The 125,119-nt window shown below is 39.3% G+C and overlaps 1 protein-coding gene across 5 annotated transcripts; it reads right to left on the bottom strand.

Annotated features, from left to right (window-relative positions):
* Positions 1 to 9,913: 9,913 nt before the first annotated feature.
* On the bottom strand, positions 9,914 to 93,713 carry CDC42SE2 (CDC42 small effector 2). 5 transcript variants are annotated; one of them, XM_085043629.1, is made up of 8 exons: positions 93,574 to 93,713; positions 92,555 to 92,612; positions 78,627 to 78,691; positions 54,117 to 54,188; positions 43,825 to 44,148; positions 16,963 to 17,064; positions 12,276 to 12,393; positions 9,914 to 11,849 (listed from the first exon to the last, which is right to left on the bottom strand). In XM_085043629.1, exons 5-7 carry the CDS (start codon positions 43,876 to 43,878, stop codon positions 12,295 to 12,297), a joined length of 255 nt encoding a protein of 84 aa, XP_084899755.1. In that variant the 5' UTR covers positions 43,879 to 44,148; positions 54,117 to 54,188; positions 78,627 to 78,691; positions 92,555 to 92,612; positions 93,574 to 93,713; the 3' UTR covers positions 9,914 to 11,849; positions 12,276 to 12,294. The 5 variants fall into 5 exon arrangements, with proteins under 5 accessions (XP_084899755.1, XP_084899756.1, XP_084899753.1 ...); XM_085043630.1 differs by having other exon boundaries at positions 54,127 to 54,188; XM_085043627.1 differs by lacking the exon at positions 54,117 to 54,188.
* Positions 93,714 to 125,119: the final 31,406 nt, after the last annotated feature.

The following is a 125,119-nucleotide window of genomic DNA, read 5'->3' as shown; positions in this document are numbered from 1 at the left end:
TTTCATGTAGCCTCTCTCACAAGCAGCTTGGAGCCAATGAAGGCTTTGAAAAACAACATCAGGTTGTAGCATGACCTGAGAACTGGGCATGCTTACTCATGTAATGTTTTGTGTTGTGTACACTCTTCTTGTACAGCATATTTCCAAACAGTATTTCCTGTCTAGTTCAGAACTGCCTTTATTCCACCTGGACAAAATAAAGGTGGTTGCACACAATAGCTTTTTGAATTTATCTATAAGGATGTAATAGAGGCTAAAGATGTCAAAAGCCAACACTGGTTTTGCCAGTGCTTGCCAGGTCAGCTTCTTGCCAGATCTAAGAGGAGACAAGAGAAAGTAGATCAAGAATTCAGCCAGACTTCTTGGAAAAGGATAGCATCATAGTCTGAATCATGCATTTTTCTCCTGCCTCATCCATATTTTTGTGCTAACTAGGGCTTATTTCTGAGAGCCCAATGTAGCACAAAATGTGTAACTTTTTTTCTCAGTCATGCACATATTTATTAGACCTTGTTACTCTCTTGCTGTGGAGGAAGGAGACAAAAGCACAGTCTCCAGACACTTCTTTGGTTTTGTCCTCAGAGATTTGGGACAGTCTCAAAGGACACGCACAGAAGCTTTTGTGTTTCTGAGGTGGCAAATATCTCACGGCAGTAAAATGTTTCTTTTCAGCGTGTCTGGTGGGAAATGGGTAGGTCACACGCTCTGGGAGGAGCTGGTGCTAAAATGCCCGGGAGCGAGGCTCACAGCTAGAAGTGAGGAGACACGGTGCAACAGGAGGTAGGGCTGCCAGCAGAAAGCCATTGGCACTGCCAGTTAGGATTTTCAGTTCTAGCTGAAGCAAAAGATTAGAGCAGACAGTAATGTGGCACATATGGCACTGTGTCAAACGAGCAACTCTGTTTTACCCTTTGAAAAGGAAGCCGGTTTTTGCTGCATTTTTAGCCTCTCCTTTGAGCTGAGGGCTCCATGAGTGTCATCACAGAGCTGATCATAGCAGATGCTGATCTCTGACTGCTGTGCTGGAAGGCACAGCCCACAGCAAGAGGGCATCACGGTGCAGATGGGCACATGGCAGGAGTGCCAGCCTCACTCGGCTCAGCTGAGCCAACCACTGTAAGCTGGTTTGTAGTAGAAGGTTATCGAGTGTTTGGGATCTCATGGTCAAGCAATGTTACACTGGGGCTTTGCTTAATTTACATTTTTCATTACTTCAGACCACTATAAGACAGACAAGCCCCAAGCAATGGGGGTGACCTGTGTGACATAATTCTCCCTGATGCTGCAGACTGTTCTGCAGTGGCAAGAAAGCAAAGTCAAGGGGGAGAAAAAAGTATGTTGAATGTTATTATTTTTGTCTTGATTCGTGTGTTTCTATTATTCTCTTGGAATGAGAAATCTAAATACCCACACATCATTGTGCTTCTCACTAGTTCCTGGTGCCTTTATCCAGAGACACGTGCAGAGAACCTCAGGCAGCAGCACACCAGAGACTCACATGGCAACTCACACCACCACTTGCAGTATGCCAGAGCACCTCTGAACCCTTGAGGTTCTGCACCAGTTGAAGTCACCATTCTACTCTTAGAGGTAGGTAGGTCAGCTGTTAATGAATGTGGGTAGCAGACATCTTAAACCACCTGTGCAGTACTTTGAAGAAAATGAAGCTTAACACTCTCCAGTTCACCTTGTCCAAAAGAGGATAATGTCTGTCCACCATATTTTTCAAATAAGCTCTCGGGTATAAAGGAGAGTTTACTAGCAGGGGTGTAGCAGTCTGTTGGGTTTGTGCAGCAAGGTTTTGCTAGCAGGAGGGCTGCAGGGATGGCCTCTGTGGGGTGATGCCCAAAGCTGCCCCCAGTAGACAGCGCCAGCTCCAGCTTGCTCTCAGATGCACCTGCTGCTGGCCAAAGCTGAGTCCACCAGGAACAGGTGGCAGCAACTCCGTGAATAACGAAGAAAGGGTAAAAAAAAAACCCTACTGTGCAATGGCAGCTGGGAGAGAGGAGTGAAAATATTTGAGTGGAAGATCTCTGCAGACAGCAAGGTCAGTGAAAAAGGAGAGGAATGAGGTACTGCAGGCACCAGAGCAGAGATTCCCCTGCTGCCTCTGGTGATGGCTATTATGAGGCAGGCCATCCCCCCTGTGGAGGTCACCATGGAGCAGGTATCCACCCACAGCTTGTGGAAGAACCCATGCCAGAGCAGGTAGTTGGCCTGGAGGATGCTGTGGCCCCATGGAAAGCCCTTGCACAAGCAGGGTCTTGTCAGGACCTGTGGCCCCATGAGGGACCATGTTGAAGCAAGTCTGCTCCTGAAGGACTGCACCCTGTGGAAGGGATCCAATCAGGAGCAGTTTGTGAAGAATTGCAGCCTTCTGAGAAGGACCCATGTCAGTGAAGTTCATGGAGGACAGTCTCTCATGGGAGGGACCACACACTGGAGCAGAAGACTGTGAGAATTCATTTCCCTGAGGAGGAGGGACCAGCAGAGATATGTGATTAACTATCCCTGTTCCCTGTCCCCCTAGACCACTCCAGGGGATGAGATGGAGAATTTGGGAGTGAAGCCTGGGAAAAATCTTAGCTAAATTAATTTCCCCAAATTGAGCCCGTTTTGCCTGATGGTAATTGCTGATCATCCTTCCTTGACCCTCTCTTGAGTCACGAGTTTTTTGTTATATTTTGTCTCCACAGCCCAGCTGAGGAGGGGAGGGATAGAGCAGCTTTGGTGGGGAACTGGTGTCTAGCCAGGGTCAATGTACCATAGGTGGCAAACTGACACAGGGGTCAGGAGCAGAGGGAATGGAGCTGGACACTATAACTGTTCTTCACCATTATGATTCCTCAGACCACATGGCACGATGAGATAATTTGGTGAAGAAACCAGAGTTGGACAAAGACTCCTGCAACAGACAAAATATTTCAGTTCATCAGCAGGCATAATTGTGTCATTCACCTTAGTCACTTCTGCACCAAACTCAGCACTTTGTTCCTCCCAAAAGAGGCTGCTGCAGAGTTCAAGGTCAGTTTCCAGTTTTCTGTGAGTACAAGAAATTCATGTCACTTACCTATCATCTTCCTTGAGTCCTGACACTGACAGTTGTCTGTCAGCTGAGACTTTCAACATTGCCACTTGTCAGTCCAGAAGGACCAGGTGTCTGTCCCAAAAGGGCTCCTTCATTCAGAGACCAGGTCTGGGACTACTCCAAAGACAGTTCCCATTTTCCACCATATAGGCAGTTTTACCTGACCAAAGAAATTGGAACCTGGTAGTGCAGTAGCTGCTGAATTTCCCTTTCCTCACTGTCATGAACTGCTGCCAAGGCTGGCTTGTATTTATGGGCTTTTATTTTGAGACCTGTGCTCAGCCTCTAATCAGCTGAACAGCCTCGCGGTGGGTCTGACTTTTTAGAGAACTGCTGATTCTGCAGTGCACACCTTTTAGTGCACTTCTACCTCCAGGCAGGCTGGGATTTTTCTGCTGCTTCCCATAACCCATGAATGCATACATCAAACCCACCTGCTGATTAAGATACCTCAAACAATCAAAATCAATATTGATTTTGCATTTAACCACAGGAGCAAAATGACAAGAACTGAATCATTTAGCTTTGAGGAGGACACAGTGCCATGTCCACAGTAGCATTCTTCAGTTAATCACTCTCTCTGTAAGAACAGGGGGTATGTTTTTGACACCTCTGCTCTCAGAGATAAGGGCTGAAGATGGTCTTACATCAGAGTGACAACGTTGTGCCATTGGGGCTGACCAAAAGGATGTCTTAGTGTTGAAAACAACCTCTCTGATGATTATATGCAGGCATGGAGTCAGAAGTGTTTCTCAAAATCGTACAGAGCTGCACAGCCAGAGAGCTCTGCCTCTTGCAAAGAGCTGGTGATACTATGACACTGCTTGAGCAAAATGCCAGATGAGCAGCCCTTGTGGACAGAGCTCTCAGTTGCAGCAGTTATGACTGTGACAGCCACCCTTCTGCTCTTCTCCCCTCTCTCCTTTGAGGTGTTGCTTATAGAAACCAGAGGAAGAAACATTATCCCAAACTATCCGTGTAAGCTCCTAAGTCTTACCTCCTGTGTTTTGGTGTTTCTTCCATTGTGTCAAGATGTCGGTCACAGGACTGTCTCTGCAGAAGCTTGGAAGAGGACAGATTTTGTTCCTGTGTCCCAACAAATGAACATTTGTGATAGATGTCACTAAAAGCCATATCTGAGGTGGTATTAGAAGTGGATGTTTCTTTCTCTTTTCACCCTAAGTTCTCTTACTGACATAAATGAACAAAGTAAAAGTAAGTTGCAGTGACCTCTGACAAGACAAGTTGTCCTATGCTGGTTTAGCTCCTGCAGTCCTTGTTCAAATAAATCTTTTTATTAAAACAAATGAGGCTTTCTGACAAGAATGCTGCGTCCCTTTTTACTTTTCTCAGAGGATCTATTTTTTCTTACATCATGGTAATTGCTTGAAGCAGCAGAGAACTCTCTTGTTACCCTGCTGCTTCTGCAGCAGTCTTATCTTTCTGACTACAGAACACAGGCAAGGGACAAGGCAATTAGCTTATGGAAAAAATGGCTGATTTTATGTAATTATTACAAAAAATAAATGAGTTTTTCTTTTTCAAAGTGTCTATTATACCCTTTGTGCTTGTGCATCTCATCAGGAAGCTCTGAAGTAATCGTTCAGTATGTATCACTGACTGAAGTGAGCATGAGGCATGGGATTCCAGTCATTTGTGGGTATGAGACAAAAGCAAAATGTGGCACTGCTCTTACCCTTTGGAGGGTGTTAACCCTCAAACAAATTTGAGAACACTGCTGATGTTACTGTTTTAGAAACACAGTAGATATTTAGGGGCAGTTTTCCTATGTTTGCTATTTCAAGTCTCCCTTAAATTCATTAGCTCCTGCTGCAATATTCCTGATAATTGTTTGATATATGGCCATGATGGCATTTGCGATGGGAGAATGAAGACATTCCTCAGGTGTGAAACAAGAAATAACAGTGGCACATGATGTCTTTCGAAATAGTTCTCAGGTGCCCCAAAACCTTAAGTAGTACACAGCGAAGGAATGAAAATGCAGATGATGTGGTGTACCAGAAATTTGGGCAAAAGGTTTTGCAGAGGAAAAAGCAAAGGATTGAAATCCTGAACTATGGAAAACTATTCATAGTTCTATAAAATCCTCTAAACTCTTTGCAGCCCTCTAATTCTGGATCCTCTTGGCCTGAATAGGAAAGGCCATTTTCATTTGCAGGTTCATATATGGCCAGAGGATTGGACTGTAGATTTCTCAGTTGGGAAATAGTCCTGTGTGCTGTGAAATGGGCTTTACCACAAGGCAATAGGGAATCTGAAGCAACTGCCCAACCAGGGAGGCCAGTGCCCACTTTCTAATTACCTAAATATTTACTAAAGCTTTTTAAACATATTGTAATGTGAACATCAATATTGCAAATAACGGGGCAGGACAGGGGAAGGTTATGGGCCCTGTGGCATGGTTTGTTGGACAGGACTGTGGAAATTCCTCACTAATAGAGAGCTTAAATTTAGAAGGCATGTCTGTTCCATGGAGGACTTTTCATCATGGGTGTGGATAGCTTTCCTCAGTGAGAAAGCTATCCAAATGAGCAGCTGCACGTACTTGATCAGTTTTTCAAGCAGTGACAGCTCTGATTATTTTATTGATAATAACCAGCTCCAATTGCCCTTCCATTAGCTGACTGCAATGGTATAACCCTGCTATATGGGGGCAGGGAGCAGGAGCACCTGGCTTCCTTTACACAGAGTAAACCAAGTGCCCATACTTAGAAAATCTGATTTGAAAAGGATTTTCTTAACTTAGTGCAGTACTGTGCAAATTCACACTTGGGAAGATAGCAGTGCTGCCCAGGAATGTGATGCAAATGACTCAGCGCGTGGGGAGGCTGGGGAAGAATAGGGCTGCCTCAGCTGCCCCTCGAGCAGGGCAGCTGCTGTGGTGGCACATGCTGGGAGACCCTGTGGGCTCACTGAGCTGGGGGCATGGCCCTTCTGTCAGGCTTTACCTACTGCAAGCACTGACAAAAATAGCTGCAAGTCCCTTGTGCCAAAGGGCTTTGGGACTCCACATCTGTGCTCTCAGTGCTGCACTGGCCTCCCCATTGCTGTGGGATGGATGTTTGAAGTGCTGCTCCAAAAAGGAGGACTCTCACACAGCAGATGAGAAATGCCTTGTGCTCTCAGAATTTTGTCTCCTTATAGCACGTATTTTGGGGACAGTATGGGCCACTGCATCCACATGGATCAGAAAGTTTAATTTTGCTCTGCAAGACTATGCAAGGGTGTTAAAGTCCTACTGAAAATTGTTTTAGTAAGCAGTCATCTTCAAGTAACTCTGCTGTTCAACGTTTTAAAAAGCTGTTATTTAGCCACAGTGTGTCCTTCTGTCATGTATTTCCAGTGCTCTGGCTGTGATCCAGAGAATGAGCAAGGAAGCTCTTAAACCAAATCATGGCATGGCAATTTAATTCCCTTCCATGTGCTGGGCTGGGTGCATTTTTGGCACACTCTGAGGAAAACAGCATCTGTGCAATTGCACATAGATGTAAGCAGATAGAAGTGGGTGGTTCTAGTAAATAAATAGTAGCACTTGGACCTATAGCATTAGGTCCAAATATCATCTTGATTTTGTCCAGCTCCAGCAAATGAGTTTGGAAAAAGTCTTCTGAGTAAATTTTTGAAGAGATGTGAAGCTGCATGGGCATCCATTGCACCATCCTATGTATGTTCACAGCAAGAAAAATAGTTTACATTTAATACAGACTTTGAAAATTGTCAAAGACTCTCATTTCTCAGCTCTGTTCACCACGCAGCCCTGTTGCCCTGGGCTGCTCCTATTGCCCATTATGACAGATCCTGATTATGCCAGCTGGAAACCAAACATCTGTTGCAACTTACAGAAAGAGTAACTGACTTGGAACCTACTACGTAAAGCAGTGAAAAATGAACAAACTTTGCTGCACTGGGCTCTGGTTTTTGTGACTGCTGCCAATAGCTCCTTCTTGAAAAGAATGCCATGAGGAATACATACAGTGCTTGGTCATGTATCAAAGATTACCCTTGTTCCCCACTTACTCGTTTTTCTTTTCACTCGCCCATCTGTATCTGCCCTCCCCACAGTCCTCCATCCTTCCAAACTCAGTGCTGCTTACTTAAATGTGACTTTCAATTCCTTATGTCCATGTTTGGAAATGCTTTTCTCCTTCATAAGCATGAAATGAAATGCTGCACTGCCCCAGTATCAATGCATTACTCTGCTGCTTAATGCATACACCATATATGAGATTATTATTACTGTTCCATTAGGTGAAATTCTGACAAGGGGAAAAAGCTGTGGAGTGCCAAAATGTACATTACCACTTGGAATGAGTATTCTTTTTCCAAGGAGCATGATTCTTTGAAAGTTTTAGTGATGCTGTAAAGATGATTTCCTAAAGAAAACTGTTTCAGAGTATTTCCCTAGAGTTGCCACATTTCAAGAAAGCTGAAGACTTCACAATCAATTTCAAGTAGTACTCCTTTTCCTGGAGGTGATGTTTTAAGAACCGGCCTTGCACAACAGCCAAGCTCACATATTTGATGAGGGATCACGGTGAGTGACAGGAGGTGCAAAAGATAAACCCAGGCTCCTGTGTGGCACATAAGGGCTCCTCACACCACTGCTCCATCAACAAGTCATTCACCTGAAATGTCCCACCAGCAAAGGCACAAATATGGTATTTATTTTGCCTCACAGGTTATTTCTAATAAATTAGGACTTACAAACGCTGATGTAATGGTAAAAAATTGAAAGCCAACAACCCTTTCCAGGCACTGAGGGCATAGCACGGGTGAAACAAAGCATATTCCCGGGAAACAGGGACGTGTCCAGGACTCTGACTGGCAGACTAGCACTCCTGGAACGCTGGCATCAATACATAAAGCTTTTTTTCTGCTTAGCATTTTGAGGAAATGTGACACCATAGCAGGTGTCTCACTGTTCCAGGCTGAAACAGCTCCTACCCTCAGTCATTTGCTGGACTAACAAAGCTTACCATGATCCTTACAAATACTAACATTTCCTTGACCTATTGGAAAATCAGAATAAGTTAATTTCAGTGTTACCTACCACATCTCCAGCCCTGCTTTGTGCCTGTTCGTGGCATACCCGAAGCGCCTTCTACAGCAAGCCAAGTCCAAAAGTGATGTTCACTGTACTTGAAAGAACTGATAAGCCAAACATAATATTCTACTTTTATTTTCTGCCAATAGGCTCTGTTACTAACTTGTATATAAAAACACACCATCAAATTTCTTGAAAGAAAATCCCCAACAAACCCTAAACTTGTCTAAAGACAATGAATGCCATAAAAAGCTCACACAGCTCTTAAAGAGCTACAAACGAATGCATTTTTCAAATGACAACTTTGCCATTCACAAATGGGGTTATACCATTCTGCATCATATTTAAGTACGGAAGTCTGATATTCAGCTATTTATTGCCAACTCAACCAGCACTTTGAGTTTTCTAGGCTTAACAGAAAACTTTCTTGAAATCTGAACTTACCATTTCTATTGGCTTGTGTGAAGGCAGAAAGTTGTTTCTTGTGCAGTGCTGACTGATGGAGTTATTACTGATGGCAGAAATGAATCAGAGTTCCTGAGGATGGCTGACTCTTGGTGGTGATGTGGTTGGCCTTCTGGCAACACATTCATTATGCTACGTGCCTGTGAACCATGTTTGTTTGGTGGTTTTTCTTTTAGTTTGTTCGTTGTTTTGGGTGTTGTTTTTTTTTTTGTAAATTCAGAAAGTTTGATGCTTTTTCATAGCCAGGTTAAGCTATCAGTGTTTCCCATAACAGATTACCTCTGATCCTGTAACACTCACTCTGAGTAAGTGTTAAGATACTGATCCAGGTTAGAACTAACCAATTGGGTCATAAAAACACAACCTTTACTGTAGGTCAGCACCCAACAGTCAGCTGAGCAGCTGAATCAGTGTCAGTGCTAGCATGGACTGTAAGACCAAGCAGATGGGACCAGTCCAAATCAGTTTCACTGGTATCCTTTGAAGTAATCCTACTAATCACTGGCAGAACCAGCACATAATTTTTAATAAGCTTTAATGTCAGTCACTGAATACACACTTAGAGTGGAACATCTGGCCTTTAGGACACACCTCTGCAGACAGTCCTAAGTTTCTATAACCTCAGCATTTAAAGAACCTTTAGATGATTGATATCTCATGGATTTATCTCCATCTTTACTTTCCTTTAGAACCTTATTTCTCTCTAGCTGCCTTGTTTTCCTCAAATTTAATGAATTGGAAATTTAACTGGCAATTTAATGAACTTTGCATAAGCTAAAGAATTCATTATCAGTCTTTAGAAGAATCTGGCATGAAATTTAAAGTAGTAAATTAGTGCTTAAGGAGTAAAGTTTGAGACTGTCAAATATAAAAATTAATTGAGCCAAATACAGAGTAGGCAATGTTGTGCCTTGCAGGTATTTTTAATGCAGATGAGCATATTATGGTGACAAGTCTGCTGATCACCACAGTAATCTGCAGCACAATCAGGAAAGTAACACACCTATGAGCTGCAGTCAAAAGGAAAGATTTTTAATCTTTTTTTAATGAACTCTCCCTTCCTTGTAGATGTCCCTGGCATACATGTTAAATCAATGCAACAATAATACTGGTAAAATTATGGTTTAATCCATTTGGCAACAAAAGGGTCAAGTGACATGAAAAAAACCTCAAGCCTGCAAATTATTTATTGACAATAATAGGTTACTCTTTTCACCACAAATTTGTTTGTAAGATGCAAGTGCTTTTTTAATGCAAATATGATTTACGGGAAAGAAAAAGGGTAGGCCACCAACTGAAAGAAAACATTTATTGAATCAAAGTCAATACTTTCCTTTTAATATCTACAAGCCAACACTGAACTGACTTTATTCAAGAATGAACACAATGTACAAAAAAAGTATGTCTGTTATAAAAATATGTCAATTTTTCTTCCTGGCTATTGAGCTGAAAACATTTTGGCAAGTGCAAGATAGGTTTGGCAAGCAATTTTAAGCTGCTATTACCAATAATAAAGATCAAATAATTTTGTAATAGTTTTGTAGTATATTTAAGAGTCATTGTTAAAGTGGCATTGGAAATGCTATCCCCTAAAAAAAATGTATCACTGCACTGCCATGTGTTTATGCACCCAGACAACTGAACATCTCATCAGGAATCAGTATCTTTATCAGTGAACACTATCCAACCTAATTTGAACTATTCAACCAGGTAAGTAACATCTACCACTGAAATACTACTTAGGGAAGGCAAACTGCCTCCATGGCTGTGTATTTTATGTGCTGTTTATGAACAGAGAGGGAAGATTAGGTAGGTTCATACATATTTAAATCAACCAGATACTTGTTGCAATGTGAAATCAGGGAAAGTATAGAAATAGAATTAAGAATCATTTATGACAACAGTCTACATGTGTATTTGCATATAAAAATTGATTTGATTAGGCTCAGTTATGCCTTATTTGTTTGGATGGTTTGATTGGTTTTTTTTTTCCACATACAAATTGAATGTAACCAGGCCTCAAACAACTGACTTCTCTAAAACCACCTGCAAGGAGCAAAAAAAGGGACCATTTATAGAGATAATCTGAAAACAGTGCAATATCAAAATGCAGTTTCACAACATGTGAAAGAAACATGCTTTGGAACCTGAGCAAAAGGCATTTTACTGACTTAGTAAAAAGTCACCCTGTATGTTGTTTTCATTGGCACCTGTTCTGCCAGATTAGTATGTTGCTCTTAGCAACTTCCATGGCCCCTAAATATTTAGTACACAGAATCTGCCAACTACTTAGAAAGGTCTACTAAACTTTTCAGCCAATATTGCAGGCAGTCTGACATGCTGCTACTGGAAATGACCATACAGCTTAAAATTAAGAAGAATTGTAGAAAGAAAAAGAAGCAGCCAAACATGTTTCTCTTCTGTTTAAATAGACTAAAGCGATTCCACAACACTTAGGATACGGTACTACACTGGTTTACAGTCTCAAGGTCAGCTCTTTCAAAATAAATATACTGAACATTTACAACAAATGCCTCATGAATGCAAGCTCTCTCTTTATTATTTCAAGATCAATTGGATAAAAACTAAAATAAAGACATAACTCTGAAGCAGCTAAGTTACAAGTCCTTTTTCAGAAACAGGCATGACTTGGTGCCACAGCAAAATTTTTCACATCTGCAATAAGCAATTTTTTTTCTTTTAGCACCAACCAGGCCACCATACAAAGCAACCTCACAAAGCATGCGGTCATCTACTCTGTTGATTTTGTATGAAATAATTATTTGTGCTTGAAGGTCTCAGACCTTTCAAAAATGGGTGAACATTAGGTGATTGAAAACATTAGTGGAAACTCATTCATTTCTAAACTGCTTAAATGGAGAAAAGATTAAAAGACTAAAAAGCAACAGAATGTTGTGCATTAGTATTTCTGAGGAATGAGGAAAGCTAAGGTTGGTGCTTTAACTTGCCTTAAGACAAACAAAAAGTGACAATCAATCCTAAACAGCTCTATGTCCATGATACTGGTAGAGGCCAATGCGTGCATGCCACTGAAAGGCACAGTCGGACCAATCTGATAAATGGCATCATCAGAGCAAAACAGCAACTTCTCACTGGACTAATCACGAAGGGTGAACAATGAGCCATCACTTCTCTTGTCATAAGCACAGAAAGCAGTCACCAAGGCAAAAGGGAGGACACAGGAAAGAAGATACAGGAACTCACACAAACCTGAAGGACAGAAAACAAGCATTAAACCAAGTTTTGAGCCTTCTGAGTGACCATTTTCCAGATGTAACACTGCTACACGTTCATTTAGCACCATAATTCTTATGGAACCATTGCAAAAATGACACCATAATCAAATCACAGAATTCGTCTGAGATTTGTTTAACAACTAATTTCACCTGCAAAGATTACTCTACAATATAATCAGTTAAAATATGCTTAAGGACAGACTGGTACAGTCAGAACAATCTCCTGTCCATTGTGTGAAAAATTAACTTTCTTACATGATATCTGTATTTTTACTCAGAAATGGATTTTAAAGTTTGTCATCATAAAGACACAGATTTTTATAGGCAAGTTATTATGAAGCAGTATGATTGTTCTTCTTACTGCTCTAACAGTGCATAAAAAGCAGAGTGCAATACTCACTTTAAAGTTATCCCCAAGGTTATCCTGCTTTCGTATCTACGAGCTGCATTTGAACATTTGCAGACATGCCACCTCCATAGCCTCCCTTGGATTGCATCTGGTTCTGAATTGAGCTGACCTGGAGATAGAAGGGAAAAGGGGGGCAGAGGAAAGAAGAAAGACAGTGAGCTGTGGCATCTTCTTGCCTCTAATCTTATTTCTTCCTTAGATTTAATTTTCAAGTGCTCCTTTATTACCAGTAAAGCTGCATTACTTTTGCATAAAGACATGTGCATCCAAGGCTTGCTGAAATTTCCACTTTGGCATGTAGCTCAGCAGAAGAGATCAAAGAACTGGTGCTGAGGCAAAAGCTTTTTCTCTCTCCCAAAGAGAACTGGCTGATTCAGGGTTTCACTGATCCACTTGATTAATCAAAAAGTTAAAAAAATCAAATCTCTTACTGGCATCAACTTCACATGACAAACTGTAATTTATCTTGTTATATGGAAAATGTTCTTTGACAAGTATGATGAACCAGAGAAGTTAACATCATTATGTAAAAAGCACAATAGACAACTCACAAATATCTGTATGGCTAATTTCAGATCATTAAAACAGGTCTAAACCAGGATTTTCTGAATCAGAAAGGACCTTTTGGTTTGTGGAATTCTTTTCATTTATCTATTTATGTAACACCATACAATGCTTTCCTTAATTGCTACTGTTCCTTTAAATGGCAGGGCATTTTTTATTTAAATCACAGTCCATCTGTACTTCCCTGAACATAGAAGGTATTTTTAGCCTGATGCAAATAAATACATAAAGAGCCACCCTTCATGCTCCCTGCTTCCAAGACATGCACATCTTGCTCTGACTTTCACTGCCTCTATCACCAAACAGAAAGGGAACCCATAGCTCTTTCCTGCTTGTGTTGCATGAGTCAAAATCGTCATGTCCAAGTGCCTGCAGGAAGACGACTACAATCTTAAAGGTTTGGCCCCTTTTTCTCTGCATCCCAGAGCACACACAACAGCTACACAATGAGCGGAAAATAACATTCATTCAAGGCTATGCCTGCAGGGCACCACTTGCAATTATTTCATCTATGCTCCTCCTTCACGGAGACCTAAAAACATCACTGGAAAGCTGCATTAGAACAGTACAGGAGGAATTTTTCCAAGCAGCTTGCACGACATTTGCCCTGTCTATAAAGACAAAAGAAGTACATTTTTTTTCCAGAGCAAGCTAAACACATGCAAATGTACAAAATGAATCAGCAAACTCATTCTTCCACACAGTTTTTCAAACCTATGAGACAAAAAAGCCTGTTTTTTTGATCTTTATCTTCAACAGTATGGCATATTGCAATGCTATGCACAAGATTGCAGTTTTATGTATTTAAGTGGTGCAATGTAAAACCATTTTATACCTCAGCCTTTTGCTAAAATAAGTGATACAGCCACAGCAAAGCAATATTACCATCTGATTTTTCTTCAGGGAAAAGTGTTCAGAGCCAATTTTATAGTGCATCTGACATCAAAGACTACAAACTCAGTAAGAAAGTGTGCAGAAGTGTTTTGGGATGTATTTAAGAACTTCCACATTTTACCAAGTGTATCAGCATGCTCTGTCACCTGTTGAAACAAATAAAGTTTGAATTTCATATTTTTTTCCTCAGAAAATAATTAATTTACATGTAAATGTATTCATAAGAGTGACTTTAGGACTCCAGTAATTTCATCTGAATGAACTCTGACTGCAGTGAAAAATGATTCTGGTAATTTCATCTGAATGAACTCTGACTGCAGTGAAAAAGAACTAGAAAAACCTCCAGGCCAAATCACCTTTCAGAGCCTGACAGCTTGCTTACAAGACTTGAAAATTTTGGAGGGCAGCAAATCAATACAAATTGCAAGGCCTAAGTGTAAATTTTAATGAGTATTTCTAAAGGTTAGAATAATTTCTCCAGTTCCCGAGTCACACACATAAATGTTTGTGTTAGGAGATGAGGAAGTATCAGTCTCAAATGCAGAGACTGTTGCCCCTGAAACAGAACGTAACAACGTAACAAATGAAACTAGTCTGCATTAGCAGTTCAGCAGTTATTTTGTATATGAAAACTTTTGGAGGAGACATACAATCTTAAAATCGATGAGTAAAAAGGTCTAACATTGGTAGGCTTACAAGATGGCATTCTTTACGAAGCATCCTCCTTTTGAAGCTGTTTGAGCAACAAGAACGAGGACTGTGAAAAGCAATTTTTCTTCTTTCCCAAAGATGCTATTGCCTTACTTTGATGATACCTTGAACATCAAGGTTCTTCTCTCTTGTGTCTAATTTAGATGGAATTTAAGGATTTACATACTGTGGAAGGGAAAGAGGACCATACCAACTAAGGATCATGCAAGCAGCACAACAGTTTATTTATCTCATTAAATTTCCTTCTTTCCTTTTCTTTCCCTCCATTTCAGAATTAGGAAATAGCACAGACAGACCTTGAGAAAGGAAACAACAGGAAACTACATGCAATACATTAAATCAAAGACTAAACTGAAGAATAAGAAGCAGGAGAAGAAAGAGATTTCACCATTCAATATGAAAGCAAAATACGGAAAAAAGGGATGGGAATGAAAAAGTAACAGAGCAGAAAGCGCTCCTGCTGTTTAAGTGCACCTTTGACAAAGGAGCAAGGCACTCTACAGAGAAGGCAAACAAAAAAGTAAAATATTTCAGAAATATTCTGAATAGTGAGAAAACTATTCAGTCAGAATCGTAAGACTATATAACAAAGAATAATGCTGATGAAAAAAAGACACGGGGCAGTCAGAAGGTGAATAAAATGCCAAATTTAAATGGGAAAAAGTAATTAAATTGTAGGTATTGATCAAAGCTATTTAGAAAAGAAGGTACAACAAAGTTCCTGAAGGAATATTATGCCCATACTACAAAGGAAAATATGCAGCAGAAAAACATGTGAAGGTTGACACTGTAATCTTGGAATTTACACTGCGAAGAATGAATGTGGAGACCATCACAGAAGAGGCAGAAAATACGCAATGTGAAAAAGTAGAGATTTGAGCTTCTGAAGCAGGGGAAGTGGGAATGATTATTTTTTTTACATACAGATATTTCCTATCTAGGATCAGAAAAATCTCTCTGGTCACTGATGCAGCACATTATCTAAATGGAAGGAAAAAAAAAAAAAAAAAAAAAAAAAAAAAAAAAAACTTACAAGTATTCAAAATGTTAAAGTTTATGCAGAGAGACAATAATGATTACCTACTATCTGGAGATAAATTGGGTATTATGCAAGACAAAGATGAGGGCAAACAGGCAGAAAGTGTAAGATAAAAAAACCAAAGCCTCAGGCAATCTACACATACTTTACATGAGGCAGCTGAGCTATGAGATTGAGGAAGGTTCCCACAGGAGAAACAACAAATATTTAAAAAGCAAAAGCCATGCTTTTAAAAAAAAATCAAACAAGCTGCTCCCCTTATTATCAGCTTATTATTTCAATTTACACTGGCTTTAAATATCCATGTAATATATTGCATTAAATAAGTAATTGGCTTTAACTAAATTTTATCAAGTTGAATCTGTGTTTGGCCATTTAACTTACTTACAGAGGTTTTAGTACAAATCATTTCCAGTCCACTATGTTGTTTCTGGGAAAATGTAGTGTATTTTTTGATGTCAAATTTTCTAGCTTTGCTCTTCCCCATTACATGCTGAGTTACAAAAGTTTTTGTCTGATCTCAATAAGACCAACTTAAACCAGTTGAAACTACAAATGACCACCCTTGCCTACATGAAAACTCTCTTTTTTAGCTCTGCTTTCTATTCTTATACCTCTGACAGAGATTTTTCTTCTTTGTCAACAAGTATTTTTCATTTCCAAATGTTTTCCTTTAAAAATGATCATTAAACTCAAGAAGTATTTTTCATCATTATCTACACGCAACCATCTTCTGTATTTTATTTTACTGACCTTAGAAACAGATTGACATTTCACAGAAATTTGAAGTTGTACAAGAGAAATCTATTTCCATAAGTTGTACAAGAGAAATCTATTTCCATAAGCTCATTTTCATTACCTATATCTTAGCCTTGTTTTTTCACTTTCAGAGAGATAAAAATACTTATTGCTCCTATTGTCTACAGGAAGCCACAAAACCTTACCTGTGACATTGCTTGCCCTGGAAATAATTCACACTGAAAACAAGGCTACAGATATAGACAAAGCTCAACAAGAACACCCAAAAATAAACTTCTGTGTACCATAAACCGAGGTTAGCTAGAGTTTTACGTGAACTATATTTAAAACTTGAGGCATTTAAGGTATGAAATCTGGTCAACTATAAGACTGTAAGTTTTCAGTATAATACCAGAGTATACTTTCATGTATAGATCTATTTTGGTTCATACATGTAATCAGAATGAATTCTTAATTTAAAAAGTGTTCTATATCATTTATACAGTATCTAAAACAAAATTTATTAATAAATATAGAAATTTTAAAAATTGTATTCTATATTCTTGAATGCAAGGATTCAGGACTTGGAATTAAAATGCTATCAGGTCATTCCCCAATTTCATACAGATTCTTTCTTATAGTTGAAAGACTCATTGCTTCAGCTGAAGTATACATGTGCAGTGCTCCTGAATTCTGTCTAATATGAAATGATGTTCATCTACTCATGCTTACTGAGTTCATTCCGCTGAATAGGTCTCCTGATCCTACGTGAGCAGTGTGAACAAAGTTTGTTGGCTCCCCAATCATACTTCGATCAATCCGCCGTCGTCTTTTCTGAAAGGAAGGTAAAGAAAACATGTGAGATTCATTGGAAAGGCAAAAAGAGCATGTGTCATAAATGCAGAAACATCTATAGGAAGGATATTGCATACACTACAAGTGTTCAAAAACAGAGACCAAATACTGAGGTTAACCAAGACAGTAACTGGTATTACTGCCCTTTTTACCTGGAGGATGAATAGCCAATCATCAGACAAGTACAGATACCATTCCTAACATTTAGGCCAGCAAAATATTTGTAAATAACCTTACAAAATTCCACATTCACTATCTGGTATTTGCAGTGCTTCATACAGTAACTTCTGCCTATTTTTGTATTTAAATCACAGTGAGAAAGATCGTATTTGAGATTTAGTCATTCAAAACAAGAATTAAGGATCCAAGCATGTTATAATAGTCTATGAAACCACTAATTTAAGGAATTTCTGATTTGCATGCCATAATGTCACTATTTGTAGTGTACTTCACGGCTATGTTCAGAACAGTGCCTTGAGTTTGATCAGGGCTAGTCACAGACACATCTTTACTGATCTCTGAATCACATATACTCAAGAGAACTTCCAGTCTGCACGATTCTCGACTGAATGCTGCAGTGGGACTATTAATGCAAAATGTCAGCTTAGGGACTCTTCTGACTCCCATATCGTGCGACAGAAGGCAAGAATTGCTTAACCTCTGCTTCCCATTTGTCAGAGTCACAGCTTCATTTTTTAGTAATCTAATAACATGCAAGTAACAAAATTAGAGGCAGTGAAGACTTTCTCTAATTAAAGCCACTTTGGTTGCCTGCCTCCAGCTAAGCGTCACATAAGGAGAAAAAGAAGAAAACCCAGTCCTCATTTCTTAGGCCAGAGCCAGGGAGCTTACACAGAGCAATTAATGCAGTGTGTAGTCATCATATGCCCATACTCTGGAAAATGCCTGTACTTGAGGGGGGAAAACATAGCCATGAAACAGAGTACAATATCTCAGTCTAAGGTGTATTGGACAAAATAGTTTAACAGCTAAGAAACTACTTGAGCTCAAGTGAAACTTTCCCATTATCTTGAAAGTTCACTCAGTCTCATTTTTAATCTCTATTTCTAATTAGCAGTGAGACTGTAAGACCACACAGGCTCAAGACATGAAGGTACACACCTTGAGTGGGCTAGCTACTATTAAAATATAGCTACAGATGAAATCTTTATGAATCAGAGCCCACAACTATGAGAACAATCACAGGGTTTAGCCAGCAAGCACAAAACACATTTAATCCTGTCCTGAAACTTTTCCCTATTACAAAAAACAGATTTCAGCAGGTTTCAGTACACTCTTGCATCATATTAGAAGCTGGGATGAGGAAGAACACATAAAATTCTGTAGAAACTACTAACTACAATGACCTGATCTATGCCAAAACTATTAGTGAATTCTTTAATTCCAATGAATTTGACAAAATCAATCAAATAAAACACTCCAGCTATAAAAAATTGTTGTATTTACACCATCTAGTACTGCAGTATGCTGTAATGTTGACAAAGAAAGATGAACTAGAGAGCTGTAAGAAAACACAATACTCCAATTAAAATACTTAAAATTGTTTCATAGCTGCAGCAGTTGCCCCTCTCCCCTTTTAAAAAAAAAGTAGCCAAATTTATCTATCTAAACCATTCACCCATGATTTCTTCATTTTAGTAGAGCTTTGATATAGAGAAGATGTGGACAAACCCAAAGATTTTAGATTTTTCTTTTCTTGTTCATGAATTTTTGCAGACAATTAAACCTTTTTTTGTGCAACATAACTTATTTTACTCCTTAACTGGTTGCTAAGATCACTGGCATGCCAGTAACAGAGCGCTGGATCTTGTGAATGACTGTAAATGATTCTCCACTAATTATCAGCTAGTCAACCAGTAACCACTAGTTAAACTGCACTGCCACCAAACTCTGTCTCTTATCTTAAGTGAGTTCCTTATCAGAAGCCATCAGCCTGTTACCCCCTGACATGTGCCCACTGATGTGAGCTCCATGAAGCAATGGAATAGAATTTAAATGCTGCGCTATATTGGGACCGCAAAATAGTTCACTGTGAAAGCAAACAAAAAATTGGTTGGTTTATTTTTTTTCTCCTGCTGGAGTACCCAGCTTGCATTTACATTGCTGTTGTAGCCTGGATCATGAGAAGGCTTTTGAAGCAACTTTACCAGTTCCCACTTACCATCATTCAATTTTAATTTCAGACTAACTATGGAGTGTACAAAGGAGACTTTTTTTTGCATGATGCTTAACTGGAAGACTAACTGATGCCCTCCCATTGCTAACAGACATTGAGGGCAATGAACCAGGTGAGCCAATCTGGAGCAGATCACAAGACATGCACATCATGGCTCCCCAGCAGCAAGTGCTCTGCTCTCCTACTAGAATGTGCTGCTCCTGTAGGCATGGCCTCAGCCAGAACCAAAATGACAAATTAGAATGTGTAAAGGGACATGGGGAGCACTGTAAGAAACCATCTTTATGAGGAATGTAACACAGGAGAAAGCAGTAGGGGAACCTGCCTGGAAAGGTTAGAAAGCTTTTACAGTTTAAAAATAAATATTAGCTTTGCCAGGATTTTGTTTTTAATTTGTACTTTCTGAGGTCCTGTACCTGTAAGAATACATGAAATACCACTGTTTTATAAACAGCAAGAATTAATACACAAGACTGATTCTTCGGTAAATTTAATTTGAAAGAAGCTGAGAAGCAGCACATTAATCTCCTACTTAGGAACAAATTAAATGTACGGTCATGCTGATTTCCCTCTGCGTGTCATCTGTGGCTTTCCATGCTTGCTCCTAGTGCAACTCACAAGCCTCCTTGCGTGACTGATTTGTTGTGGTGAAGAACTGGTTTTGGTTGTGTTCTGGGAGTTAAAAGTATTGCGCTTGGGAAATGGCCCCTGTCTTCACCAGGGCCACAGAAGATGTGGCTGACCAGCTGAGATAATCACGATGACTTTCAGGACGGGAAGACATATGAAATACTTTGTGTTCAAAAGAAATAAAAAATGCTGACAGAACTCAGCAAAATTTAATCCCACTAGGCATCATCCATACCTCAAACTGCTTGGTATCATACCATAAATAATTACCCTTAGAATATATTTACACAACACTAACCTAGTAATGAGTAGTAATGAGATGTGACTATAAAGGTCATCTATAAAACAAGTGAATGTTTATGATGCTAGTGCAAAGAACTTCAACATACACACACCTGAGTATTTGTAGCACCTAAAGCTTTGTTTTCAAGATGTTTCTGACAGAACAAATATATGCCCCAACTCTGTCAGCCTAACTGCAATGAGTCCTGTGTCCTGTACCTGTGTTCCTTTGGATTTTTTCCCTAGCAGGAGGGAATCAGAAGGTTCATATTAAAATTACCTAACTTGACTGTTAGCTTTCCTGATAGTTTAGGTCAAGTTACTGAAACATTTGGTATCAATGGACAAAAAAATTTAAAATCTATATTGATGTATTTTTTTTTCCCTTTGCCTTGTCCTAAAGCATTTCCTCTTTTACAGAGAGGGCGGGGGTTGACAAGGAGCACAACAAAGATGAGACGAAAAGAGCTGTAAAAGGATCCTGGAAGTGGAATATGAAATGCCATCATTTAATGGCTTTACTCAGTTTGCCCCCTTCACAAAAAGCTGCAGAATTTGGATTGTGAGTACATACAAGGTCATCTTTACACCATGAGAAGCAAAACTGATCTTGAAACAGAAGCAGAAGAGATGCAGTTTTGTGTGTTAAATGTCTGAGAGGAATGGAAGTAGTCTGAGGACCCATCGAATAAGCACTGGTTTGAAAGTGTACTGGATGCAATGAAACAGACATTTCAGTTACCATAGAAATGAAGGCAAAACTGATCTCTTCTATTTTTAACCCACGAGTGACGCTTTGCACCCACACTAGATAGCATTTCCCTTGAAACACCAGAAATCAGAAAGCTGCCAATAATTGCATCACACAAAATACTTTAACCCTGCAAGTTTCTTGACATTTTAAACAATTTTAAACTTTTGCCTGAAAAGTTAAACTAATTATACCATGTATTCAACCTGCCCTTCAGGAAAGCCACAAACATATAATTGAAACACTGTTTTTCATAGTTCCAAAGAAATTCAAAAGTGTAATTTGTTTCTTTAAACACACAATTGCTACTGATGGGTTCAGAAGTATGTAAAATTTCCTTTTTACTTCCCTCTATTTTTGGCTTTCAGGGAAGAAGTGATCTTTTTTCACTATCTCCAGATTTTACCCAGAGGTCAGGCTGCACTTCTTTAGCTCAAGCCATTTCACAAGTGATGGCAACACTTCTGAATAAAGCAAACTTTCAGCCTGTATGAAAAACACAGGTTTTGGAATTTTTTCTCCTTTGCACAGTTATGTACCCCTCTCTGCTCTTCATAGGAGATCCTCCCAAAAAAAACCCAAAACCCCCCCCACAAACAAAAACAACAACAACAAAACTAACACATGGAGGGTAACACCAAGGTCTCAAACATTTAAAAAAAAAAAAAAAAATCTAAGTGGTATCACTTAGCTCTTAGGCTGACAATTATTTTCCTGCTAGAAGCTGAAGTTCCAAGGGATGTCAACCTCAATCTCATATAAAGATATACCAAAGTCAAGTGCCTACATATGCTGGGTATCAAAAGAGAAGGAATCTGTTAAGCTCCAGAAGAGCACGTTCTACTGATTCTACACCAGAATTTTTGAGATAGCTGCTACAAACATATCGCCAATCCAAGTCTAAGAGACATATAAGTGATACACAGTATGGCAAAGGACCCTACAAAAGTCTGTGTGGATTTTACCTGCAGCAGGTAACCCTCAAATGAAAGTGGTACTGCAGGTCAGATGAGGAATGTGCACTCTAAGCATAAAGCTATACATGGTGGAAACTGCAGAAATTCAGAGAGGATGATATGTTACTGCCATACTGTGAACACAAAATTTCTGAAAACAATGGTTCTTTGTTAAAATTCACACATGTGGCACTTTTCTCCTATTGCCTACCCATTTAATTAATCTCTACTTTATGAACAAGAAAATATGCCACCTTCTTTTTTCACAGAGAAATGTTCTTCATCCATCTGTATGTTGTCCTGGCTTTTTATATCCTAGGCTCTCAGTAAAGTAAACCATAAGAAACCAGGCAACAGAATACCCACTGCCCTCAACGCCTACAGAAGCAACAAATCAGTGGCGGGGCAGGTGGGATCTTTGCACCTCACATTTAAAATAATAAGATTTGGTACTTAAGTCACAAGCAGTAAATCCTTGTTTTAATCATTCTTCTCTAAAACTAACACAGACACAGTTCTGTTTCTATTGAGGAGGACTTTTTTTATTAATACTTGTTAGTATCATCAAGCTACCACAAGAAAAGGATAACTTTCCTACAGCCAACTTTTAAGCATTTACACAAACATTGTAATTTTCAATGACTATTCCATACACATAGTCTTGTCCTATTTCATACGCAGTAAAAATACATTACGCACGCCATATTTGGGTATTACTTAAATTATATTAATATACCATGCATTTCAAGGCATTTTTTCTGTCATTTCACATTTCTGTGTTCCAAAAAGTGTAGGGCACAGTACAATATATTAGAAAGGAAATAGCATGCTGATATGATCTATCTAGTCTAATTTCATGGAAAGTGCTTCCAACCAGATCCAAACCAATATGAAGCATTCCATGACAAGTGATGCACCTTCCTTTCGTTGACCACATTCGTCTTGTCTTTTAATTACCTGTAGAAGAGGAACTTTGGTTCAAATTTGTCATTATTTCTCCTTATTCTGCAAGACAGTATTATTTGTCATGACATATTATTTTGGCTTGATACATAATCAGGAAAAAAGAAAACTACATACCATGCTTTGGCACCTCAACTGATACAGAGTAAAAGTATCAGCTTCCAAGATTAATTTTCCAGACATGTATCAGTTTCTTCTCTAATTTCAGACTATTAAAAAATTAAAGGAGTGCAGATTGTGTAGATCAAGGTGTTAACAACACTCTAGATTTGAGTGGATTATGACAGGAGCATCTGAGGCTTCAGTGGACCCCATTCACCTGCTAGGATTGCCTTCATGGAGTCAACAATGTTTACTGTTGGCTGGCAGGCTCAGCAGCTTCACTAAGCCAAAAAATAGTTTTTACTTTTTTTAAATGAATACTATCATAAAACAGGCTTATCTCACTTGGCAAATGATAACAAAAGAACATTTAATTCCTCTCTGAAGCCTTATTCAAGACTTAATAAATTTACTTGCTAACTCTCTACTGGGAAACTTTCCTTGGAGAGCAGAGAACTGAATGATCCATCTGTATGCTATAAAGAGCTGCTTTGCAGAATGGGTTTCTGTGGTCAGAGAACGATCTCTTAATATTTACTGCCTCCAAAAAGTTTTCTCCTTTAAAAGCAGAAAGGTAACAGTGCATTCATAAACACTAGAAAGGTACACAACTTTTATACTTGTCTCCACAACATGAGGGTCAATTTTTCGGACTGACCAGTCATTGCTAGCTCAGTCATTACAAAATCACCAAATACAAAAAGAAACAATTCACTCACTGATATTTCTTTGCAAGCTTGATTTTTAGTAACAGTATGGTAATTTGAAGATGATGAGGTATAATAACTTCCAACCCTTTGTAACACCAGGAGATCTAGTGCTAATGCCTCTTTCCATACTAAACCAATCCAGATCCTAAACTCACCTAAAACAAAATAAATCCCAGTAGAGCCACCACAACTGTCATTTTTATGACGGGCAAATGCAAACAAGGAATATGCTTCTGGCTTTCCTCTGTATCTATCTGCTATATTTGTTTTCACTATATTTTGTTTCCACACTACATGGGTGCACCATCAAGGACAATATGGATATGATACGTTTATGTTTTTGTTTTTTTTCTAATTAAAGAGGAACTATCAGACTCTCTATATAGAGTCTCACACCTATTGTGTTTAATGTTTCAGAAACAACCCTCAAACAGCAAGCCTTTTCTGGAGAACTTCTGTTACCATTTATTCCAGTGCTAATTTCAGGATTGCCCAATGCAAAACCCTAACTCTTAATCTGCAAACTCACTTTTTGGGTTCTTTGTCAGCAATCAGGAAAGGTGTTTCCTATCTGCTCCCCAAGGACAAAGTGACATTTCAATGACAGAACTGTTGAAGCAGAGCTGCTTGCCAGCTTTGTATTCAAGAACTCAGCTGAAACTTCAAAAGAGTGCAGGCCAAAGATAAAAAAAAATCCTAAGATAGAAATCTAAGGAAAAGATTTAATCAAAGTCAAGATAGTCAACCATTTCAAGATGGAGGATTTGAATGGTTAGAGGAGAAACTGAAATCCTTTATTTTCCCTCTTTGACCTTTCATACTTTTTTACATCTGCTGTGGAAGAATACCAGCAGCAAGAGTCCCAGTGCTGTGGCACCCATCTGATCCTCCAGACACTAACACACAGGAAGGGCTAGGTACATGCTCAGAATAGGAAGTACCAGATCACCCTGCAGAGGTAGTTTTCTGTTCTCCCACACACATGCTGTTCAACTCCCAAAATAGTCTCAAGCGCAGAATGTCTGTCTGTCTCTCAAGACAAGCTGTGGTCTGAGTGATGTCTCTGAGTTCCCAATACTGAGCCATCAAAATTGCTTAAAAAGGTTGTAGTGTCTTTCATCGAACCCTGCGTAACTGGGCTGTAGGGGCAAGGGTATCCTTTGCATCTGTTTTTGTGCACTGTGTGCTCAAGATAGATTTCTCCACACTTTCCACCCTAATTACGAATCTATAGATTCATGCTAAAAACAACAAAAACATGTATGCATGTAGAGCTGGAAAGATAACACACACCCAACTCTACCAACTTGATCATTAGGTAGCAAACTAATGCTGTGAAACCAATGGCTGGATGTATAGGATCCTCATAAAGCCAATATGATATTTTTGAAGAAAGGTTGCACATTCCCCAAATATTCACCTAAATATTGTGATATTTTTTTTCAGCTGCTTTAAGTGTGTGAGTTTACACTGCAAAGTCCATCATTTATGCAATCTCCAAGTACTACAGAAAAGTTGATGAAATTAAAGAGACACCATATAGAGTAAAGTTAAAATTCCAGTCAGCACTAGCATATGTTTAACATTTCAATGTTTAATTCAATTTTTTGAACCAGGAAGTGATGATGACCATTTGAAGTGTAGGAGCCCACATACTCTCTGAATAAGGAAGAGTAGACCCATGAGTTTCAAATGTTTCGCGTCAGAACACATCCCACACAGAAGAAACACGGAGAAGCACAACTAAGGTAATGTGCAAGATAAGTTGAAATGCTAGACACTGCCTCCAAAACACCACAGTTCAGTGAAAGATTTGTTCTAAAGCAGGAACATATGATATCCAAGCCCAGCATAATGATGTTCTGACCAATGCTGTGATCTCCACCAACTGTGAGGTACCAAAGCTGCTGCCCTCACTAAAACACATTTTACTCAGCCTCCTAGGTGGGCAGTTTTTAGTAGATTGTTTAAAGACTCCTGACTGATTAAGGATCTTACAAACTATGGCTTCATCAGAACAGAAGCAGGAGAAAACCAGCACAGGCTTTCATGCCAGCTCTTAAGCAACAGAGATAAGCAGCAGGTCTCCAGTACAATCATTAAGTTTCATTAAGTTTCCAGAAGTTTATGATGTGTCATGATTTCTCTCACTAAAGGAGTTAAGAAATTGAGACCAAGGACTGAAAAGAGCAAAGTTGTTAAATAACAGGAGCTGTTACAACTAGCATCTAATAACCTGATTATCAAGTGCACACTGGATTCAGCTTTTACAGCAAAATCACATGGCATGTCCTGACTGACTCAAGTGGGAAAAAAAAAGAATGATGGCATCTGATTGTGTGAACTCCTCAGCAAAACAACTAGAAGTTCCATTCATACATAATAAAAAGCAAAATAAAGGGAAAACAGAAGAATTTAAAATGTCAGCAAAGCTGACATCAAATCTTCCAGACAGATTTTATGTTTTAACTTCTCATCAAATTAATCTATTTCATAACTTTATATATCAAACTGGATTGCATATTATCTCAAACAGATCCTTTGTTTTTAGCAAATCCAGCACCTTCTTGAATCTTTTGAAGTAAAAGCTTTTTGGTTTGTTTACACACTATTCTGTTATATTACAATGATGTTAGTCATCATATGACAAAACTGGCAATTGTAGCCTATGTTTTCTAAATAAACAGGAAAAAATTGCCAGATTAGGTCAAATGACTCTGAAAGACAATAGGTCTTTTAGGAAATATATTCAGCTCACACATCAAAGGGAACTTGTTCCATTCCACAAGCTTAAACCAAGTTTAAGTTACACAGTAAATCTGAATCTATTCCTTGGTATTAGCTAGCAAGTACTGTCCTGTTCAAAATACAAATTAGTACAGTTTTAAGATGACACTTGCAACTTTCAACTTGGCTGTCTCTTTGTTCACAAACTTACTTATCTTTCATTTTATTTCAATTTAATTACTTTGGGTGGTTTAATATCACTTCAACATAATTCTAAAAAAAAGTAATAAAAAACCTCCAAGCAGTCATCTAAAATAATCATACTGGTTTTCTACTACAGTAACTATACTTCTTTAATTTCTTTAGACTGTGAAGTCTGATGGTAGATTATCAGGTAATTAATCAATTAAAAGGACAGTAGAGTATGAGGAAAGCAACAAGTCAGACTCACAGAATGGTCTGGATTGGAAGAGACCTTAAAGACCATCTCCTACCCCACAACTTCCAACTCCCTTCCCAACACTTTCCACTAGACCAGATTGCTCAAAGTCTCTTCAGGGATGTGGCAGCAAAAACTTCCCCAGGCAAGTTGTTCCAGTGCCTCACTCTGCTCACAGTAAACAATTTCTTCCTAACACCCAATCTAGTTCTACTCTCTTTCAGTTAAAAAGCCATTCCCCCTTGTTCTGTCACTACTTGCCCTTGCAAAAAGTAAGGGACTTTGTAGGCCCCCTTGTCTGTGATACTGACTGTGGTATCTCAGCAAAAATCAGAACTTAACACATTAACTCTCTCCTTACAGTTGCCAAGCTGAGTAACTTCCAGTAGGTTAGCTGTTGCCTGGATCAAGTGTTTACTAACAGCCTGCATAGAGGAAAACAAAGTTTATCACTGCACCTTCAGAGTCAATCCAGATCTATGACACGCATAAGTGACAAAACCTCTGCTGTACAGGACACAGGAAGAGAGACTGAATTAGTGGGTTTGTTCACCCTTAAGAAAATAGACATCTGCTTTTGCCCTTAATGGTCTACCACTACCTAAATAAGAGCTTACAGAAGACAGACAGATTTGAAGGCACAAAGTGACAGTTTGAGAAGCGACAGCCTGAAGTTACAACATAAAAAACACTGATTAAATAAAGAAGTACAATAAACAATTATGTAGGTGGTCAAACATCAGCCCAAAATCCCAGTGAATTTGAACATCCATCCTTTTGAGATCCCCAGAACAGAACTGGTCCTGACCCTGAAGAAGTCAAGCCTAGCTAGTTTTGTTTTGAGCAGGTGCATTGCACCAGATGTCAGTCAGAGGTGTTTTGTCATCTGTCCTACATTACAAGTCTCTAGCTTCAGGTGGTGATGAAGAGCAAGCTGCAACTGACTTCGCTGTATATTCTCCCCAGTAATCAAAACCACAATGACATAAAACAGAGATTAAACAAATTATGTAAGGACTCACCACACATACTTCCTGGAAATTTCTAATAGCTTCTTACAAAAATCAAATCCCAAAGTCTTGATAAGAACACGCCATGAACTGCATCACATTGAGCTCTCTTCTCTTTCACTTACTGACATTCTCCAACAAGAACACAAGAAGTACTTGAAAGATCATCAGGCATGATGAGAGCTGTAGTTCTCCAGGGGACGTGTGCCAGGATTACAACATGTAGCCCTCCTGCTCAGGCAAATGAATATCTCTTTACCTCCCCCAAATACAACACAAGCAAAAGCTTTGGGTGTCCTTAAGAACACCAAGTACTGAAATAGTTTTGTTAAGAAATTATCTTTCCTGCTGTACCAAGACTTCCTAGACCAAGGTGACTAAAATAAACAGGTTTGTTATGTCCTTTGCACGCAGATGTCTGCAAACATTTGCATCTAGATGGAAGCACACATGTTGCATGAGGTCCATTAGATACAAGCTTTCTGAACTCCTTTGTACACTCTGTACAATCTTCTAGATCAGAATGATATGTACATATCAAACTCCACTGCAGAAAAGCAAAAGAACAAAAAATAAACTGAAATATTACCTTCGAACACGTAACAGCCACTGTCAGCCACAGGATCCTCGGTCACACCAATACAAAACCACTCAGTAAGTCTAACACTTCCTCCAAACCAACTAGTTAAAGCATCCACTGCACTAAAGGTAATATCCCTACAGGCACTGCCATATGTTCTCACAAGCCTGCACATTGTGATTCACCTTTAACTATGACAATAAATCAGGGCACACATGGTAGTTTCAGAAAATCTCTTCATGCACCTCATTGTAATTCCCTTACTGGGAGACAATGGATTTTCATGAGTTACGGCACTGTTTATTTTTTGGCAGTAGGATTAATGAGCGGAAGCTTGAGTAATGCTGCAGGCAAAAACAAAGCCACAATATCCTCAGGAATCAACAAACACACACAGAGTGAATTCATGAGTTTTTAAACACCTCTGTGAGTATCGTCTTAGAAATTTGGCATAAGTGTGCCCAGATAACAGCAGCGACTTCTCATTTGTTTATATTCATATATAAACAGATTTATAAATTTATTTACAACATTTATATTTTATTTATATTTGTTTATATATATATGCCACAAAACACCTAAATATTTTCCTGGTTTTCTAATGGTGTACTGTGTTACTTACGTCTCAGTGAAGCTTTATCAAAATGAACTTGCTCTACATGTAGATACTTTCTCATTTTCTGTACAAATCCTTCTTTATGGAAAGTAACCCCATTAGAGTTGTGTGTGTCTCAGTCCATAAGACACACTCATGACTGCTAACCTTTCTGGTCATCTTCCTATTGGCATGTCCTTGCTAAGTTATTTGTAACCTGAGTGACCTCAGCATTATCTCAGGGTTGTCCTTGCTGCTCCAAAGGCATACTGATCAGTTACCTCCTCAGCATGAGTGCTGCCACATGTCCTCAGATACCCTGTTTTGCAATAGAGGACAAGAATTCATAAGCATGGAATCATAAATTTCCTTCAGTGGCCATCCCACTTCTTGCTCCTGTAAAAGTCCCAAACTTGGAACAGACTGCCTGTTCATCCAGTTCATTTCAGGCAAGTCATCTTGTAAAAAAATGTATCCCAAAATACATTATAACGTGACACTCCATCTTTGCTTGCTCTTGAATCACCAAGGCAAAAAGGAATTAGAACCTACACAAGAGAAGCAGGAACGGCCTCCTATGTTCTTCCCATACAATGAAAAATAGTCACACATTTGAAAGGTGACCTCATTAGTGAATGTAGAAATGGTGAAATTATACACAAAATTAAAAAAAGATAATACGACGAACAGCCAAGACAATTTAGCAGGGGACAGCCCAGTAGGTATTTTAGGGATGCTCACATGTCAAGCCCACACACAGCATGGCTAGAAGCATCTCTGGAAGAGCAGTCTACCAGTAAGTCTTAAGTAATGTTCAAATCAGCAGCTGTGCTTAGACTTAAATTAGCTTTCTGCTCAGCTCTTGACATATTCAGAGTAGTATCTGACACAGAGCAGCAACACAAAAGCCAATGCCTGAGGTGCAGCAAACACCCCCAAACGAGAAGGGAAGTTGTTCAGGAACTAATTAACATGTTCCAACAGAAGCACAGCAGCAAAGGACGAGCAACATGGTGTGCCATTGAAAATCTGTTGGTTCAGAAGACAGTCAATGGAGGAAAAAAAGCCATTGTACAGGAAAACTAGTTGAGCACTGTAACCCTACATACTTTACTATAACAAGGAACATAAAAAGGAAGCACTTTCAAGGAGTGTTCTGCTTTCCTCGGCAAAACAAAGGAATCTCTACTGCCTTGTCCAGTGTCCCATCAAAAGCAGTTTCAAACACGTACAGACCCTTTTGCGTAGTCTTGCTGAGGCACGCTACAGTTCTAAAGGTCTTGAGTGTAAACAATCATTATTACTTCGGTTTCGTCAAGTCATAAAATACCAGATATTCCTAACTCATTTGTCACATTCTAGTCCTCTAAATCCAGCATTGTTTAAAAGAAGTATTCAGGAGCAGTAGCAGAATTAGCTTTTTACTGTTCCATTAGCTGCACTACAAAGACACAGAGATATTGTAAAGGATAAAGTCAGGTACATTCATTATTTGTAATTTACTGCTAGACTCATGAGTAGTATCAACAACACGTCACACAATCATTTTTAGAGGTAGTGTTGGTTGTCCCTACTATTCAGGAGAACCTTCCTACTCAGTAATCCATTTCTGTGGCATACCTATCCTTCCTTAACTTGCAGGTTTTTTGTACCAAGTTATCAATGATAAACTTATTCCTGCAAAAGCAGATTTTTTTATTATCATCTTACTTACTTTTATTATCATCCTACTTGCATAATTTATTATACCATTTCATACAATTCCTTCAGACTAATACTGGCAATTCTGAAGCTGGATTCATTGTAGAAACCCAGGAAATATGGTGGCTTTCTCAGTGTGTCAGATCTAGTGATCTTGCCAGAATAAAACCCAGTGTTAACAGTTTCTTACAACAGGAAGAACAGGAAAGCATGGTTCTTTCTTCCTGCTGAACAGGAAGCTTTGGCATTGCAACACTGCCACGGAGATCTCTCAGATTCCTCCAGGTTCATGCGTTACTGGCAACTTCAGGGCAACTGCTTCCCAGTTCCGCATGTGCAGTCAGCTTCTACCAAAACCAAGATACACCCAACACCAGCTTTTGGCTGATTTACAGTGACTGGTAGTTAAAGTCAGAATGAAGAGTAGAAAGAACAATAAACATACAGAGCAAAATTAGGTTCTCCAAAAAGCTGCAGGCTGGGAATTTTTTAACTGCCTGCATAATAATGTGTAGATTATTAACAGTGAATATTTTTCCCTTTGCTCTTCAACAAATGGAACCCTGCGATATCTAAAAAGACAGGACACAACTCCATCTTCCTAACAACTAGAGCTATGAATACAGAACTGAATAGTAATTTTTGGTAGGAAGATACATATTGCTCCTAAATTAAAGAAAAACACCAACAACTAAGCTAAAATAATACCACCACCACTCTGTGTTTTGTAACCTGAGTGTCACGTACCCTTTACTACACACAGGTTTTCACTGGACTATGGCACCTACGCCAATGAAAAGAAGGTTTTGAACCACTGGCTCAGCAGCATGACAACTGCCAAACTGCAACCATATCATATTAGTTTAAGAGTTCCGTATGCCCCACTGTGATCAGGCTATACCACCCAGAAACATGCTTCCATGATCAGGGCACATAAAGTGCAAAAAGTTTATTTTCTTCCCAGACTTCCTGCATGGTTTCTATGCCTTAACCTTGCTTCACTATTTCACCAGGTTTCACTGAAGTTCCACGGACAGAGGCATTAGAGTAGCCACCTACAGCTGCTGTCCTGAACAGACATTGACACGTGCTTCTCAACTGTGGTAAAGTTTTAGCCTATGGAGAGATGTATACTACATCACGATAATTAAGGACAAGAAGAAATGCATCAACATGAAAGGTCTCAATTCTAATATGAAGAATCTGGGTGAATATGAAGAAGCTCCATCTTAACCATGGAGCTAGTTAAGTATCCAGTTATCCCTTTATTATTACCATACAGAGAGCCTCTCAGAGCCTCTTTGACCTCTGCCTTGACATGTTTGGAAACAGAACATCAGAAATATTTTTGAGAACCAGAAAGCTGGGGAGATCCTGCTGTCCCTCTGGTGTTGCTCCATGTTCCTTGCTGCCTGCTGGATGAACAGACAGGCAGGCACAGGCAGCTGCAGAAATTTTGTGGTTTAGGTGACAGGCATTTACAACCCACTCCTTACTTCTCAGGAGCCCCCTCATCTCTGTCCTTGCACTTCTGTTACAGAAGCTTTAACTTCCATCCTTGTCCCCTAAAGGTATCAGTCAACTTTGCCATTTGACAGCCATTCAGGGAGGAACTTTTCTCAAATACTGCCTGTTTTTCTTACTGGAAAGAACAAGTTATTTACACATTACCTCAATAAAGTATCCCAAGAACTGCACAGCAAGAACACAAAAAATTACTATTAAGAAATCCTGCCCCTTTAAGCTTTTGGCTATTCCTTCACCTTTCTTTGTCCAAAATTATCTGTAGCAGCTGTATCAAAGCCCCTCCTTAAAAAAGCAAAGTGCTATAGCTCTTCAAGAGCTTAAAAAGCTTGTTGTCAAGAAAACAATCTATACTTGGTTTATGTTCTTGCTGCTTTTACACAAAGCCAAGCATTATAGCTTCAGAAGTGAGTCTGGTTTTCATTGTAACATCCTTATAGACAATTTTAAACAAAATTTCTTAGGCTTTAAAGTTTGTTTTAACACATAGTGAAAATGCAAATACATTTTGAATACCACTTATGAATCTAGTATTTGTCAAAACTCAAGGGAAAACATTCTCCATTAAGAACAGCACAAAGGTATTTACTTTCCAGCTGTAAAGCTAAAATTAAAAAAAAAATCAGGAAGTGGAAAGACACATGCATTATCAAGAACTCAAGACTCTCAGGGATTACTACACAAAAATATTGAGAAACTCAAACCTTTCTGCCCTTCCCAATTGCTTCCCTGCAAGGTTTATTTTCAGATCACTCTTCTGTGTTCAGAGACAGTATAGTTACAGTTAATTTTCTTTTTAAGAAACTAAACCACATAAACTTGCATAAAAACACAATATAAAATTTAGATGTGGCTGTTTATCTGGGGTAACAGTAGCAGCACAAACCACATCACAGTCAGTGCATCCTGCAGCATTTCTTGTCTTAGGCATTATAAACGTAAGTGTCTTCTGCTTTTGGTCATAGAAAGTAATTTGTCAGTAATAGTCACCCCTGCAATGTCTGCAGAGCCAACATTGCTAAGAGCCTAAGTTGAATTCTATTCCTTCTTGGGCATGAGCAAATTATTTACTAAATTCCAGTGAGCTGAAGCAGAGAGATTGTTCATGGAAAGCTCACTGTATGGGAAAAAGATTCAGCTTGACTCTCTGAACATAGAGGGAGCTTGTGGAGCTGGCAATTGGAAGTTCAAAAGTGGTTCCTTGTACGAGTCACCCACTTGATGTACATTTTAGTGATCAACATACAACTCTAGGGTAAAATACGTTTTTGAGTTGTGTTTCAGAGCATCTTTCAAAGAGAAAGCTTTGCCTGTCTTTTTAGACAAAAGTTACAAACACACCAATACCAAATAAAATCCTCTCACTCCCTTTATAATCTCTCTTTCCTTTTCACTGGGAATAATGTGAGCTGACTAATTCTGGAACACTAAATTACATAAATTGTTACGTAATGTAAGGTACTCTAGGGGGATCTGGTCACTTTTCCTGTTATATAAAGATAGATCAGACTGGTGTAAGCTCTTCTGTTTTCTCTGACTAAACAGAGTCATCAGTATTTACACTAGTGTCTAGTTCAGAGACACTGAGAAACAAAGATATTGCAAAACATAATTCTGATGACATGAAACATGCCACTGGTATACAAGGTGAGTAATTTTACTGTCTTCACTGGATGATCAAGATGCCCTCACTTTTGTAAAATGTTATGGCAGATGTTTTGCAGCAGTTATGTCATTATATGAATATAGGCCCCTTCAGAAACTCTTCTTGTTTTATAATCTCATTAAATACAAAAAGCTGTTAACAATGAACATCAAGTAACTACAAAAAAAAAAAAAAAAGTAATCCAGAATTAGCATCTTTCATTTAAAAATCTAGCTAGAATCAATTTCTGCCTGAACACTCAAGATGTCCTGCCTTCAAAGAAAATCATGATCCTTATATACACACCCCATAGAAACTACTAATAACCATCCAAGAGTACTTCGGCAATCAGCAGGATCCCAGGCAAACACCAAGAAAAATACTCTGGCAGTTGGGTTTTGCTGCAATCCAGCAGGTTATTCCCAAAACACAAACAAAACAACCCAAAACACAAACCACCCCCCACCAAAAACCCCTCAAAAACCACACAAAAAACCCAAAAGAAAGCCCCACCATCAACAAAAAACCCTAACCAATCAAAAGAGACAAAAAATAAAAAATCAACTAAACACCAAAATCCAACCCATCATGCAACAAATATTATCACAAATCAGAAAAAAGTCTTTGCTATGCAGAAAAACATTAAGTTTACAGACTGCAGAAAACCCCATAGCTGTCAGTCCTTCAACCACTAAATCAGCTGACAAACATCGACCTTCACACCTCAGCCAGTTTTTTGTCAGATTTCAATCTAGGTGTGTATGTATGAAAAAGGTGTAAATTTCCTCTTCGTTGTCTTCTCTGTGTGGGAACACTGATCTCCTTTAATAATGGAAATGTTGCCATTTTGTTCCTGAATTTAAAAGAGCAGCTGAATCTCAATGACCTGAGGTGGATGCCTGTGTTATTTCTTTAGGGTCAGAGGTCTCAATTGCATTGTTTCTAGTTTTCCAACAGTCAGTTTAACTCACACTGCTCTCACCATGACCGCATCTTCCACAGGTTCTAAAATAATCTTAAAAGCAATAATTAAGTAGCCACAGTTCTCTCTCACACACAGTCTTGTTTCCTCACTTCCTGAAGTACACACATAGCAGCTTTTTTCTTTCCTCCCCCAAAATTTCCTTTCTTTGCATTATGAACCCAAAAGTAATTTCATTTTCAAAGTTTAGTTCTGATGTCAAGAGAAAATATCATTTGATATTATTGCACAGAGATTAAAAGGCCTGGACACTCTTTTGCCTGCTGTTCTGTAGATCAGCATGTCTATTCTTGTGCTGGCATTTCTTCTCTTTACAAGTTCAGCAATGCCAAGCTGCTGCCACAAACACAAGCAATCCAGAACACTGCATACGTGCACGTGCACGTATGTGCCTGTGCATTTACATATCCTAGCAGATTTGTTTGGAATATGTGCCTGGCAGGATTTATTCTCCCATTTTAACACTAGTCCATTATTTAACCACCATTCTAGAGCCCAGAGATTAAATGGGTTTTTAGTACAACAAGCTGTATTTACAGTAACACATGTTCCACATAGAGTTAAATGGGATATGTCCCATATACATTTTACTCTAGTCTCTCAAGAAATCTACCTGAAGTGGATTTTAGCTTGTAAGCCTAACCTACATTTAGAATATATAAAACTAATTTTCTCCTACAAGTAATATGCTTCCTTGACACACAACTCCAATTCCCAGTTGAACACAGCCAAGTGTGCTCTCCTTAGGTAATTTAATCTCAGAAAGTATCGGTTTTTCAGTTCACAAAACAGATAAAACACCCCAAAAGACAAGTTTGATGCGAATGTACATAATGACGTGAAGATTAATAACTACATTTTATGCAACTGCCTTTTTGAAAACTGATTGTGATACCACCTCTGATAGTCTATCATTCTGGTGTAATGTCCAATTAACATCTGTTCATAAATCTTGTTCGAAGTATCTTCTTCCATTTTATTCATATTAGATTCATTTTTCTCTATCCACCACATCACCACTGGGACATCAACTGGATGTCCCAGTTTTTCTGTTCTTTCCTAATTTAAGGTCACAGGTTCTGAAGCCACTGACAGATGACTATACAGGCCTCCAAATAACCTGCCTGACATCTTCCAGCTGTAAAACAAGAACTGCAATGCTCTTACCCTTCAGATGAGTCAAGCCTGAACTGCAAGAAAACAGAACTCAGCATCAGTGACAGAACTGGAGGGTTTCAGTGAAGGTGAGACGTGAACCTACTTGGAGCTGTCTGAGGCCAGAATAAAAGAATGCTAAATTTCCAGAGCATCCACCTGCATTCAGCAGTCATGACACACTGCTCAGGGGAAATGCTTTTGCTTTTTAAGTAAATACCATACTTTCAAAGGTCATACATTTCTTTTAACAAGCTGAAAGTACAAAGCTCTGTGTTATGCACTATCCTACTCAGAGAGATGGACGTAAACTAGAGGGAATGCAGACGCTGATAAGCAACAAGCATTAAGTATTTGCTCCCATGCACCGTGATGAGATGAGCTCTGTACCTCTGCTCCAGAGATGGAAAACTCCAGATGGCTGAGCAGTAGAGCATGAAATGTCACCCTATGTCAGCAAAAGGCTGGCCTGGGCAAACTTAAAAAGACAAATCATGACTTGGTCTCAATTAATTTATCAATCTCTGGAGATAAGGCAGCCACATACCAACTTGAAACCATCTTGTGCAGGCTAGAAACACATAAATCATAATGCAGTCCTGCCAAAGATAAGGCAAAATTAAAACACTCTGATTTGAGAGCATCCCAGTACCGAAACTTATGAACTAAGTTGTCCTTTATGATATACTATCAAGCAGAGCATAAAGGGTAGTTATGTTCACACTGAAAAAGTTACTCCACAAGCAAGAGAAAACAATTATGAAGACCCTGGGGCTGCTAAAGTCAACATATTATAAATCCAGATTACTTTCTAAGCCTGAATGAGCTGAATTTACAGTTGCAATGAGAGAGATAATGTAGCTTAAAACTATCTAAAAAATTCCATGTGAGCCTCATCCCTTTTGATGTCAAATCACTTTCAGAGTAAGACATATTAACAAATCACTGTTACACATTTATTTGAAAGAGTAAACACAAAGAGAGATGGTATTTTTCCTTGGCTACAGTTAACTACAGCTCTCGTAAGGACAAATAGCTAAAAAAACCTCACTAAAATTATTTGAAAAAAAAAAAACCCAATGACCCAATGTGTTCAGAGAGTCATCACTTTCCTGAATCTGCATCAGAGTGCAGTTCACAGCTTCAGCTTTTCTGCCCAACCTCCACTCTATTCTCATCACTCAGTGGCAGGATATCAACCCAGAATTACAGACGTCAGAATTTTAGTCATCAGCTAAGCCATTCTGAAGACAAAGGCAAGAAAGTAATTGCAAGAGATTACATATTAAAGTCTGTGGCTTAATATGTACCTTATAAATTCAGGATCTTTGAGAAAAGTGGAGAATAGCATTAATTTAAGTAAATGGGAACTTTGGTATCATGGGTATCTCATGCATAACTAAATGTCATGACACGAAATGCAGAACCAAAGGTTTGAGGAACAGTCTGAAAAAGTTTCAGCATTGTGCAATGCTAATGTTGGGAATAAAAAAATGTACATGCAGGCAAAGATTTTTAAAACAGCCATTTAAAAATACCTATTTGGTGAGCTGCATATTAGTCTTACGAATTATCACCAACAGAATATCTGAGATCCATGCCAGGAAAGTTACAATAAAAAAACAGTAAGATAGCTGCAGAGGAAGCTTCTAGTCTCAATACTCCCTTTCATATCAAGAGCAGTTAAAGCCGAAAGGCTGAACACTTAGCTTCAGGGCAATGACTGACTTCTGTATTCACTAACACAAAGCATATTTCCATATAGTGTCAGTGAAAGTGCACTTCTCTCAGGCTATGTTCAAATTACCCCTGCCTCTAGCTGTTGGTAAGCAGAAATGCCCCTAAATCTTCACGCTTCCCCATGTTCCTTGCTCTGACATGAAAAGCTGAACTGCCAAACATTAGAACTAAGGCACATTTTAAAAAAGTTTTAAAAACTGAATTGGAAATTTCTCAGCACAGTCTCCAAGGGTGGCTGCAAAACTACCAACTTTTGCTAGGCAGTATCAACTAGTTCTTGCAGCGGCTCCTTTTGTCAGAGACTCACACCAGGGTTTTGCTCTTGAAAATACCTTCTCACTGAAAAATTTGAAGACTTAACACAAACAAGAAATTCAAGGGCTCTAGCACTGGTGTCCAGATCAACAAATAGCAAAATCTACTTCCTACCCAATTTTAAGTGGAAAGCCTGAGCTCTGGGGAGCCTGGAGATATTAAAAGCATATTACATCCTTCCCCAAGTATGTTGATAATGGCAAGACACATTCTCATCAACTAAAAGCTGGCATAATTCTTGTTTCAACTTGCCCCAAAGAGCTATTTTCCATGTCATCAACTAGTATTATATTAAGTAAACAGCATCAATACAGCTAATGAAAAGCTAGAAATTTCACTGCCATAATAAAAGATCATAAAATAATCAGTCAATTTTCGTTCAGGTGTTTATATGTAAACACAAAATGCTTCCTTTGTTTTCTTTGTAAACACTTTAACACTTGAACATCACAAAAATATTTTAAAATGTGTGGTGGCTAATTTAAAGGTAAAAGCAAAACCTAAAGGAGCTCTATCAGGCTGAAAGCCATGCAAGCAGATCTGGTTTTATAAATAAAAGCCAAGCATTTTGCTGCTTATTTGACTCTGCTCCCTTTGCTAAGGTACTCCTGCAAGCCACTTCTAACAACAGCACTGAATAGGAAAAAAAGGAATTTGAAACATCTGAATTGGCAGCTCAATGTGTAACTCAGTAGGACAGCTCTGAAATCTGAGGGCTTTTTAAGGTTGTCACCTTTTACATGAGCCTTTCATGGGCTTCCTGAATGCAGCAGGCTGATTCAGTTTAATGAAAAAGAGTGCCTGAGTTTTAGATATTTTACACCTGAAGCTGCACTTGCACAGCACTGCTGTACTGAACAGGGAGCCCAAACAGTACTTCTTCAGTAGCAAAGGGGTATGTGTGCCCCCTGAGAGTGATCTATTCTGAAGTTGCAAGGCATGCTGAATGCTTCATTCTCTTTATTGAGTTCAAGTTTTTAAGAGTTGCACAAATTGCAGTGTTAGATGTATCTTTAGCTGTATCTATGGCTTCTTCCCCAGAGAGGAAGCTAGGGTTGACAATACCCATCAGTGGTTAATTTCCTTAAGTAACCAGGGTTAAGATAATTTATGTCTTCTCCAGCTTTCAGCATTCAGTTCAGTTAATAAATAAAGCAGTATGTGCTCGGGATTTTTTCTGCCTCTTTTTTGAGATTGGCCTCCCCACTCTAAATATCTATCTGCTGATCGTCTTTCAGACATGAAAAGAGACACTAAACAAACTTCACTTTCCAAACCACTTTAAACATTTATGTCATAGCATGCCACAAAACCACAGTAGCCCCTTGACAAAACATAAAATGGAAATCATCTGAACAAGAGACAAACAACAAAACAACAACTAATTAACTAGAGAAGGAAGCCTGGAGCCAGAAGTAAGAGAGTATAGTTTATTCTTTTGTAGCAGAGCAGTAATTTTACTGCAAGGTCAAAACAAACTGAAAAGCTCAGCTGTACTGAGATTTGGCCCAAATCAGGTGGGAGTGCACCAGATCATGACCAAAGGTTTCTCAGACCAAAAATTAACTTTGCAAGTTAAAAATGGACAGACAAGAAAAAAAAGAAGTATTGGAAAGTTAACAGATTCCTCGTGTAGGCAACAAGCTCAGCCTAAGAAAGAAACCACAGGAAACTTCTCTGAAAACCTGCAAGATTTCTAAACTTCTCTTACCAAGCTATGCATGTGGAAGTGGGGATTTGGCAGAACTCACTGAAACATAGCAGTGGATGAGATGGGAGCACAGAAAAAGCATGTGAGAAATCACTGATCCTGCACTACTGGGAAACAGAATCAGCTTACAGAACCTATAAAGGGTATCAGTGGGAGGTGCAAGAAAACCAGTGCAATCACAGGAAGTGCTACTCTTCCCAAAATAAAGGTTTGGGTAAGATCATAAGAGACTGAATTCAGGCTACTTAAACCACCAAGAAAACTTGAACAGAGTTATTAACAGATTAATACCACCTCACCAGTGTAATGAAAACAGACACGACAGCAACTAGTTGTCTGAAGTATTCATTGTGGTAAAATATGTTATGAATCCAAAGAAACCTAGAAGTTGATATAAGAACACCTTCCCTTGGTTTTTGTTAGGATTCTACTGTGGTAAGAACCTCAGGCTATTAAGAAGCCACCATCAGGAACATGCCTCCTTCAGCTACCTCCCTAATTAGTTTCCTCTCTTTGAATACTTGTTTTTGTCATCCATCAGATGTTTCACAGAAGCTTAGAGACCCAGTTTCAAACGTGTGTCTTCCACGACCATGAGTATTGCATTTCTGGATACACAAAGTAATATATTTAGCAACCAAAGTACCATTTAGGAGAGAGAGAACACTGCTTTCCAACTATGTTTTATTTCACGGCAGCAGGGCTCATCCAGTTAGCGCTGATAAAAGATTAAAAGCTGTGCCATGATACATTTCACTAAAAGATGATAATACTTGAACACAGATTTAAGGAACCTCAAAGAACATTAGTATATAACTGCAACATTGTTATTGTTCAGCTCTGGGGCTATGTTATTAGAGAACTAATGGCAGCGAAATTTGCAAAGTAATGTGTTCTTACTGTTCTTCTAGAAAACTGACTGGAAGAACTCATGCATGTACAGCTCTCATATTAAGTGCACTATGGCTGGAAATAATAGAGATGCTGTATTTGACCATTTCAAATATAGAATGCTAGAATTTTGCCAGTAGAATGCACAGACAATTCTGGCATCCTGGATTTCAAGAGAGGAGGAAACTCAATGGATGCTATAAATACCACAGAAATATGCAACTACTAAAACTTTCATGTTTTTTTCCCCTCCAGCAAAGAGGGTTAACATTTATGTCACCCTCCATGATGTTAAAGGTGTCACAGATAATCAACATCGGCCAAAGATAATGAGGAAAAAACCACCTTTCAGAAAAAGCCACCTGGCAGAAGAAGGGGACCTAGGAGACAGGGGAGAACGGAAGCAGGATACTACTGCTTGTGGTGACAGGCAAGTTCCCTCCCAGGCTGCCTCACCTTCCCAAGTGACCTAACACAACAGGCAAGAGGCCCTGGAACAGTATGGACAGGCAACTGATGATGTGGGCAAGGTTTTCCTGCTGTGCTGATCCTCCTTTCTCTGGTGAACAATGACAGGACCCGAGGGAACACACGAAGATGTCAGGGAAGGTGGGAGCTGGATATTAGCAAAGGTTCTTCACACAGATGGAGGCTGGGCACTGGAACAGGCTTCCCAGGGAAGCAGTCACAGCACCAGGCCTGACAGAGCTGAAGAAGCATTTGGACAACATAGAGTGAATTCTGGGGCTGTCCTGTACAGGGCCAGGAGCCGGACTCCATGATGCCTTTGGGTCACTTCCAACTCAGGATATTCTATGATAAGTTTAAAAAAAGAAAGAACATTTTAAACACTGAACAGAATAAGTAGTAAAATAATTTCCTGCTTTCAAGGTCTATTTTGAGAGGCTGGTGGTTGTTGGTGTTGCTGCAAGACCGTATTAGTCCTTCCACAGAAGAACTCTTAACATGTAATGGGTGAACATGAAATGGCTGGGACATTGTTATACAGGCCATGAAAAGGTTGAGATACAGGAGTTAAAATGAAAGAAGGCACATAAAATGAAATGAATGAAACTGGACAGATTACACATTTCTTCCTAGAAAGTGGACTCAACTGGCAGGTTGAATGCACAGCAGGGGACTCACACACGTAACTTTTATCCAAGTTTGCACGTTTCACTTCGTTGATGATACAACCGGACAATGTGTAACACTATTTTGGGACTAAGAACTAGCATGTTTTTCAGCATGGAAGTCTCTCAAACATGCAGTCATAAAACACCTGCAGAAACAGGGAAAAACTGCTTCCTTACCACTCATCTCATTTATCAGTTTGCCTCAGACTTACAGTACATGCTTTGCTATTTGTCAGAGATGGAAAACATTCCTGTACTTACTCAGAGGTATAAGTGTCTGATTAAACACTCCACTTGGTGCAACAGAGCATGGCAGAACAACCATTGTACAACACAACACAGCAAAATGAGATGAGTAACTGCAGGGAAAGGACAACTAAGTGCCTTTCACCAAGCATGCTATGGAGGGTACATATCTCTTTTTTTTCTGAGACGTATCCTGAAGAATTTTGGCACTTCATAAAAAGCAAGTCTCCTCCAACATTTGAAAGGCACATTTCAGAAACTAGGTCAGTGCTCAACAGCATGCTGTTAGTATCTTAAATACAAGGATGGTTTAAATTATCAAGCAAATGCACACCATCATATCTGCAGAAACAGAGTGGGTTGCTTCCCTTTTTTCCATTTTCCAGGTACAGTCTCCACCTGCTTCGTGAGTCATTACCCACAGACCTCTACATGCTGTATTAACATATGTGGATTTCTTGGGCAGTAAGTTAAACATACCATAGAGCTTGAGTCAAGATTTTTTAAGGACTGAGACCCAGGATTCTTGAAAACAAACAGAGTATGCCATTTCTCTATATTTTTAACTACCACATCTTATTGAAATGTATGTTCAAAAACCATGACCAGTAACTTTGGCTATATATGGATACAGCTAACATTCTAAAGGATTGAATGGTATTCAAGCAACAGAAGAGAATCACAGCTTCCCATGTTGAAATCTCAGAGTTCATCTCCCACAACTCTGCTTTGACTAAGATTGAGATAAAGTTGCAGTCAATTAGTTCAAAATGTTAATGGTTGCACATTAATATCTGCACATGTTAACATCTGTGTGCCACCCACAGATCAGTCTGGCATTTAAGCTTCATGTAATGACAAACTGTAAGATTTTTTTTTTTAAATTCTGATGCTTCTTTATTCACTCTTGGTTACTGTAATACTACCAGTAGTAATTGGGCTTTTAAAAAATATTTGTAAAACTGCTATATGACCACTGTTATTTCTATATATTCATTTAGCTTAATCTGGACATCACACCATACAATGATCTTTCTCACAGTGCTAACCATATTCCTGGTTAATTCCATCTTCCTGCAAGCAGAATTTCCCCCAACAGCACTGGACTCAGAAACATATTCTAGAGGTACTTAAGAATACATGAAAATGAAGAATATTTCTGTACTGTTTTCCTTACACATGCTTTGAAATGTTCTTTTGTCTAATAGTTTGCTATGTACTTTTTCACACAACAGCCATCTTAAATTCTATTTTAAAAAAGAACTTATTTAATGTATAAGTGTATCCCTTCACTCATCTAAGATTAATCTAAAAATTAACAAAACAATCAAATCTGAAATCCTTAATTAAATTAAGGTGGTGGAGGACCTGGACTTCACTTTGTGGATTTCACTTTCAACTTCTTAACATAATCATTTCCTTCCACTATCATGGTCTAGCCACACCTGAGGGCAGGCTTTAAGTCATATAGGAGTAAGGATATTTACATTCTCCGCTAAAAAGTTATTTACTCTAGAGTGATAGCTTACATCCTCATCACCCTTTTCCCTTCCCCTACTTTTCAATTCCAACAAATACAGGCTCTTTCCAAAGACTCTGGATAGATTTGATCAATTCTCATCAAGCTTGGCCAAATAGCCCTAATTTAAAAAAAAGAAGAAAAATAAAAAGAAAAAAAAAAGAAAAATTAGGAAATGTGAAAAATGTAATTAATTATATAAAAACAAAGCAGTGTCAATATTCATACTTACAGGCTGAGGCTGTTCTGCAATACAGCAGTTGAAACACAACCAAAACTCACTCATTGTTTACAGTCTGAAGTGGGAACGCAGATGAAAAGCAGGACTCAACCTTCTTAAGTGTGTTGGCAGGTAGTAAGTTCTTTGAACAGGTTTATTTTTAATGGCTCCAATGTGAAAATCTTCTTTTCTGTTGAGCTCTTCTCCAAAGACAAGTCAGTCCCAGGACAAAGAACTTGAAGGCAAAAAGTTATTTTAGAGTCTTCTATCAGAAGGTTGATCCCAGCACCAGAGAAATATTACGTAGGCTTCTTTGGTCCTTAGCGTTACGTGAACCTGAAAACAGAAGTACATTAATCAAAAAGGGAGAATATACAGAATCTCAAGCTCCCAGCCAACCAGCCACACCACTGATTTCTTGGTAGTATCCTCAATCACAGACTGAAGACACTAGCAAACAAGTTATGTGCTTATTTCTACAGTGACTACCAAGAATGGCACATACCATAATTCCTTATGAGATTCTATTCCATTCTAGTTTTGGTTAGATGAAGTGACATCAAGAACTGGCATCCAATCTTTTTGTAATCATCTCAGTTTGTTTCAAACTTTCAAACGTCATATCAGAAAGTGATAATTGTCCATATGTTCCTTTAAACTTCCTGGAGAATCGTGCCTATTGACACATCATATTTCTTAATGGAAAAGCTACCCAGTCCATCCACAGTGTGAGGTTTAAATAGTACTTAACATCAACCCTGTTACAAAATTGTCAATCAAAGGCATGCTCTCCTAAATGTTGAGGAAACAAATACATCTCTGTATATGGAATACTGGCAAAACGTCTGGACCTGGTCAACACAGTGTATTTTCCTTCCAGCCTCTTCTACCCCATGTTTCATTTACAGTTGACTTCAAAATAGCCTACTACTTGTAGAGGTTGAAACTGTTTCCTTAAACTTCTAAAACTCCTCAAGTGGAACAAATAAGGCTCCAGATTCCAACCATTCCTATGCTAAAATAATGTTTGTTGGTAAACTTCCGTTCTGGCCTCTTTCAGCAACAGTGCAATAGAAATTCCTGTGAAACTTCACTTACCTTGCCATGTATCATAAACTTTGCTCACAGAAAATGAGATTTCAGAGAGATAATGAGCGTTCAGAAATTTTTACAGGCACACACCTTAATAATTCTTTATACTATTGCATCTTAACTCACACAAGGTTTGCACAACGATTATTCCTATGCAATTCCTCACAGTATGAAGACGTTTGGCGACTCCATTCAATGCGTAAAACTACACACATACATGTACCCACACATGTTCTGCGGCAGAGCAGTTCCACTTTGCTACCACCTTCATTAGTTCTCTGCAGGCCAAGTGCATGAGCAAAGATGTGCCTCATTTACTGCACACACGCCAAGTCACCACACTGTGTGGCCATGACTAGCCAGGTACTTTCCAGGACTACTGTCTACAACACACACAAAAAGAATACAGCAGAACTTTTCCAATACTATATCCAAAGCCTCTGGGAAGCTTTCACACTTCTTAGCTTTTGAGACATTAACTGAAGCTCTTTGAGAAATAAATGCATGCTGCAGTAACACCATGTAAATAGTAAAAGCCCAGCCAAAGTACTGGCACCTCCTAGCTTTAAAAAACCAACTGATAGTGTCTAAATTCAGTTTATATGCCTGTTTCTGGCATTCCTTGCCTACAGATCACAATAGGAAGGGGGAAAAATGCTTTGCTAGGTTATCCTATCACTAACACCATACAAAGCAAAGCAATTTTATTAAACAGGATACTTTAAGGCTAAGGAAAAAAAGCCTAAACAAGCAAACAACCCCACTCTAACAAAAATATTTCTACACAATATTTTACTTGTCAGACGCTTAGAAAAAAAGGTCTTAGAATGGTGCTAACATGACGTATTTTCACAACTTCAAAGGCATCCTTCCTGCTTTAAAGATCACCACCTAAATCCCACAAAACAGTCAAGAAACTGTAATAAAACAGGGGATTCAACAACCAGTAGTGTGAAATCCAAGAATGAAAATAAAAGTCACTAAGGAAGTTAACACTTCATGATTAGGTGGCTTCACATAATTTTCTCAATTATTCTGGTGACTGAAAATTTCATTAACTTTAAATAGTGAGACTAAAAAAGGAAACCTTGCCAGGAAAATATTCTGCTGTTCTCTGCAATCTCAGAATTTGCATGCTACGCAATTCTTTCCTAAATATGATTCAGTATGTTATAAAACACAGTTAACTCCTGTTAAGCACATAAAATTTGCCTATTCTAGTCCAGTGTCTATACATCTTACGACCCCTTAAAACTTGATTTACTTTTGAGAAGATGGGCTCAAAGCTGTTTTGAAACACAGCAATGCACCCCATGCATTGTGAAACACAGCAATGGACATCTAAGTATTGGCTAGATGTTCAGATTATGAGGAACTGAGAAATCAAATATGCAAAGTTAGCATTCTGAATTTTGATACATTGTAAGCTGCTGGAGGAATAAACCAACATCATGCAGGGAGCTCTTGCTGTGCAAGTGCCTCAATATTCTGATTTGTGACTCCTGAAATCATGGTATTTGTGTTATTGCTTCCTTACAACCTCTTTTTGACAAAGAACAGAATTATCACATCAAATTCTTGTTCACACGGAGGGTTAACTTTGATCTGGCTGTTACACCCAAGTACAGAAGACATACAGTAAAATGGCAGGAAAATTCCTATTGTTGATCAATCTCTGTGTTTGTTCACTGATAGCTGACACTCTCCTCCAGCTCACTGCAGCCTCCAGCCTGTGCTGAAGCCCTGGGAACAAACCTGAAGGGCTTGTGTGTGCACCTGTGAGTCTGGAAAGCTCTTCCTACTTTCAAAATACACAAGGGTGCAGAAGTCTTGCTCTGCACAGCCACTCTGAGCATGCAGCACTTGTGACCTCTAAGCCAGAGTTCTCTTCAAAAATGACTCCCTGCCTTAGATCTAAAGCTTCTGAAAAAGCCAATCTAAAGATAGTAAATAATAATCTCTGATCACATTTTTATTCTTGAAAATGCATTTTTTCTTCTTTAGCCTGTGAAATGGTACATTTGTCTTTATTGTGGTGGTTCTGAATCACTAACAACACTTTTTCAACTGTGTGTTTCAATCAAATGTCAACAGATTGACATATCCGTAAGTTTGGAGAAAACGGACATTAACAGCACATCTTAAAAAGCAAACAAATGCTTAGCAATATTTGTTAGAACTTTGGAACTTCATACTCCTTCCCAGTCTGCTAAACAAATGATTTTTACAGGAATGAAGCTGATATAAATATCAGGTATAAATCTACTGCACCAAAATGGAAAGAAAAAGCGATTAAACTGAAAGTAAAAAGGCATATTGGTGCTGCGATGTCCACAGAAACACACTAAGACTTCTCTCAATCTGCCAGCTGCTTGTTTAAAGAACAAGTTCAAACAGGAAAATTCTGCTGTTCTTTTCCAAATTATTGGTCAGAAAGAAAGAAAGGAAAAAGCACCACAGTGACCTACAGCTACTAGCCAGGTAATTATGTAGTATCTGTGCACTAGCAATCTCGTGGGAAAGTGCTCCTGCAAAGCTGAAACTACACCCCAAGCCTAGCTGCAATTAATGAGGTCTCAAAATACACATATTTCACAGCTAGTTCTCTGCTTTTTCATAGGATTAAGATTTGAATCACAGAACCAGAGTGGTCGAAGTTGAAAGGGACCCTAGAGATCATGTTGTTCCAGCCTCCCTTCCATGGGCACACCTTCTACCAGACTAGTAGGACTCCATCCAACCTGGCCTTGAACACTGTCAGGGATGGGGCATCCACAGCTTCTCTGAGTAAATTGTGCTGGCGTCTAACCACCCTAACAATCACTCATCAGTCACAGTGTTGCTGCATTTGTCTGCACAGACTTGCCAGACGAAGAGCACAACAGAGGCTGAAGAACATACTTCGTGGTAACAGCTCTGCCACCCTCTGCTTTTGCTCTTTGCCCAGTTTATGGTGCTCAGAGAGGTAGAACACCACAGAACTCACACTGAAAAGCCAAGACAATTACTCTGTCTGAATGAGAAATTTATCAGAGCAATGAGTGGTGAAACACCGATTTGCATCTCCCATGTAAACTTTCTGAACTCTGAATGCAACTTGCTTTCGAGTGGATGATTCACATTACAAAAACACACAGGACTATCCTGCTGAACAACTTTGTCTCATTTCAAGGCTTTTATACCCTAGTTATGATGTCAATTTCATAACATACATAGAAATTCTAAGTATGAAGAAAATTTTTAAAATAATACATTGATTAAAATTTAAAGTGAAAATCAGTAAGGTAATTTTCATTACGCTAAGGTTTATTCCATGGTGGCTGCAAAAACCGAAACTATAGCTTATTCTTCAATACCAGTCACAAAGGCAGTAAGTGCAAAGACCACATTAATGAATAGTGGGCAAAGCACATTCTGTTACAGTATCATCCATTTTTCTTACTAAAGCAGCATTACCTTGTGAGAAATACATACAGCAGGAAAGGAGGAAAGGTAAACTAAAAAATAAATTTTCCCTCTGTGCACTTCATATTTATTGATATAAAGCAGATTAGACAGCATTTACCTTAACTGATCCAAACAGCAATATGCTCTATGCTGTGGTGAGTCAGTCAGAATAAAACCACTTATTAATTATACAGCTTGAGAACAGCCTGCTTTTTTTAAAAAAGTATCTATATAGTTCCTTTTAAGGGTGAACTCTCCATATCCTTTGACTGTATACTGTTCACCGAGGCTTCAAACAGGAAGTGTGGTAACAACACCCTCTGACAATTACTTGAAGCGAATAAAACCACACGAAGACAAAAAAAAATGACAGCAGGTGTTATTATCTAAATTTAACATGGTTTGCTACAAGGCTCAGACTACTATTGAAGGAGAATGGGGGATAAAAAGGTAAAAAAAATGCAAATCATGAACAAAAAGTTGCTAAGTATGCCATGTCACGGTATGTCATGACACAATGTGATGTATCATAATGAGCACACACAGCCACAAAGTCAAGTCACAACCAAACTCACTACTAGCATTTTAGTCTCAAATAACTTATAAGACAGAACGTTACAGTTATTCTTATTATAGAAGATCCATTCAATGAAATATATGGCTATTTTAACTTGGATTTTTTGCCTTAATGGATGTGAAATGCTATCATTTCTTTGAATCCTGCAAGCTGTAAGTAGAAAATTATAATTTCCCAGTGTATTTATAAGACTTCTTTCCTGTTTTTCACTTTAAATCTCTACGGTAGCCACACGATTTCCTCTTGGTGTTGACTAAATAAAATCATGTGGCTGCCAGAAATGAGGGGGGAAGAGGACCAAGGTGTGTCCAAACCAACAGAGAGGTTGTGCTGGTGCACACTTCTATACACTTACAGCTGTAGCAACTGGAGGATGTTCTCCAGCTCTCAAAAGAAGTGAGAGATGTATATTCATTTGCCAGCCTCATTTTTTTTTGAAATCTACAAGAAGCAAGATGTTTTAAACAAAGACCACCTACAGAGAAAGCTGCCTCCATTCATGAGTTTTGTATCAAAAACTTTATCTCACCAGGGCACTGCTCTTATAGAAACACTCTTCCTCCATTCCCCACTACCAGAACAGACAATTCTGGGGACTTTCACACTGATTTTAATGCAGTAATTCTGTTTTGTACTTTCAAATCATGAGAAACTTAAGCTGCAAGTAACTCTTGCCACACAAAAGACAACATGCACCATCAACAAAGCCCAAATAAGGCTGAAATCCCACTTTAATTTCCTCGTAATCTTCCCATATGTATTCTGCCTCAAACCTCTCCCAAGTTCTTTAGGGTTTAGTTTCAAGACATTTAACAATCTTCTTCAAAGTCTGAGTTAGACTTCCTTGTACATTTTCAAGCTCTGAGTCTGTAAAAAGGTTACTTTATTCATGTCTTTATGATACAGTTTTGCACATTATACTATAGTGATAAGCTTATAGGGTTTTATTTTGGGATTGTTGGTGACTTGGAGTCAGTTCTTACTTTTTGCCCCTATTTATACTGGAATGAGTATATACTTTTCATGAGTATATTTCCTTAAGCAGCTTAGAAACAGGTTGTACTTCAAATTGAGCTCAACACAATTACTATACACAATAACAATTAATATTAGAAGACCAATTTGCTTCTGAGTTAAAAGTTTCAAAGACTGATTAGAAGAGGGGAATAGGATAAAGATACTATTACAGCTTACTTAAAGGAGACAGATGTGGTGATTTTTTTAATTGTTGCTGTTGCTAATAGAACAGAGTCTAGTTTTATAAACAATCACATCTTTGACTGGAACCAGAACACCTCCAGTTTTTGTTTTCAGTTTGTAGGAAGCCATCACAAGCTCCTCTGCAATAAATGTACCCACCTGGAATAATACATGGGAGGGCATTAAAATATACAGAAACCAAAGCAAGTTTGCAAGGAGAAATACTAGGTTTTCCTTATCAGGTCACTGATGGCATGAGAGGGAGCTGTAAAGAAAGGGACGGCAGGAAAGTACACAATTCTGTCAAGGCAAGAACAGCTCACCAAGCTGTGACAGTAAACACATTTGCAAGTGCCAACTGTGACCTCAAAGCAGAAAGCCTTTAACCAACTTTACAGTAATTTTCTTTTTACACTACCATCTGCAATTCCCTGAGGTTTACTCTGTAGCCCTTCAGTTAAATTTATTTATTTCACCTGAGGGGTCCAGCCCTTGAAAGGTCCTTATTATTTTGTGCACAGAACCAACAAATGAGACACTATCACACTAGTCACATTAAAATTCCTCATGTCCAGTTCCATTTCAAAGCTTCTTCCTGTCTTCAATTAATAATTACTTTTGATACACATGAGTTCAATGCAGCTTACTGAAACAGCCAATACATAGCTCACACTCCTCCCCACACTTACATGCAGACAGGAACCTACTTCTCTTGAAACCACAGAGCACTGAAAATCTAACACCTCTGCACTATGAAAATACAGAAAGACTAATAAAAAACTAATCATCCAAAATTACTTACTAAATAACAGAAAGCCAAACCAAAGACTAAATAAATATATTCTGCCTTACCGAAGATATAGTCTAGGCATATTTTGCCCTACCTACAAAATTAGTTAAGAACAGGAGAGAAGCCTTTGAGAACTCACTCCTATGGCTTAGAAAATCTGATTTCATACTGATTTCCTATTTGCATTAAAAAAAAAATCCTATTAGAAAACGTTTTAGCTGGTCAATAACATTTTCTTAAATGGCAAGTCCCATAGAAGGAAAAACAATGCTTTTGTCGGCTGGCCTCTTCGTTACTTCTAACAAGTAATACCAGTCAGGGAAGAAAAAAATAAACAGGGCAAAGTAATGGTTCAAGGCAAACTGTCAACAATCTACCATTTCCATAAAGAATGAAAAGAAAGAAATAAACAAACTCTCCAGAAGAATGCCCGGTTATTACTTCTAAAGTAACGATGGGGAATCCTCAACACTGGCATCCAGGGAGACCATCATTCTAAAAACAGTGCACCATTGGAGGGAATGGAACAGTCTATGCTCATGGCAAACTACATGACAGACCATACGAGATATTCAAGGGACCCTCACCTGTTTTTAGTATGACAATAGATAAAAAGCACTGTTCACAGCATTTACAGTGTTCTTTTTTTTTCACAGGAAACTAATATGTCAAAGTATTTTCCAAGGAAAGTCCAGGACAGAGAAAAGGAGTAGGTGTAAACAAGAAAAGGAAAGGTTAAAACTACAAGGATTTCACACAAGTACACTCTCATTGCTACAGTGTTTAATGTCAAAAAAATGTATCACCTTGACACATCACTATTGCAGATTTTAACTAACCACTGTAAAACAGCCCTGCAACACAAGTCTGCTGTCATATCTAAAACATTTTAATGCTCTTCAGTAAATTATTGCTGTTACTTCTGTTGTCCCAAATGCTTGGTGTGCAGTGCTAATTTACACACTGGGACAAGGTATCTCTATTTTTTATTCTAGTTTGTGCAAAGTAGGGAGCTAATTTACACCATTGGTACATTTCAGCAAACAAAGAAATCACAGTTAACTGGCTACAAGTTACAAAGTTCTCTTATTAATTAGTATATTATCTTCTACTGGTTAAATGATTCTCATGCTAACTAGTTCTCAGACTAAGTTGTTGGGTTTCTTTAGTCAGTGGGCTGTGAGTTGGCGGACCCAGTCTCACTCTGCCAGGATTTCTTTTTACCCAGTCGTAGCCAACCTCAGCACAGTTGCTGTGTTTGCTTTATTAGTTTGTTACTTATCTTAGGAGTTCTGCCAAAGTCCTTGTGGCACATGAATCCTGCATTGTTTCTGTCCATAATCAGCAGTACATTCTTCTCCCCAAGCTTTGCCAACCTCCCCAAGTCTGAGAATAATGTCAAACACTAAATCTTAACAAGGCAAATCTACCTACAAATAATTTATGTAATACCTGGACATCACTTCACCTCCCACTCGAGTACAAAAAAATTACGAGACCAATTACAGTAAGCAAAAGCAGCATCACATTTTGTGGGACAGGGCAAGTTAAGCTCACTCAGTCACCCAAAGACACCTCCCAGGATTCACACGTGCCTTTTGGAAAGTCAGGTGAATCATCTCTGTTCAAGTCCTCCTTGGCACCTTGACAATGCACGTTTCAAATGGGAAGAGTGCACCAACAGGATGTCTCTGCTCAAACTTCCAATTCCATAGCTCACAAGCAACAAAACAGAAGTAGGTTTTACAAAGTGTGACAGAACTGCCTATTTTCAATCTCCTAGTATTTAAGGCCATACCAGTCATTAATATTTTTCTCTAGCCCTTTTATAATTTCTCTATTATTAGCTTGTTCAGATGACTTGAACTCTGCACATGCACCTGCATGTAGGCACATGGGAGATTGCCTAAAGAAACTGAAAAATTAGGACAAATCACAATTTCAAAGATACTTTGGGTAACTCTAGAGTAGAAGCGGAATTTAGGACTTTTGGAGTATGTACTCACAGCAGCTGTAGGCAGAAGCTTGTGAGTTCATGCAGTTCATTTTCTCAAGTGTACTGATTCCCAGGAAGCAGTACAGTCTATTGTTACTGCCCAGTGTACTGTACTTTCAGAACTCACTTAAATGATAACTCTGCAGCTTAATCAAGGTGACATCTGTTGGCTTCAACTTGTACCACCCTTACTCTTTGCTCATTTGAAGAGCACTCACACAAGAACCACACATACACAAGTCTAAATTAGGCTATGACTGATCTTAAGTGGTATCAGTTTTTCCTGACTAGACACTTGAGAACAGTACATTAAACATTCAGTTTACTTTACATGAAGTTAATCTTCAGACAGAAAATGATGGAGAAATACCACCCAAGTTAGGCAGAAAAAGCAGGATGTTACTGGGGCACATGGCAGAGCCAGAAAACAAAGACATTTTAGAACTGGTGAGAGGTGGCAAGTGCTAACTGGGCCCGTTTCGCTTTTGTTCTAAAGGTAAAAATGGGGAGCAGCATCAGTAGATTCACAAAGCAAGTCTCAGAATGAATGCTCTAGCCAGAAACTTGCATACATGTAAAAATCCTTACCACAGCATTATGTGTGGTGTTAGACCAGACCATGTGGAAAAAGAAAAAAATAATAAAATGGTAAGCTTTTTCTTATTCTCCATCAATAGGCAGAGATTAGCTAGCACAGTATTTTGTAAAACACAGCAGTAAGTGATGCCCAGACAGGAGGGTCAGGTTTCATCTTCTAGAAGTGTATCTCAAGAAATGTTTTTTCCCCCAGCCTCCAGATATTTCTTCAGTCACTTAAAGTAAAGGAAAATCTACACATAACCATAGCAAAGAAGAAATCTGGTCCAAGGACCATAATTTAAGCATGCCATAATGCACATAAGAAGGTCCGAAATCTGTAACACTTAAGTACAAAGGAAACGATAAACTGAAATACAATTACTAAGTATACATAGAGAGCTTTTAGACTTCCACAGCACAGACAACCCCTTTTAGCCACTTCTACATTCAAGAAACCTACTAAATACTCTGACTGCATGTGCATGCACATGCCCATATGGAGCCATACAAACAACCTAAAATTAGTAACTCCAGCTATCATAAAGTATTTCATTCCTATTGCTAAAGCCATCATGCTATATCCAGCAAATATGAAAACCATCAGAAAGCTAACAAGCTTTTACCTCTACAAACCTCAGACAGCCAGCATGTATTAAGGGGAACAGCTACAAACTGAAATAAGTTTCTGAGGTCACCTGTCAAAAAAAAAAAAAAAAAAATCATACATAAGAGTTGCAGTCAGTACGAAATAACATTTTTAAGGTCAACAGCACATTTTGGTTTTTCACTGGAAGGACTACTCATTTTCCAAAACAGAATGAAATTTAGAAAAGGGAAAAAAAATCAGAAACGCTTCAGATTTTTTTATACCTGCAGTTACTCACACTAAGCCATTACACACGCAAAGAGCCATATCTCATACCTCACCAGTACCTATACAGGGTTGTTTATCATAGAGGAAATACTGTAATTCCCAAAATATCCTCTTTTGTAACTATCTTCAAACTTAAGCTTTATTCAGACAATGCACTTTAATAATGCATACTAATTAAAAGGAATTACTGCTCTTTGCTTCTCCCTTTCCCAAGTTGGAATTCACTGCAAATTATCCTTAATACTCAGCTGAATTTGAGTATTTCATTTACTCTTTCAAATAAATGCTTGACCACAGAGAGCTGTTGCTGCTTACACTGATAAAATGTTTATCTCCACAATCAGAGTATGAAAAAAATGTAACTACAAACAAAATCTTGAAAATCCTTGCTTTCATTTTGTGATTGACAGAGGATGCCTACTAATTTTTCGGCTGGAGATCAAGTTTTTTGTTTGCCAAGTTTGTGATGGATGCACCCATCCTGAGTGAAAAGTGCTTTGATTCAGACAACACCAATAAGCAGGTCTGACTGAAGTCAGTCCTGCTGAGCAAAACTCTTCTAGGCAATACATATCTTCAGAGAAACTAAGGAATCTAGGCCATGTCTTACCAGGAGCTAACAGAGCCTGAGCTGACTGTGATGGGGTCACCCCCTCAGCCTTCTCTTCTCCAAGGTGAACAGAACAAGTGACCTCAGCCACTCTTCAGAAATCCATCTTGGTCACCTGTCCCACCCGAACAGTTTTATGTCCTTCCTAAACTGTGTAACCCAAAGCTGTCCCCAGCACTGGAGGTGAGGCTGCCCCAGTGCAGAGAAGGACAATCCCCTCCCTTGCCCAGCTGGCAATGCTATGCCTGATGCTCCCGAGGACACAGCTGGTCCTCCAAGCTGCCAGGGCATGCTGTTAAATAATGTTCAACTTTCCATAAAACCAAACCCCAGATCTCTTTCCAGCTCTCTTTCTGGATGGCTGCTTTTCAGACTCTTGCTCCCCAGTCGGTATATTCAAGCAGCATTACTTTGGACCAGATGCAGAATCTGGCATTTGTCTTGTTAACTTTCATATGGCTGGTGATTGCCCAGCTCTCTATCCAGACCTCTTTACCCTCAAGGGAGTTCACAGCTCCTCCTAATTTAGTTTAATTGGTAAACTTACTTTACATAATGCAACTTAATATCTGCATTCAGACAATTTTTAAACATATTAAAGAGCAGTGGCTATAAGATGAAGCCCCGTGGAACCCCCCCAGTGACAGGTCACCCATCTGATGTCACCCCATTCACTGTAACCCTTTGTGCCCAACCCCTGAGGCAGCTGCTCACCCATCACATGATGTGTTTGTCCAGCTGGGCTGGACATTGTGAGACAGTGTCTAAAGCTTTACTGAAATCCAAGAAGACTACATCAACTGGCTTCCCTTGGAGTGCTGGGGTGGGTTACCTTGTGAAAGAAAGTTAAGTTTGCCAAACAGAACCTTCCCCTCATGAACTCATGCTGGCTGTGACCAATGACTGTGACGTCCTTAAGATGTTTTTCAATAACTCTCATACCAAATACTGAAGTGAGACCGGCCTACAGCTATCAATCCTTCTCACCCTTCTTGAAAATTGGGTTAAATCACTGCTTAGTTTGCATTCAATTACTGCTTAATTGATTACCATTTAATTTCCATTCAATCACTGACTAATAGTAATTTGATCACCATTTAATCACTAATAAAACCCTTTTTAGTTAACGTTACATCCATGACTTCTCTTAGTTCACCTGCCACATGGTATTTTATACACCACACAACATGAACAACTTTAACAAAGTTCAATTATAATTTATTAAAATTTAGAAAAATAAAATAGGAAATCAGGTAGAGACGCCCAATTTTAAACCTAAAAGACACTATACCATCTTTCCTACATATGCAGAAAAATAACTAACTATATATAGTCAGCTTAAAATAAAAATACATAGTGCACAAATTTTCAACAGTTAAATGCCATTTCAACAAAGATACCAGGATTATTGACCTACCTAAGAAACCAAGTGCTGTACAAAATAGGGAGTTTCAAAATGTTCCAGAAACATTTTAACAAAGTACATATTCTCAGCAGTACATTTACTGCCGTTCTGAAATCTGAACTCAACGAAAACGAGATTGTCTCTTCAGAAAAAACCTGCCTATCTTGCCAAGGAACACCAATTTGTGTTCCCTGTGCACCCACAAGAAGTTCAAGGCCGTTACTGTTAAAAATGTCCATTTGGCAAACACCCTGTGGGGTCATATTTCAGTGGCAGAGTAAAACTCACCTGGAGTTCTACAGCCAATGTAAAACCACTGCAAATCTCAAATGGTTTGGCTTTCACAGGGAGCACCCACATACACAGATGTGGGTATCACCTACATTGACAGGTATCCAGAGAGAAGAAAAACATAGAATAAACATGTGTCAAGGTTACAAGTAATTTTTCCTATGAGCTTTAAACTAGCTTGCTCATACCAGTAAATGTTAAACAGGTTCATTTCAGCCCCCAAAACTGAAAGCTGCTGACAAAACTATAAACCACTTGCAGCACTTGTCCACTAAATATGAAAGAAAACCTAAATATCTCAATTCTTAGCGTTTCACCATAAGGAAGTAAATAGGTACTGTGAAAAGAGTACTCTGACACCAAATAACCATGGGATGATACTATTTGAACTCTACAATGAACTCCTAGTTATATTAACAACAGCTACTTCAAAATTGTATTGTCATACAACAGACAGAAAATACAAATATAGTATGTTGTTAGAAACATCCTCTTAAAAAACAAGCATATTCACAGAGAGGATATAACTTGATGTAAATTCAGTCAGCCAACAATTCACCAATAAATTGCAGATTACCTTATGTCACAAATTGTCCAACTTTATCAAGGAGCCTACTAACAGAATGTGTTTAAACATACTTAAAACATGCTTCATAACATAAAAAACTTGCTCTTTTACATTCTGGGTTTCGAGGTACTTTTATAAAAACAAAAAAAAAATCAACCAAACCTCAATTTCTTAAACTTTCAAAAATACATTCCTATGAAATGAATTGTTAAAAATACCATTTATCAAACTAAAGAACCCTCTGCTCTCTGTGATGCAAATTATTTGCTATGTATTACATTAATAAGCATGCGAGGACCGAGACATTAAACCTGGACACTTTCTGTTTCACTCCTCAGAACACAGCCAGCGAAACTTTTCAGGATACAGCTCGATTCAGCAGGTAGTCTCTTGCCTGCCCTCAAGATAACAACTCTCTTTGTTGTGTCTATTTCACCATTAGCTCGAAAGTTTTCTGTGAACTAGAAGCATTTGGCTTGTTTAAGATCTGGGCTGTGTGACGGCAGGGAACAACAACCAGATCAACAGGTAGACCAGCAAGATCCGGAGTAGGTTCCTGGCCAGGGGTGCAAGAGAGTGGGTGTGTGCAGCCACTGGGCATCCAATCCAGCTTCCTGCAGACCTCCCCCCAGGAGGCAAGCCCTGGGCCAGCGACCCTCACACAGCTTTCCAGCCCCCATGTACGGCCTCATGGATGCTACGTACCTCTGCAAGCACCTTCAGTGCAGGCAGCTGACGTTTGTAAAAGCTGGAGGAGAAAACAGATGGATATGTAGACTACTAAGGTTTTGTTTTTCTCCCCACAAACCTGATTCACCTGCATTACATTTACTCATTCATTGTGACTGCAGAACTACTTCAGCCAACTGGCTTTGATACGCTCATCCACCTGCCGCTAGTTCTGTTTCCTATAAATGTTTTTTATTTGCTCTTAAGCATATTTTGCACTTGAAACACCCTTTCTATTCTTTTTTCCCTATACATTCTAGATTAAGATCATGTCACACAATAAAAATTATATTCACTGGAGATAGAGCATGACATTTGCAAGGCTGAGTCATGTCAGCTTCTAAATACAATCTCTTTAAAATACAATTTGAACAACATGATTTTTTTTGTCAATTAATCCAGGAACCATGAAGGTAAACTGTTAACCTTATTATTGGTAGAAGATGCTTTCTGTATGCTAAAACTCAACTCACAACAAAGCCATCTGCTTCTCAATTAAATGTAGTTCAAAAAACTCTATGTCCTCCTACCCAGTCTTCAGAAACAGATGTTGTGAATACAAAGTCAAACACAGTGCTTGTGCTATCTGGAGTCTTAAATAGACCCCAACTTCATTAAAAAATTAAGAAGTTAACAAGGTGCCCAGCCTTTCTTATCAGGTTCATTTTCATGGACTGATCAGAGAATTCTATCCTGAATTACTATAAATAGCTACCACAACAACATAAAATGTTTCCAAAAAATCGTAACAACCCAAAAAAGCCCCAAAAGAACATCACAATCCTTCCCCGTCCCCACATAAGGATATTTAACTCTTTAGCTCAAGGCCAGACAGCATTTGCTGCTTAATTCCTATTAGCTTTCAGTTAGTCATGTTCCTACGCAACTTCTGCCTTTAAAAGTCTGTTCTTAACGTTATTCCAGATTAGAGACCAATTTATAAACTAAGAAATCAGGAAGCATATTATGGAAAGGGGGGAAAAAAAGGCAATGAAGAACATACACGGGACATGAGGCTAGGTTTGCCCTCTGTTAAGTACACTATGCCTACAGAAGAGGTAGGTTTTTAGCTGTCTGAGATGTGATTTCATGCTTAATCATTGTGCTACACTTAATCCACATCCCATGATGGCAACTCCAGAGGTGCCAAGCATGGCTGTGTGTGACAGCAGCATTACCTACATCACACAGCACTCTGGAGCAGATGGCACAAAGTGAGTCTGGGCCAGCTACTGCAACTCCCTACACAGACACGACCCCAACTCACCAAGCCTCAGAGCATGGCCCCATGCCAGACGTGTCCCTGCCCCTCACAAATTCTGTATGTCAACCCCTGCATGGCCATCTCTGTAGGGTTCACAGCTGGGCATCAAGAGCTAGATATAACTTTGTTCTTAGAATGTGACAATTGCAAAGCAGAGTCATGCCATAGTACCTAGCTAAAAATTAGTCAGACATGTTTTTCCTGCTGAAGAATGCAGTGTATTGATACCCAGCACAAAGAAGTCAGAAGTGCATCATATCAAAACTAAAATAACTATTTCCATATAGTTGTAGTAACAACAAAAAAATCTGGACTTAAGATTTGGTGTAAGAAAAAGCTTTGTAATAGCACTGTGCTCATAAATGTATTCTATTATAAAATATTGACTTACTTATCAATAGCTACTACATAGCACAGCGAAGCTCAGAACATGTTGTCTACTCAGACACCTTTGTATGACAGCTGTCCATTTCACAGACATGGAAATGCTGCTCTTTTACTGTTGCTCTTAAGGGAAACAGATGTGCCTAAGCTGAACATAGACATGGATTTCTCATTTAGTTGATACTAGATAAAGAGTTATGTTAAATGAATATTTTCAGTCACTGAGAGCAATTAAGAGACCAGTACAGTGCTTACACCAATAACTGAAAAATCAAAATTAAATTATAAAGGATAAACATGAGATTACATTATCTAGTTTATTTATCAAACATAGAAGGTTTTTATTTGCATGGTCATGCTTTCAGATGAAAGATGGAAGCATAAAACATAACCTAATTTAGAAAAGTAATTATGCCCAAAACACAAATGACATTGTTGACATAACTGGATAATTAATTTCTGTGGCAGGTTTGCAAAACAGCACTTCTGTACTTTGACACCCAGACTCCAGGCCCCCCACTTACTACTCTAATACAGACCTAATCAATTTACCCAAGTTAAATGGTATAGGGAAAAAATAGAAAGCTATTATGGAAAAAACACTTCCTTTCCCCGCCCCCCAAAATTGTATAACAGTGTCACTAGGCAAGTAGTCGCAATATCAGCATGTGATTCGGTAGGGGAAGAAAAGGAAAGGTCCTTAATGTACGTTAAAAAGCTACAATACCAAAAAAATAAAATTGATTCAGTAACCATTCAAAGACTTAGCAAAAACTTTGAGAAGTAGCACCAAGCACATGAGCAAGTTACAGTTTTTTCCCTGAACTTTATATATTCTCATCATTCTAACACAGGCATAATTCACCATCTTCAATCAAATTTGTGATGTCAGTTTTGAGATAGGACTGTCACAGCAAAGGCTGGTAGTTACTGTAAAATAACATCATGCATATATATGAGGATCTTTGAGTATAATCAATTATCATGAATTCTATTTCTAGTATTTAAGAGGAATTAGTTTAATTGCTAAAACCAAACAAACAGGAGGCTCATGGCAGGCACAGGCTCTAAGGAAGTCTCCTGACCTCCTCTTCTTTGTTTGTGTGGGAAACAAAGGCACGCAACAGTATTATTTTACAACTCAAGACAGCCAAACACATTCTCAGTCAACTTCATTCTAAGCAGGCACATTTACACCATTTTATGGATTTCAATGCATGTTTTCTCAGAGAGGTGTGGCTTTGACACTGCTTAGAGATGCTAAACACAGAGACCCTTTCAACAGGCCAAAAATATCTATTAGTTTTTAAAATTCTGTACTTTAATCTTTTACAGTTTTATGAACAGACACAGCGAAAGTAAAATATGTTATCTTTTCTTAGAAAGCAACAGATATGTGCTTCAGCAGAAGTTTTTCTGTACTCTACTCACAGAATTCTGCAGTTCTGTGAGAACAGTCTGCCTTGAAAAAAGCCCACTGAATACATACTGCTGATTACTTTAATCTGTGATAGATTAAAAAAAAACGTCTACACATCTGCCTTGGTATCTGCTTTCATTGCATTCTAGCAATACAACTAGAAAAACATATTCAGATCATTTCATGACAAAATCACATTATTCTTCAAGGGAATCCTTTCAGTTTTACTGCTCATAACAAACATAACAAGTGGTCCTCTGCATGTCTGGCAGTTTCACATGTTACTTCTCAACCAACGTAATTTGAAGAAAAGACCAGGTTAAATCCCTCTTTAGGTGGGAAAGACTGACTGTAGTGAGGATATATAATATGAATATATTACAGTGGCTGCAGTATCCACAGAAACTACTTCTCTACTAGACATGCAAAATTACAGTATCCACATGGGGATTTAGGAGTACAAAGTTACCAAATTTTGTGTACTCTTAGTAGTTTCATCACCCTTTTGTCAATCTTCTGTATTTATAAAAGCTCTGCAGTATCCTCAGCAGCTCTTTGACAAAACTCATTGTACAACCTTTTAAAAAACCACTAATGGATACAGCGAGTCTGTTCTTTTAGGTAGCATTAATATAGCACATATGCAGCTGTTAAACTTATCAATGCTTACTTGCCAGGTACACACCAAGCAAAGATTTCTCAAAAACATGAAAGAATGCAAACAGGCAACAGGACCGGAATTGTGCCAGATAACACTTCATTTTTCACTGTTTATTAATACAAGGGTTTGTGCAAGTCACTAGAATTTTCTATTCTATTTTGAAAGGATTTTCATACGACATAATAGGATTTTAAAATGCCTAATCTTTTTCTCAAGATATAGACTTTATACTTAGTCTGAGATTATGAGTAGGAGTCAAAAGCCTTGTAAGTGAGACAAGCTGCACAAGAAAAACAGGTTAAAGAAACAAAACATGGCTTGGAAAGAAAGCTTAATTACTAATGGTGACCTACAAAAGCTACCTGGAAAAATAATAACATCCTGTTTTCTGATGGATGTATTTGTTAGAACTGCATTTATTTGCATAATTGGTCTTTGCCAAGAACGATTAAGTTTAAAGTAGATTTTAAAAACAACAAATAAATAGATCATTAAGTCATTGGTTGATCTGTGGCCATTAATATGCTTGCACTTTGTATTTATCCAAATGTTCAGTCTTCTTTTCTTTGGGTGGGGTTTTTTGCTGGGGCTTTTAATTTATTTTCTTTTGTAAACTAAGAAGTAGAAAAAACCTCCCTGAATTTTGAAAGTTCATTGTGCAGATAAATGCCAGATTAATTACAGATGGCCTGCTTTGGAATTTCTAGTTACAAACAGAAACAGTGATAAATGGGCCGGTGTGTTTACAGTCTCAGAAGGCTTCCACAACACCATTAACCAACACTGCACACAAAGAGACATTAAAGTAATAACTGAAGATCTTGAACCCATAGTCTGTTTTTATCACTTATTTTTTAAAATAGGCATTCAAATGCCATTTGAAGAAAACAAATGATGCAGTATCCATTAGTGCCCTTATAACGTTATTCTGATGACTAACCCAGCTAAGTCTGAAAAATATGCCCCTTCATTTTCCTACAGTTCACATGCACTTTATCATCCCGCCCCCTCCCCTTCACTTCTTACCCACCCTTTTTCAAAGAACATTTTCTCCATCTCCTCACTTTTGAAAAGGCAAACTACAGGAAGAAATACAAATAAGCATCTGGAAGGTGCGCATGTTGGGAGAGATCACACATCACTAGCCTTTTACTGTTATTTTCATTATGAGTTACATTCCAAGTAAAAATATACAATAAATTGTTTTCTTTGAAAATAAATTAACCAAGGCTTTGTAGTAATTTTCCCTGTTTCAAAATCTACCTTGACATTTTTGCCATGGATGCAGTCCATATGTTTTGGGGTTTTTTTTAACTAATAAATATTCTGTTGTTCTTGTCTATGTATCTAGTTTCTGTAGGATGATCTAACTGGTACAGCTCAAATCTCAAAGAAATACAGATACTAGAGTGACAGAGGATACGGAATTTGGGAAAAGTGACTCCCAAAATACTAAGCATAATCCTCAAGATACTCGCACTAGTATGCCGCTGTTAAGGCTACAACTGCTGTCAGAATTGTGTGCAACTTTTATCCTTCTGCTGATATTTCAAATAAACAAAACAATCACCCTCAAGGTGTGTCAAGCTGCCTAATTCTCAGTCTCTAGTGCTTCTCCTTTTGTGCTGTCTCTGTTTTTCCACAGTTTTGCACTGAAACAGGCATATTAAATCCCAGGGACAGTAGGGGTAGGAGCCAAAAGTTGGAAAACAAAATAGAGGAAAAAAAAGCCAAGTAGCCCTTTCTCACTGTGTTCACCTCTTTGCACAGCAATGGTGAAAATCAGCCATTCAAAGAGAACTAGAAGAACTATATTCTTGTTGCTATGGACTCCTTTTGTATGTATGTTCCCAAAAGTCTTGTTAACAGAGGAGCCTGTGCTTTCTGCTCGTGCTCTGTGCTGTCCAGGTCTCCACACTAGCCCAGCACAGTCTTCAGACACTTCTCTTACATACTTCTTGCTTTCTCTTCTTCCTCAAGAATATCTGTACTTCTCTCCTCCATTGAACACATATGGCGAGGAAGAAGGATTCACTAAATGTTAAATCTTTTATTGGTCAAAATAGGATGTACTTACAGCAGACTTTATCAGCGTGAAATAAAATCTTATTGCCGCAAGATTGCACAGCAATCAAAGTTACATTCTTTTCCCCATTGTGGGCACTTCAATTTGGCCATCACGTTACCTGGCAATATTTGCTTATCCATACTGAATGAAAGATCTAGCACTGGAGAATATGTTTGGGAGGGAGGAAAGAGAAGAAATGAGCTAATTTGTAAGAAAACATATTTGAAAACAGAATCAGCAATTGTGATACTGATCAGAGGCATACTGACTCCAAGCAATTTGTTTTACACTATTTTAGTTTGTTACCTGCTTGCCAACAGGTAAGGAAGGCAAATGAAACACACACACACACACACACACACACACACACACACACACACACACACACACACAATACTTCCCTCTACTTCCCAACCTTCTAAACGAAACAGAAAACCTGAGCGAAGCCTAAAATAGAAACAATATTTTGACCACAGTATTTCTCACACCAAAGCAATCACAAGGCATGGATTACTTCTGCTGATAACTTGAAAAGTCCTGAATAACACATGTGAAGTGTAATACTTGTGCTGCCTCACTATGAGAAGAATGCTGCTGCCACACTGAGTAAGAATCTCAATAAATATAAAGATGAAGACTTAAAGGTTTTTCATATCAATCACAACTATTAACCCACTTGAAACAGGGAAATACACGTTCCTTTACTAAAGATCAACTACAGATTTTTTAGACAGCCAACACAACAGGCAATTTTTTGTAACATACAAGACCAAGCCCTAAGAAAAAAGGCAGTGGCTACCATTGCAGGTCTTTGTATCAGGAAGGACTACCAGGTTTCTCCAAGACCTAAACAAGCCAGACAGCACAGTAAATTACAATGCTTAGCTCCTGATAGAGTTCACATCAGATGCTTTCAAGTCTAAGATAGGAAAACAAATGCTTTTCCAGAACCTCCTACGCTACTCTCACCATCTGGTGTTTTATTCTACTCTTCTGACAGGTAAACTTACTTAATCAGTTATTTCTCTTGGCGAATACTTAGTTCCTTAGACCACAAGGTAAATATATATTCAGAAGTTTCATCCTGGCTCCAGCTGTTATTAAAGAGAAACAAGACAAACCATTAGAGTTTCCTAATACACAAATCCGCTCCTTTTACTGGTACTGAGACAGTCAGCATGTGCTTCCCTTTTAAAACATAGACCTAGTCTCATTTAACACAGTGAAACTTGTCCCATGCCCTCACTACAGCAATTTGGAAATACAAACCACTGGCTAGTACCACAGATTAATTTTCTCTCAAGGGCTACTGTAGCACATGACCACAAAACAGGCATTAGACAAGTTCTGGAAAGACAAAAACAGCCCAAACTAGCACACTGCCTTTTACAAAAGAGGTACAATGGAAGATATTTTGACTTTGAGAGAAGATGCATTATTTTCTCTTGTTCTGTGGAGATACTTTCCCCTATCCCCAGCTACCATGAACTCCTAAGTAGCTTTGCAGATACTTTGAAAAAGACACTGTAGTGTTTTTGAAATATACAGCTGGTATTTACAGCTGGTAAATATCTTCATACTGACATTCACAAATTTTGTGGTGAGCATTCCATCTGCACACTACAGAACTGCTGTGAAATCCCCATTATTGTGACAATTAAACCTGTAAAATTCAGTGGAAGCCTCTCTGTCACAGAAAATAAAGGAAGGTGTTTTCTACCTTCATATTTGTCTTAATTCTGTCTGGTTTTCTTTGCTTTGAGTTATTTACTAACATCACAGTATTTCATTTGTATAATCCTTTCCAGTGAAAGGTCTGTTTGTGAGTCATTAGGGTTTTGCTGAAGGGTACAATCAAATCTGCATGCAGAATTGACTTAAATAAATAAACTCAAAAGAAAGAAGCACCTACTTTGACTAAACTGCCAGGCAGCCGCACAGTGACAACTCAGTCTACCATACAAAGTTTCTCTGTTTTGAATGAGGTCCTATCTCCTCCAATGTCACACAACTGTTCATTTTTTCTTCTCTGTGTGTGGGTGGGGTGGGAGACATTTTCCTTGTAACTGCTGACAAAGATTTGCTCTGTATGTTTGGAAACAAAAAACTGAAAACCACACACCAATTCTTTTGCCTGGGATAACCATTTTTATCTGAAAGTTAAGATTAAGGTGTAAGAAGTACGCATTTAGATAAAAGTTGCAGTTGCTCTTGAGCATGCTTTTTCCAATATGGTTACTCCTTCTCAAATAACGGGAAAGGACTGTGTAAGAGTCCCTCCTCCTAAAGAGGGTGTAAAACTTTAAATCTGTACCTTTGGTTTCACCAGCAACTTCTGAAAAGAGCACAAGATACAACTATATTTAAGTATAACCTCAAATCCCCTCCCTGCAAAACATTTCCCTCATTTTTCCTGCCTCTCACAAAAAAAAAATACAGAGAATTCTACAATTTCAGTATAGGGGTGTGTCCAAGTATTTTAGCACCTGACCTTTCCCTTCGCACTTTACAGCAAGTCAACAAATACATCTAGTAAAAAGAACATGTTCTCCTTAGCTTTTACCTTCAGTGCTTAGGCTGAAAGGCAGAAAAAAGGGGAAACAAAAAAATTAGAAATTCATTGATTCTACCATCAAGCTTAATTGAGTTTTGCATGAACAGTTAAAGATGTTGATATTCTGGCTTTTCAGCCAGCTCACGTGCAGGACAACATTGCCTGTGTAGCACAGTCAGTGGAAGGGAATATGGTCCTAATTTGCAATTGCCTCAGGTCAGCATTTTGGTCTGATCAGAGAACGTCCAGGAATCACCACTTCTGCTGCTCCATTTGCTCTGGGCTGTGACTTACAATCAGCGTGTAGAACAAACGCTACGGACTGCATTTAGGAGGTATCAAAGTAGAAGGGAGAACAGAGATCTGTACCTAACTTGTTAAAAAACGTCTATTGCATTTGTCAAAGACTGGAAAACAGAACTAAAATAACCTAAATTTCCTTATCACCATTCCTCATCACAGTAACTAGATGAGCACCATGCAGTCAGTAATAGCACCTTCACTGGCAAGGTGCACCTGCTTCCTAAGCTGATTTGATTTTTCCTTTTCTTTCGGAGAATTAAGGAGTGATGGCTCACATGTGAGGTTCAGCATGAAGGCCAGATAGGGTTGTGGTCCTTTCACACAGAATAATCAGTCACTGCCCCAAAGCCCTCTTTGTCTGCCACTCAGACACAGATCATTTGGTTTAAGGTATTCATTATTCAGTCTCTCCCTCAAACAAACGCCCCCTCTCTCCCAGACACGCAGCCCAAACTGTGGCTTGCAAATCACTATCCACAGCTAGTTAATTAGTGAAGCCTTTCGTATTCTCATCAGTAGAGTTATCCCCAGCTCATTCAAGGAACTTCCCATGGAAATTGATCAGATCGCTGCATCTTAAAAATGAAACATTTAACAATTTCTCTAGAAAACATCTCTCACAAAAAGCATAACCACTTTAGAAGCACCAATGCAAATGCCCCTGTGAATCAATACACTTTTAAAAATAAATTCCTTTCTTAAACCGTTGCATCTTTAATGATTTTGTGCACCTACACTACAAAAATCAGCTCCAACTGACTTCTCTCATGCTCTTTAACTGGTGACAATGAACTCTGTGCACTTTATTAAACAACAGTGCAAATTCTCCAGAAAATGTCTCCAGTCTATCAAAACTCTTAAAAGCAGCAAAGACACCGGCAAGTCTTTAGTCACTGATTCATGTATGTACTAAAAGACACATGGATATATTTCAGTCTCAGGGTGAAAATTAAAGCAAGAAAAAAAAAATCCCTAGGAAGAATAACAGGCACACAGGTTTGTCTAAATACTATGCTACCCATTTAATTTGCTCATCTTTAACCCTCCAGCCATCCTGCATTGGGAAGCTGCCCTCATTCTTTTCTCCAGGCCCTTGTTGCTACGGCTGCAGCTGCACAGCTCATTGCTGTTGAAGCACATGTCTCTAGAGGAGGACACAAAGGGTTTCATTATCTGCTCCTCCGAGCCAGCACAGCACCGCGAGATAAGAGCACTCCCCGCTCTCCCCCCACCAGAAAGCAGGCAGGCAAACCCTGCCAGACGTGACCACTGACATGTGAAGAGCTGCAGAAGGCACAGTGCCCTGGCTCAGCTACCTGTCACCACCAGCTTGCTCCCTTCCAGGGACGCTCTGCAGAAGCTGCTTGTTTATGATCCACTCTTGACTCACGTCTCGAGAGGGAGCTTGCACTGCAGTTCAACCTAAGAACTACTGAGATGAGGCCTGTATTTTTAAAACCAGTGAGAACAATCTCCTAATAAACCCAACCTTCCAGAAAAAGCTCTTTTTAAGAGACATGGCCCTCCTTCTCTGGGACATCCAGATTGAAGACAGAAAACAGAAAGGACTCAATGACCGAATCAGCATACTGTGCTGTGGTCTAAAGCACTGCTCCTTTACACTGAACTACCTTCCCATGGTTTAATTTAAATCTTTATTGGCATTAAAAGCTGGATTCATTCTGTGAACACATTTATGTGGTTGAGGCACTTGTGAAGGAGAGGGACGTAGGCAGTGTTTCCATTCAGAAGATGTAGCTAAATAAATAAAATTCAAAATATTTAAAAATTAATTATTTCTTGGACTGGTTTTGGTATCTTCTTGCTTGTAAATGCCAGAACATTGTCAGCAATTCCCTAAAAAGAAGTTGTTTAGTATTTCTAGCGTCAGAAGAAAGAAAACAAGTAAAATTAATCGTTTTCATTTTGGATTCCTCTTTCTGAAGGCAAAAATTCACTGCTGAAGAACTGAAAATTATTAGAGAAGAGAAAGACATTAATTCTTCATGAGAACCCTGAGTATCAACATGCAACAATTCATAAAGCATGTTTTTGAGGCTATGTACAAATAAGTAGTTTACAATGAAAATAATATTTATTTCATGTACATCTTACACACGTATGCTTTAATGAAGTGATTATCAGTTCTACATTAACAGCATATGCAGAGATTAAATACAGTACAAAAGCATTCTGACATGGGATGTCAAGACTATCATACAGCAAAAGGTGGAAAGGAAATCACAGTTTGTCTAGGCCTTAACTAAAGGCCAGACTAGTTTCTCACTTAATGTCATCAAATCAGCAGTCCTGTACCTGAGGGTCTGTCTCTTTACAACAGTGGACGGTGGATAAAACATCTGGGATCTGTGCCAGCTCCGAGAAAACCAAGCCTCCATAGAAGGCAATAATGAATTCCATTGTTTCCTGCCCGTAAGATTACCAGAGCATGCTGGCAAGGCTATGCACTTACTGTACTCCTCAATAGTCAGGGCATGACGACTTCCAGATACAGTCTGAAACCAACACACTGCTACCTGTCCCATGGTCTGACAGCTGTCAGGAAGGACCTGGGACTGGAAGGACCATAGGCAGAAGCAGTTTTAACTCTGAGTTAACAAAGGACAGCCTAGTTCATGGTAACTTTTTGAGAAACAGGTTAGATCTTCCCTCATGTGTTTATCCTTGGTACTTCTACTGAGGTCTTTGAGCCCCACATGATTATTTCTGAAGGGCACAAGGAAAAGCAGAGTTGAGAAAACCTAACTTCTTCAATGGAAAGTTAACACTTAAAAAACCTAGCACATTTACAGTTAACTGTCTCAGTTCTATTTAATGCATTCAATCCTGAAGAATACAATTGATATTATTCAAGGACCCTGACCAAAATACTTCTAGAATGACAAAAGGTTTCTTTTTCTTCTAAACCTACAGCTTGGGGCTTTCTTCCATCATGTGAATATATCATAAATATTTAAAGCAGGAACAAAATAAGATCAAGAAATGCTACCAGTACCACTGTTTGCTTGTAATACAATGTATTTCAGTATTTGATTCCACCTGCTCTTTTATCTAGCCTTGTATCTCTCTCTCTCTCCCCCTCTCATTGCATAGTTCTGTAACTGGGATGGTAGAACAATTAGTAAAAAGAACTTCAATTTCCATGTAAAAGACATACATCAGCTAGATGGAAAAAAGGGGGAAAAAGCCCCACTACAAACAATAAATGTATTTTACATTAGGCAGCACACAAGGCAGAAGTAACTAGAAGAGTAAAGAGGGGTAAGAGTCAGGAGCAGTAGAATAACACACAGTGGTGCTGAAATAACTGCAGTTCTTGAACATGCAATTTAGTGAATAATGCTGAAATCTGTCAAAAGAGAGTGAATCCTCTTTTTATGTCACCATCTGTACAGAGATGTACATCCATCTTTGAACATTTGAAATTAACTAGCAGCTGTGTATATATAACTAGATAGATACCTCAAGCATTCCAGCTGCTCAAGTGAGATGTGCACAAAGCTACCACTCTCAAAAAAAATGCTGGTTTAACTTGCTTTGTAATTTACTGATATGCCAGACAGCTGCAAAATTTAAACAGCACTGGTAACACCAGTAGTAACAATCAGTGGTTATAAACTTTCACTCACTAATACTGTACTGGTGTTTTGATGGAAAAAGAAACAATTTTTAGGATTTTTGCAAAAGTTCTGAAACAATAATCCAAAATGCATTCACTTCTTGATGACTGTCCTGTTTTACTGTAATATTTAAAATGCAGTTTATCAAAAATTAAGTATTCTGTAAGTGTACAAATACCAATAAAAACAATGAAATAGTGAAAAGTCTTTTAGAAGCTTTTCTGTGAAGTTACTGCTCTTAATTTGTCACGTGATGGACTTCTGCTCCTTTTGTAGCCGCATATTATTAGTAACTGTGTTATTGAACACATGCTCAGAATACCAGTTTCTGCAAAACAAGCTGTTTTTTCTGGATATATGTGAATCTTCCTTCTAGAGGATTCTCAGCTACATGGAAAAAAAAAAAAGGCAGCGAAACAAACAAAAAACCACTTCCACATTTGAGCTCAACTTGAACTACTAAATTAGCAATAGCTGCAGTGCTACTCCATTGTAAAGCTTCCGGTAAGTACATGCTACGTGACTTCTTCAAACACATATGGAAATGAAAGTACATCAACTGCTAGAGACTGGAACAAGCACATGCTTTTGTAACAGGTTTTTTTGGGACACATAACAGCTTTTTCTGCAACAAAACTTTACACTTGGGAATTAGATGTCTGCTTACTAGGGTGCTAGTCATAGGAAACCAACATATAGGACCAATACATAGGTTAACAAAGAGCATCCAGGAGTGTCCGAATCTATATTAAAGATCCCTTTCAATACAAACAATTCTGTGATTTGTAACACATACCAACTCCCTTCCCCAAAAATGGCACTACAGTCAGTTTTTGCAGAGCTATCAACTTTTCCCCTGGCTTTTAGAACCGAAATAGTTAGTTTTTCTCCTGTACCATCTGACAAAGGACTTTATTATTTAACATTATCCATCAGCCTTCAAATTCTGGGTCCAACTAACAGAATCACAACAGTGGTACCAATCACTACCGCTATTTTAAGATATAAGCAGCAGAAAGGAAGAGGCAGAAAGGTAACAGGAAGGGTTAGTGCTACACTGGGGGTAACTGGAAAGGCTGCTGTTCTACTGGGGGAACAGATGAAGAGGAGAAGCAAGGCAGAGCACAGCAGAACAAAATAAACTACACTTATGAAACATGCATGATAAAATAACTGGGTGGGAGATTTGCTTGGTTTTAAACAAAAAAATCTTAAGGAGGGAAAGTGAAAGCACAATACATAACCTACAACATAAAAAAGTTTTGCTGAAATATATCTAAATATTCCCAAAGATAGTTGCAGGAAATATTGAGGAGCTAGATGAAGATCAAAAGAAAGAGGGTACAGAAACAAAGGAACTGCTGTAGTTATGAAAGAGTACTTGTTGACAACATCATTCTCTAGACTGGGATATCTGAAGGTAAATAACAAAATTTTGACTGTAAGTCACGTTTTTCTTCTGTAGTATTCTGCTAACAATGAGAAATTTCAGCAAACTTCCATAGGTTTGTTTTCATTACAACAAATAAATCAAGTAGCAACATCTATATATAAACTAGTCTGGGGATCTGCACTTTAAAATCAGTGGGGACTAGAGATTCATGTCACTGTGAGGCTTTTCATTTACTTGTTAAGTCACAGTCCATTAAAATGCAGAAAACATTCAATACAGCAGTCTCTTGTGGCTTCTCAAGTTAGGGCCCTTATATTAGAAGCATCTCAAAACTCAGATGGAAAGTTAGGTTGCCAGGTTCTCAGAAGTGCCAAGTACCCAGCAGTTTCCACTCAACGCCTGGCAGATTTTTTGAGATGCAGGTGCTACTCAGCTACAGATTTAGCTTGCTACTTTACAAATTGAACAATTGGTCTGGCACTACTGCCTCGTAGTAATTAATTACTATGCTTCTCTGTGCCTATCCCTCTTCTACCCAAGACAATTATATATCTAAAAATAAGCACTATAGCAAATAACTATCACCGATGTAGTCTTCTTTAAGAGGAGGTATTCCACATTTACTCCTTACCACAGTAAAAGCATCTTTCCCACAATACTAGCACAAACTTGAACAGACTACTCTGAGAAAGGGAGCTAGGGTGGCCTTACCATTCCCATTTTTTAATGCACTCATATTAACTAAAAAGCAAATAAAAACCCACTGAAACTTTCCACCATTTTCCTACTTGAGACAATTCAAAAGCAGCATTCCTCTTCCGCCTGTCAATGGGATTTTAAAAAGTTACAGCTTGAGGCCACCCACTCCTACAGGTCTTCCAATTGTGCACTGACGAGTGAATGTGCTCAGGATGTACAAATGCGGTTCAGCCTCCGAACATGATTCATACTTAAAGTCTAACATGACTGACAAAGTAACTATTGGCAAATACTTGAAATGAAGTCTAATAAACCAGTCCCAAACGAAAGGTCAGTCATGCATAATACAGTCAGAGAGGGGCAGATCTATTATGCAACACGAATAATGGAAATACTGGCCTACTTACCCTTCCTCCCCAATTTACTCAGTAACAGAAAACATTCCTGGTAGGATTAATAACTGGGAATGAAGAAAGACTAGAAGGATTAAAGCCTGATATACATTTCAATGCAGAGAAAGACTTAAAGACAAGATGTGCTTCTTTTGAATTGCCTTGGTCAAAAAGAAGAAATTAGATTCTTGAAAAATCTACAGCCACTAGTTCATGTTTAATGAGGCAGGGGCAGCAAGATACTGCCTCACTCATTGTATTTTAAAAGAAAATTACATAACTCAGTGATGTCTTGCAGTGAGTCTAGTATGATTTGAATGAAGCATATTCCAAGAAACTGGATCAGTTTCTCCTGGACACAAGGTACCCCCAAACAGCCCAGCCAAACAATTCTGGACATGAGCAGACATGCAAACTACGTGTCTGTGGAATGACAGAAAGGAAGCAAGAAGTCTGTAAAATCTGCATGTCCAAAGCAAAATGTTAGTAAGATCTTCAAGACAGTATTCTGAATCTGTATGCCAAAATTCTGAACAAGAGCTCACTGGAACATATCACTTCAAGGAACGCAGCTTAAAGGCTTTTTTTAATAAGGGAGTACACAGTAAGCTGTGCATAATGTTAAGAACAGAGCTAGAATATAATCCTTGCTCTGTCGTTCAGTGTGCTGTGGCAACTGTTGGTCCAAAAGACATCAGAGTGCAAGACTGTTTTGTGTGGCAAAGATGAACTTGAAAATTAAATTCTGCCATTAGCATGTCTGTTCATTACTTGCTCTTCTTTATACTAAACCATTCATACAGGAGAGAATAGCATCCTTTTCTTTCCTCTGAAGAAAATGGACAGCTGCATGATTAGAAGCTCCACCCAGAATTCAAGTACAACATTTAGATATGTTAATGGAACAAACAGATCTCCTCTGCTTGTGTTCACTTTCAGCCAGTTCTTAGATTTCACAGGAGCTTTTCTCTGCCTCTGAGCTACTAACTTACTAGATTTTAAGTATTTCAAGTAATTAATGCTGCAGAATAGGAGTCCTTAATTATTTCATACACATAGCAATCTGATTTGATGGTGTAACACATATTTATTGTATGGCAGCTTTACTGAATGGATTGCACTGCACATACACATCTGACATACAGAAGACAAACAGTGAAGACTACACATAGCAAGGCTCAGCCTGAACTCTCCCAGGAAACAGGATGGCAATGTTCAAGTACGCCTAGCACATTTGTCCTTGGCATTCTCTCTGCAGATAGCACTTTGTCCCAAACATTAAGTATTACATGGACTTCGGGCATTTTCTGGGGAGATGTGATTATTCATGATGGAGAATGCCAGAATGATAGTCTTAGGCTTCTCGGGCTTTTTGTCCTTACTACAAAATGGCAGATGCTTTTCCCTGTATAAAATCATGTCTTAAAAAATAAAATTGATTGCAAAGTATGGTCTAAGAAGCCAGGAAACACAGGTTTTTCAGGAAGTTTTAATTCACACTGAACATAAGATTAGCCAATTTACAAAAAAGATTATAGCGTATGACTTCCAGAAAGGAAAAAACATGTCTTATAGAAGAGAACTACCCCATGTGTTAGAGATACTTTAAATAACATTATAAAGTGGATTCTATAGCTAATTAGAAGTTTAAATATAGAACCCCAAAAATGAAAGACCTCTCAGTTGTATATTCAATATTTCAAATTACAGAAACGGAACATCATGCAGGTGTGTTTCCTAGTATAATTCCTCTGTGGGCCTTGTGCTTTCCTTCTCTTCCCCATTACACCACAGAGGAGGCCAAATCAGTTTAAGTATCTAATTCAGACATCAGCCAACAGTCCCAACACACTTTTCTACCCTATGTTTACTATTCCTTTCATACAGACAGGTGTAATGAAATCTGGTTTCCGTAACTGCAATTCTCTTATTGACAGACTTTGATTCCTAGCTTTCCTCTGCTTTATGGTTTCCAATGCCACAAAGCTTCAGAGAATCTGTGCTTCATGCTCCACCTTATTGTGAAAAGTGAGAGCAAAGGCTGGCTCTGGATTTTCACATTAATATAACTCAGTTGAATCAGCTAAGTTCTACCTCAAACTGCAAATAAAATGTTTCATGGAAATAAGCCAAACCATTTCTGAACACTTTTGTGAGAAGTTCAGTCAGTCACATAATTCAGCTGCACCCCAGTGATTTGACCTAAATTGAACACTGGAGGAAGTGGAAGACAGTCAGATACAAATACAGATCGTACCAAAGAGTCAGCAGAAATGAAATGGGCATCTGAAATTGCACAAATGTGTATCTGACATTTGAAATACTGAAATGGAGTTACTGAAATGGAGTAACAGAAGGACAGTTTTCTACCTCTGTTACTTTAGAGTTACTCTACAGGATTAATACAACAATAAGAACTCAGAAGTTAAAGGTAGTTAAGCTGCACTGAAAAACAGAAGTTCTTCATGAAACAAAAAGTTGAAATCCAGCCTCTTACTGTGAGGTTTTTTCCTTCACCCTTTAAGTGAAAAAACTGAACTAAATTTCAATTACATAAATGAACTAAAATTTCTCTTTATGGCATTGCTCCAAATTCATGAATCAATCATTAAACTGAAAATTAGAATACTTTTTATTATTTAATTAGAAAAATATAGAATTAATGAAAATTTGGTGGGTGAAGTCTAAATATTTCCTTCCACAGGAAACTAAAACTAATTGAAATCTTGCTCAGAAAAGCCAGCCTGTGAACCAAATTTGACAATCATATATTACAAAAGCAAGGAAACATAAAAGACATAATTGAGATTTGAAGATATGTGGTTTTCTGTGGTGGCATCAAGATGCACACACAACACATGAACAATCCACCAGCATTTTAGGGTAGGACTTCTGGAGGGAAGGAGTAATGCAGGAGTGTTGCACCAGCTTTTAGTGCCAGACATGAATGTAACAAAGGCTTTTTTGCCAAACTCAAGTAATTTACAGTTTTGACACTACCTTCAAAGGGGAGGAAATAAATTTTTTCCTCTTTTCCCCCACTCCAGTATTCTAAAACTTCAGTGAATTAGCAACACTAGAATGGAAAAGTTGAGAAAAGCACTTTTTTCTATTTTTTTTCAGACTTTTCTGAGTTTGCTCTAAACAGTTGGAAAGTGTATGTTTAACAGTATCTTGAGGCCAGATGAGGCATATACTAACTATGAAGAACAGCCACAAACCTAAATGCTTTTACTTCACATGACTGGAAGTACATCCACAACACACATGGTCAGAGTCATGCGACAAAAAACCCTGGCATGGGAACAAAGATGCAAATCCAGCCATGCAATTGTAGTGAGGCAGGGAAAGGAAAAGCTGTAGGGTTCTAGGCAAAGAGGCAGCAGGAAATGGCCCTAGAGCACTGTCCATCACTATCTTAAAAGCTTTCAGTTTTTGAACCTCAAAAACTTAAGAGAAATGAAGATAAATACTAGGATCTATGGCTTTATCTTTTTTTTTTCCTTTTTTAATCTAGAACAGAGCATATCATAAGATGTTTATGGAGATTTTACTCTCACCAACTTCATAGCTGTCAGCAAGGCAAGTCAGGAAGGCTGTACTTCCTGATATGTGATTGAAGCTTCCTGCAGACACTCCTGGAGCTCATACAGAAATGGCAGCCAACAGGTTGGGAACACCCATTGCACTTCACTTGTTTCTGGCACAAGAATGAAATACACATATTTTTGCACTGTGGAGTTCTCTTTGCTTCCTGTCTGCTCCTGCTCCAGTGGGGATTACCACCCACTGAACCACTGCTCCAAAAGTTCTGTTTCTTCTCCATTTGTCTTCCTGCATCAACTCTCATCCATGCCTGTGCCCTCCTGCTGCTGCTTACAGAACACCCCTTACAGTACAGCCCTTACTTCCCTCAGGTATCAAATATTGCTCTTCTTTTCCTCTTAGTCTTCTTCAAACAGACATCATCTTTCACACGCTCTTACCATCCCCTACATATGCTACCTAACTGACTGTCTTCCTTCCTCCCCCTTCCATCCACCCTCACAGGATGGGATTTTTCCGGTTGTGAATTATTACAGAGTTGGCAGTTCTAAAAATTATTTTAAAATTATCTGATTGGTCTACTATTTCCTTCTCCCTGCTCTTTTCTGACAGAGTCCCCATCTGCACAGCCCATTCTCATTCTTCAATGAAACATTTTTCACAGGGTGGGTATATAAACATCTGGGGATGCTCCTGAGTCACAGCAGCGAGGAGCAGGACAGAGGAGGAACTGCAGGGTCAGCAACAGAAGCTGCAGCTCCTGCTCCCACCGTGGCATGCCATTTACACTTCAGTTTCACATGCTAATAATACAACCACCCTTCTGTCACATACTTCTCCAGGGTAAATTCATGTGCAGACTTCTTCTTCCCCAGACTACATGGTTGAAACATTTTACAAGTAATAGTGAAATCAGAGCTAAGAAGATCAGGTGATAATGGAGAGGAAGTGCACAAAATGAAGGATAAGCCCAAACATGTCTGGTATCGTCAGTCCTACTGGAAACACTTCAGAGTTGTCAAAGGAACATGGGGGAAGGGAGACAAAGAATGAAACTGAAAATGTAGTATTAACCTTTAACCAGTATTTTTAAAAAATTCAACGTACTTTGAGTATTTTTAGAGTAAAGTATCAACTTTTGCTGCTACTTGAATTACATACTAAATTAATGGTGATCAGAAACACAGAGTACTATAAAATAGAAAGATACTTGTTACGTAGTTCCTGAGAAAGAAATCTAGAACAAATCCTGCAAAACACTCTATGGAGAATTTTTCCAATGTGTTCCACAAGTTAAATCTCTTTCAGAGGAAACAGTATGTTTAAGAGATTTTTATGTACATCTCCTCAGGTCCTGATATCCTAGAGAATCCTTTTCCACAGTTCATCTGGATTTTTGGGCAGTAAAATATGAAGACAGTAAAGAAAAATATTAAAGGAGAATCTACAGGCTTCTAAATTGCTATGTAGAATTGAGCTCATAAGAAATCAGCAATAGTTTCACAGTTAAACTGTTCCACCAGTATTCATGTAATCCACAGCAATTAACTCTACATAAATGTGCTACAATCATTATCAATGACTGAAATCAAATAGGAATTAATCTATCCCAGAATTCTGGTGGAGGTAAATTCAGGTGGTTAAAACCACTGGCTATTCCTACACATTATTTAACACCACACCAAAGCATGTGTACTTGAAGGGAAAACTAGAAAGTAGTCAAGTAAAGCTGGATGGGTCCTTAAAATCGGAGCCAACCAGGGCAAACAACACCGTATATGGAATTGCAAATTAAATTGTTAAAGCCATGGAAGTTATTGCACAAAGAACACCAAAATAATTTTGCCATCTTATACAAGAATTAGAAACAAAGGAAGTGAAATGTCAAATGGATGTAATTAGCAAATCCATCCAGAATTTACTTTAGTAATAAAACGGGGAAAAGAAATTAGATGAAGTGTATACGGCTGCACATACCATGAGTACCAGAGTCTGTTGGGGCAACAAGACAATGCTGTCAAAAAAATTTGTTAAATTTATTGAGCATTACAAAGTACCTGGACCTCCTATCCTCTAAGATATTAATAGGAATGTACTTTTATTATAAGCACAAAGAACACTTGAATATCATAAGTCTGCTGGACTTCTTATCAGGGGCTTAAAATCTTACTTAGAGTTCACAAGAGGTGCCATGAAACCAGATTCAATCTGAGTAATGTTTAAAATCTATATAATGCTTTGATGGTTTTGGTACCACAATGAGTATTTATAGATGTCATCCATATTTGCATTAACATTTAAAGTGAAAAGTTAACTGAAAGTATCACCTACCTGAATTTCCCAACTTCTGTCACTTTCTTTAAGCAGCAAGTTATTCAATGAAGATATCCCCAATTCTAGAGAGAGAGGAAGAAGGGAAAAAACAGCGTAAGTTACTATCTGTTACATCTCCTAACACAAATTATTCACAGTGAAGAGCAATGTAATTTTATGGCTCCAGGAAGAAAACAGCTACCAAGAGGGAGAATCAGGAGTTGCCCCAAGGCTTCTCCTTTGCAAGCACCACAGGTGTCAGAATGACTGAGCTACTTCCACTTGTGAATGATTTCAAGGATTACAGGCTTTATTCACAGCAATGTTGGCAGAAACTTTCACTGACTTGTGCACTCCCAGGTCCTCTTTATATTCCAATATGTGTACACACGGTTTAAAATGTATAAATAATTATATACCTATATATGTACGACACAGTTAAATAAAGTAAATAAGGAACATTGGTACAAAAGCAAGACTACTTAGTTTTGGCTGCTTCCTTTGCTAGGGTCAGACATTTATATTAGCAGGGGCATGTGGGAAGGCCCTGAACCTGATGGATTTTCCAACATTATTTTTGCAAGATTAGCTAGATAATCTTTCTTAATGATCAGACTTCAAATTACTGGCAATACCAGGTAGTTAGGGAATAACTGTTTTGTACTACGTCCCAATACAAATGTGTAACTTGGCAGTTAAATGTCATTAAGTGTTTGAGGTTTAGCAAACAAGTTTGTTACTGAATTATCGTCCATGACATCTGTTACCAAGTTCAGCTGTTCTCAGTACAAGGAAGGACAGATTACAAGTACTGCAGGCAGTAACAGAAAGGAAACACGTCCTTAAGAGCTGGCTCTGAGTGACAAAAAGAATCATTGCTCCTTAAAGTAGAATATTTAGTGCTGTTTAACCTCAATTAAAAAACCAACCCAAATCAACCAGAAAACCCAGGTATTCCTAGAGGATCCACCTGCAATGACAGTCATGACAACATTCACGTATCAGATATGGGCTTCAAAACAGACAGACGCCATGAGGAAAGCTGAAAATGCCTAACAATCTAGTTCACACTTCAAATGAGCATACAAAAATAAGGTAAATTCAGTAGTAAGTGAAATTTTATATATTTCCTTTGTTAGGAAAGGCAATGTTTTGCAGATTTTGTTTAGAAAAAGAAACCAAAACAAAACAGAGCAAAGCAAACTCACAAACAAAAAGTCCCACTTCCCTACTACACTTAAAGATCCCCAGAGTTTTGACCTTCATGCTATATGGCAAGGCATCTGCTTGGTGGCTTTTACTGAGGGCTGTTTATCATAGCTCAGCCCTTCTAGTGAACTCTTTCTTCTCAGACTGACACAAGACAGATTTAAAAAGTAAAATTAAGGCGTTTTTATCTCTACCCACATAGTTTTCAAAAAAGATTGACAGAAAAAATATGGACTGGAAACAAAGAGCTAAAGCAGACAAGAGCAGGTAAAACAGACTATAAATGCAGAAAAATGCCAAATGAAAAGAAAAATGTTGTGAAGGAAAAGGAGAAAGGGGAAACTTGTCTGCATAGAATTATCTGTCAAGAGCTGTAACAGTTCAATACAAAAGCAAATAAAATCCTAAAGACAGCAAGGCAAACACGCATTTCTAGAGTAGATGTCAATTTTGTAACAGAAGTGTCACTGAAAGTTAGCTACCTTCTAGTTAAAAACTCTGTGGACAACATCAGACTTGTAGATAGGGGAAACAACTAATTTAGCTGCAGTTAAACACAGACATCCTCACTCAAATTCAGTGCAGCTGAAAGCATATTAGTTAATATTCATATTAGTAAATTTTACTGAGAGAAAACTACATTATGAAGAATTAGCAGAGTACACATTAGTAGCACACATAACATCCTAAACATGTAGAGACCAATTCTGTATAAACAATTTAAATATATAATAACATTTATACAAATGAGGTACTGCTAGATATAAGAATATCTATATTTACAATCTCTAAGCCAAATGTCTTACTCCACCCCTCTCCTTGAAGAAAAATAGACTAAGTGTAGACTTAGAGACTTTCCTAAACTTTAGCATTAAAAATCTAGGGCCATGCTGAAAGAGCAGCAGGACAGAACAACGAAAGCCATCCTTGTGAAACAACACTTTTTAGTCAGTCACAAATGAGATGATCAGGACCAGTTGTTTTAAGTCATCATGTCACAGCTATTCAAAATCCCAGATGAATGAAGCCTGTAGACTAAACCCACATCCTAAAGGACAACTTAATTAACAAAATAATGTCTATAAATTATAGACTTTTGGCTTGAAAGGCTATTAAATGACAGCACGGTGGAAAGAGTAGCTGTTTGCATGTACTGCCAAGGCACACTGCTAATCAATCTGTGCCAACTTTCTATTAACTCTGGACAGCTTACTGCAGACTTGCCCACATCACTTTCATTTGAAAAGCCAGTTATAACAAGCATTTGTCTAAGTGGAATCATTTGTGTGAGAATTTGAAGCTTTATGCTTGCCTGAAGCCTTGTGTTCAAGCCTGTATTTCTAAATAATATTACTGATTTAACCAGTTACAAGAAATCACTAATGCTGCCACATGAACAGGTGGTTTCATTGTCATCCTGACATTATCTGCTCAGATGATTTCTTACTTAGTCCATCCCACCTTAAAAGTCGTATTAGCCTTTTTTAAGAAGTTCACTATAAAAGCTGTATATGAAAACAAAGATGAGAAAATACAAACCAATAGGGTAAATAACATATTCACCTCATAAAAGAAAAGTGAAACATTATTAGTACAGCGCTTTTTACTGAAAAGACACACATTATTTTAGTGAATGTAAATGCCAAAGAAGTATATTGTAATGGAGCAGCTACAGAAGTGTCATAAGTATTAAGAGACTTGAGAAAATCAATATTCTTATTCCAAAGTATCAAATTCAGAGAGTAAAATCATTAGGGTAGCTCCATCACATTTTCTAAGTTGTCTTCTATTTACACAAAACAGGTTGAAATTTGATTCAGAACTTGAAAACACTACAGATGTACAGTGTAAGCTTTAAAAATGTATTTGTATCATGAAGAAAAATATTTTCTAAGCTAAAGAGTCCATGAGTTTACAATACATGAACAGTTAAATAGCCTACAAACATTCAGTCCTGTCCGCTGAAAGAAAAAAACAGACAGTGAACTTCAGCAGTTTGACTGGTTTATCCATTAGAAAATAATTATCTAAACTTCGCATTGAGTTTCACTGTCTTCATTAGAACATCTAACTTTTTTATCCTTTCAAAAGCTATTGAAAACAGAAATGGAAAACATACCAATGATTAATCTTGCACCTGCTAAGTCATTTTCATCTCCATAGACATACATCATATATACACATAGATTTACAATCCTCTTTCTTTTCTAGTCCATGGCAAAGTCACATTCATACAGAAAACTACAGATAGCCAGTAGAGCATATTTTATTATTTCACTATGAAGCTTGTAACTGGTAACAGCAATTGCAATGGCAATTCATTTTACAGAGCCATAATGAATGGAGTCAGTAAACGTCAGTGAGTTCAGAGCTGGGTATATTTGGCACCAAAAGAGCCATAAGGTACATAACATTAAAGATAAGTTGAAAAAAACCATGAAGGTCCATTTTGGTTTCTCCCATTCCCATCAGAGGGATATAAATCTCAAAATTAGGGCTCCTCAGAGGACAAGCTTGAGATGGAGATCACACTTAAGACATGTCTTTAGGAGAAAGACACTTCTATTCACCAATGTAGCCTAGAGGAGGACTTGGGACAGTAGCCTACTTAAACTTACCTCTGAATGACTCTTCCTCACCTCAAATATTGTTCTCTAAAGATCCTTAGAAGAGAGCAACATTAAGACATTCCAATATTTTATAATGTTTGCATTACCTTGGTTGGCCTCCAGAAATCTCGCCAAGACAGAAAAAAAGGCAAATAATTCTCTCAGAAGCTAGTAGGAGTCAGATACCCGGAAGACTGGTGTCCAGGTCATGTTTATCTGTACTGGCACCTGGCTTTCCTATTTCTTCTCTTTCTAATGAAATTCCTTTGGCTTATCAGTGACACACGTGTCTACTTTAGAAGACAAATGCCTAACACTGGATGAACACACCAGGAAGAAGACTGAAAGATACCTTGGGATCAGAAGCTGGAAGTGCAGAAATTCAGCTACATAAAGGGTGAAATCTTGTATTTCACTTTAATTAGATGCACTGAATTTTTAGTATGGAGAAACTCAGTATGTATTACAAAGTTTGAGAGGCTAAGCCTTTTTAAAGTGAAGGAAAAAGTATCTGTATACTAATACTTCTCTCTCAGATTATTTTACTCCCTTAAAGGCTTTCCCTTTTTTCTAATGTGTGGGAGGAAGGTGCATTTAGTAGCATACTTTTCAGAAGCAGGTATTGTGTTTTCACACCTGCCAATACAGACTTTGAAAACTCGACATGAATAACTTCACTCATTCGTCAGATAAAGGATGTAGTTTACTTAAATTCTTCCTTCAAAATCTAATATGAATAATCCCTTAGCTGTCTGCTTTAAATCACCCATGTGACAAGGAACCTGTGTGATACTACAAATCCTGTACATAACAAAAGTAGACAGGCCAAGGGAATAACAGCACAAAAAAAAAAAAAAATCCTACCCAAAACTACAACAGTTCACAGTCTGAAAGCTCTCAAGTTTTGTAAAGAACTAGAAAGAGAGATAGTCTGTTGGACAGTAAATACTCCCCTCCTCAAAAAGCAAAAAAGAATCTAGCAATCCACTAGATGTACAAATGACTACACTGCATACATAGTGATGTTCAGCCCTCGCAAAAACATAATAGTGAAATCAGAGCTAAAAAGATCAGGTGATAATGGAGAGGAAGTGCACAACATGAAGGATAAGCCCAAACACGTCTTGAAGCATGCCTTGAAAAAACACAGCTTGTTTTCTGAAGGCAAGGACTGTCAAAGTCATCACTTCCCACACTCGCACTCTCAAAAGAACGCCTGGCATTTTGAAAGAAAAATATCACAGTAATAAGCATTATTACTGTGACAGATTGCGTACAATAAGTGAATAGCATAGTAAAAACACAATGCAGCAAGTCATGTGAATGCACACACAGACGTCTCAGAATTCCAGGTGACCTCTCAGGTTCAGGATGGTCTGAACGTTCACATCACACCAGGCTAATAACTCTGTTCTACTGATGGCAAAGACAGCTGTCATGAAACCTCTCGACTCACCTGAACTCTTGATGCAGCAAGAGCATCTTAACTCCCCATCCTTCTTGGTGGTTTTGCTGTAAGGTTTCTCTATGCAATGCAAGAGTTAAGAAGCCCCCTCTCTCAGGTAATCTAACACAGAAGTCATAATGACTTGGTCTGCATTTTGCACCCATATCAATGCCTCTAATTCTCAATAGCATGGGTCAGTATTTTTAAACTAGTAAGTTATTGCAACTGCTTAAAATTTCACAGAATCACAGAATATGCTGAATTGAAAGGGAACCACAAGGATCATTGAGTCCAACTCCTGGCCCTGCACAGGAGAGCCCCAAGAGCCACACCATGTGCCCCAAGAGCATTCTCCAAACACTTCCTGGACTCTGTCAGACTTGGTGCTGTGGCTATGTCCTAAGGGAGCCTTTTCCAGGAACCAACCACCCTCTGCCTAAAAAACCTTCTCATAATATCCCACTTAAACCTCTCCTAGCACTGCAGCTTCATACCATTCCCTCGCGTCCTGTCGCTGTCACCACAGACAAGAGATTAGTGCCTGCCCCTTTTCTTCTCCTCATGAGGAAGCTGTAGACTGCAATGAGGTCTCTCCTCATTCTCCTTCAGCCCCAGCAAACTATGTGACCTCAGTCACTCCTCATATGCCTTCTCCTCTACATCATTCACAGTCTTCATAGCTCTTCCACTTTGAGATTTGAGACAATCAGTATAGTAATGTGGAAAAGAAACCATTCTTCATCCAAGTCTCCAATTTTTTCAAGTTTATTTAGACTACAGTAATAAAGAGACAAGAAAAGTCAGCTTCAACTTTTCTCTTGTCCACTCTTCCTATAAATTCATAGGCATTTTTAAGTTTACCTGTCATCAGCACTGACTCAGGGCAATTGAGAACTAGTTGCAGAACAGAACACAGCTCCCCTTTATTAAAAAAAAATTAAACTAGCACTGATAATACTTCAGAACTAATTCTGTGTCTGAGACAACAACTGCAAGTACAGAAGCATCCAAATATGCTTACCCAAAATCAAGAATTTTAAACATGCACAATGTCTTGGCAGAAATCACAAGGACATGCACTATCAGTAATAAGTGTCCTTGGAAGATATCTCTAGCTGTAACACACTGACTTGTAAGTCTACCCTTAAGTTCTCATAGAAAGAATAAAGAAGTTTTGAAGTTTCCTTGCTAGTTTACAAAATTATCATATGCCATTTTCCAAACAGAAAGAAGATTCAATAATTACCCCCATATCTGATTATTTCAGTGGATTTGTTTCAGAACCACAAAAAAAAAAAAAAGACTAAAAATCAGACAATAGGGGCTTTTAATTCCATCATGTTACTTTGTTTTTAATTAAGCAAAGAACATGCATGTCAAAGAACAAACAGTGCTAGTGCCACTGAGCATATGTACTATTAACCCATCCTGTTAATGCAGATTCCAACTTTAGCCTCCCTCCCACACACACACACGCACATTACCATGGTGATTTTCAAAATTTGCTGCCTGGAACATCACAACAGTACAGCATTTGAAATGCTCTCAGCATCACTGAATAGGGGCAAACATAAATTAAGTTACATTTAAAAAGATAGTAAGTCACAAATAGTTTGATAAAGTTGTCAGTCCAGAAGAATGCTGACAAAATTATCTTCATATGATCGCAACCAGTAGAAACAAAGCAACAAAGCTTTCAGATCACACTTTCTGTCCTTGAAAGAAAAAGAACAAAGTTAAAGAATTTGAAAAAAGAGATAGCATATATACAGTATACAAAGCATAATCTAGAATCACCCATTACCCCGTCAATATTTGAGTAGCTATTTGTGGAAGTGTCACTCTCAGAACAGTATTTTCTTTAATGGAATTCTTAATTTATGTACTATTTCACTAAAATGCATGCTTGTTTGGGCTATCACAGGTCTGTGCCTGCTGTGAATTTCTCCCAGGTGGGATCACTCTTGATGCAGTGTCCTTTTATTTACTACCATTTTCAACTGAAATAAATAATAACAAAAAAATCTTAAGAAATAACAATTGTCTTACTGTGAATACATACATATCCTGACAGCATAGAGGACGAAGGACTGGGAGCAAAGGCGACAACCATGCCCCAACCAAATAATAAATACATTACAAAACAAATCCACCACAACCTCCAGTATTTATATTTTCCTGAATACACACTGGTAGGTAATGTTCATACCTTGGTTTGTAAGCACCTTTGGAAATAACTAACTGCAAGTCAACTGAAGAAAGAGAAGGAACAAGACTTCACCCTCACCTCTAACTGCTGGTTGATTGCCAGTGTCACCCTTGCAAATGCATTCTTGCAGAGATGCCGTGTACTTGCTTTGCAGACACAATTGTAATGAATTTAAGATCTCAATGAAAGCTTCACCACTAACTTAATCATAGCCATGGTCTGACCTACAACACTTAAGAGCTGAAAGAAGTCACCACTCCTGCTGACTTCCTAGGAAAGGCCTGCGCTTAAGTGAAAGCACCATTTAATAATCATGCATGGAAAGTAAAGGCATCAATGCAGGGATTTAGAGGTTCTTCTCTAGAAAAAGCTTACAGGAAGCTTGGATATGGTAGACCCTGGAGGATGGTCCACGTATTTCACAACAGAGTGTCTGTACTGATTTGGTGCTTTTTCAAATTCACCTCAATGCAGTCTCAAGTCCAACTAACATTTTGGAAGAGTATCACAAGGCTTTGAGGTTACAAGAGAAAAAAAGGTACAATTGCATGAAATAACAGAGCTGAACACACCTAGATTTATCCTTCAAAAAAAGTCCTATTCAACATTGAAATAAAGACTTGATTACACAGCAAACCCTGGCTTTACCAGTCACATGCTCCCACTGTGAGCACATCACCTAAACATTTGTTCAAGATGAATTTTTGATAGGGCAAAACCAACCAACCAAAAAGAAATAAAACACAGGAATGCACCAGAGCTTAGTTCTCTATCAGCTCTTTAAATTATTCCTCGCATATGCTTGAAGACCAAAAAAAAAAAGATCTGATGAGCAAGGAGTGCATGAAATACCAGAAATAACACAATTGGTGAAGACTACTCCCTGCTCCCTTCTCCCTCCCCTTAAAAATTAGACATTACAACATGCATTTTTAAACCTTTCTTCCCATCCTTGGTACACTGACTTTTTGAGTAAGTCAACATTAAATAAAATCAGTAAACTCCTGTTTCTGAAATACTTACATGTACTTTTGGCTGGAGGAAACAGCTTCTTCGTATCTCAAAATCTGTTTACACAGTTCAAGTGAACAGGATTACTCAACTTGAAACTACATTATTCTTACATCAATTTTATTTTTTTTTTAAACTTTACATCAAGGCAGAACAAGCTAAGCTGACTAAAAAATAACTTCAGTGCAAAAAAAACAGGGTAAGATACTATTCATTTGAAGGGTTAAGAGAAGAAATAGGTTATCGAGCTCAAGTGAAAAACTGTTCTCAGGAAGCTTTAAAGAAGTAAAGAAGTAGGTTGAATTCCTTTAGCAACTGGTGTTTGATGTTAATAGCTGCATCACGTGGGGCCAATTAAAAGAGATGTTATCAGACAGGACAAGAATTATTGAACATGAGCTGTAAGATAAAAGCTACCAATAAATGTAACGAGGCACTTTCTGCATATAATATTTCAGTAATAAGTAGTATGACTGTTTAGACAAGGAAACCAGCTGTAATTTTGAAAAGTCCTATTTTTGCACAGGATTTGAACAGGTGGTCTCCAAATTCAGTGGGTGACAACAAGAAAGATTACTGAAGGTCCCACTCCAAAAATGAAGCACGAGAAAAGTATATCAAGCCCCTACAAAGTTAAGCCAGTACTTTAAGACAGAAAAGGTACTAAATTTAAGACAGAATTCAAAAACTTCAGTCAAAAGGCAGAAACACTTATTTTTTTCTAAGAGGACAATTGAGATTTTAACTGGGCAGGCTTTGGTGACAACACTCTTTCTATTCTGTGAAAAGGAAGTTTTCCTAAGGAAACATTTTTGAACTCTTTGTAATAACTGTTAAAGTTCAAGGCACATATACTAAGAAAAAAACAGGTTGAGTTGTACAGAAACTTGTAAAAAAGTACAAGATAACAAAATACCCAGCGAACCATGATGCAGTCTGTAATCAGTTACTTGGTTCATGCAGTTTTGCCCTTGTACTGTTTACATATTGATGAAACAAACAGCTCTCTCTTTTCGCCTAAATGGCTAGAGATACTTGCAATATTTTATCCCTGCTTGCCTGAAGTACAGCTTGAAGCACTCTGTTTAGCTGTGAAAAATTATTAGACCAGAGCGGTCACCTCCATGTGTAATACTCTCCCAGCATTACAAGCCCCTTCTTGTTTAGATCAAAGTTTTTCCTTTTCTATAAAGATGAACTGCGATTTCTCCTCCAGCACCTCTTCCCCAGCACAGAGGCACTGGTTTATGCAGTGCAAGCAAAGCTCATCACAGGCCAGCACACTTCTGTAACAATTTATGTATGGTGGGGAAAGGATTCAAACTCTGTGCAGTGAAGAGCTCAGGTAACTGTTTTCTAATGACTATGGTATCAGACCAAAGGCTCAGGTAACTGCAACTCAATAGACCTTTGACATTACTAGATGTCAACCTACAATATGATCCCTACTCTCAGCATCAGCCAAATAAGTAAACCATTGAACACAACTCACAGAGACCCATTTCAGTTGTTTGTTGAATATAGTTTAGCCATAACATAAAAGCAAGCTGAACAGCATTTCCTAGCTCTTCAGGCAGTGCAACTATCAGCAGCTTGCCTTCTCCCATGCACTGCTCATGCACTACTGCACATGCAGACAGAAGGTACCATGGAATCACAGAATATGCTCAGTTGGAAAGGACCCCAAGGACAATCAAGTCCAACTCTAACCCCTGCACAGGACATCTCCAAGAGTCACAACAGTTCTCTCTCTGACATCTCACAACAAATATTGCCAATCTAACTGGACAGAAAAATAACTAAATTAGAACAGGAAGTTAATACAGTTCAGTAATGTTTCCAAGAAGAAGACTGCATAACCTGCTGGTGATTGCATTGACACCTTACATCTACGTCCTTACACCTCCTTCCTAAGCCATTCTGTTAATGTGATACTGACAAAGAATATGTAAGACTGCATTGACACAGGTCTACTCTTCCTGAACTGTGCCTTCTACGTGGATGAGAGAGCTTCTCTTCCCCTCGGAATTGAGGTGAAGCAGTCAACAGACGCTACGGTTCCTCTCACTGCTCTTCCTTGAACTAGTAGTTTCAATTCACACATCCACTTCTAACCACACATAAAAAATTGAATTTGAGAGAGACCAAAAGAGTCCTCAGGCAGAGTTTCCTACATTCACTTTGTTACTAGCAGGCAGCTTTCTCACTGCTAAACTTCCTCTTCAATCTGCCTTTTATGTGAAGCCCCCACTCCAACATGTTCAGTGCAGCTGTTTGATTGTTCTCTCACCCATTTTCAATTGCTTCAGGCTGCTTCCTCCTTGAATTCATCATTATTTCTTATCATTGCTACTCATACAATAAAATGAGACACTCATCATGCAAGACAGACTTTCTTCATCAAAATAACATGAAACTTTTAAGTGACTGTGAATACTCAAAAGCCTCTCCCCATCTCTAAGATGTTTTTTAAAGGAATCCAATCCACCCATCTCAGGACCAGCATCCTTCAGAGCAGCATTCCTCCTCCCCCTCTCTCCTTTATTTTCCTCCCAGGCTTGGTTACAGGAAGAAACACCATGTCCCTGCTTTTCTAGTGCATCTACATCTAGCCTATTAAAAAAAAAAAAAATTTCTTTGTGCAGTCATCATATACACTTTGCTTCAGTACTTTTTAACACAAAAGTGATACAGCAGCTACAATATTAAAATAACTCCTTCATGTTAACCCTTCTAAGCACACTTTAAGCACTGATAAAATTGCATTGGAAGACAGGTATTCATGTTTCAGCAGTCAATTCTCCACAATTCTTTTCAGCATATATAAGAAAGCAATTCCCTCACTTTCAAAGTACAAAACCAGTGACAACACCCAAAGTTCCTTTAAAACTCTTCATTTGCTATACAGGCCAATATTAGAATTAGGAGACAAAAGATGACTGGTATTAAACAGATATGGTAGTCACTAACAAACACAATTTAATGGATATGGCATGAGGTACAACAAGGGCCACATTAGCCTTCATCCACTTTCCCTATCTACACACACAGAGGTGCAGCATGAGAAACACACACCCAGGGGTAAGGCGGTGACCAAAGATAAGTGTTTACATACATTTACGTAAGGCAACAGTCTATAATACTTGCTAGAATCCTATCTAGTAAAAACATGTGCTGCAGTAATGAATTATGATAAACTGCTACTCACTACCTGGACTCAGGCTGTCAAGTGTAATCACCAGCTCCAATGAGTTGCTGGCAAACTAATTTGCAAAGTCAAAATATCACTCAAAGTAAGTGAAAATCAGTCACATTTGAATTCTATCCAAGCATTCAGTGACACTGAACAAGAACCCAATGGGTTTCTGTCCAGAGCTAACACGAACCATAACAGAGTACACAAAACAAACTGGCACAACATTTTCCCTAGCACTATGGTATGCTAAGTTTGCATTTAATTTATTGTTCCACATCAAACTAAGTTCACTGAAAATGAAAGTAACAACTACACCAATAACAAAAAAACTTAACAGGACCGATATCACCAGGGAGTACTTCAACACTGGGGTTCTGTTCTTCCATTATTGGCTCATTTCATTTCACATTATGCTTCATGCCTAAAAGCAGGTCTATATATCACACTAAGCTAAGCAAGTATCTCAGTGCTACTCCTCTAATAGTTTGAAAAAAGCCCTTGAACTTCAAGAAACTGCCATTTCAATCATATATCACAGAATGAAATCTGTTTTCCTTGTCAATGGTGTAACGGAAAAAGTATTTTTCTAATAGTGCACTGTAATTCTAGCAAGGAGAAACCCAAGAGGCAACAAAAAGAAGTCCCTTCACACCCAACCTCAGAGTCAAAAGGTCTAGCACAAGCATCTTAAGGGTTTGTGCAAGCTTGCTCAAGTTAATGGGTGTTACATGGACAATCAATTACAGCAACAACTCTTGATTAGTGCTATTTCACCACCACAAACGCTTACTCCTGGAAAAGCAGGACAACGTTGATTATGCTTCTTGTTGGGGAAGGAAATGAAATGAGACATTTAATCCTTTTTGTTTACTGTAACGCCTCATGGCACATGATCTGATTTTTTGAAACCACTTCAGGGTCAATATTTTATCACCGCAATAGCTGCTCTGATATACAGGTACAAAAAGGCAAGTAAAACATTCATAAAGAGAGTTGAAACACACACTCAATTTCCCATCTCCTTTTCCTGTTTCTAAATCAACTCATTATAATATTTTTTTTTTTACATTATGGGATATTTGAAACATTTCTGTCTTTTCCCTACTGTGACCAGCCACCATATCCTCATGACTTCCCACCAGACCACCACACTGCACACCAAGCCAACACAGAACTTCCAAAGCCCTCGTCAGGTCAGAATTACCAGCAGGCTTCCAAAGAAATTTACTTCATCTGGTTGTATCACAGTATAAATAAATTGGCAATTATTTTTTGGCAAAACAGCCTTTGAATTAAAGATAATTTAACTTTTCTGGACAAGCTACACAAAACAATAGTTTCTGAGTTCTTCACTCCTCTGGTGCACAAATGCCACATAGTATTTTATGGACTGTGCAATGGAATTTCTAAGCTATACAACTTTGCCCTAGATATACAGAAGCTTCACCAGAACTGTCTCGAACACAGAATAAACTGATTCCCATTAGCAAAACCACTTTAAACACCTCAACATCTATATCTAGGTTCCAGCTTCTCACTCAAGCTAATGGGAGAAACCAAATTTAAAAGAGCAGTGATGCAACTATTGACATATGATGAAGATTATGTATATATCACATTTGTACAGTGAATTATCTCATTGCTTATTTGATCCAGTACGTATTTCATTAGTGGTTGTAGTCATTTGCTTGATCACTTCCTGCAATTTCATCTATAACAGTCCCTTTCACCCTTCAAAAAACATTATTATAGTAGAAATTTAATATTTAATTACATCTTTCAAAATTGCACCTATATTTTAACATTGTAAAAAACAATTCTCAGAAATATATCTGCACCTCCAACGAGCTACTATGAATCAGATCACCTAAGCAAAATAATTTACTAAATATGCCTTACAAGTGAGGAAAAAAGCAGCATCAAATCTCAGTTATTCCAGTCAAATTTAAGGAAACACATTAGTATTACACCTACAGGTATTTTCTACACATTGATTTAAGCCTAAAAGCTGACCGTCAGCCCTGGAGGATTAAGTAAGGCCTATCACCAAAACCATACCTAAAGCAAGAGCTTAAGGCATCCCTCTCCCCCAGATTTCTATTTTATAATCAGTCACTGCAGTGCAGGAGGGCCATATACATGCAATGGGCATTGGAAAAGTCTGTCTAGGGTCTCACTTAAATTCCTTCCCAAGGTTTTGTCTCGCAGACATGAAAGAATCACTCCATTCATCAATCCAAGTTCAGAAACAAAACTGGAACTTACAGTTTAATGCATATGCAGCTTCAGCGTTAAATGTCAGAGGGCCTCACGTTCTCCTGGCCTGTGGAAGAGTTACAATTCCAGTAAGCGTCACACACACGGAGTAACAGCCTGAAAAACACACGCTCACCCCAGAAGGCAAGCGCCACATTTCAAACACCCGCTGCGAAACGCCGGTTTACCCCTCTGTATGCGCGCCCAAGGCATTGCTGAAGCAGCCCAGAGCCCCTCCTTCCCCTCAGGACGGCCTTGCCCGCTCCCCCGGCCCCGCGGGGCTCGCACGGCGCTCGGGGGCACGGCGGGAGGCACGGAGGCGTCGCGGCATCCCCGCCGCGGCACCACGCCCTGCGCCGGCAGGGCACAGCCCGAGCCCGATCCCGATCCCTATCCCGAGCCCAGGCCGCTGCCCGCCGCTCCCGCCCACCTGCCCGCCGCACCTGCCCTGCCCTGCCCTGCCCTCACGCCGCACGCCCGGCCGAGGGGCGAGGGAACACGACGGGAAAAAAGGACCGAAAAAAACGCCGCCCCCCACCCGAAAAGCCTCACAACAAACCCAAAAAACACAAAACCCAGAAAACCCCAGAAAAACCTAACCTCTCCTCATCCTTTTTTTTTTCTTTCTTTTTTGTTTTTCAGTCGCCCAGCACAAAATTTGTTGCTCGCCCCTCTTTGTCCGAGCGGCCAGCGGGATTACGGCTGAGCATCACCCGCCGCGCCCGCGGCACTGCCCGCTCCCGAGGCGGCGCGGCCGGAGCCTCCCCCGCATCGTCCCGCCCCGCCCAGCCCGGCCCCGCCGCCCCCGGGCACCTCGCTCGGCCCTCGCTCGCCGCTGCCCGGCCGCGGAGCCGTCGCTGCGGGAAACACCGGCGGTCCGGCAGCGCAACACAAACGCCCCCCCACCGCCATCGCTCCTGCGGGCCCCCGGGAAAGGGAGCGGCCGCAGCGCAGCGCAGCCCAGCCCGCCGGCAGGTAGAGGGAAGGGCGGCGAGAGCGGGTACCCCCGCACCCTGCCCCGCACTCACCGCTGCCCACGGCGGCGCCCGCTCCTTTGTGTGCCCGCCGCGCCCCGGCACCTCCGTCTCCCGCTGCCGGGCGCCCCGCGCCCCCTCCCCGCCGCGCCGGGGCGGAGGAGGACGCAGCCGAGATCCGCGGAGGAGGCCGCTGCCGCCCGCCGGTCACATGCAGCGGGCGGGCGCGGCGCAGCCTCCCGGTGGCTCCCCGGGAGCCCGGTCGGCAGCGTCCAAGGCGAGCTCGGGGGCGAAGATGGCGACCTCGGCGGCGCGGGGAGGGAGTCCCCAGGCCGGCCCGCTCCGCTCCGCGCTGCCGGCTGGGCTGGGCGCGCCGGGGAGGGGAGGGGACAAAGAGCGGCTGCCGCTGCCCGTCAGCGCTATCGCTGTGCCTCCCGCTCCTCCTCTGCCGCCGCCGCGCGTTCGAAGCTCCGCCAGCGCCGCGGCGCTCCCTCCCCGCTGCGCTGCCACCGCCCGCGGCTCGCTGCCCGCCGCAGCGGGACCCCAGCGCTGACCGTTCCCTGCCCAAAACGGGCTGGCATCGCCACGGCCGTGGGGAGCAGCGGAAAGCAGGTCACTAAAGCTGGTGTGGCTGTGGTCGGACGAAGAAATGAGAAGGGGGGCTGTCTTCTGACCCCCAGCTGCTGACAGCAGCGAGCCCGCTCTGCGTGTCGGTAAAATTCCCGCGTCTCACGTCCCCCGTTCCCCCGGCTGTCGCTTTAGTCGCTGGCAGAGAGGTGGTGACTCATCACGGTGCTCCACACCTGTAGCTGGTTTACTGATTCAAAATAGTTACGGTGCCGCTGCGACACTCAAAGAGAGCTATCTCCGCTCCATTCCATCAGATCATACATTGTCTTTTAGAAATTGAAAATAAGGGGAAAATGCTGAAGGATGCAAGCATGACTCAAATATGAAACATCATGAACGTGCAAGATCAGGTATTCCTTGCTATGTGCAGAAGTATGGCTGGCAGCTATACCCAGTGACACCATGGTGCTGTCACGGCGTGGTTCTTCACATAGAGACTTAGGCTGCCATCTCACCTGTCCACAACGTGTCTGATTTTACACATCATTCGTGGTTCAGTGGCACGAGTTAAAATGAAAGAACTGGCAATATAAACTTTTTGACTGTCAGCATGTCTGGGGTTTATTATTTTTCCAGACTGTATTTTTACAATTTTTGATATTTTTCTAAGAGGGCTTTGTTTGTGTCCACCAATGTACTTATGTCTAATGTGCCTTCAGAAGGACAGTGTGAGAATCATCTGCGTCAGGCATGCCCTCACACTGATTTTCCCTCGAAGAGCCAGTCACTGAAAACCAGTTTCAGCTCAGTGCCCTGTCAATGGTGTTTCTGATGCATGTGAAACCCAGCCACCTCAGCAACTCCTCGTGAGATATGTTTTCTAGACCTTCATTTGCCTTTTTGCACTTTGCTGCATCACCTCAAAGGCAAACCTTCGTTTGGCCTTTGCTCCAGCACATCAGTGTCCTTTTTAAAGTGAAGGGCCCAGAACCAGACTTGATCAGGGTGCAGCCTCACCAGTGCCAAGTACAGGGGATGATCACTTCCCTGGTCCTGCTGGCCACACTGTTCTTGGTTCAGGCCAAGATGCCATTGGCCTTCTTGGCCACCTGGGCACACACTGCTCACGTTTAGCTGCTCCCAACCAGCACCCCCAAGTCCCTTTTTGCCGAGCAGCTCTCTCCCCCAGCCTGTAGAGCTGCACAGGTTCGCTGAGACCCAAGTGCAGGACTTTAGGTGCAGTTTGCCTATTTCATACCTGCAAAGAATAGCTGCCATTGTTATTTCCATTCTGCTGAAGATTTTCATCACTGTTCGTGGATTCTATTTCACAAGAACCCTGTAATGTAGAGAAAACTATTATTATGCTTTCAAGATGAGAAATTGAAGCATAAAGAGGGAGTATACCTTGCCTCAGGTCATATATATAGTATGTGGTAAAACCAGAAACTTAATCCAGAGTTTGGGTGCAGATCCAGTTAATCTAAAACCACAGGTTCATTTTCTTTCTCAAGCTCTGTTTCTCAGGACTTCACTCCTGAAAAAGCTATCATGAGAAGAAGCAAAACAATGTTGAAAAGGACATGCTTAAAGAAATTTTGTTGAACTTGTACAAAACATAATGTGTACTTATATGGAAATGTTGTGAGGAAATATTTATACATAAAACATGAGCAGAAATATTCTGGTTTCCTAAGCATATGAACCAATCAAAGGAACACCATGCAACATGTTGTTTCAATATTGTACATTTAAGATATGTGATGTAAGGACTTCCAGTTTTTATTGATTAAATTTCATGCAGGCGCAGGTGAATTGTAGGAACATTATAAAAATCTTTGGCCAAAGCTGCTAACACACTAATGATATCCTAAAGGACTGTCCACTTTAGGAGTGCCTTTATATTCTGAAGAGTTGTGGCACTTTCATCGAGTACTGTGGTAACACACGGTTTCAGCTCACAGCCACAGCAGTTCCTCTCAAGGAACAAAGATGTGTCAAGTGCATCCACAGTCATCTGTGTTAGATGCTTCTGGCACAACTTCAGAGTTTAAGGCCTCTCCACTGCCAAGTGTCTCAACAGACACTAGAGTGCCCAGTGACATTGTGTTGCCAGTAGCATAAACCTGTAAGAAGCCAATCTCATCAAACCAAGTCTAGCAGCACAGTCAGAAGATTCATCTGCATTGTGAAAGCATGTGCCAAATATTTGTCAGAGGACAGTCATGTGCCAGGCTTCTTCTGGCAGCAAGAGTATGTATTCAGCTGCCATCATTACTAACAAAGTACTAATCATGTTGTGTGTGAGAACAAACTGTGTATAGAACCAGCCATGCTAGCAAATAAGCCTTCAATAGATTGGACTGTGTTGGACAAATGTGCTCTGACCAACAGTTTTTATTTTGCTTTATTATGGTTAGCTCCTCAAAGGTGCAGTCATGATGCCTTTACCACTTATCAAGTATCTCTCTTGTGTCCTTCTGACTAAATACTGACAATTCTCCTGATTCTTTCTTTAGTGACAGTCTTGCCTGTATTACTGACTACTTTTACTAATTACTTCTGCTGCATGCAAAGATAGGCAAGAACTTTATCTTTCAAAAACCTCTTCCTCTCCTGCTGTCCTCAGGGCCTCATGCCAAAGCATGAAAAAAAATGGTCAGGCAGAAATAACTCTGTTTATATGAACCTTTCATGGTAAATGACATTCTTCCCACTCTGTGGTCCAGAATGTTTTGTTAACACAACAAACACAACAGATAGAAAAATCTGTCATTACTGGGATTGATGGTGTCTGAAAAAAGAAAATATTGATTTTAAAAGGGAAAAATTAGCTTATCATTCAAAATTTAACATGTCCCATTTTTTGAATGAGCAATAAAATGCACATTTATGACTAAATAGTAGTGTGTGGTTATAATACTCATCAATACCATGGGATTCCTCTGTTTCTAGTGTAGCCACATACAAGTCAGGGAAGGAGTGTACCAGCAATTAAAAGTGGTCAAGACAGCCACTCACTGAGTTGCATTAGCTAACCATACCTGCATTCATTACCTATGGCAGCTGTCTACCTTCGTACCTTCATAAGGAATATTGTCATGGAAAGGGTTGTTAAACATCGGAATGTACTGCTCAGGGAGGTGGTAGAGTCACCATCCCTAGAGATGTTCAAGAGTACCACTGGGAGTGGCATTTAGTGCCATGGTCTAGTTGACAAGGTGGTGATCAGTTGAAGGTTAGACTCCACGATCTTGGAGGTGCTTTCCAAACTAAAGGATTGGTGATCCTGGGATTCACAGTGGCAGCCTAGGCAAATGTGTGCTATTTTGCAGCTGTCAGAGGCGAGGAACTGGGAATATGGTCTATTAATGTGGCTCAGCTAACAAGAGGCAATGTGTTATGCTCTGATTGTTCAGTCAGTGGCAAGGGTCTGTTCATGGCAAATGCAGAAGAAGAGTCCAGTCATAGCCACCTGTTTTAAAGGAAGCTTTGCCAGGTGAATGGGGGTGGTAGGGGTGGAGAAGAAAGGCTAACTTCTTGCTTGTCTTCTTTTAGGCTGAAAGAGGAAGCTGCTGGGGATATTCACCTCCCACTGTTTCCTCTAATCGGTTCTTCTCTGTGAACAAGCCAGGGTAATGAAAAATACTTGTGCTTTTTTCCAGAAGAGGCAGAAGTTTCACTTGGAAGTCCCAGCACATGCTCTGAATCTGTGTATGTTTTGGATACCTATGTATGTGCCTTGATAACTGCCCATGTGGAAGCTGCTGCACTATGCCTATTCCCTTAAGGCTTTAAGTATATTTCTTTTTCTGAATTTGATCCAGAGACCTGAAACACAAGCTGAGGTGCTCTTTCATCAAGTAGTATGAGGCAGATTTACCACTCAACAAAAAACTGTGGGGAAAATGGAAAAGAATGTGTGTCCTCTTGACTCAGTAACTTCTCACTCAACATGTAAAGACCTGAACTTGGCAAAGTGGCTCAGAGCTTTTCTGCATAATAAAACGAAGATCCTTAAACAAAAGAAACTCACCAAGTGAAAATCCAGTGGGATTTTCTCTGCTAATAGTACTGTTTCTACCAGAAAGGAACTTTGCTAAGTAGCTGCAGTGATATAGTTGCTTCATTGTGAGCCTGCAATGAAATATCTACATAACTTCATTTATTGTCCTTTTTTCTGACAGAAGTGAAACTCCACACACAATAGCATTTTTTACACTGGCAAGAACCCTGATGATAATTAGCTTTCTAATATATTTTCTGTAACTTCCTTTGGTTTTTATTCTGGCTTTGGAAATTCATAATTATTTTACATGCATCTTTGTTTCCTCTCTCACCCTCTGGCTATCTGGTCTGTTTAGATTGCATATTTCTGTGATGTTTGTGCTGTGTTTGCACGCTGCCCAGTATTAAGCAATTCCTAATTTGTTTGGCTTCTCTTCTTGCTATTGTGATACAAATTATAAATAATTCCACACTTTTAAAAATCATTATTATTTCAGAAGCTCTAGGGATTAACTTTGGTTTCCTGTTTATGAAAATATAATTTTACTGGTTTTACCAGAGATTGGTGGCATTCCATTAGGCCAAGTAAAAAGCAGGCTTTGCATTTTGCAGGCTTTGCAACATGCTACTATGAAAACAGGTAGAATTGTCTGGGAATGGGAGGAAACACTCTGGAATCCTGTGTGACATCTAATTTTTCTTACTGTTGCTGTTAATATTCCTGGTGCCTTGCTAATGGCACAGAGACTTTTACAGATGTATCTCATTAGTGTTGCTAGCTAGGTTCAAGTATTTTCCTAGGAAGCTTTTATTTGTCTGGGAAAAAGTCCTCCAACTTTCTAGCATCCAGCCAGCACTTTGAAAGCTGACATGGTTTTAGTTCTTTGAGTTGGTTTTCTTACTACATTTTTTTCCTTTTTAACTGCCATTTCCACTAAAGATTTATGCTCATTGTTTGGTTTTTTTTTAGGGCAACTGCATCATCCCTGTTCTGAACTGCAAACCAGGTGTGCTCACATTCTAACTGCTATTAGGGCTGCCTGTCCTGGCAATAGAACCAACTCAGTTTAACTGAGGATTAATGACAAGCTGATAAACCTTCATCTAATAACAATATAAATCTCCATGGCTTTGTCTCACTAAGCTGTTCAAACACATTTTGCCCCATCACCAAAATGAAAGGAACATGAAAAGAAAACCAGAATTCCCAACATATTAAGAATAATTTATTTCTGACTTTTAAAAAATAAAATAGGGTGATGTATCCAGTGTTAGGGGTATTTTGTGTTTGTAAGGTGAACTCTGTCATATCCATTAAATGTTCCCTTGTTCCTAAACACAGGGAAGTACCTCAGTCTGATCCTGACCTTAAAACTTGAATGACTTAGTGGAAGACATACCACAGTGAGACCAGTTTTTTCACCTTGTAAAAAATTTCAGGTCCTAACAGAGGGCTGTGTGTGTTTAGGTACTTTTTCTTTATACCAGGGACTTTCATGTTCAGTTCCACCTTATAATCTACAGTGTATCTTTTCCTTTGATTCAGTTTTTCTTATCCTACACTGTGTATTGTAGCTAGTTAAATTTAATAATTTAATTTTAATCAAGTGAATAGAATCTCACTCAGCTAATGGATAGGTAACCTAAAAATGATACGTTAACTCTAAAAGCCTTCTTGCAGCAGTATTTGCTGTGCCATCAATCACTCCATTAACATGCCTTCCTGGTTTATGTAACGTAAATTGCATCAGTTCGTACATTGTTGATATTTTTGATCTCTTGACAACCTGCTAGATTAATTTGGAATTGTGTTCCTAGTCCTAGGCCACCACAGATTGATGACATTTGTTTTGAACAGGACATTCATATTCATGAGAAAAAAACAACCGCACTCAGCATCCAAACGGTGACTGTAAGCCTGAAGCATATGCTTTGAACTTGCAGCTGGGATGTCAGACAGTGATGAGTATAGGTGTTTATTTCATGTCCATAAGACTGGTCAAAAGAGATGGGGCTCACAACAGAACTAGTTAATGTGCTTGGAAAGCTATACTGTTTTTCCTAGAACAAGAATCCCACTGATAGCTAGCAGAGTTGTGAGTCTCTCAGAAAACTCTCAGGTCAAGCCAGAGGCAGAATATGTAAGATGTCACCTCAAAAATTAATTTCAGCTGCTATTCTCTCACCAGAAAATGTGTGTGCGAGGTTACAGAGGTTTATTATCACCTTGCCATCAGCTTCACTGATTCATTCTTGGGGAAGGTGCAGTTTTGCACATCCAGCTGCACTGCCAGACAGAGAGAATTTGCCACAACAGGGCATGGGTATCTGCACAGGCCTGCGCCCAAACACCTGCCTTTTCATTCCTGAACTGAACAAGCCCACTGATGTAGCAAATAGCATTGGCAATGGTGTAGGAGAATGTTTTCCTGAAGTTGAAATGGATGTTAGCATCCATTCTGGATGCTAATCTCAGATTTGCAAAGGGAAGAGATATCTCAGTCTGTGCCAAAACTAAAAAAGAAGAAGACAAATGTGTGCATGTGGTTGATATATGACTAAGATGGACTATCAATGAGAGAACAGTATGAAGTTCCATGAGTTTTGTAATGCATATATTCTAGTTTCTTAGACCTTCTATTCTGCGATTGATTCTTTGGTGTGTGGTAAAAAGTCAAAAGACTGAAGTATTTCTTGCAGTGGAGACATTCAGGAAGTCCCTGCTGTGTAACTTCTCCACACTCTAACACAGGGAACCAAGATTCTGTTGTTTTCCACCTCCTGGACAGTATTTGTCTTATCTCTTGGGCTACCTCTTTTACTCAAATTTGTAGAGTCCACAAATCTGGGGCTTTACCTTTTTGTGATAAACACACAGATAGGCTCAGCATGTACAATTTGAAATAAGGTAAGAGCTTTACTTACGCTGATGCACACAAAAAAGAAAAAAAAAAAAAAAGAAGAAAAACAAAAACAAAAACTAGCAGAAAACTGAGAAAGAGACCAAATAGAATAAGAGGAAAACAGCTGTAGAAAAATTTCATATTTTCACATTTGTGAATTTGGGAGAATTGGCATAGAAGATGGGTTTACCCAATTACCCAATTGATGTGAAGAAAATCATACCTGCCATAGGCAGCCAGAATACATTATTCCAACTTTATGCCTTTAGCAATATATAGTGGCAGTAAAATCTGCCATCTAATCACACTGCAATCCAAATATTCTGTTAAACTCTATTTCCTCTGTGCATTGACTGGCTGCTGTTTCTCCCTGTGGCACAAAGTTGAGAAGGCAGCATTTAATCAACTGTTTTCTTTCCCTTTACTATAATGCAGTTAATTTATTTCCTTTTCTCAGGAAACCATGCAAAACATGGGAAGCTTTCCTTAGACATAACTGCTGAGCTCTCAGTAACAATATTTCTGTCTAACATATCAGAGCATCATGATATTTCACCTGAACTAAATACAATCCTACTATATTGAAAGACAAAAATAAATACAAACATACAAATAAGGGGATCTAATGCCTTGGAAATTGTGCTGAAAAAAATGTTAAGCTGTTTGAATTGGTTGGTAAGTTGCAAACCAAGAGATAACCAATTATGCCTTCCTGAGAAGTGTCAGAAGTGGGTTTCAGAAGTATGAGCACTCAGTGTAAGCAGTTTGCTGCTGTGCCTTCAGGGCTGCACCTGGCAGCCAGCAGCAGGTGCAGCACAGCAGATTGGTACTGGTGTAATGAGGGTGAGGTGACCAAAACTTCCTTCCTACTGCAGTGGCATTTGTATCAGGTCTCCATTCAGTGAGGCAAGACTTTATGTACATGTTATTACGATAACCAAGACATTAAATGGCACCTTAAATAGTTTTAAATGGCATTTATGGCTCTCTGTTGTAATGCAAGTATTCCTGGAACTCCCTTTTTCTGTGGGACATCGACAGAAGCACAGCAGGAGGTGATTGCAGCACTGAGAAGCATCTTCGGATCACTCAGAGAAATCTTGGAACATTCAGAATTCACAACTTTTTACATACCAGTCCTACCTCCATCTTGTTCTGGAACTGTTTAGAGAAAATATTTGAGGTGAAAGCAATGAAACAACCACACTAACTCATAGAATTAAGTTTCTGTGGAAAAAAAAGTGAAGGAATTCACACCTGATTTTCCCTTTAAATAGAAGCATTCAGCTCCTGCTAATTAGCAATTTGAGTAGAGCTTGGTGGACTCTGAGTAATTGCAAAGAAAAAACAGGCACTGCCTGATAAGACTGGGTGAACAAACTTAAAAACAATCTATGCTTTAAATGGATAGTAAATATAATTCAGGTTCCAAATTATATCTGGGTGGTGCTCCAGATATTGAAACCCCATTAAAATTTACAGGATCTTCAGGAGCCTCTCTTATTAAAAAGCAATCGAATTTTTATTGTGTCTGATTAGATTTCAGCTATTCATTCCAGTACCGTTAATTCTGTAAACAAAGCCCACTAGTGTATGTATCACTCAAGTATTCTACCAGACCAGGTTCGCCAGTTTAACAGGCGACCTATTTGCTAAATAGTACAACTTATACCTTTTTAACATCTCAAAAATAGTCTGAGCAAACTCTTAAGGAATTGTTTTCCCATTTAAAAATCCCTGACAAAGAGACTGAGTACAGTGCACATAGGAAAACAAAACCAAACAAAAATAAAGTTAAATAAAAAGAGTTATAATGAAAATGTGGAGCAGCAGGGAACAACTAGACAAAATATCCCACTCATTTATAGATTTAGGAAAACATTCCAAGGATTTCTTTGTTGAATACCTCACTGAAACTGTAAAAGGCTTTTTTCCTCAAACAACCCACAGCTAAGCTGTGCATGGCAATGATATCTAAATAGGACTGTGCCCTGGAGGACATAAGGATGTGTAATTTTGGAAAGTCTGTATGCACTCTGTTGCTTTGTCTCCACCACGTGACTGCTTCCCTTTTGGTTTCTGCATCTCTAGCCTTCTTGGGCCAAATAAACAGTTGATAACAATTTAACCACGCTTACTTCACCAAGGGTATTGCTCCCTCTCTGTGACAAAACCAGAACCAGCTGTGACTGGTTGTAATCCTCGTTGTTAACACACTGCATTGCCATGTCTGTGAGCAAGGAATTCAAAACGTCAAAGAGTTTCACACAGGCTGTTATGGGCAATATTGGGAAGAGGAGGGTGTGAAGGACACCAAAAGCAAGGGAGTTGTGGGAGTAGGACTGGGAATGGCATTCTGCTTCGTAAACTTCCCCCCCAAGTGTTTACAGTTTTGTCAGCATCTGGTTATATATTTTAGTTTGATTTTGTGGCCCTGTCCCATGGCACTTCAAGTGCTGATAGCCAGATCAGTGCTTAAACCACAATCTAGCTGGAAAATAGTTAGCCCAATTTACCCATGCAATGTGGGATCATGTTTAAAAACTATTCAAATCCTCTGAAGCACTAAGCTTTTATTTAAAGATATTTTTTAAAATGCATGCTGCCAGCGCTAGAGCAACTTCACTAATGTGAAAAACAAGTGGGAACAACAGCAAAGACCTGCTGCTGGCAACCAATGCTGCTCAAACCTGTTCCCCATAGCTGCCAGAGAGCTTTCCCTGTAATGTTACACCAGCAGATTCACAACACTCAGAAACTGTTGAAATTTTTTGACAGAAAGAAATTCCTAACCTCCAGCAAAAGTTTACAGATTGGTATTGCAAGATACTTTATAAAATGTTTGTAGGGGCAAACCGAGTTTAATATCTAGGCATATGTTAATGGGTGTTTAAGCAAAAAGAATGTACTAACTAATTTGGGTTACAGGACAGATTCGGAGGGCTCACCCAAGCCTTTTTCCCCAACCCATTAAAGATTTGGAAAATAATGTGACATTTCCTGGGAAGTGAAATTCTTTATCTATCTCCCATTCCACTTCCTCAAGAATGCAGATGTACTTAGGTGACATAATCTGACAAAAGAAAGGAAATAGAAAGTAATGGAAGGATATATCATAAAGGCCTATTTCTGTTCCCAGTGAAATCCATTTAACAATTCCCACTGACTTCAGTGGGAACTGGGTTAAGCTTAGTTAGTTTTAAAGGAACTTTAATAGTAGAATAGTTGTCTAGCTTGGGCAAAAAGAGCATGGGGGACTTTCAAAGTATCAAATTAGAGACATGGGTTTGTGTTCTCTTTATTATGTCCAGACAGTCTGGTGCAGGAACAGAATAACTAAATATGCTCTGGTCTTCCTATACAGATTTCCTACTATCACTTCTCTCAAATGAGGCTTGAAAACATTAGGAACACCTACACACACACACACACACACACACACAGAGCTCCAAACCCTCCTCTTAAAGCTGTAGATTTCCTCCTTTCCTTTTCAGAACTCCCTCTGCATCAAACAGTTCTTCTACACATGCAAATTTATAACCCAGGAACTGGACAGATTTAGTTTCAGAAAACGCCTCATCTGTACTGAGAATTTAATGTTTACCTTTCACTATCAATTGCATGCATTTCAGCTTTCATTATTAATTGGTCATGACAGTCTTTCCAGTGTCTCAATCTGGAAGTGCACACTTATGCCAGGATAGAGCTGAGAGGCAGACAGGCAGGGATGTGTGAACACACTGCACCTGCCTCTTGTTCCTGGCTGTACCTTGGTTGTTATACAGAGCTAAGCAGGACTAGCAGCCTATTGTGGACTTGTAATGTGCTCTAGCAGGTCCTGGATTCAGCCTGTTGGTGGTTCAGAACATGAGATGTGCCACAGACTGCACTTATCCCACGGTGAAGACACAGTCTGTTTGTCCCATATGAATGTTAGAAAAACTCAAGATATGTCAAATTTCAGTTCAAATTTTGTAACTCCTGATATGTATATGTTTGAACAAGTTTCTCTGGATTTTCTGTCCATTTGGAGTTCACCCAAATATGACCTCTGCATATACATTTTTTACCAGCACAACAGACTGAATCTACAGAGGCTGGAAATGACTATGTCTTCATTCATTTCCCAAAGTGGACAAGGGTTTTGAGAATGGAGCAGAAACACACTGAAAATGTAATGGAAACTCAGGATATTTAATATGACTGCTGCTAGGTTGTTCACTGTTTATGTTGAACCAACATCCAAAACCCTCATTATGTCATATTTAAAATCAAAGCAAAAAAGTTCTCACATACCTAGAAATCAAAGAATCACACCGAATCAGCTAGGTTGGAAGAGACCTCTGAGATCAGCAAGTCCAATCCATGACCCAACACCCCCCTGGTAACCAGACCATGGCACTAAGTGCCACATCCAGTCTTTCCTTTAACATTCCAGGGACAGTGACTCTACCACCTGCCTGGGTAGCCTAGACATTCCAAAGTCTAATTACCCTTTCTATGATGGTGCCCTTCCTGATGTGCTACCTAAAGCTCTCCTGGTGCAGCTTAAGACTGTGTCCTCTTCTCCTGTTCTAGTTGCCTGGGAGAAGAGGCTGATCCTCACCTTGCTACAACCTCCTTTCAGGTTGTAGAGAGCAATAAATACGTCCTGCTTTGAGCAGCTCAGTTCTTTTCTAATTGCTTATAATAATTTTTTCTTTCAAGTACTGTGGATTTGGGAATTTCCTAGTAATTCCTACATGCATGTCTTCCAAGATTTCCAAAGTGTGTGTTGTGTAAACATTGGGTCCTCTGCATTGAGTATGGTGCACTGATTCTGCTGCACCATACTGCTTGTTCATGTGGAAATTGTCTTTCTGAACTATTCCAGATTTACAGAAAACACATCATGTAGCAGATTTTAGCAACCCATGGACAAAACTTGGCAAGTGTGTTAGGCTTTCTGGCTCTTCTAAACAGCCCTGACAGAATGTATACCCTATTATAATGCCTAAGTATGGATTTACATGTGTAACTTTGTCATCAAAGTTTGAAAGTGACTTCCAGTCTGTCCCAGAATTCAGGACCATTACCTTCCTAGCCTATACTCAGGACATCTTTACAATCCCACCCAGACATGATATTTATCTTCTTTCTATTTGCATGTTTGAAAAAGACAACTAGTTCTGGATCCTCGTTCGTCAGTACGAAAAATGGAAAACCACATTTATGTATATTTGTTTAAGTTTCAGGTAAATGTAGAGATCACAAAATGTAGTAGAGTGCTCTAAAAACTAACTTAGGCCACGTGAATTCACTGAGGTACAATAAAAGATGTAAATTGAACAGCTATGCATAGAATATTTCACTTCAATATTGCTCAGAAAAGTGAGATTGTTGGACCCTGGCCGTACAAGGACTGTTTCATTGATGTATTTATATTCTCTACAGAGAATTAACAAATATTTAGATCAAATCCATGTGCATGCAGGCATCATTGACAGAGAGAAAGAACCATTTCCAGGAGGCTTCAGCAACTCCAAACTCCCATGAGGGTATGAAAAAATGGAGAAGTGCCTTTAAAACTGAGTCAGTGGTATGTACTAGCAAGAGCACATTTGCAAATAACAGTGTATAAATATAAACTAATAATAAAAATAACCTTTTAAAACTGCCTGTAACAGAGTAAGTGGTTCATTAAAAACATCCCCATTGTTCGTCTTTATTCCCTTCTGTATCAGTGGTTTTGCTGCAATTCATATTGTATTTCTGAGTTGTTGCCAATGCTGCTATCTGGAGAGAAACAACTGAAGCAACTTTCGTGATTGCTGTCTTTATATAGTCACAATATGCCAACACTGCAAGGCTACTAATTCTCTAAGCTGACTTTTTGTCATTTTGTGCTTCTGTTATCCCAGATAAAACAACTACTGCGGAAAATGTGAATAGCTCTGTAATGTCTCCTCAGGCTGGCAGCAAGGTGCTATAGAAAGCTGTGCTCTTAGCTGCTGCTTCTCCTACACATCTTTCCCAGTTGTCACTTCACTCTGCTGTCAGTGGTGAAGTGGGTTTGCAGTTGCCAACAGCTATAAACCTCCTGCAGTAACGCAGAAGTGAAAGAAAGAGAGCTACTAGCAGGGATGAATGAAAGTACCCATGGAAGAAAGGCCCTTTCTTCAGCATCTTCTTCAGCAATGGAATAATCTCCTTGGTTTGTGCTTTTGACTGGGCTAGACTTTATGAACATCCATTCTAAGATGGTGCAAAGGGTCCCCATATCTATTGACCACAAAATGAAAATAAAACCCAAATTCCCTTACTTGCTTGAAACGCACATTGTGGGGAACAGACAAAATGCAGTGCAAGCAATCCTCTGTGATTCAGGCCTGCAAACAAACTGAGAAAGATGGTATAGTACATTGCTTATGTTTGGATCTCAGGACATAATTTGTAGGATTTAGCTTTCCCTTTCAGTTTTTCCCTGAAAATACAATTGCAATAACTCTAATACATTGCTAAATCCTTGGCCCTTCACATATCCATGTCAAACTTCATACAGACAAGTTGTCTCATTCATTTAACATGTCTGAAAGTGCTTAGCCACTTGTGTCTGACACTGCCTGCCACAGTGCTCTAGCTTGTGCTGCTTGCACTCACCACGTGCCTGTTCTGAAGGGAGTGCAGGTAGCCCAGCAGTTAAACACTGCCTACATGACCTGGCAGTCCACCTCCAAAAACTGCAATTTCACCTAACAGATTGCCTGTGGATAACTCTAGAATAGCAATCTGCCTCACAAGTTGAAAGGCACATTCTTCTTCTTTATCCCCTAGTATGGGAATATTCAGATTGCCTTCAGTAAGCCTGTCCACAAACTTGAATGCAGATTGAAGTTCTGCTGTGCATGGAGAAGAAAATACAAAATGCTGATACTGCTCTATGTTGTTTCATTTCTCTGTCTGATAGAAGAATTCAGATTAAGAGTGTAGGTTCTTATTGTTGTTTAAAACTTCAGCAAGAGGAGAAAGTTAATTGTGAAGAGAAGTAGCATTGACTCCATTCAGAGTTCAACTGGTGAACATGAGAGGAGGTTCAGGATTTTGGACGTGGTTTAAGTCTTAAAATGTCTTGTTGCTAGCCAGAAGCTTTTATTATGCAAAGAAATACTTTTCCTGCCTCATGTAATGTGACGTACTTTATTAAAAGTCTAAGTTTAACAAGCTATTTTTATTTTCAGGAAGTCATAGTTTATATGATTTAAAACATGAATACATGGAAGACAGCCCTGGGGAAACTAAGCCCATATCTGGAAATGCAGCAAAAGATCACTTGTGCCAGTTTTTAATTTAACAAATTCTGTTTAGAGAAGCCAGAACTAGTAATGTTCATGCTCCCAATTTACTCAGCATAGTGGTCCTCTCAGCACTAAACATCCTCCTCTGTTTTATTAATGATTTTAGCCTTGTTCTCATAATTAACCAATTCTTATAGTTCTCCTTTACTGTAGTAGGTATTAAGTATCTCTGTCATACAAAAAAGGAGGTATGAATAATGAGATGCTTTCCAAAGAGTGTCACTTAGATTAAGGCCATGAGATTTACTCTTCTTGAAACACTCTCAGCTCTGCCACCAACTTTATCTGAGACCTTCAATAAACCACTTAACCTCTCCACATCTGTTACTCCACCTGTCAAATGAGAATGGCAATACTTTCCAAGCTTGCTGGCTACATTTTACAAGGAAGGTACCTTTGCAACTCATGAGAACAGAATGTCTCTACAGAGCCAGGTGTTCCTGCCCAGATCTCGACGGACTCAGCACAGTATGAGGGATGGCCATAACTCTGGTCTGACTTGGGGTTTGTGCAGCTGGCTGACCGTGGCTACTTTGCAGGTCGATACTAGTGGAGGCCTACAATCACTTTATTGTAGAATTGCCTTCACATGTTTGTAGGTCTGGAGGTTGTTTAACAAGTAATTTTCTTAGCAGCTGTCATATACTAATCTGGCTGAGAATAGTTTAAAAACCCCTGAGTAAAAATATAAGCAATTTAAATTTTTTTTAGGGATTTATTCTATTAAAATTGCCAGGCTCATTTTTTTGGTGCATCTTGAAAACGAACATAATTTTTAGAATATATGCAATTTGACTCTTGATTTGAAGATTTTCTGGAACTGAGAAACATGTGGAGCATTTGGCAAAAGTGGAAAATGATCCTGAGAAGAGGTGCTGGTCACTCTTCCAACCTCCCTTGTTCCCTTGAGTCACTCTCTCCTTTTCCTTTTCCTTTTCCTTTTCCTTTTCCTTTTCCTTTTCCTTTTCCTTTTCCTTTTCCTTTTCCTTGCCCTTGCCCTTGCCCTTGCCCTTGCCCTTGCCCTTGCCCTTGCCCTTGCCCTTGCCCTTGCCCTTGCCCTTGCCCTCCCAAGCCTCTTTTCCAAGAGCAATTAACTGATGGTTCAGTTCCCTTCTGTTAAAACACTACCAATCTTCCTAGCAATCATTTTCAGTTATACCACTGTTCGGCAACACTAGGGGGTAACAGCTGTTTGAATAAAGGATACATCTAAATTTCACCTATTTTTTTATGTGAAAAAAAAATTGGTTTACATGGGGGCTGTTTTATGGAGTCAGGAGAGGTAGATAATTTCTTGGAGGTCCAGTGAAAGACAGAAAGTCACCTAGCTGAAAGGAACAGCCTAACCTTGGTACTTGATTTCTGCTTGTGTAATTCTGTACTGAGAAATTACTAATGATGGCCTTTATGAGCTCCATTTCTTAGCATATAGTTTATCTCAAGCACTGATGAAAAAGCCAAGGGTACAATCTCTGTTTCACCACCAAATTAGTCATCAAAAACATAAGAGATATAACTTTCAGCAGTGCAATGGCTTTGTCCTTCTGTCCAGGTGCCTCTGTTTTTTTCACAAGTGGCAACAGCTGGAATATTTCCATCACACAATCTAGGTCATATTTGGGTTTCCTTATGGAAGGGAAGGGAGGAGAATAAGGAAACATAAAAGAATCACATATTAGTAATCAGAATAATACATTTCATTTTTATAATTGATCTAAATTTCATACTATTTGTCTTTGTTACCAACAACTTCTATATATGGAGGCAGCAGTTAATTCCTTTAATGGGCTTATTTTACTCCTCTGCCCACATACTTCCTTTGCATCAAGAATGCCTTCCTGGAGCATCGATTATGAATCAGTTTACTTCTGATAGCTAATGCAAGTACAGCTTTTAGAAAGCCAAGAAATCCCTCCTTTCTCAAGGTGTTTCAGGCACAAAAAAAAAAAGTGCTAATAATATAAAACTTAATGTTTTTCACAAGCTTGTCTACAGTGAACAAAGAGAAACTAGTTCATACTGTAACCAAGGCAGAGGTAAAGTTATTTTTGTTCAATACTGTTCACCACAAGGTAAGCGAAGAAATCTTATGTGATAGATATCCAAAATAACTCTCTGGGACCAGGCAGGCAGAGGCCACAGAGCAAGACACCAGGACCACAAAAATGTGTGCTCAGATAATTTTAAATGCTAGTGTAGGCTGCAACAGCTGCTGGGAGGATGTAGATCTAATGTTCATTTATTTCCCCTCCTTTGTTTATTGTCAGTAATTAGCTACTGCCTCTAGCTGTACCATTTTAGTGAAAATTTCCATGAAAACTGCTAATACTTTGAAGCCAGTCTGCAAATGTCCCTAGCTGTAACTAAAAAAACCAAACAAAACAAAAAACCCAAAAAGCCCAAAAAACTTAAAAACATTCAGGTATTCAGTCACATCCAATTCACCTAGGAACTGCAGAGACATAAATTGTATATGGCTCCTTTAAAACTCTTTCGACCCAAATGACAGATTCCTCATGAAACAGGCCAGTAGCTGGTTTTTTCCAGGTGCTCTTTTATCCCAAGATACAGGAGCAGCACTGAGTTGATCCTGAGTGAGGGTGTGGTTTCAGCATCACCCTGAACTGATCTTAGGCCCTGCTGCTGTTAAAAGAAGCAATTCTGCTTCTCCTGTGATATAAAGCTGCTCAAGCTTGCCATGAACACGTTTGTAGGGATCCCTCAGCCATGAGACATATCAACTTCCAGATCTTACTGAAGTTCAATATTCCTTTCTTGAAGGCACAGTTTTCAACCAGATTAAGCAACTTATCTGACTTGCCAAATAATTTCTGATTTTGATGGGAAAGAGAATGTGCCTGAGAGCAATCTCCCTTTTCAGTGGTAATTCCATCATGGAGAAGCTTAACACAACAATGATATTATGCTAAGAAAGTGTCTTGAACAATTTTTGCACCACCAAAACCAACTGGTTTTATGTCTTCAGTGTTTCCTTACATAACTTCCATTAGCACTACGTATCTTAATTTTGTCTAACACAGCCTGCCAGTGTCAGCATCTGGTTAAGCCAACTTCAAACATGACCATTACACTTGCATGAGAAACTTGCATGTTGCAGCAGGAAGTCTTTGGGTCTGTCCTTGTGCTCCTGCAAGAGCACTAGACCTACACTTAGGCATGGTCTACTTTGTGCTGTGGGGCCAGAGACCCACAGACACAGTTCAGACCTTGAGCTGAGCTCAACACTTACAAGGGCAGCTACCCAGTGTTAGAGCCTCATGATCTCACCTGATGACTCAAGACATTCAAGAATTATCTATGTATGAATATGCAAGCACACAAGATCGTGTACCATAATCTAGGCTTTTTATTAACCACACTATCATACTTTTCAGAACTTCTTCTAGGATAAGCTAAAGGCAATGAGGCTGTGTTTTTTCTTTATCGTAGGAGAGTACAACATCAAACAGCACACACATCTATTGCAGTGTTTTAAAAACTTCCAGCAATTTTCTATAATCTTTCCTATCTTCTTGTGGGCACCAGCAAACTCTCCCCAGTTTTATTCTGGGTAGTGCATGTCTGACAGATAATTATTGTTCTGAAAATACATTTCATGCGAAATATTTATTTTCTAGCACAGTGATGCAGTATGTAATTCATCAGAGAATTGTAGCATTGCATCATATCTCACTGGACCAACTTAAAAGATTGATTTCTAAGAAAAATTCCTGCTGCAGAAGCAGAAAAAGTGTGGTACCTGCAGATATATTCTTCAGCTCCCAGATTTCCTATTTCAGATACAAAGCCCTAAAAAATACTACTGTTTCACTGTAAAAAAGAGTTGAAAGTAACCTTATCAAGCCTGAGCTATGGCAAGATAACAATAGTACTATCAAGACTGTTCATGTATGTGCTTGTGAGTGCATACACAAACACGCAAATCCCATGCATAGGTAGCAGATTTTTCATATAACGGAGGAGGGTTCTGAAACTGGGCATTACAAGGTGCATAATACAAGGTACAGTTATTTGTACAAGAAGTAAACTAAGATAAGAAAGTCATAACCTGTATGAGAAGGACCTTTCTCCCACAACAGTATTGTTACAAGCATCTCAGACACACACTGTGAAAAAAAGGACTAGACCTCCACAACATCATCCCAAGTCCCAGACCTTTGCCTTTCTTCCAGGCCTTTTACCCCAGTTTTAGATCTGCTGACGTGTCCTGGAAGGCCAGGTTAAAGAGGCAAAGGCAGGTGCTCTCACCAAACTAATGAAACCACCTCCCCCACCCCCCATTATTTCATGCAGCTTCCTCTTGGGGGAAAATTAATTTAAAGATGAGAAATGAGAACTGCCTCTGCTGATTTGTCTCCACATAGCTGTGCAGAGAAGGCCACCCAGGTACAGGAACAGATCCTGGAGTGCATAATGAAAAGCACGGCTTTTAAACAGATAGCCCTATTCCTGTGACCTGGAGGGACAAGTTCTTGATTCTATTAATATGGAGGAGACACTTCCTTCTAAGGAAACTCTGCAATGCCACCCTGCAACTTTTTTCTTTTTCCTAGTCCCCTTTCACAGCTCTGCTTGTGCCCAACTGTGAGGCAGTGCTGTTCTACTTCCTTGGCTATTGATGTTGCATATTCTGTTCCAGTTTAAGAGCTGTCTTCTTTGTTGTGGTTATGCACATAGCTGCTGATCAGTCATACTCACTTTTTCCATGGTCTATCTCCCATCCCATCCCACCCGTTTGCCCTGACATTGTGCAGGGTACTCTGGTGAATAACAGAGCAATCTCTGGTTATTCTGTACAGACAATGTAGTGCACACTTGTCACCCTGCTGTCTGTGTGCTGTGGATACAAATGCACACCTGACACTGCTAAATTTTGCAGTGGTCCTGTTCCTACAGCTAAAGGCAGAAGACAAAAGAATGACACAGTCACTCTGAAAAGCAACTGTAGTGTCATGTGGACAGCATAACCTGACTGTGGCTTTCTGGCTAGCTTTCTCTGCCTTTGGGAACTGTAACCGGCTCTAGTCCTTTCTGCTGACAGCACCTATTTTTTACCCTCAGCTGCCTTTAATGCATGGGCCATTAATGCACTGCGGATACAGAGCCAATATTCATCCCCTCACTCAGCCAGACATCTGGAGCTCAGTGGCATTTGACCTCTCTTTTGCTCTAATAATTTGACCAGGCGGTGTGGGCAGGTTTCACTACACTCCCTGGTGCCTTTATGTTGCCACACAGATGGACACTCCAGACCCTGACGTGGATACCTCACTCCTGCCTTGGCTCCAGATGTTTTCTTCAGACAGTATATGTAAGTAAAGGAATCAACAGCTAATTTCATGAAGGGAGGAAGGGAGGGGAGTTATTACTATGAAAACAATATTGTGCTTGCAGGGAAAATACTTTGGACACAAGAACTTCAAAGTAGGACAAGAGTGATAAGAAACAGATCTCAATCAGAGCTTAATTTCCTGTTTTCTATTCAAAACAGTCCTATGTCACAACCAGTTCAGTATTTCTATCTTAGCTAGGTCAGGGAGATTTTATCCTAAACACTACCCATTGCTATGATCACAATATGAAGAAAAAACACACGAAATATTTTTTCTACAAAAGATTTTGACCTGCTCTGTTTCTGCTGTTCTGGCAACCAAATTGTGAGTATGGATTCCCATAACTTACCACCATGATTATTAAAACTTTTTTCCCTTTGGCTCCCCACTGCCATTTAATCTATAAAGCATATCTTAGAACTGTTCAACTTGTCTATAAACCTGGCCTTGTCAACCCTCTTCATTGCCTTTAGCTTCAGGCTGGTGTTCTAGCCTCCCAGTTAAGTGAGCCAGCTCCCCTCTAGGAATTCAGCCTCTGCTCCATCTCACCCTCTACACTACCAGGCTGCTACACTCATATCATGTTTTTCTCTCCCAGGAAGTGCCCTCAGTCTCTTTGAGGCCATCACTGGGGTTGTTTTCTTCCTGAAAATCACAGAATCACACAGAATCACAGAATATGCAAAGTTAGAAGGGGCCCACAAGGATCATTGAGTCCAGCTCCTTGCCCTGCAGGACAGCCAAAGAGGCACATCATGTGTCCAAATGCTCTGTGAACTCTGTCAGGCTGGTGCTGTGACCACTTCCCTGGGGAGCCCAACCACTCTCTGGGTGAAGAACCTCTCTCATAACACCCAACCTAAACCTCTCCTGGCACAACTTTAGGCCATTCCCTCAGGTCCTGTCACTGTCACCACAGAAAAGAGATCAGTGTCTGCCCCTCCTCTTCCCCTCATGAGGAAGTTGTAGACTGCAGTGAGGTCTCCCCTCAGTCTCCTCTTCTCCAGACTGAGCAGACCAAGTGACCTCAGCCACTCCCCATACGGCTTCCCCTCAAGGCCCTTCACCACTTTGTAGGCCTTCTTGAGACACTCTAAAATCTTAATATTTTTCTTATATTGTGGGGACCAAAGCTGTATACAATGTTCAAGGTAAGGCAGCACCAGTGCAGAGCAGAGTGGGACAATCCCCTCCCTTGACAAGCTGGTGATGCTTTCTCATTAGTTCCCATTTCTGTTTCTGTTTCATAACTCTATCTCAGTTTATTATCTCTGTTAATGGAGTATACATACATGTTCTTAAACAGAATTTTGTGGTGGTGGGCTGAGCAGATAGGTCAAGTTTTTGTGGTACCCAGCTCCATTTCTACGTCTGTTGCATTTATTTTTTGATTAATTTATAATCTCTTCTTTGCATTTTAAGGCCTCCTCCTCTCCCTGGAATTTACTTTTACTACTGTTTAAAATTACAAATACTTGTTATTGTTGTTAATTTATAGAGAAGCTTTTGGCTTTGCAAAGTTAGGACTGAACCACAAAATAATCTTTTTGGAAAATATGAAGAAGCAGTCAAATATCACCGAGTAATGAAATTCAACTGACTGTAACTTTTGGGACCTTACTCAGTTTCTTGCTACTTACTTTGTCCATTTAATAACTAGAGGTCTACCCTCAACACCTACCAAACTTTGACTTGGATAAAAAATCTTCCTTTGAAGTACCCAATCTAACTAGCCTTGCAGCTGTGACATACATAAGGACTAAGAGACATGCACTTTCTTTTGCTTTCTGTATCAATACTGGCATTCAAATACCACACAGTCAACTCCTTTGACAGTTCGCCTCCAGCACAAAAATCCTGGGGGAAAAAAAAGCCCTGCTCCTTTCCCTAAAATAGTTTCAATCCTAGAGTACTGTTATTAGCAAGAAGGAATAATGAAGACATTTCCAGGTTTCTAGAACTGCAGCTAGTCCTCAGCCTCTATACTGGCATCAAAATGCAAGTGTAATCTGCATAGATATAAACTATTTGCAACCTAAAACCAATACACGTCTACACCTAATGAAATAACAGGGACAAATCTGGGCTTCCCAAACATATTGTGGCTTGCAAACAGTCCAGCTACAGGCAGTACCTGCAGCTGACAGGTTTTTCAATGAGAGAGGGCTCTGTCGGCCCAAAGACTGTAGGATCAAATCAATTTCTTTGGCTAAAGGAGGAAAAACAAGGAATAGTTTCTGTGGTCAATGTATTCAGCTTTTCCTAGCTCTTCAGCCACTTGCTGCACTCATCTGGTTTAACTGTTTAGGAAACTCCAAACAGGAAGTTTGGAACTTTGGAAACTCAAAGCAGGAAGCTCACATACTACTGAAGGGAATTAAAAACCCCTGTGAACTTCCATGGCTCTGGAGGCAACCATTGAGGAGCATTTTGATCTTTCCAGAAATTCTCTGCAATTTTGTCTTACCCAGCTCTTCATGTTGGGGTGATGTCCATCTCCCACAAGACCCCAGTCACCTCCCATGCCTTCCCCAGTACCTCCTCTCTCTGCACATGCTCAGACACTGAGAATGGCCATGCCTGGGGCTGGTCACTGCTAACCACCCCTGTCTAACAGGGCTAGGGGCTAGCTACTGACCAAGGTGCTGGATGATGATGCTGCGAGGATCCAGTCCTGCCTGTTAAATTATGGGAGAGGCCATCAAGGCAGCAGCAGTGTTTGGGATATTGAAACTGTGACTTGTCTGAGGATGACTGTGCAAGGAGGTTAGGACCCTGAAAAAAAAAGATTCCCAAGTCATGCATGAGCCATTCCCATGTGGCACTAACAGCAGTGTGGGTACAACTCTCCCTCCCTGCTCCCATGCCGTACACTCCTCTGAGCAGTATCCTAGGGCCTGCCTCACCTCCCCCTCACCTGGTTTCATTCATTGGGCTCCTCAGGGTCAGCCAGAAATAGGCCAGAATACTCTGCCATTTGGAGCTCTGAGAAGGCAATTCTAATGTAATAAGACTTAACTAGAATGCCAAGGATTGGTTCTCCATTCACATCTCTAACTTTCCTGTCTTATGTATAATAAAGGAGCCAAGTGCACAGATGAAAGTCATAAAACAACTGTGTGTTGGTGTTTGTGTTTGATGTGTTTGTGTTCATTTACAGTTACCTAAGGGTGTTCAGGTATACAGATGGACAGAAAATGAGAATACTTCATTGTGTCAAATGTACTGTTCATAAAATCAAACACATAATTCAAATTACCCTTTAAGTCAGGTAATATCTGTTAAAGCATCAATATGCCATATGTGAAGGCAGAAAGATGTGCATAACAAATGAGGGAAGTTAAAACACTTGCCACAATGTCGAACTTGGCTTTGAAGCAGCATGTCCACAGCTACACAGCTGCACAAGCATTCTGTAGTGTGAATCTTTGATGAGTTTCTCTGACAATTTTGTTGCTCCATACCAAAATGCCATGTGCAAGCACGGGTTACCAGGTCAGAAAAAGGCTTTGTTGTTGCTCTCTGCAGCTGGTTCTGTGACTATATCTTTTTGGACTGACACCATTACACACACATATGTATATATTTAACTGTACTAGATGTACTGCTTAGATAACAGCCACTGACAGTGGAGATAAAACACACAAGACATGAGACACAAAGCTACTTTTTTTGAAAGTAAATCAACCACCACGGTGAAGATATATACATGTATTTTCCAGGGTGAAAATTTAAAATGGCTTCAGAAATAAAATGAGTGGGTTTGCATTCTTTCTATTTATTTCTGTATTGCTTTTAGGCTACTGCATACCCAATTTGCATGCAGTGCAAATAAGAGCTTGTCACACTTTGAAGATTATGCCAAATTCTGCTTGCTTTATGCAAGGAGGTGAATTCAATAATATTGCTTCTGTACATAAGGCAGAAAAAATTTAGTCCCAAGCTCCTTATTTCCTTGGCAAACTGTCCTTATAAAGCATGCTGCCAGTTCTGCAAGCTTTTAAGGAGTGGATTTAATTAGGTTGTTTATGTAAGCGGAAGCATGTATTTGCTCAAATGTTGACCAGTTCAAATTTTATACCACAGCTGGAATTTTCATACAAAGTCATGCTTTAAGGAAGTAGGATACTCCTTACTGAAAATCCTCTCCCACTGATGCAGCAGTAATGGTGTGGGTGAGGGCTACCCAACCAGAGGCTTTAAAATTGTATTTCCATACAGCACCTTTCTTCTTCCTTGCTGTGAGATTGATCGGTGAAGATAAGGCAACAAGAAGCACCAGCCTTTCTGGTTTTAATGGACTCAGGATATTCACAGTGATTAACATGTTGCCTATACAGCTATCTGGCATATAATAGGCTGCTATCTACTCTTCTAATAATTCAGCAGGGGTAGCAGAAGCAATCAACCACTCAAAAAGAATAATCTGAGATATCTGGTACATGGTTAGCGTTGGTCCACGTATATTGTCAAAAAAGGAGAATTTTGGTTCTCAGCAAGAAAATAATTTTGATGGAAGCAAAGACAAGACAGATAGTGGCCAACAGACAGAAAAGAGAGAAAAAAGACTATTTTCTGTGGATAGTCTAAGTCTGTTCTGACTTACTATGTTCTGACTACTGTACCCAAGTCAGAGTTTGCTGTGGGCCAACACTACATATGTCAGCAGAACTAGAACTTCATACTTGCAAGAAGCCCTCTCATATTCCTGAATAGCTGTTGAAAGAACCTGAAACGTGGAGTGGGAAGAGTGGAATCCACTGACTCATGTGGGATTGAGTTTTCTCAAGCTTAACTTGGTGGAAACACCTGCAGAGTCCCTGGAAATGATTTTTAGCTGATATCATTTCAGGAATAGTATATTCGGAATCCATCTGCTGGGTAAGGATTAAATAACCCTTGCAAATACAGTGTTAACAGCCTGTAACTTCATAACATCTGTGAAACTGCCTCTCCATGGAGTTCCTGAAGAGTGTGGTGCAGTGGTTTAGCATGGCAAGGGTTTGTTAGCTGGGAGGGCTTCTGTGAAAAGAAGAGCCATTGCCAGCTGGCTCCAAAATGGACCCACCACTGGCCAAGGTCAAGCCCACCAGCGATGGTGGTAGTGCTTCTGGAATAACGTATTTAAGGAGGGAAAGAACCTGTGCAGCAGCAATCATAGACAGAGAAGGGAGTACCTGTGAGAGCAAGAGCCCTGCAAACACCAAGGTCAGTGCAGAAGGAGGGGCAGACCATGACCCTATGGGAAACCTGTGCTGAGCAGGCTCTTGGAAGGACCTGTGGCCCCATGGAGAGAGGAGCCCAGGCTGTAGCAGGTTTGCTGGCAGGACTTGTGACCATGTGGGGTCCCAAGACAGAGCAGAGCAGGGGTCCCTGTTCTTGAAGGATGGCACACTGTGGCAGGGATCCACACTGGAGCAATTTGTGAAGAACTGCAGCCTGTGACAAGGACTCATGTTGGAGAAGTCTGTGAAGGACTCTCTCCTGTGGGCGGGACCCCACACTGGAGCATGGGAAGAGTGTGAGGAGTAAAGCATGAACAGAACCCATTCCTCACCCCTCTATGCCACTTGGGGAGGAGACAGAGAAAACCAAGGGCTGAGTCTGCAAGGAAGAGAAGGGTGGGGGGAAGGTATTTTAAGATTTGTTTTTATTTTGTCATTATCTTAGTCTGATATTATTTATAATAAATTCAGCTTCTTTCTCCACATTGAGCCTGTTTTGCCCATGATGGTAACAGGTGAATGATCCCTCCCTGTCCCTATTCTACAAGTCTTTTGTTAAATTTTCTCTCCCCTGTCCAGCTGAGGATGGGATGGATAGAGCAGCTTCGGTGGATATCCGGCATCTAACCAGTGTCAACCCACCACACACACGAGAAGTCCAATGTTCAGTGCTCACACAAAAACTATTAAGACAAAAAAACAAGGGTAGTACCTCACTCAATTTTCATCTTGTGTCACAAAGGAGGAAGACTTCCTACTGCAGAAATCATGAACTAGAGAGTGGCATATGTATACTCCCACCAGGTATAGCACAACACCTTTTTTTGTTCTCTCTCCTTGTCTCCTAATTTTCGTGTAAGCAATGGTGGAGATGTAAGAATCTCCTTCCCTTTCAGCTTCTGCAGCCTTCAGTGTGGTTGTGCACATTGCTTCTAAATTACTTTAACAAATATATAGTATAGCTGGTATAACACATTATTTTCCAAGCCTCCAGCTGAATCCTCATGCCTACTCATTCTGACGTTTCTGTTGAACATGCTCTGATGCTGTGGGTGTTAAACATCCTAACAGAAAGGGTGTCTGCTTTCCAGGAGGCAATACTTCGCTATGAGAAATCATTGATCACAGTCTAATTGATATCAGTGAGAACTGCACTTCATGCTCTCCTTGATATTCAGTCTGTATATTCCTCAGTTCCTCTTAGCCCTGGTTATAGGCTGTTATATTGTCCTAGCCTTACCTTACCTTCTGAAGGCATATGTTTGTACAGTAATCATATCACAAAAGCGTGCTGTTTTACACCAGCCAGAGCTACAGCTCATTCTTATTCATTTCCTTATGTACACGGATACTGCCTTGGAGATTTATTTAAACTGTTTAGTTTATCTTAGTTTATTCCTAACTTCAGACTGGAATAAATATAAAACATTATTTCTTCATCTGTTTAATAAATTTTAAGGTAGATTTTGCACCTCATAAAATCCATATATGAAACAGTCCTCTTAATAAAACAAACAAACAAAAAACCAAAGAAACAAACAAAAAATAAACAAACCCAAAAATGCTTAATTGTTTTTTTCTTGTTGCTAAAATTTGTAGAGTCTCATAACTTCCAAAGAGGTGGGATTTTTTAGAATTCAAAGGGATTTTAGTTTCAAAACTCTTCCAGATATTACAGGCCATCCAGATCATATGCTCTTGTGGATTTTTTGTTTCTTTAAAATTTTATCTTTCTGTAATTATTTTCTTTCTTTGACATGGAATAGATGAAATAGCACTTAGGAAAAACCCCTGAGAGACCATTGGACTTAACTTTTGTGGTTTAAGTTACTGTATATTTAATAAATTACTTAGGTAACTACTTCACCTGTTAGAAAAGTAGGTTTTAAATAAATGGATCTGTACAAGAGTAAAAGGATGAAATCTGCAGCAAGCTTCACTGGATATCTTGATCACAGAAACAGTGTTGTGTACTTTGTTCTGTGGTTTTGGGGGCTTTTTCTGCACTCTTTTTCTCCTGCATATTTGGGATGTTCTGCCCTGAAATGGAGAAGAAACATGTGCCAACATTTGCATGTTTTTCTCCATTTTAAGTGTTTGTAGTTTCAAATATTAACTGCAATGTGGTTTAGAAAATAGTGAAAGAAATCTCAACATGCATCTTAAAACAGAATTTCAAACAAATCTCTCTTAGGGCAATGGGAAGTATATCAAACAGCATGCTTTAAAGAATGATTCATCATTTGATGTAGCTGGTGCATCATAACATGTTTCCCATCTGACAAAGGCAGGTAATTCACCCTTTACAACTATGTGTCAAAAATTGCTGGAGCCACAAATTCCCTAAATTTTGCCTTTCACGTAGCAGCTAAAGCAAAGCAGTACTGAGAACCATACCTGTCACAGTTCTGCCCACCTGAGGCTTTTCTGCATGGCTTCTTCTCTGAACACATATTAAAGGAATTGCAAAAGGAATCTCACAGTTTCTAGAGTCTTTTTTCCTTCTTTTTTTTTTTTTTCATTTTCTATAGTTAGTCTGATGTAAGTTGATATGTTTCATTTTCTCACACCAAAATGTATTTGATTCTATCTTTTGATGAAATTGTGAGAAGCTGAGAGCTTCATAATGTGTGCATATCTACAATATTACCAAAAAGTAATATGGCTACATTTAAAGTTTTTATATAATCTTCCTCATTATAAAATTTAGGAGTTTTATAGTCCTCTTACAGGGGAAATTTTCTGTCTTCATTTTCCATAAGGAATAAAAATACAGCCAGAAATCCCTATAAGCCATAGCAACTGAGTAATTATTTATCTAAGCACCACTGAATGCACCTGAAGTAAAGCAGAAACAGGCAAAATTACACAGAAAAATGCTTGTAAACCATGCAATTGACCCTAAACCTTTCTGCTCAAATAAGTTACTTTCTGAACAGGCTGATTATGACTGCAGTCTAATTATGACTGCAATGAAGCCAGACCAAGCACAAATCAAATATATTCTTTGCCTTTGTTATTTCTCTATTCAATCCTCTGTTCCTCCAAATATAAACATTTCTCTTTTCACCTCCAGTTTGCACTGCAGACTATAACTTAACAATGAAAATGTGACACTGATCTATAGAGGAAAATGTTTAAAGAACCATTTAGTACATTCAAATGTTTGTTTCACTAGTGCAGAATTAATCCTTAATATTTCTTTATTCCATTTACTCTTCCTTCTATGCATTTTAATGCTCTTGCTCTCACTAATTTATTGGTTTGACAGAAGCCAGATTACCTCAGCTACTATTGGACAACACTGCAGGGTCTGGTGAGACCATTTGTCTGCTTGTATTCCACAAAGCACGTTTGGAGGAAAATTACCGAGGAAACCACATGCATAATTAAATAACAGTGAGCAAAAAATTAAAAATCTGGCATACTCTTAACATTAAACGGTAATTCCTTCAGGGGTTATTTTCAGCTAGATAAGAATTCCTTCTTGCTGCTCCCCAGTACTCCAGAGGAGATCTCTTCTGCTGATACAGTGTAATGTTACAATATAACAAGGCAAACTGTTACAAAAGTTACTATATAAGTTATGTAGCCTTAGAAATCACACGCAAGGGCATTAACGCGTGAAAGCCATGCTCTTCCCAGCGTGACACGACAGACACAGCTATGTGTGAAGGATGCAAGTTTGTCCCTCCCTTGTCCTTAAAAGCACTTTTTTTCACGGGCAGTTTGTGCTGAGTCTCCAAAACCCTCCAAGAAACTGACTTCAGACTGTAACCCTAAGCATCAGGAGAAATCTGAAGCAAAGGACAGTGGCCCTCCCAAGCAGAAAAGGCACAAATGGACCGATAAAAGAGCCACACAGCAACGTCAGTGCTAGCTCATCTGCACTTGATAAATACCCACGTGGAACAGGAAGGAAGCATAGCAATGACCTTTTCGTTTTTTTCCTTTACAACCTGACTGGAAAAAAGTGCAGAGCATTGTACAGGTCACTGCCTGCTTGTTTTGACTACCCCAGTTGCTGTGCACAGTGAGCAGAGTGACAAAATTCCCATGCTCAGTTATGGAGATGTGTCTCAGCTGGTCAGGGTGGTTCAGGGCAGCTGAGTCAACCTTCACTCACAGCCACCGACCTCAGAGAGCTGCAGGTGTACAGCAGAACTCTTCCCACTTTTTTAACACAGAGCATGCCATCCCCTCCGCCAGGTTCAAGAGGCCTTCGTCTCACCAGCTGTTTATCTAATCCTGACTAATCCTGGATTCAAGCCACAGCCTTTTGTGTAGATGAGATGAAAAGCAGAAGGGCATACTGCAAGAAAATGTAAAGCATAATTTGAAAAGTAGATGCTTTTTACTCCTCCATCTGAGGCAAACCAGATTATCTAACTAAATGGAAATACTTGCTTATAAAAAGAGCAAATTATTTAACGTTATTACTATTTTTTAAAGTATAAAGACACGAGCTTCCTCTCTTTTCCCGTCCTCAAACTGATTCCTGTTGACAGAAAAAAAAGTCATGGCAAACTAGAATTCTAAAAAACTGAATAAATCTATCAGACAAGCTTCACTAGTGAAGTCTTTCAACAGAATTAGATATTTGGGTATCTACACCACAGCTTCACCCCATCAAAGCTACATATACTTTACCTTCAAAGATGACTGGATTTGTACTACCAAAACATCAAAACTGTCTAACTGTAACATCAAAGAATCATCAAGCTTTTATGAGACCTCTAAGATTGTCAAGTCCAACCACCAACCCAGCACTACCACTGTAACCACTAAACCACAACACCCAGCACCAGATCTAGATGGTTCCTAAACACCTCCAGGGATGGTGACTCCACCACCTCCCAGGACAATGCCTATTCTAATGCCTGACCACCCCAATGGAGAAACAATTCTTTCTAATATCTATTCTGAATCTCCCCTGTCTCAGCTGATGGCCATTTCCTCTGGTCCTCTCACTGCAGGCACGGTAGAAGAGAGTGACCCTCACATCCCCACAGACTCCTTTCAGGGAGTTGTAGAGAGTGATGAGGTCTTCCCTGAGCCTCCTCTTTTGCAAGACTAAACAAATCCAGCTACTTCAGCAGCTCCTCATAAGCCATGTTTCCTAGATCCTTTATGGGCCTTGTTGTCCTTCACTGGACACATTCCAGCACCTCAATATCCTTAATACTGTGTACCAACCTTAATACTCAATTCATGTTCCTATTCGTGCTTTGTGTTAAGTATATATTTTTCTATAAAACTAAAGACAAAATATCTCACAGCCTACCAAACTTCAGAGTTTAGGATTAAATTTTTCAAGTAGTTTGGAAAGAGTTATCTAAGGCTGGGAAGTATTAGGACTCAGTTCTTCCTGTAAGCTGGTCAGCCTTTATTTTTAGTTTTCAATTGTCAATATTTTTTTCCTTTTGTAAAGGAAGTTTAAAGAACTGCCAGTACTTGAAGCTGTATTTACAAGTTCAGTGTGATACAAACAGGACTGATAAGTCTATGCAGCATTCAGACTACTTCAGCTCCTTCAGTTGGCAGGACCTCTAAGAAAAAGAATAAATGCTAATGCCACTGCACTTGCCACAGTTTTGCTGATCTCATATTACCTGAAAAACTGAGAACTCAGCTCCTTAGGGAAGGCACAAGCCACCTTTCCATAATAAACTTTTAAAGCTACTTTCAAGTCAACTGCTTGTAAAAACCACTTTGTGGTTTCAAAGCACTCCCTTTAAAATTAGCAACTAAATGCTTCTTTAGCAAAGTGCACAGGAAGAGAGAAGGGGATGAATTTGCCCCTGCTAAATTAGAAAAATCTTCTTGTTTCACCTGAAACCATTAATAGTTCAACACAAATCCTACCCACATAAAAAAATCAATTAATAGATTAAATCTATCACGTGTATTTTGTGAACATCAGGCTATAGCAAACATATCATGCTTGACCCCTATCCTATCTACTGCTTGCAGAAAGAAACTACAGAAACCTTTAATTTTGAAACTGTTAAAGGAGAGGGAAAGGTGGTTAGCACAAGACCAAAACTTGATATTTAAACAGGAAGTACTCTTTGGATGTATGTAATGCTTTCAATAAAGCTACAATATGTATAAAGTCAACACTTCATGAAAGAGAATACCAAGGCAGAAGGCTCTAGCAAAGGCATCTCTAGTAGATGATGCCAAAAGCTGAAGTGCTCAAAATT

The sequence above is a fragment of the Lichenostomus cassidix genome, chromosome Z (assembly GCF_008360975.1).
Source record: "Lichenostomus cassidix isolate B80296 chromosome Z, HeHo_3.0, whole genome shotgun sequence".
Classification (NCBI taxonomy): Eukaryota; Metazoa; Chordata; class Aves; order Passeriformes; family Meliphagidae; genus Lichenostomus; species Lichenostomus cassidix.
This window is presented reverse-complemented; position numbering and strand designations above follow the sequence as displayed.

Coding starts and splice junctions, on each gene's coding strand:
- CDC42SE2 (XM_085043629.1), bottom strand. CDS start 43,878: ATGAGTGAGTTTTGGTTGTGTTTCAACTGCTGTATTGCAGAACAGCCT. Junction 17,065..43,824: donor TTGCAGAACAGCCTCAGCCT/GTAAGTATGAAT, acceptor CCTTCCTTTCAG/AAAAGACGACGGCGGATTGA. Junction 12,394..16,962: donor TATTCAGCGGAATGAACTCA/GTAAGCATGAGT, acceptor TTCTATCTCCAG/GTCAGCTCAATTCAGAACCA.